The 122,820-nt window shown below is 41.6% G+C and overlaps 8 protein-coding genes and 1 pseudogene across 14 annotated transcripts; all 9 read right to left on the reverse strand.

Annotated features, from left to right (window-relative positions):
* Positions 1-3,899: 3,899 nt before the first annotated feature.
* LOC129813811 (histone-lysine N-methyltransferase PRDM9-like) lies at positions 3,900-20,505 on the reverse strand. Of its 4 annotated transcripts, none has more exons than XM_055866358.1 (4): positions 20,088-20,505; positions 9,819-9,940; positions 8,763-8,877; positions 3,900-8,548 (listed from the first exon to the last, which is right to left on the reverse strand). In XM_055866358.1, exons 1-4 carry the CDS (start codon positions 20,296-20,298, stop codon positions 7,422-7,424), a joined length of 1,575 nt encoding a protein of 524 aa, XP_055722333.1. In that variant the 5' UTR covers positions 20,299-20,505; the 3' UTR covers positions 3,900-7,421. The 4 variants fall into 4 exon arrangements, with proteins under 4 accessions (XP_055722333.1, XP_055722335.1, XP_055722334.1 ...); XM_055866360.1 differs by having other exon boundaries at positions 20,064-20,147; XM_055866359.1 differs by lacking the exon at positions 20,088-20,505 and adding an exon at positions 10,752-10,834.
* A 1,639-nt stretch (positions 20,506-22,144) lies between these two features.
* Positions 22,145-30,419, reverse strand: LOC129814535 (zinc finger protein Gfi-1b-like; annotated as a pseudogene).
* A 579-nt stretch (positions 30,420-30,998) lies between these two features.
* LOC129813810 (zinc finger protein 263-like) lies at positions 30,999-33,460 on the reverse strand. The gene is made up of 4 exons (XM_055866357.1): positions 33,096-33,460; positions 32,876-32,997; positions 32,602-32,716; positions 30,999-32,387 (listed from the first exon to the last, which is right to left on the reverse strand). Exons 1-4 carry the CDS (start codon positions 33,298-33,300, stop codon positions 31,246-31,248), a joined length of 1,584 nt encoding a protein of 527 aa, XP_055722332.1. The 5' UTR covers positions 33,301-33,460; the 3' UTR covers positions 30,999-31,245.
* A 1,083-nt stretch (positions 33,461-34,543) lies between these two features.
* LOC129813821 (zinc finger protein 793-like) lies at positions 34,544-37,814 on the reverse strand. The gene is made up of 4 exons (XM_055866372.1): positions 37,433-37,814; positions 37,212-37,333; positions 36,942-37,056; positions 34,544-36,379 (listed from the first exon to the last, which is right to left on the reverse strand). Exons 1-4 carry the CDS (start codon positions 37,644-37,646, stop codon positions 35,295-35,297), a joined length of 1,536 nt encoding a protein of 511 aa, XP_055722347.1. The 5' UTR covers positions 37,647-37,814; the 3' UTR covers positions 34,544-35,294.
* Positions 37,815-39,627: 1,813 nt separating this feature from the next.
* On the reverse strand, positions 39,628-45,287 carry LOC129813822 (zinc finger protein 892-like). Of its 2 annotated transcripts, none has more exons than XM_055866374.1 (4): positions 44,812-45,287; positions 44,491-44,693; positions 41,289-41,403; positions 39,628-41,071 (listed from the first exon to the last, which is right to left on the reverse strand). In XM_055866374.1, exons 2-4 carry the CDS (start codon positions 44,575-44,577, stop codon positions 39,978-39,980), a joined length of 1,296 nt encoding a protein of 431 aa, XP_055722349.1. In that variant the 5' UTR covers positions 44,578-44,693; positions 44,812-45,287; the 3' UTR covers positions 39,628-39,977. The 2 variants fall into 2 exon arrangements, with proteins under 2 accessions (XP_055722349.1, XP_055722348.1); XM_055866373.1 differs by having other exon boundaries at positions 44,593-44,693; positions 44,812-45,286.
* Positions 45,288-52,448: 7,161 nt separating this feature from the next.
* Positions 52,449-58,719, reverse strand: LOC129813809 (putative zinc finger protein 286B). Of its 3 annotated transcripts, none has more exons than XM_055866355.1 (4): positions 57,113-58,719; positions 54,272-54,372; positions 53,941-54,112; positions 52,449-53,796 (listed from the first exon to the last, which is right to left on the reverse strand). In XM_055866355.1, exons 1-4 carry the CDS (start codon positions 57,315-57,317, stop codon positions 52,694-52,696), a joined length of 1,581 nt encoding a protein of 526 aa, XP_055722330.1. In that variant the 5' UTR covers positions 57,318-58,719; the 3' UTR covers positions 52,449-52,693. The 3 variants fall into 3 exon arrangements, with proteins under 3 accessions (XP_055722330.1, XP_055722331.1, XP_055722329.1); XM_055866356.1 differs by having other exon boundaries at positions 53,998-54,112; positions 54,272-54,393; XM_055866354.1 differs by having other exon boundaries at positions 54,272-54,393.
* Positions 58,720-58,801: 82 nt separating this feature from the next.
* Positions 58,802-65,452, reverse strand: LOC129813827 (zinc finger protein 543-like). Its single transcript, XM_055866382.1, has 5 exons — positions 65,018-65,452; positions 64,818-64,939; positions 64,543-64,657; positions 63,282-64,327; positions 58,802-61,401 (listed from the first exon to the last, which is right to left on the reverse strand). The coding sequence occupies exons 1-5, from the start codon at positions 65,229-65,231 to the stop codon at positions 61,261-61,263; spliced, it is 1,638 nt and encodes a 545-aa protein (XP_055722357.1). The 5' UTR covers positions 65,232-65,452; the 3' UTR covers positions 58,802-61,260.
* Positions 65,453-70,513: 5,061 nt separating this feature from the next.
* On the reverse strand, positions 70,514-75,904 carry LOC129813816 (zinc finger protein 768-like). The gene is made up of 4 exons (XM_055866367.1): positions 75,582-75,904; positions 72,576-72,697; positions 72,318-72,432; positions 70,514-72,117 (listed from the first exon to the last, which is right to left on the reverse strand). The coding sequence occupies exons 1-4, from the start codon at positions 75,784-75,786 to the stop codon at positions 71,009-71,011; spliced, it is 1,551 nt and encodes a 516-aa protein (XP_055722342.1). The 5' UTR covers positions 75,787-75,904; the 3' UTR covers positions 70,514-71,008.
* Positions 75,905-96,995: 21,091 nt separating this feature from the next.
* Positions 96,996-101,242, reverse strand: LOC129813813 (zinc finger protein 572-like). The gene is made up of 4 exons (XM_055866362.1): positions 100,810-101,242; positions 100,592-100,710; positions 99,365-99,479; positions 96,996-99,153 (listed from the first exon to the last, which is right to left on the reverse strand). The coding sequence occupies exons 1-4, from the start codon at positions 101,021-101,023 to the stop codon at positions 98,036-98,038; spliced, it is 1,566 nt and encodes a 521-aa protein (XP_055722337.1). The 5' UTR covers positions 101,024-101,242; the 3' UTR covers positions 96,996-98,035.
* Between the last annotated feature and the right edge of the window lie 21,578 nt (positions 101,243-122,820).

Consider the following 122,820-nt stretch of genomic DNA (forward strand, 5'->3'; position numbering starts at 1 on the left):
GTCTTAGTGCCAGCATCGGTTTGTGGTGATAAATAGACGGCTACGAATAATATAGATGAGAACTCTCTTGATAGATAGTGTGTTCTAAAGCTTATCATGAGGTACTCTACCTCAGGCGAGCACTTCGCGTCGGTCTCGCTAAAGAAAAATGTATTTGTCCAGTTGGAGGTGAGTAATTGCTGTTCTGATGTCCAGAAGCTCTTTTCGGTCATAGGAGATGGTAGCGGCAACATTATGTACAAAATAAGTTTAAAAAATAAGTTACAAACAACGCAAAAAAACAAACAAAATAGCAGTTGGTTAGGAGCACGTAAAACGGCAGCCATCCCCTCCGGCTCCATTATATATCCTTTCCATAAGTTTACATGTATGAAATGCCAACGCTATCGGCCTATAGTTTGGACTAGTAGGGTCTTTCTTCCCTGGTTTGTCGGCACTACTACAGCCTGCTTCGAACTGTCAGGCAATTTCCTTATTGTAAAAGCCCAATACTTTCCCCATTGCAGTGTCTCTCAGATGAGCCATCATGATGTAAAACATCTCATCCTTCCCATGAGATCCTACCCTAGCTTTAGCTATAACTCTCTTCATCTCAGCCAGGGTAAAAGGAGCATTCAATGCATCCTCCACCACTTCTCTCTGTTCCAGGACCCCAGGATGTTCTCCGCTGCACCTCTTCTGTCAGATTACTTGAGCTGTGTACCTTCATAAATGCCTGAGCTAACATTTCTGCCTGCTCCATATCTCTCACTGCAACAGCCTCCCCACTTTTCTGCATATGGAGATCCCAATCTCATCTGACCCCACTCATCCTCTTAATTACACTTCTGTTTAACTGGTGAGGTAAGTATTTGTTAGCCTAAATATGAGACTGCAACAGCCCTTCAAATTTGGCAGAGTTTAGCACTGGCAAGGCAAATACCAGGGTGTTTTCTAGGCCAACCGGCCACAAGATGGCAGTATGATTCCTTTTATGTCGTTTGTCATCTTACAAACGGTTGTGACTAGATGTTCGTTCGACCAGAAGTGACTTTCCGTGGCAGGTTAGGAGAGCATTTTAGCTAACCCTAACACTTTTCCTAACCTTAACCTAAGTGTCCTAACCTGCCACGTTAATTATCCTAACCTGCTGTGTAAGTTCTCCTAACCTGCTAGGAAAAAGTCCCTTCCGGTTATAGCTGTACTCCCTCTAGTAAGAACCCCGCTATATCTATTGACTAAAAAGAGAAGACCTTAAAGACTTTGGATAGTAAAACGTCATCTGGTTTTAGTAAATATATATGGCTACATGCAGGGGAGAGTGTAGTGCAGTGGCTCATATGGTTATCAATGTATAAAAGGCAATATGCATTGATAATGCACAACACACTGTGGTAAAATACAAAAACACTTTCTTCAACCATTTTTAAAAAGTAATGGTTCCTTGTGAGTCTAATGATGCCTTCATGAACGATTGAACATAGGCGTAATCTCCACAGCCTAATGAAACCATTCTGAAACTGTGGTATGGTATTTATTAAAGGATTGAAAGGGGATATAACTTATTCGACACATAGTTGGGAAACAAAACTAGTTTCATAGAACCCTCAAATAAACTGAATTTCATCATATTGTAATGAAACAGCAGGGAGCAGGTCTCGAACCCTCGACCTCCTAGCCCGAGGTCCGGCGCGCTATCGACTGTGCCGCAAAAGCATGCTCAAGCGGCAGAGTCGATTTCCGCGCTTATAAACCCAGGGTTGTTACACTACTCCCTCCTTTCAAAGAGCGCGTCCTCGCGCTAGCTTGCGACTTTACGTCTTACAGGAACGCGCTCACCGGCCAAGCACACGCACTGTCGTGGATGCGAAGTCCGATCACTTCCGACACCAATGTAATGAAACAGCAGGGAGCAGGTCTCGAACCCTCGACCTCCTAAGCCCGAGGTCCGGCGCGCTATCGACTGTGCCGCAAAAGCATGCTCAAGCGGCAGAGTCGATTTCCGCGCTTATAAACCCAGGGTCGTTACAATATATTTCAAGTAACTATTGCATAATACATGAATTATAGCTGATTTACATTGAGGTCCTTCTCTTTGGTTTTTAAAGGCATGTACTGTACATATATAAGTGAAGGTATTAGATATAAAGAGTATTGCATGTTAGATAGTGTGTAGAAGAAGAGAGCAAGTAGTGTTGATTGAGCTGCATGAGAGAATATGCATAACAGTACAGTAGTACTGATATACAGGTAACGGCCAAAATAAAGGAAGAACCAACATAAAGTGTTGTAATAGGGCATTGAGCCACTACGAGCTAGAACAGCTTCAATGCACTTTGGCATAGATTCTGCAGTCTTGAACTCTATTGGAGGGATGTAACACTATTCGTAAATGAGAAATTCCATAATTTGTTGTTTTTATTGATAGTGATGGAAAAGGCTACCTCAGGCCCCGCTCCAGAATCTCTCATAATTAGGTTAAGATCTGGTGACTGAGACAGCCATGGCATATGGTTGACATCGTTTTCATGCTCATCAAACATTCCGTGACCATTTGTGCCCTATGGATGGGGTCATTGTCATCCTATGGGGGCATAGCCATGGTAGCCAAAACAATGTCCTGTCCAGCATTTTTATACATATCCCTAAGCATGATGGGCTGTTTATTGCTTATTGCTTGTGGCCTGCTGGAGGTCATTTTGCAGGGCTCTGGCAGTGCACCTCCTTGCACAAAGGCGGAGGTAGCGGTCCTGCTGCTGGGTTGTTGCCCTCCTACGGCCTCCTCCACGTCTCCTGATGTACTGGCCTGTCTCCTGGTAGCGCCTCCATGCTCTGGACACTACGCTGACAGACACAGCAAACCTTTTTGCCACAGCTCGCATTGATGTGCCATCCTGGATGAACTGCACTACCTGAGCCACTTGTGTGGGTTGTAGACTCCGTCTCATGCTACCACTAGAGTGAAAGCACCGCCAGCATTCAAAAGTGACCAAAACATCAGCCAGGAAGCATAGGAACTGAGAAGTGGTCTGTGGTCACCACCTGCAGAATCACTCCTTTTTTGGGGGTGTCTTGCTAATTGCCTATAATTTCCACCTTTTGTCTATTCCATTTGCACAACAGCATGTGAAATGTATTGTCAATCAGTGTTGCTTCCTAAGTGGACAGTTTGATTTCACAGAAGTGTGATTGACTTGGAGTTACATTGTGTTGTTTAAGTGTTCCCTTTATTTTTTTGAGCAGTGTATAAAACTCCATTCACAATATGTATCAAAATGTGTATGAGTATGCTGATGGACACCCCGACACCCCTAACCACGGCTCTGGCTGTTCTCTGTGACTGACAGGCCCTCTCCTCCCGCTGCCATTTTGGCCCTCTCACTACAGCGGAAGTCAATTGAATGTTATGTCGTTTTGACTACCGGCCTTTTGTAGAACACAAAGCCTCTAAGCCTGACATCACCTCTTTATTCCCCTGACCCCGACCATCCCACCCCAACACACTGTCATTGTTACTCCTCGCGAGTTCCAGGGTGACTGAGATAAAAACAAAGAATAAGAAAGAGAGTTAAGACTGTTCCTACCTTCACTCTGCACCAGCACAACCAAGCAGCAAGCGATAATGCAAGAAATACCTAAACTTCCCGTTGACTTCCTACTCTATCTTTCTCTCTTGCATTCTCTTTCTGTATATCTCCCTAATTATCTCCGTCTCTGTTGATTGACTAATCAATGAACCAGTAAATCATACAAACTACCAATCATATCAATCTATCTCTTATCCATCTACAATATGTAATGAGCCTCGATTAAGATGACCAGTTTTATAAAGTACCAGTGGTGTCAGTTTAGACAATGTACACAGTAAAAGTGTAGTTTCCAGATGTAAAATGTAAAGTTGTATGAACATGTATAGCCTATTTGACAGAAATAAATATTTTATTGCCTAGTTTTGAGACTACATAAGGAATTTTAAGGCAGCATAGTAACTTCAAAATAGAACTCAGAAAATCCAAATGAATTTAGTTATTAACTTGACCTGATAAAACTGTCCCTTGTGGCAAGAAGTGACATTCCAGATAGTCAAATACTAACTAGACAACACATACTAAATGGCTCCTATATAGAGTGCCTTTGGAAAGTATTCAGACCACTTGACTTTTTCCACATTTTGTTACATTACAGCCTTATTCTAAAATGTATTAAATAGTTTCCCCCCCTCATCAATCTACACACAATACCCCAAAATGACAAAGTAAAAACAGTTTTTAATAAATTGTAGCTAATTTATAAAATATAAAAAACTGAAATATGCCATTTACATAAGGTCTCAGATCCTTTAGTCAGTACTTTGATGAAGCACCTTTGGCAGCGATTACAGCCTCGAGTCGTCTTGGGTATGCCACTTCAAGCTTGGCACAACTGTATTTGGGGGGTTTCTCCCTTTCTTCTCTGCAGATCCATTCAAGCTCGGTCAGGTTGGATGGAGAGTGTTGCATCACAGCTATTTTCAGGTCTCTCCAGAGATGTTTGATAGGGTTCAAGTCCGGGCTCTGGCTGGGCCACTCAAGGACATTCAGAGACTTGTCCCGAAACCTCTCCTTAATTGTCTTGGCTGTGTGCTGTCATGACGTTGCCCTCTTTGGACACTGCGAGCACCATCCCCCTACCTCGGCACCATCTCTCTCTGTCTCCTATAACCAGGTTTCTGTGGTCAGAGAGGTCGTAAATTCCTAGGGAAGATCCTGCCTCATGGCCAGACAGTATATAGAGAGAGTGAGTTCATAGAGAGAACAAAGGAATTTCTTCCACCTCACAGAACTGGAGAACCGAACGACATTTATGTTCTGGAGAAGGTATAAAAGATCAGTGAAGAATACAGCTACGAACTGGTCCGTTTGGTACAATTTTGTGAAACTCATGGGAGACAATATGGCAACATTACCATAACGCTGTTTATACAATAGCCTCAGATATGAGGCTTACATCTAATTGTTGTGTAAGATGAATGAGTGAGTATGATACTGTTTGTGAAATTGTGTAATGTGATTTTGGACTGTTTAATGAAGGAAACTCCAATTCCCTTTAGAGTTTAACTAAATTAGAGGACCGCCCATGAGCTCAGTTATGGTCTGGCGTCCTGGGACAGGCCCTTTTCTGCTCTTCCAAATAAAACTCCCACCTGGGTTTTCTATCACCAGACCGAGCTTACCTCAATTACGAGATGGCTAAAGGTTTCAGACCAGCTTACCTCGATAACGAGAGGGCCAAGGTTTGAGAGGAGACCGAGCTTACCTCAATTATGAGAGGGCTAAGGGTTGAGACGATTGCTGAATCTTTTAACCATCCCACGTGGTTAAACTCTTAGACTATCGATACCGCCAGAATAAGAACAAGTCTTTGATATTAATTACAAGTCTGCAGCTAGGAATTCGGTATCATTGAATGCGAAGACCGACAACCGCCGAAACATCTATTCTATAACAACATGAATGAATGTCACTCTGAACTATCCATTCTAACCACGACAGAGAGAGAGGGTGGACAGACTCTCCAACAGAAATGAACTTCTCAACAGAGATCCCGACGACATACTGAGCGTAAATATATATATTGATTGCAGTTGTTCCCAAATGAGTGAGCGTTCATGTGCAAAGGATTAGCATTTCAATTGTTATAATTATCACTCTGTCTAACAAGCCGCCATGCCGGTTTAGCCCACAAGGGCACATCCGCTATCATTTCCTTGTAACCATATCTACTGTTTGTTATGCATTTCTGTGAATTACTTAGTTAGTAAATAAATGATTTTAAGCCAATTGATGTATGGACGACTCATAGTGAAGACTGGGTTCGTGCCGATAACCAACAATTTACGACGTTTGGAATGAGACTAACGTGAGGTAAATAATAATTAATTAATTCGAAGACTAATTGAGCAGATATTAAAATATCTGAACGTTATATTAGGAAAATTATAACTTTGTAATCTGAATATTTTCCTAGGTGCCCCAACTTCCTAGTTAACTACAGTTACATGATTAATCAGTTTAATCGCGTAATAATAAATACAGAGAGTTATTTGATAAATAAGTCTTCAGTTTTAATGATGCCAAAGACACAACAGTGCTTAGGGTCATTGTCCTGTTGTAAGTTGACCCTTCACCTCAGTCTGAGGTACCGAGCGCTCTGGAGCAGGTTTTCATCAAGGATCTCTCTGTACTTTGCTCCGTTCATCTTTGCCTCGATCCTGACTAGTCTCCCAGTCCCTGCCACTGAAAATCATCCCCACAGCATGCTGCCACCACCATGCTTCACCATAGGGATGGTGCCAGGTCTACTCCAGATGTCACGCTTGGCATTCAGGCCAAAGAGTTCAATCTTGGTTCCATCAGATGAGAGAATCTTGTTTCTCATGGTCTGAGAGTCTTTTTGCCAAACTCCAAGCGAGCTGTCATGTGCCTTTTCCTGATGAGTGGCTTCCGTCTGGCCACTCTACCATAAAGGCCTGATTGGTGGAGTGCTGCAGAGATGGCTGTCCTTCTGGAAGGTTCTCCCATCTCCACAGAGGAACTCTAGAGCTCTGAGTGACTATCGGGTTCTTGGTCACCTCCCTTTGGCCGGGCGGCAAGCTCTAGGAAGAGTCTTGGTGGTTCCAAACTTCTTCAATTTAAGAATGATGGAGGCCAGTGTGTTCTTGGGGACCTTCAATGCTTTAGAAATGTTTTGGTACCGTTCCCCAGATCTCTGCCTCGACACAATCCTGTCTCGGAGCTCTACAGACAATTCCTTCAACCTCATGGCTTGGTTTTTGCACTGGCATGCACTGTCCACTGTGGACATATAGACAGGTGTGTGCCTTTCCAAATCATGTCCAATCAATTGAATTTACCACAGGTGAACTCCAACGAAGTGGTAGAAACATCTCAAGGATGGTCAATGGAAACAGGATGTACTTGAGCTCAATTTGAGTATCATAGAAAAAGGTCTGAATACTTTTGTAAATAAGGTATCTGTTTTTATTTTTTATTTTACTTTGCAAAATCTAAAAAATTGGTTTTCCCTTTGTCATTATGGGGTATTTTGTGTAGATTGCTGAGAAAAAAATTATATTTAATACATTTTAGAAAAAGGCTGTAACCTAAAAAAATGTGGAAAAAGTCAAGGGGTCTGAATACTTTCCAAAGGCACTGTATTATTGATCTAAAAGCGCAGATTGACGCTTTCATTAAATCAGTTTGATTGAATATAATATGGTTTTATGATTTTGTGGTAGAAATACACATTGTTACCAGTTGTAAATAAGTTGTTAAAATGAAAACGAGGAGCAGACAACAGTCAAGCATGAAAACCATTTCACAAATCAATTGAAAGAAAAAGCTTATCAACATTTTCCACATTTTCACATAGAAAGTGTTACAGAAAAATTATGTAATTATGAACTATTTGTTCCATCTGTTCTGAGACATCATTAAACTTGTTTGTGGATCCGCAGGGTATGTGGGTACCACACATTGAGACACTGGACTCTCCCCTATGTGAGTTCTTTGATGTGACTTCATTTTGGAGCGCTGGGTGAAGCATTTCCCACACTGTGTGCACTCGTAGGGCTTCTCCCCGGTGTGGACCAGAGCATGTCTGATCAAGTTGCACTGCTGGGTGAAACTCCTGCCACACTGTTCGCATGTGTACGGTTTCTCTCCGGTGTGACTCCGGAGGTGTACTTTGAGCTCGCTGAAACGCTGGAAGCTCTTCCCACAGAAGGTGCAGCTGAAACGCCTCTCGGTGGTTCCGCCTGACCTCCACTGAGTCCTCATTCTCTTCACCATGTTAAAACTACTGTGACTCAGGCTGTATCCAGAGAAGGTGGAGGTGGTGGCCATGTTTGACCCTGTCATGCACTCACTCAATCTCACTGTTGCTTCTGAAGCCCTGTATTGATGCTGCCTTGACTGTAGAGCTAAACTATTTCCTTCATTATTTGAGTTCAGCCTTTCACTGCTCTGTCCCTCTGGCATCTGTTGTCTAGTCTCATCAGCCAATGTCCTGACATGTCCTTTAATGTGTTTTGCTGCACTGAACATGTTAGCATGTGGTTTCCATAAAGAAGAGTGGAGCGATGGCCCCACTTCATCTGTCATAGTAGGAACAGATGACAGCCCACTATGAGATGGGAAAATTGAGATATTCTGAGAGTACTCTTCTGTGGAATGAAAGGAGAAATCTGGGTGACCATCAGGGTCAGTGTCTCTGCCTGGACCCACAGAGGTCCACAGCTGCCCATCAGTCTCATCCATGACAAACTGGTCAGGTCCTGCCAAGGACGTGGTTTGATCCAGCTCCTCCTCTTTCACCATCACTAGATCTAGTGAGTCCTCATCTGGCCGGTGCTGCTCTGTGCTGAATACCTCCGTAGATGCAAGCTGGGGTGTTGCTGGTTCCTCTGGACGATCAGAATTGGGGTAATGTTCCACTGAGTCTTTGTGAGATATATTGGGTTGTGTGATGAAGTCCTCATCACAGTGCCGTTGCTCAAAGGATGGTGGTTTCCCAGGCTTGGAACCAGACTCTAAAGATTTGGCGATAAACATAAAATAAAGATTACAAAAGACCCTTAACAGCAAAACATGACAGCTTTAGAACTGACTGTGTGTCCGTGCGCTACACATGCCAGAACATAAAACACCCAACACCAATGCAGCAATTTGGAACGTGCATACCACCACACCCACACACAGTCTTCCATAGACAGACTGAGCCGTACCCCTTATGGTTGCACCCACCCTCTCCAGTGATCCTGAGCTCTTCCTGAGGGTCAGTCTTCCACACGTCCTCTGCTGTCTCCTCATCTTTGATCAGTATGGGTTCAGTCTCCACTCTCTGCTCCACATCTGAAGGCTGTAACAGGGATTGAGGTTATTGCTCTGGACACACACTATTCTGCCCTTGAGTTGCGTTCCCATGCAAAACTAGACACATAGTTAACAACTAAGTCTTCAATAAAACTCCCAAGGCGTGACTTTTCTTGAATGAATATATTGAAAACGTTTATGTTGTAAAACTGCAAAATACAGAAAAGAATATACTTTAGTATTCAATTCAGACCGACATACTGTAGCTGTACATTATACATTTGAAGTTGCATGAATACAAAGCACTTGCTAAGGTACCATGCATCTGGCATGATGCCAAACCACATAGCTAATTGTTACTCATATGGTAATTGACTAACTCCTTTCATTACTCTAATAATGTACAACCATCTATGTAGAATAACAAAGCATATTACACTAGAATCGGTAACAAAACTACAGTATTGTATATTTTACAATTCGTTTGCATGACGCACAAGCAAAGTAATACAGCTAACGGCATACATGAAAGGCATTGCAATTTGTGTGAGTAAATGCAACCAACCAACATTGATATGTAAACAACTCTATCAATAACAAGATTATCATCACTAGCTAAATGCTTGAATCGAACTTACAAACAAATATTTTCCAAGGCTGAAGCGTGACAAGAAATAACTACACTGAAAGACCTGCACCGTTGCGTTGTTTTTAGCTGCTTCTATGCGTGCAGAACGAATTCTCTACTTCCTGTTTGCGTACAGTCTAAGTACCAGAACGCTCCACTAGGGGCAAATAACACCATGGAACACAATGAAAATCCATCTTAACCATTTGTAATAAAATAATCTGTTACCTTCTAACAGGATGGCAGCACACACACCATATCTAACCATTTTCATACTCATGAATCACACAAAAGCGATTAAATCTCCTGATAATCCAATATCAGAATTGATCTTAGTTGTAAAATGTGATGTATCACACCTGGGGTTGAGAGTCCTCTTCAACAGCCAGCTCTTCGTCTCTGCACTGTGAGCTACTCCTCTGCCTGTTCAAAACAATCTTGACTGGATATGAAGATCTCTCTGATGCCATGGGGTAAAAACCTGGAAAATAATTGTATTCAATGAAATATTAGGGATAATCACACCTTTTTTTTTTATTCAGTTGTTCCATGGTGCAATCAAATAGCTCTCAAGAACCCAAGGGGGCATAGCCAGTTTACAGGCAGTCCCCCTTTTGGGTTCTCAGCTGATGCGACGGACCACAGCTGGCTCCATATGAACTACAATTCCGATGCGCTGCTTAATCCCAACACACTGTCTACGCAAATATGCCTCACTTGCCATACGGTTTTGGAAACCTTCAGAACTGAACTTTTATAAGCGAGAAAGAATCTATCAAATACGAAAGATACACTTACTATGCGCAGTTTAGCAAAGTTGCACCCGATTGTTTTCACACACCGCCTCAGCTACAACACATCCTCACCTTGCGCTTGCATATCCATTGGACTATTCCATTCCACATTTCTGTTTTTTCTCAATATACAGCCGGGTCCAACTTTCCTAAACTGCGTACAGTAATTTATCTTTTGTATTTGAAAAATGATTTCTCACTTATATTAAAGTCAAGTTCCAAATGTTTATAAATAAAAACGGTATCGTGTGCGAGGCGTATTTGCTTTTTGAAAGAACATTTGGGGAGAGTCGGGGAACGCCTATGGAGCAAGATAGCTGCCAAAGGTTGAACGTACGTATCGTTAGGATTGTAAGAAAAGTAATGCGTGAAACACGAAACGTAAACGTTAAACTAGAAATGCACAAACGCTATGTTACGACTATGAATTAACATTTACACGTTCAATTCATACGTCAAGTCTCCCTTTACTCGGTTACAGATATTTTTTAGACGTACAAACTTTGTCAGTAATGTGGCATCTGCAAAGGACATGAACCCAACGTAGCTAGTCGAAGTTAGCTAGTCAATCAAGCAACTCTAGCCTAGACGTTAGAGTTGCTTTGCAGCTTCCGGTTTCATTTCCAAAATAAAAGTCTAGAGCTTGTTTTAGAATTGGTATATTTGATTGCTGTTTGATTGGTATATACTACTGGTTATGATTCATTATTCCTGGAATATACTAATGGTTATGATTCATTATTCCTGGAATATACTAATGGTTATGATTCATTATTCCTGGTATATACTACTGGTTATGATTCATTATTCCTGGTATATACTACTGGTTATGATTCATTATTCCTGGTATATACTACTGGTTATGTTTCATTATTCCTGGTATATACTACTGGTTATGATTCATTATTCCTGGTATATACTAATGGTTATGATTCATTATTCCTGGTAGATACAACTGGTTATGATTCATTATTCCTGGTATATACAACTGGTTATGATTCATTATTCCTGGTATATACTACTGGTTATGATTAATTATTCCTGGTAAATACAACTGGTTATGATGTTATTCCTGGTATATACTACCGGTTATGATTCATTATTCCTGGTATATACTACTGGTTATGATTCATTATTCCTGGTATATACTACTGGTTATGATTCATTATTCCTGGTAGATACAACTGGTTATGATTCATTATTCCTGGTATATACAACTGGTTATGATTCATTATTCCTGGTATATACAACTGGTTATGATTCATTATTCCTGGTAAATACAACTGGTTATGATTCATTATTCCTGGTATATACTACCGGTTATGATTCATTATTCCTAGTATATACTACCGGTTATGATTCATTATTCCTGGTATATACTACTGGTTATGATTCATTATTCCTGGTAAATACAACTGGTTATGATGTTATTCCTGGTATATACTACCGGTTATGATTAATTATTCCTGGTATATACTACCGGTTATGATTCATTATTCCTGGTTTATACTACTGGTTATGATTCATTATTCCTGGTAGATACAACTGGTTATGATTCATTATTCCTGGTATATACTACTGGTTATGATTCATTATTCCTGGTAGATACAACTGTTTATGATTCATTATTCCTGGTAGATACAACTGTTTATGATTCATTATTCCTGGTAGATACAACTGTTTATGATTGCAGACAGAACCCAGAGAATGGTATGGTGATGCATGCATGGAGATGTCAACGTCAGCCAGAGGTATACCCATGCTATAGAGCTACACCTAGCAAACTGAAACGTCATGATACAGCTAGTGCTATCTAAACTTGCGCTGGCAAACAAATCCATTACATTAGCTAACTAAATGTGAAGTAAACTCAACTGAGGAGTAAAAGAGAATGGAGACTTTTAACACTTTTTTTTTTATTTTCATACTGTGTTTTGCTTGTTCACGTAGCACTCCTCACAAGCAGTTTGGTGTATGTTTTTTTGTTGGTGAGATGAATCTTCCAAAACTATGAAATTTATTATTGTACATCAGAATTGCAACAGAAGATTTATTTTTATTTTTTATTATTTATTACAAAAAACACAAGGAAGGGCTAACATTAAAGTATTAGAACATGAAGGACAAACAATACAGCATCTAGACACTATCAAACATGTATCAGTCTTTCCGCAACAGAGCCATCCATATGTGTGAGGGTGCGTGTGCATGATAGTGATATAAAATATATGTCATAGTTTCCTTTTTCATGATCACAATCTTGTGAAACCCGAACCCTCCAAGATCCCCCCTACAGTTCCCCAATAGCTGTCCCTCAACCATTCAAGACCCGTCCCACAGTCCCCCCCCCGAAAAAAAATAAAAAATAAAATGAATTCCATTCCACACCCCCAAGAACCTCCCAATTCACCAACAACCAAGATAATGAACTAAAGAGAAAAAAGGAAAAGACAGAAGAAAACAGCAAACAACAATGCAATAAAAATAAAAATAAAAAATAAATTTAAAACAAAGGACATCAAGGACAACTGAAATCATAACAGCAATGCCAACTGTATATGTTTGTGTGCATGTCTGGCACTATTACATGTATGTGTGTGTTCTTGTATGTGTTTATTTGAATGAGAGTGTGTGCATATGCATGTGTACAAACACCTGCACGGCATCAGCCTCAGGCAAACCGGCATTAGTTGTAAAACACTGCCACTTAGTGTCATTCAAATGTACTTTTATTATGTTTTATTTTTTTCCCCCTTTATCTTTTGACCATCATTCTCTCTCACACAGAAACTCCACTCCCACTTGTCTCCAATTCCACATACCAACCCTCAGCTTCCCTCAGCCCATCCCATCTATCTCTGCTGGCCACCCACTTCGTGTTTCGACGCAACACATATCTTTCAACTATGCTATGATGTTTAAAGTAAAATTTCAATCTATCTAATCGAATAGAATCTACAGATTGCGTGTTGAAGATAAATACTTTTACTAAGAGTATTAGTATATTAGTAATTGACTGGCGCGGTCTCTCCAGATCTCCTAACAGTACTATTTCTAGGGTCAATTTTAGATCAATGCTATGCATTTTCAGCCATTCCTGAACTTGAGACCAGAAAAAGGCTACCTGAGCGCAATACCAAAATAAATGGTCTATTGATTCTGTATCCTCACAACAAAATCTGCAGAGCTTTGATGATTTTATGCCCCAAATATTCAACATTTTGTTGGTGGCAAGAATTCTATATAATAGTTTTAGCTGAAAAGCACGAAGTCTTGAATCTTGCGTTGTTTTATATATCAACTCATACACCCTGTACCATGGAATCGGTACATCAAAAACTATTTTGCAATCTGTATGGCACAGTTGTCAACATCCTGGTCCTCAAAAGAAACTGGTATACTTTCCTATTTATGCTATTTTTATTCCTCCGCCAGTTTTGATCCTTTATATTGGGCAGACAGACCAGTTCCCTACCTCATCCCGCTGCCACCCGCCTCCTCCATTTTTGGGGCAATGCTTTAATCAATTGGTTGTACTCTTGGATTGAGCAGACATTCCCGTACAATTCTGATAACTCCATGAAGGACATAACTCTACCATTACAATTTACAATATCATTTAAGAACAAAATCCCCTTTTCAAACATCTTTCCCATAAATACAGGTATTTTATCAACCAGCACATTTGAGTTCAGCCATAATATTTGTTGTAATATTTGTTCTATCTTTTCAGGGGGATGAAATTGAAATTGTTGTCAGCTCTGCAATACTTGTTTGAAAAAGACAGATACTTTGAAAAAAGTATCATTTTCAATTAATTGAAAATGAGACATGGCAATCTGCACAAAGGCAAAAAGGCCATTTTTAAACAATGGATGAGCTTTTCTTATTAATCTACTTGAGAACAATTTAGGGTTCAAATAAAACTTTGAATGAGTGAAGCTTTTAGAGAGAGGTTTAGTGCTTTTATATTTAATAAACTCAACCCACCCAATTCATATTCATTATATAGATAGGTTCGTTATATTATATATATTGTCTGGTTTAGCGTCCCAGATAAAGCTAAATGTTTTTTGCTCATATGATTTGAAAAACGAATCATCGAGAGTAGGCAGCTCCATAAGTAAGTGAGTAAACTGAGATATGACTAAGGAGTTAATCAGGCCAATTTTCCATAAATAGACAGATATTTACCTCTCCATGGTTGCAGGATCTTGTCTATTTTTACAAGTTTTCTATTGAAATTCATTGTGGAGAGCTTATTTATATCTTTTGTGATATGAATACCGAGTATGTCTACTTCACCATCAGCCCATTTTATAGGTAAGCTGCAGGGTAATGTAAAAGTTGTATTTTTTTAAGGATCCATTAGGTTTAATCCTGAGAGTACAGAAACGTTATCTAGATCTTTAATGAGACATTGCAGGGATTTTGCTTGCGGACTTAACATAAAACTTGAGTCATCGGCATACATGGACACCTTTGTTTTTACGCCTTGGATTTCTAATCCTCTAATGTTGTTATTAGACCTGATTTTAATAGGTAGCATTTCGATGGCCAAAACGAATAGATATGGTGACAGAGGACACCCTTGTTTAACCCCTCTTGACAATTCAAAACTCGCTGAGAAGGAGCCGTTATTTACTATTTTACACCTGGGGCTGCTATACATTATTTTTACCCATTTTATAAGAGAATTACAGAAATTGAAAAAATTCAGACATTTATAAATCAAATCCAGTCTTACTTTATCAAATGCCTTTTCAAAATCCCCTATAAATACCATTCCTGGCTTCTTATATGTTTCATGATGTTCTATTATTTCTAGTAGTTGTCGTATATTATCTCCAATGTATCGTCCATGTAAAAAACCTGTCTGATCAGGATGAACAATACCTGGTAAAATACTTTTAATTCTGAGTGCTATGCATTTTGCATCACAACATTTGTTCAAGACTAAAATGTTAGTCCATAATCGTATCATGGTGTTTGTAAGTTCACAGATGAAATTTCATGTTTATGTTTCAGGCATGGCTTTTCTTACGATCCTAACAATTTACATATTGATTTTATTACGATCTTAATGATACGTACGTTCAACCTTTTGGCAGGTATCTCGCTACATAAATGCACCTCAGGCGGCAGACAGCTTCGTGAATAGACTACATTATTTAACATTTCCATCTATTGCAGGGATGGGCAACTTTGATGGGGAGGAGGATACAAAAAATCTGAACTCATCATGAGGGGCTGCAGTGGCTGGTGGGTCTGCGTATCCACATCCACACATGCAGTTAGCATCCTCTACATCATTTCGTCAGTAGAGGATGCCTGGTTATACTTTGAAAGTGCTTTCCTCACCATCTTAAATAAGCATGCCCCTTTCATTTAAAAAAAAAACAGGAACAGATATAGCCCTTGGTTCACTCCAGACCTGACTGCCCTTGACCAGCACAAAAACATCCTGTGGCGTACTGCATTAGCATCGAATAGCCCCCGCGATATGCAACTTTTCAGGGAAGTTAGGAACCAATATACACAGGCAGTTAGGAAAGCAAAGGCTAGCTTCTTCAAACTGAAATTTGCATCCTGTAGCACAAACTCCAAAAAGTTCTGGGACACTGTAAAGTCCATTGAGAATAAGAGCACCTCCTCCCAGCTGCCCACTGCACTGAGGCTAGGAAACACTGTCACCACCGATAAATCCACGATAATTGAGAATTTCAATAAGCATTTTTCTACGGCTGGCCATGCTTTCCACCTGGCTACCCCTAACCCGGGCAACAGCCCTGCACCCCCCACAGGAACTTGCCCAAGCCTCCACCATTTCTCCTTCACCCAAATCCAGATAGCTGATGTTCTGAAAGAGCTGCAAAATCTGGACCCCTACAAATCAGCCGGGCTAGACAATCTGGACCCTCTCTTTCTAAAACTATCCGCCGAAATTGCTGCAACGCCTTTTACTAGCCTGTTCAACCTCTCTTTCGTATCGTCCGAGATCCCCAAAGATTGAAAAGCTGCCGCGGTCATCCCCCTCTTCAAAGGGGGAGACACTCTAGACCCAAACTGCTACAGACCTATATCTATCCTATCCTGCCTTTCTAAGGTCTTCGAAAGCCAAGTTAACAAACAGATCACCGACCATTTCGAATCCCATCGTAACTTCTTCGCTATGCAATCTGGTTTCAGAGCTGGTCATGGGTGCACCTCAGCCACACTCAAGGTCCTAAACGATATCATAACCGCCATCGATAAGAGACAATACTGTGCAGCTGTATTCATCAACCTGGCCAAGGCTTTCGACTCTGTCAATCACCACATTCTTATCGGCAGACTCAACAGCCTTGGTTTCTCAAATGACTGCCTCGCCTGGTTCACCAACTACTTCTCAGACAGAGTTCAGTGTGTCAAATCGGAGGGCCTGTTGTCCGGACCGCTGGCTGTCTCTATGGGAGTGCCACAGGGGTCAATTCTCAGGCCGACTCCCTTCTCTGTACAAATCAATTATATCCCTCTTGCTGCTGGTGATTCCCTGATCCACCTCTATGCAGACGACACCATTCTGTATTAGAGCTCGACCGATTAATCGGAATGGCCGATTAATCGGGGCCGGTTTCAAGTTTTCATAACAATCGGAAATCGGTATTTTTGGGCGCCGATTTGTCGATTTAAAAAAATATATATATATTTTTTATTTTTTATTTAATCTTTATTTAACTAGGCAAGTCAGTTAAGAACACATTCTTATTTTCAATGACGGCCTAGGAACATTCTGCCTCGTTCAGGGGCAGAACGACAGATTTTTAACCTTGTCAGCTCGGGGGATCCAATCTTGCAACCTTACAGTTAACTAGTCCAATGCTCTAACACCTGATTACATTGCACTCCACAAGGAGCCTGCCTGTTAGCGAATGCAGTAAGCTAAGGTAAGTTGCTAGCTAGCATTAAACTTATCTTATAAAAAACAATCAATCAATGACTGTCATTGCTCCAATGTGTACTTAACCGTAAACATCAATGCCTTTCTTAAAATCAATACACAAGTATATATTTTTAAACCTCCATATTTAGCTAAAAGAAATCCAGGTTAGATGGCAATATTAACCAGGTGAAATTGTGTCATTTCTCTTGCGTTCATTGCACGCAGAGTCAGGGTATATGCAACAGTTTGGGCCGCCTGGCTTTTTGCGAACTAATTTGCCAGAAATCTACGTAATTATGACAACATTGAAGGTTGTGCAATGTAACAGGAATATTTTGACTCATGGAAGCCACCCGTTAGATAAATACGGAACGGAATAAACGTTTTGTTTTCGAGGTGATAGTTTCCAGATTAGTCAAAGGTATATGGTTTAGAGAGAAATAGTCGACGAGTTATAATTCCTTTAATAACTTGCGGCTAAATTTGAAAGGGGTTCCTTCGTTATTATACCGTTCATGTCTTCCATAGAGAATGTCTTGATCTACTTCAAATAAGGTCTGTGTTTCGTGCAGGCTTAAACCGCCTGGACGTTTTGATACCCGTGTAAATCTCACTAGGATAAGGTAACGTTTGTCAACATATTTTCATAAATCCACTCTACAAAAAAATGTATCTTCGCTTATATTTAGCCAATATTGATCAGAGTTACCTTGTCCTATGGATATCTACACAGTTATAAAATTGGCACGGTGATGTAAGCCTACACAAAACACAGACCTTATTTTAAGTGAATCTAAAAATATCCTATGGAATAAATGAAGGAACCGCTTTTCAGATTTTGCTAGAAGGTGTCATGGGAATTATGACTTGCACTTTGGCTGTCAATTCTTACCATGCCCATTATTAAAATAGGATTTCCTGCATATAGAAATTAAAGTTTTTGTTTTCAACATTCATCACATGTAACTTAAACTCTATTTTTATTCAAACAGTTGAGAGTATTTGTCTCCTAAGCAGACTCTTCAGTATCATTGTCACTTCAGAGCTGTGTGTGTGTATTTATGTATAATATTAAGTTAAAATAAAAGTGTTCATTGTTCATTCAGTATTTTTGCAATTGTCATTATTACAAAAATGTGTGTGTGTGTATGATATATATATATATTTTTTTATAAATCGGCCGATTAATCGGTATCGGCGTTTTTTGTCCTCCAATAATCGGTATCGGTATTGAAAAATCATAAAAAAATCATCCTCGACTTCAGCGATGTCATTTACAAAATAGCCTCCAACACTCTACTCAGCAAATTGGATGCAGTCTATCACAGTGCTATCCGTTTTGTCACCAAAGTCCCATGTACTACCCACCACTGCGACCTGTACGCTCTCGTTGGCTGGCCCTCGCTTCATATTTGTCGCCAAACTCACTGGCTCCAGGTCATCTATAAGTCTTTGCTAGGTAAAGCCCCGCCTTATCTCAGCTCACTGGTCACCATAGCAGCACCCACTCGTAGCACGTGCTCCAGCAGGTATATTTCACTGGTCAACCCCAAAGCCAATTCCTACTTTGGCCGCCTTTCCTTCCAGTTCTCTGCTGCCAATGACTGGAACGAACTGCAAAAATCACTGAAGCTGGAGACTCATATCTCCCTCACTTTAAGCACCAGCTGTCAGAGCAGCTCACAGATCATTGCACCTGTACATAGCCCATCTGTAAATAACCCATCCAACTACCTCAACCCCAAACTGTTATTTATTTTGCTCCTTTGCACCCCAGTATCTCTACTTGTGTAACGGATGTGAAATGGCTAGCTAGTTAGCGGGTGCGCGCTAGTAGCATTTCAATCAGTTACGTCACTTGCTCTGAGACTTAAGTAGTGTTGCCCCTTGCTTTGCAAGGGCCGCGGCCTTTGTGGAGCGATGGGTAACGACCGTGCTTCGTGGGCAACCGTTGTTGATGTGTGCAGAGGGTCCCTGGTTCGCGCCCGTGTCGGGGCGAGGGGACGGTTTAAAACTATACTGTTACACTTGCACACTCATCTTCTGCACATCTATCACTCATGTTTAATTGCTATATTGTAATTATTTTGCCACTATGGCCTATTTATTGCCTTACCTCCCTTATCCTACCTCATTTGCACACACTGTATATAGACTTTTTCTATTGTATTATTGACTGTATATTTGTTTATTCCATGTGTAACTCTGTGTTGTTGTTTGTGTCGCACTGCTTTGCTTTATCTTGGCCAGGTCGCATTTGTAAATAGCCTACCTGGTTAAATTAAAAAAATTACAACTTTTTTTTTTTGCCATAGGGTGGAGATAAATGTTTGCAGTTTTTAATATGATATCTGAGCGAGAGTGACTTACAAAATCAATGCAGATCCCATCGGTAATTCAACCATGATTACGACAAGTTTAGACAGCCCCTTACGAAAAAGGATTGCAGTCAGAGTGCATTATAACTGCAGTATAACTGTAGTTAGAATGCGGTATAACTGCAGTATGCTGCAAATACTGCGACCAAAATAGCACCTTTTCTTTTACTGCAGTAATTTTGCAGTTCAACTGCAGTTATTCTGCAATTACTGCACACAAAATACCACAGTTGACAGCAGTTACTGCACTTTTACTGCAGTTTCAAAACTGCAATCTTCTTTTGTAAGTTGCTAGCTAGACAAATTTACTAGTCTAAAAAAAATGTTAGCTGACATGGGCTGATTGAGTGACTGACATAAGAGAACTGCTGATGCACAACTCAATTTCACCTTGTGTATTCTACTTTGTGTATTCTACTATGTATTCTACTATTCTAACTCTCAACAGTAAATTGAGACCCCGCTAGCTGCCCATCCCTGGTCTATTGAATGGACTAGCAATCAAATTACCATGAATAAGACGTCATCAACTACCTTTTCTCCCGGCTCGTTGTGTTTTCTTCAGCTCGCTCTCCATCACTTGGCACTTCCTTTTCAGTAAATCAATATCTCGCTGGCTTTGGGTAATTTCCAAACGTATAACAGCACAGCTATCATCTACACGTTGGTTTATTTCTGCTACAGCTGCTTTAGCTAAAACGTCCATTAGGGAGACCAACTGCGCCTGGAAATTGCAGCTGGCCATCTTGTTCAGCCAGTATTCTCTGTGATTAAGTAAATAGTCTACAAATCTCGAGCCAATGTGCAATAAACAATCCGTTAATTTCAATTTCTCACACTATGGTAAATGTTATTTGCTCAATTAGGCATTTGTTAAGAGATCGATTGAAGCAATAGACGTTGATCAATTCCAACAATGTTCAAAAGGGAGATACGTGCGCAATCGCACTTCCGTTCAACTTGTGACGTAGGTATTTATTACCGTAAATATGAGACCGCAAAAGCCCTTCAAAATGGGCAGAGTTTAGCACTGGCAAGTGAAATACCAAAGTGTATAGGACAGCCATATCGATCGACTAAAAAAAATGAAACGTTAAAGTCCAGTGGCTCACATGGTTAGAACGGCATAACAGGTTATATGCATTTATAATGCACTATATAAATGTATAATGCACAACACACTGTGATAAAATACAAAAACACTTTATTCAACCATTATTAAAAGTTATGGTTCCTTATGAGTCTAATAATGCCTTTATAAAGGATTGAACACAGGTGTCAGGAAATTGTTAAACATTTAAAATATTGCCATCTCCATTGTCATCCACACAACCTAATGAAACCATTCTGAAAATGTGGTATAGTATTTATTAAAGGGATATAATATGTTTGACACAGCTGGGGATCAAGGACAAAAATCTAGTTTCATGTAAACTTAAAATAATATGCATTATAGCTGATTTACATTGAGGTTCTTCACTTAGGGTTTTTAAGGCACGTACATATATAAGTAGAGGTATTAGATATAAAGAGTATCCATATTAGATAGTGTGTAGAAGATAGCATTGATGGGGCTACCTGAGAGAATATGCATACGATTACAGTAGCACTGACATGTCCGTGTGAGAGTTAGTTAATTATGATTGGATGTATATGGAGCAGTGCGTGTATACAATGACTGTGTGTACACTGGGTGGTTATTCTCTCCAGGAGAGGAAGTAGAGCTGGCCCAGTGCATCGCCACACACCAGTTCACTGGAGCAGTGTGGGTTCACCTCCAAGACCAGAACAGGACCCGCACACACAAACACCTGTACAGAGTTAGAGAGAGATGGAGTGTAAGCATATATAAACAAAAAGTGCATTGGTCTGACTTTTCATCCATTCTTGATGAAATTATTTGAGTGTGTGGAAACTGAAGAGTTAAAATGACATGAACCTGTTTCTTGGTGTTTCTGTCCACAGTTTTGTCATGGGACGCTGAGATCATCGTGCTGTTGTTGAGTCGCAGTACACTGATCCTGTCACTGTGTGCCTAGGGAAAATCAATCTTCAGTTTCATCAGAGGAAAAGGGAGAGATCTTACAGGTTTCTTGCTGCTCCAGGAGTTGATGTTTGGTGGCTGCTTGGAACCACGTTTCCCTTGGAATCTCCACACACCACCAACTCTGGAGACAGGACACAGAATTACATTGCAGTTAATAAATTATTCAAATAACAACTTGTTTACAGATGGTTCACAATATGTATCAAAATGTGTATGATTAAGCTGATGGTCACCCTGACACTCCAAACCATGGCTCTGGCTGTTATCTGTGACTGATAAGAGGACCTCTCCTCCCTGCATCTCGTGGCTACTTTGGCCTTCTCATGAAAGCGGACGTCAATTGAATTGTACGTCGTTCTGACTGCAGGCCTGTCGTAGATCATGAACCTTCTGAGCCTGACCCCACCACCTCTCCATCCCCCTGACCCCTACCATTCCACCCCTAACACACTGTTACTGTTATTCCTCTCAAGTTTCAGAGTGAGTTTGAGGTATAAACAAGAATGAGAAAGAGTAAGAAAAAGAGTTCAACTATTCCTACCTTCACTCTGCACCAGCACAACCAAGCAGCAGCAAGCATTGACGTAAGAAACCACCTAACTTCCCCTGTTGACTTTCTGTCTCTCTTTCTCTTTCCCCAATTATCTCCGCCTCTGGCAAATCAATGAAACAGTAAATCCTTCAAACTACCAATCAATTTCTCTCATCTATTTAGCAATCTACAGCATCTAATGAACCTTGATTCAGATGACCAGTTTTATACAGTACCAGTGGTGTCAGCTTAAATAAGTGTCGTTTCCAGATTTAAAATCTAAAGTTGTATGAACATGTATAGCCTATTACACTGAAACAAATATTTTTTTGTCTAGTTTTGAGAAGACATACAGTAACTTAACATTTTGGGGCAGCAGAATAACTTGGAAATCGAACTCTGAAAATGAAGTGGAATTTAGTTATTAACCTGACCTGATATGAGACTGTCCCTTGTGGCAAGACGTGACATCCCAGATAGTCAAACACTACCTAGACAATACAGACTAAATGGATCCTACGTATTATTCATCTAAAAGCACAGATTGACTCTTTCATTAAATACATTTGATTGAATATTATATGTTTTTTTACGATTTTGTTGTAAAAATACCCAATGTTAGCAGCTGTAAATAAGGATCTGTTAACAGTCAAATATGAAAACCATTCCACAAATCAATGAGGAGAAAAATCTTGTCAAAATGTTCAAATATATCTTTACTACATTTTCACATAGGAATTGCAATTATGTTCTTATTTGTTCCATCTGTTCTGAGACTACATTAAACTTGTGTATGGATCCCCAGGGTATGCAGGTGCCACGTATGGAGACACTGCACTCTCTCCTATGTGAGTTCTTTGATGTGATGTCATATTAGAGCGCCTTCAGTAGGAGGAGCCTAGTATTTCTTGCTTACGGCATTCAATTGACAACGTACGTTCTAAATACTATGTAATAAGATTAGTACACAGTATGCAGTTTAAGTAATTGTTAAAGAAAAACTATGCAATTATGAACTATTTATTCCATCTGTTCTGAGACAACATTAAACTTGTGTGTGGATCCCCTGGGTATGCGGGTACCACGTATTGAGAGACTGGACCCTCCCCTATGTGAGTTCTTTGATGTGACTTCATATTGGAGCGCCGGGTGAAGCATTTCCCACACTGTGTGCACTCGAAGGGCTTCTCCCCGCTGTGGACCAAAGCATGTCTGATCAGGTTGCACTGCTTGGTAAAACTCCTGCCACACTGTTCACAGGTGTACGGTTTCTCTCAGGTGTGACTTCGGAGGTGTACTTAGAGCTGGCAGAGACACTGGAAGCTCTTCCCACAGAAGGTGCAACTGAATCGCCTCTGCGATTGGCTGTAGAGCTAAACTATTTCCTTCATTATTTGAGTTTAGCCTCTCACTGCTCTGTCCCTCTGGCATCTGTTGTCTAGTCTCATCAGCCAATGTTCTGACATGTCTTTTCATGTGTTTTGCTGCACTGAACATGTTAGCATGTAGCATACATCATCTGTCATAGTAGGAATGGATGGCAGCCCACTATGAGATGGGAACATTGAGATATTCTGAGAGTACTCTTCTGTGGAATGAAAGGAGAAATCTGGGTGGCCATCAGGGTCAGTGTCTCTGCCTGGACCCACAGAGGCCCATAGCTGCCCATCATTCTCATCCATGACAAACTGGTGAGGTCCTGCCGGGACTGTGGTCTGATCCAGCTCCTCCTCTTTCTCATCCTTCACCATCACTAGCTCTAGTGGGTCATTGTCCTCGGCTGGTCGGTGCTGAACACCTCTGTAGATGCGAGCCGGGGGGTGCCTGGTTCCTCTGACTGATCTGAAATGGGGTAATATTCGGGGAATATATTGTAAAAATAAAGAAATCCTTGGAATGAGTAGATTTGTCCAAACTTATGACTGGTTTTGGACACACATACTCATTCCAGGGGTTTTCTTTATTTTTACTATTTTCTACATTGTAGAATAAAAGTGAAGACATCAAAACTATGAAGTAACACATATGGAATCATGTAGTAAACAAAAAAGTGTTAAACAAATCAAAATATATTTTATATGTGAGACTCTTCAAAGTAGCCACCCTTTGCCTTGATGACAGCTTGGCACACTCTAGACCTTCTCTCAACCAGCTTCATGAGGTAGTCATCTGGAATGCATTTCAATTAACAGGTGTGCCATGTTAAATGTTTATTTAATGCGTTTGAGGCAATCAGTTGTGTTGTGACAAGGTAGTGGTGGTATACAAAAGATAGATCTTTTTGGGAAAATTCCAAGTCCATATTATGGCAAGAACAGCTTAAATGAGCAAAGAGAAATTAAAGTCCACCATTACTTTAAGACATCAAGGTCAGTCAATGCGGAACATTTCAAGAACTTTTAAAGTTTCTTCAAGTGCAGTTGAAGTGCTATGATGAAACTGGCTCTCAGGAGGACCACCACAGGTAAGGAAGACCCAGATATTTAGGATAACTTCATTAGAGTTACCAGCCTCAGAAATTGCAGCCCAAATAAATGCTTCACAAAGTTCAAGTGACACATCTCAACAACAACTGTTCAGAGGAGACTGCAAGAATCTGGTCTTCATGGTGGAATTGCTGCAAAGAAACCACTACTAAAGGAACCCAATACAAAGAGACATTTACATTTAAGTCATTTAGCAGACGCTCTTATCCAGAGCGACTTACAAATCGGAAAGATCATACATATTCATCCTGGCCCCCCCGTGGGAATTGAACCCTGGTCCCCCCGTGGGAATTGAACCCACAACCCTGGCGTTGCAAGCACCATGCTCTACCAACTGAGCCACACGGGACCATGTGCCACGTATGGAGACTTGCTTGGGCCAAGAAACATGAGCAATGGACATTAGACTGGTGGAAATCTGTCCTTTGGTCTGATGAGTCCAAATTTGAGATTTTTGGTTCCAACCGCTGTGTCTTTGTGAGACGCAGAGTAGGTGAACGGAGGATCTGCACATGTGTTTCTCCCACCGTGAAGCATGGGGGCAGAGGTGTGAAGGTGCTTTGCTTGTGACACTGTCAGTGATTTATTTAGAATTCAAGGCACACTTAACCAGCATGGCTACCACAGCATTCTGCAGCGATACGCCATCCCATCTGGCTTGCGCTTAGTGAGACTATCATTTGTTTTCCAACAGGACAATGACCCAACACACCTCCATGCTGAGTAAAGGTTATTTGACCAAGAAGGAGAGTGATGGAGTGCTGCATCAGATGACCTGGCCTCCACAATCACCTAACCTCAACCCAATTGAGATGGTTTGGGATGAATTGGACCGCAGAGTGAAGGAAAAGCAGCCAACAAGTGCTCAGCATATGTGGGAACTCCTTCAAGACTGTTGGAAAAGCATCCCAGGTGAAGCTGATTGAAGAAATGCCAAGAGTGTGCAAAGCTGTCAACAAGGCAAATGTTGGCTACTTTGAAGAATCTCAAATCTAAAAATATTTTGATTTGTTAAACACTTTTTTGGTTACTACATGATTCCATATGTGTTATTTCATAGTTTTGATGTCTTCACTATTGTTCTACAATGTAGAAAACAGTAAAAATTAAGAAATACCCTGGAATGAGTAGGTGTGTCTAAACTTTTGACTGGTACTTTATATGCAGGTTAAGTCGGAAGTTTACATACACTTAGGTTGGAGTCATTAAAACTCGTTTTTCAACAACTCCACAAATGTCTTGTTAATAAACTATAGTTTTGGCAAGTCGGTTAGGACATATACTTTGTGCATGACACAAGTAATTTTTCCAACAAATGTTAACAGACAATTATTTAACTTATAATTCACTGCATCACAATTCCAGTGGATCAGAAGTTTACATACACTAAGTTGACTGTGCCTTTAATAAACAGCTTGGAAAATTCCAGAAAATGATGTCATGGCTTTAGAAGCTTCTGATAGGCTAATTGACATCATTTGAGTCAATTGGAGGAGTACCTGATGTCAACCTCTTTGCTTGACATCATGGGAAAATCAAAAGAAATCAGCCAAGACCTCAGAAAAAAAATTGTAGACCTCCACGAGTCTAGTTCATCCTTGGGAGCAATTTCCAAATGCCTGAAGGTACCACGTTCATCTGTACAAACAATAGTACGTAAGTATAAACACCATGGGACCATGCAGCCGTCATACCGCTCAGGAAGGAGACGTGTTGTGTCTCCTAGAGATGAACATACTTTGGTGCAAAAAAGTGCAAATCAATCCCAGAACAATAACAAAGGACCTTGTGAAGATGCTGGAGGAAACAGGTACAAAAGTATCTATATCCACAGTAAAACGAGTCCTATATCGACATTACCTGAAAGGCCGCTCAGCAAGGAAGAAGCCACTGCTCCAAAACCGCCATAAAAAAGCCAGACTACGGTTTGCAACTGCACATGGGGACAAAGATTGTACTTTTTGGAGAAATATCCTCTGGTCTGATGAAACAAAAATGAAACTGTTTGGCCATAATGACCATCGTTAGGTTTGGAGGAAAAATGCTTGCAAGCCAAAGAACACCATCCCAACTGTGAAGCACGGGGGTGACAGCATCATGTTGTGAGGGTGCTTTTGTAACGGATGTGAAATGGCTAGCTAGTTAGCGGGTACGCGCTAGTAGCATTTCAATCAGTTACGTCACTTGCTCTGAGACTTTAAGTAGGGTTGCCCCTTGCTCTGCAAGGGCCGCGGCCTTTGTGGAGCGATGGGTAACGATGCTTCGTGGGCAACCGTTGTTGATGTGTGCAGAGGTTCCCTGGTTCGCGCCCGTGTCGGGGCGAGGGGAAGACGTAAAGTTATCTGTTAAATTGATGCTGTTGACCCGGATCACTGGTTGCTGCGGAAAAGGAGGAGGTCGAAAGGGGGGTGAGTGTAACGGATGTGAAATGGCTAGCTAGTTAGCGGGTACGCGCTAGTAGCATTTCAATCAGTTACGTCACTTGCTCTGAGACTTTAAGTAGGGTTGCCCCTTGCTCTGCAAGGGCCGCGGCCTTTGTGGAGCGATGCTTTGTGGGCAACCGTTGTTGATGTGTGCAGAGGGTCCCTGGTTCGCGCCCGTGTCGGGGCGAGGGGACGCCGTAAAGTTATACTGTTACACTTTGCTGCAGGAGGGACTGGTGCACTTCACAAAATAGATGGCATCATGTGGTAGGAAAATGATGTGGATATATTGAAGCAACATCTCAAGACATCAGTCAGGAAGTTAAAGCTTGGTCGCAAATGGGTCTTCCAAATGGACAATGAGCCCAAGCATACTTCCAAAGTTGTGGCAAAATGGCTTAAGGACAGCAAAGTCAAAGTATTGGAGTGGCCATCACAAAGCCCTGACCTCAATCCCATAGAAAATGTGTGGGCAGAACTGGAAAAGCATGTGCGAGCAAGGAGGCCTACAAACCTGACTCAGTTACACCAGCTCAGTCAGGAGGAATGGGCCAAAATTTACCCAACTTATTGTGGGAAGCTTGTGGAAGGCTACCCGAAATGTTTGACCCAAGTTAAACAATTTAAAGGCAATGCTATGAAATACTAATTTAGTGTATGTACACTTCTGACCCACTGGGAATGTGACAAAATAAATTACATCTGAAATTAAATAATTCTCTCTACTATTATTCTGACATTTCACATTCTTAAAATAAAGTGGTGATCCTAACTGACCTATATCAGGGAATTTTTACTAGGATTAAATGTCAGCAATTGTGAAAAACTGAGTTTAAATGTATTTGTCTATGGTGTATGTAAACGTCCGACTTCAACTGTATATATATACATTATATGTATAGGTATTTATATTTTGGTCTCTGACTTTGCTCATTCTGATAAATCTTAATTTCTTTCTTTATGAAATTTAAAAAAAAATTAATATCAAGATTACTTGTGTATTATTTTTTAATTGTATTTTTGTTGGTAGGTATTAATGCAATGTTGGTACTAGAAAAATTAAGCATTTTCCTGCACTCATGATAATGTCTGCAAATCTGTGTACGCCACCAATACATTTTGATTTGAAAGAGCAGTATCCCTTATGGACGCACTCACCCTCTCCAGTGATTCTGAGCTCTTCCTGAGGGTCAGTCTTCCACACGTCCTCTGCTGTCTCCTCATCTTTGATCAGAGAAGCTTCAGTCTCTACTCTCTGCTCCACATCTGTAGACTATAACAGGGGACTGAAGTTATTATTCTGGACACAGACCATTTAAAAAATATCTAGATTTTTTATTTACCTTTATTTCGCCAGGAAAAGCCCATTGAGACAAAAGACAGTCTCTTTTGCAAGCGAGACCTGGCCAAGAAAGTAGCAGCAATCAATAAAACATTTAAAACATTCAACATTCAAAGCACCACAATACAACATCAGCCTCCAGGAAACATTTACACTCCTCCTGAACAGAGTTTGGTACCAGAGTTTTAAACTCACTGAGGGCACTAGTTTAGTACATCTAGTTGAAGCATAATTTGTAGAAAATGTCATGCTTCTGGTGCACAATAGGAGAAGGCAGTCTTTCTTAACTCAGTAACTGCAGGCTACAGAGGTAATATCTGGTAAGGAGAGCAGGCTAGGTAAATAGGGAGTTTACCCAGAACAGAATGGCTTTGTATATGAACATATATCTGATGCTTTCATACTCATGAATCACACAAAAGCGGTAAATTCTACTGATATTCCAATAACAGAATTGATCCAAGAGCTCAGGTCTCTGTAAATGCAAGTAAAACTAAATGCATGCTCTTCAACCGATCGCTGCCTACACCTGCCCGCCCATCCAGCATCACTACTCTGGACGGTTCTGACTTAGAATATGTGGACAACTACAAATACCTAGGTGTCTGGTTAGACTGTAAACTCTCCTTCCAGACTCACATTGAGCATTTCCAATCCAAAATTATATCTAGAATGGGCTTCCTATTTTGCAACAAATCATCCTTCACTCATGCTGCCAAACAAACCCTCGTAAAACTGACCATCCTACCAAAACTCGACTTTGGCGATGTCATTTACAAAATAGCCTCCAACAGTCTACTCAACGAATTGGATGCAGTCTATCACAGTGCCATCCGTTTTGTCACCAAAGCCCCATATACTACCCACCACTGCAACCTGTACGCTCTCGTTGGTTGGCCTTCACTTCATACTCGTCGCCAAACCCGCCAAAAGCTCCAGGTCATCTACAAGTCTCTGCTAGGTAAAGCCCCGCCTTATCTCAGCTCACTGGTCACCATAGCAGCACTCACTCGTAGCACGCGCTCCAGCAGGTATATCTCACTGGTCACCCCCAAACCAATTCTTCCTTTGGCCGCCTTTCCTTCCAGTTCTCTGCTGCCAATGACTGGAACGAACTGCAAAAATCACTGAAGCTGGAGACTCATATCTTCCTCACTAGCTTTAAGCACCAGCTGTCAGAGCAGCTCACAGATCACTGCACCTGTACATAGCCCATCTGTAAATAGCCCATCCAACTACCTCATCCCCATACTGTATTTATTTATTTTGCTCCTTTGCACCCCAGTATCTCTACTTGCACATTCATCTTCTGCACATCTACCATTCCAGTGTTTAATTGCAATAATTGTAATTACTTCGCCACCCTGGCCTATTTATTGCTTTACCTCCCTTATCCTACCTCATTTGCACACACTGTATATAGACTTTTTCTACTGAATTATTGACTGTATTTTTGTTTATTCCATGTGTAACTCTGTGTTGTTGTATGTGTCAAACTGCTTTGCTTTATCCTGGCCAGGTCGCAGTTGTAAATGAAAACTTGTTCTCAACTAGCCTACCTGGTTAAATAAAGGTTAAATATTTTTTTGTTGTAAAAGGTGATGTATCACACATGGGGTTGAGAGACCTCTTCAACAGACATCTCGCTGTCTGCACTGTGAGCTACTCCTCTGCTTGTTCAAAACAATCTTTACTGGATATGAAGGTCTCTCTGATGCCACGGGGTAAAAACCTGGAAAATAATTATATTCAGTCAAATATTAGGGCTATTCACACATTTGGGTTTTGCATATGCAATCAATATTATAATGAATAATAACACATCAACTACCTTTTCGTCTGTGCGTTTTCTTCAGCTCGCTCTCCATCATTTGACACTTCCTTTTCAGTACATCAATATCTCGCTGGCTTTGGGACATTTCCAAACGTATAACAGCACAGCTATCATCTACACGATTGTTTATTTCTGTTACAGCTGCTTTAGCTAACACGTCCATAATGGATAATAGCTGCACCTGAAAATTGCAGCCCACCATCTTGTCCAGCCCAAAATATAGATTTTAGTTCTTTATTTGAAGTAAAAAGTCTACCATTTCCAAACTAATGAGCAATAAACAGTTTGTAGATGTTGCTAAATGACAACAATGTAGTGAAGTGGGAGATAAATGAGCAATTGCAAACACACTTCCGTTCAACTCATGATGCAAGTATTTATTACCGTAAATATGAGACTGCAACAGCAGTTGAAAATTCTTAGAATTAGCACTGGAAAGTCAAATACTGTACCAGATTATATTCTAGTCTGAATTTACAGTGTAGGGTAGCCATATCTATTGACTAAAAAATAAGACGCTTTACTATCTGAATAAATTCTTCAAATTGTAAAAAGTATTGTGTTTTTAGCCAAAACATATGGCTACATGAAGGGGAGAGTGCAGTGCAATGCTATGGCTCACATGGTTATCAAGCATAAAAGGCTAGAGATGCATAATGCACGACACACTGGTGAAACGTAAAATACAGAAACACTTCAACCATTCATAAAAACAAATGGTTTATATATGATCAAATATTGTCATTTCCATTCTCATGAACACAACCTAAAGAAACCCGTCTGAAAATGTGGTATGGTATTTATTAAAGGATAGAAAAAGGTATAACTGATGAGACACGCTGTACCAAAATGAATGAATGTCGGGAATCAATGCAATTGCACATTAGATGAGGCCTTCAGTAGGAGGAGCCTAGTATTTCTTGCTTACAGCATTCAATTGACAACGTACGTTCTAAATACTATGTAATAAGATTAGTACACAGTATGCAGTTTAAGTAATTGTTAAAGAAAAACTATGCAATTATGAACTATTTATTCCATCTGTTCTGAGACAACATTAAACTTGTGTGTGGATCCCCTGGGTATGCGGGTACCACGTATTGAGAGACTGGACCCTCCCCTATGTGAGTTCTTTGATGTGACTTCATTTTGGAGCGCTGGGTGAAGCATTTCCCACACTGTGTGCACTCGTAAGGCTTCTCCCCGGTGTGGACCAGAGCATGTCTGATCAGGTTGCACTGTTTGGTGAAACTCCTGCCACACTGTTCACAGGTGTAAGGTTTCTCTCCGGTGTGACTCCGGAGGTGTACTTTGAGCTGGCAGAGACGCTGGAAGCTCTTCCCACAGAAGGTGCAGCTGAAACGCCTCTCGGTGGTGCCGCCTGATCTCCACTGAGTCCTCATTCTCTTCACCATGTTAAAACTACTGTGACTCAGGCTGTATCCAGAGAAGGTGGAGGTGGTGGCCATGTTTGACCCTGTCATGCACTCACTCAATCTCACAGTCGCTTCTGAAGCCCTGTATTGATGCAGTCTTGGCTGTAGAGCTAAACTATTTCCTTCATTACTTGAGTTCAGCATCTCACTGCTCTGTCCCTCTGGCATCTGTTGTCTAGTCTCATCAGCCATTGTCCTGATATGTCTTTTCATGTGTGCTGCTGCACTGAACATGTTAGCATGTGGTTTCCATATAGAAGTGTGAAGTGATGGCCCCACTTCATCTGTCATAGTAGAAACGGATGGCAGCCCACTATGAGATGGGAAAATTGAGATATTCTGAGAGTACTCTTCTGTGGAATGAAAGGAGAAATCTGGGTGGCCATCAGGGTCAGTGTCTCTGCCTGGATCCACAGAGGTCCACAGCTGCCCATCAGTCTCATCCATGACAAGCTGGTCAGGTCCTGCCAGGGTCGTGGTCTGATCTAACTCCTCCTCTTTCTCATCCTTCACCATCACTAGGTCTAGTGAGTCCTCGTCCTCGTCTGGCTGTTGCTGCTCTGTGCTGAACACCTCTGTAGATGATAGCCAAGGTGTGCCTGGTTCCTCTGGATGAACAGAATTGGGGTAATTTTCCACTGAGTCTTCTAGAGATATGTTGGGTTGTGTGATGAAGTCTTCATCACAGTGCCGTTGCTCAAAGGATGGTTGTTTCCCAGGCTTGGAACCAGACTCTAAAGATTTTGGAATCAACATGAAATAAACGTTACAAAAGACCCTTAACAGTTGCATAACATGACTGCTTTAGAACTGACTGTGTGTCCGTGCGCTACATATGCCAGAACATAAAACACTTAACCCCAATGTATCAATTTGTAAAAGTGCACACCACCACACACACAGTCTTCCATAGACAGACAGAGCAGTACCCCTTATGGTCGTACCCACCCTCTCCAGTGATCCTGAGCTCTTCCTGAGGGTCAGTCTTCCACACATCCTCTGCTGTCTCCTCATCTTTGATCAGTATGGGTTCAGTCTCCACTCTCTGATCCACATCTGTAGGCTGTAACATGGACTGAGGTTATTACTCTGGACACACGCCATGTCTAACCCTTTTCATACTCATGAATCACACAAAAGCAGTAAATTCTCCTGATAATCCAATATCAGAATTGATCCAAGATGTCAGGTCTCTGTAATTGTAAAAGGTGATTTATCACACCAGGGGTTGAGAGTCCACTTCAACAGACATCTCGCTGTCTCTCCACTGTGAGGTACTCCTCTGCTTGTTCGAAACAATCTTGACTGGATATGAAGGTCTCTCTGATGCCACGGGGTAAAAACCTGGAAAATAATTATATTCAGTCAAATATTAGGGCTATTCACACATTTGGGTTTTGCATATTCAATCAATTTACCATGAATAATAACACAACAACTACCTTTTCGTCTGCGCGTTTTCTTCAGCTCGCTCTCCATCATTTGACACCTCCTTTTCAGTACATCAATATCTCGCTGGCTTTGGGTCATTTCCAAACGTATAACAGCACAGCTATCATCTACACGTTTGTTTATTTCTGTTACAGCTGCTTTAGCCAATACCTCCATAATGGATACAAACTGCGCCTGAAAATTGCAGCTGGCCATCTTGTCCAGCCCAAATTACAGATGTGTATTCTCTGTGTTAAGTAAATAGTATACTATTTAAGTAAGCTAATGTGCGATAAACAATCCGTAGATATTGCTAAATAACAACAATGTAGTGAAGTGGAGATGAGTGCGCAATTTCAATAGCACTTCCGTTAAACTCTTGACGTAAGTATTTATTACCGTAAATATGAGACTGCAACAGCCCTTCAAATTGTTAGAATTAACACTGGCAAGACAAATACCAGGGTCGATTATAGTGTGCATATACCATGTAGGGTAGCCATCTCTATTGACAAAAAAAAGAACACGTTTAACTTTCTGAATAAAGAATTCAGATTGTAAAACGTCGTGTTTTTTTGAAAATAGGTATGGCTACATGTAGGGGAGAGTGCAATGCAGTGGCTCACATGGTTATTAATGCATAAAAAGGCTATCAATTCATTGCCAGACAACTATTTTCAAGTCTTGCCATAGACTTTCAAGCAGATTTAAGTCAAAACTTTAACTGTTAAATGTTCAGGAATGTTCCTACAGTTGTGACTTAAATCTGCTTGAAAGTCTATGGCAAGACTTGAAAATAGTTGTCTAGCAATGAACAACAACCAATTTGACAGAGCTTGAAGAATTTTGAAAAGAATAATGGGCAAATATTTTACAATCCAAAGCTCTTAAAGACTTACCCAGAAAGACTCACAGCTGTAATCGCTGCCAAAGGTGATTCTAACATGTATTTACTCAGGGTTGTGATTACTTATGTAAATAATTTATTTAAGTTTTTCATTTTCAATACATTTTCAAACATTTCTAAAAGCATGTTTTCACTTTGTCATCATGGGGTATTGTGTATAGATGGGTGAGAAAAAAATCTATTTAATCCATTCAGGAATGGAACATTTAATCCACTCAGGAACATTCACTGTCTTCTTGGTAAACAACTCCAGTGTAGATGGAATAAGTACAATGATGTTGATCCATCCTCAGTTTTCTCCTAACATAGCCATCAAACTGTAACTGTTTCAGTCACCATTGGCCTCATGGTGAAATCCCTGAGCCTTTTCCTTCCTCTACGGCAACTGAGTTGGGAAGGACGCCTGTATCTTTATAGTGACTGGGTGTATTGATACACCATCCAAAGTGTAATTAATAACTTCACCATGCTCAAAGGGTTAAGCACATTTTTACTCATGAACTTATTTAGGCTTCCATAACAAAGGTGCTGAATAGTTATTGACTCAAGACATTTCAGCTTTTTATTTCTTTATTAATTTGTAAACATAAAAAAACATAATTCATTATGATATTATGGGGTATTGTGTGTAGGCCAGTGACAAACAATCTCAATTTAATCCATTTTAAATTTAGGCTGTAACACAACAAAATGTTTTATATGAGACGACAGTCCAGAATGTCTCCCTTTTATTTTATGTTTTTCTGTTAGAAATGAATGCACTTTATGCATCTAGTCTCCCAATTTGAAGGTGTCTTAAGTATTTGAACAAATTCACTTATAGTCTATTACTATTACTAAAATACATAAAGTGAATACATTTCTAAACGGTAAAACAGATTTGTATGAAAATATCCTCAAATAAAAGGTGAAATTCTGTATTGTCACCTCATATAAAACATTTCATCTCAAATCCAGAATGCTGGAGTATAAAGCCAAATTAAATATTTTAGCTTCCCTGTCCAAGTAAATATGTAGGGGAGTGTATTATTGATCTAAAACCGCAGATTGACTATTTAATTAAATACATTTTATTGAATATAACATGTTTTTTACGATTTTGTGGTAGCAATACACAATGTTACCAGCTGTAAATAAATAGGTTAATAAAATAACAGTGATGATCCGTTAACAATCAAATATAAAACCATTTCACAAATCAATTAGGAGAAAAATCTTGTCAAAATGTCCCAAAATATCTTCTTTCCTATATTTTCCCATAGAAATTGCAATTATGTTCCTATTTGTTTCATGTGTTCTGAGACTACATTAAACTTGTGCGTGGATCCCCAGGGTATGCGGGTGCCACGTATTGAGACACTGCACTCTCTCCTATGTGAGTTCTCTGATGTGACGTCATTTTTGAGCGCTGAGTGAAGCACTTCCCACACTGTGTGCACTCGAAGGGCTTCTCCCCGCTGTGGACCAGAGCATGTCTGATCAGGTTGCACTGCTTGGTGAAACTCTTGCCACACTGTTCACAGGTGTACGGTTTCTCTCCGGTGTGACTCCGGAGGTGTTCTTTTAGCTGCCAGAAACGTTGGAAGCGCTTCCCACAGAAGGTGCAGCTGAAACGCCTCTCGGTGGTGCCGCCTGATCTCCACTGAGTCCTCATTCTCTTCACCATGTTAAAACTACTGTGACTCAGGCTGTATCCAGAGAAGGTGGAGGTGGTGGCCATGTTTGACCCTGTCATGCACTCACTCAATCTCACAGTCGCTTCTGAAGCCCTGTATTGATGCTGCCTTGGCTGTAGAGCTAAACTATTTCCTTCATTACTTGAGTTCAGCATCTCACTGCTCTGTCCCTCTGGCATCTGTTGTCTAGTCTCATCAGCCAATGTCCTGACATGTCTTTTCATGTGTGGTGCTGCACTGAACATGTTAGCATGTGGTTTCACAATAGAATAGTGAAGTGATGGCCCGACATCATGAGATGGGAAAATTGAGATATTCTGAGAGTACTCTTCTGTGGAATGAAAGGAGAAATCTGGGTGGACATCAGGGTCAGTATCTCTGCCTGGATCAACAGAGGTCCATAGATGCCCATCAGTGTCATCCATTACAATTTGGTCAGGTCCTGCCAGGGTCGTGGTCTGATCCAGCTCCTCCTCTTTCTCATCCTTCACCATCACTAGCTCTAGTGAGTCCTTGTTCTTGGCTGGCCGGTGCCGCTCTGTACTGAACACCTCTGTAGATGCGAGCCGAGGTGTTCCTGGTTCCTCTGGACGATCAGAATTGGGGTAATGTTCCACTGAGTCTTCGGGAGATATGTTGGGTTGTGTGATGAAGTCTTCATCACAGTTCCATTGGTCAAAGGATGGTGGTTTCCCAGGCTTGGAACCAGACTCTAAAGATTTTGGGATAAAAATAAAATGAACATTACAAAAGACCTTTAAAGAGACACTGGGATTTTGTCATTGAGGCCCTTTATCTACTTCCCCAGTCAGATGAACTTGTGGATACAATTTCTTATGTATCTGTGTCCAGTATGAAGGAAGTTAGAGGTAGTTTGCGAGACAATGCTAACTAGCGTTAGCGCAATGACTGGAAGTCTATGATTATCTACTACTGTAGCATACTAGAAGATACCCAGAGACTTCCAGTCATTGCGCTAATGCTAGTTAGCATTGGCTCGCAAATCTACTTTAGCTTCCTTCATAATGGCTAGAGACAAAAAAATGGTACCCACAAATTCATCTGACTATGGGGAAGTAGGTAAAAGGCAAAATTCTGAAGCATCCCTTTAACAGTTGCATACCATGTCTGCTTTAGGACTGACTGTGTCTGTACGTTGGCTCCATAGGCTAACATAAAACACAGAACATCAATGTAGCCATTTGTTACATGCATACCAGCACACACACACAGTCTTCCATAGACAGAGCAGTACCCCTTATGGTTGCACCCACCCTCTCCAGTGATCCTGAGCTCTTCCTGAGGGTCAGTCTTCCACACATCCTCTGCTGTCTCCTCATCTTTGATCACTATGAGTTCAGTCTTCACTCTCTGCTCCACATCGGTAGACTAACAGGGGACTGAGGTTATTACTCAGGAAACACAGCATATCTAACCCTTTTCATACTCATGAATCACACAAAAGTACATTATTCTGACGTTACAATAACAGAAATGAATCAATAGGTTAGTTCTCTGTAATTGTAAAAGGTGATTGATCACACCTGGGGTTGGGAGTCCTCTTCAATAGCACTCTCTCGGTCTCTACGCTGTGAGCTACTTCTCTGCTTGTTCAAAACAATCTTGACTGGATATGAAGATCTCTCTGATGCCATGGGGTAAAAACCTGGAAAATAATTGTATTCAAATATTAGAGCTACATTTCACGCAATTCGGTTTTAAATATGCAATGCATTCAATTGACTATGAATAACACATCAACTACTTTTTCTCCTGACTCGTCCATGTGTCTTCTTCAGCTCGCTCTCCATCATTTGACACTTCCTTTTCAGTACATCAATATCTCGCTGACTTTGGGTCATTTCCAAACGTATAACAGCACAGCTATCATCTACACGATTGTTTATTTCTGCTACAGCTGCTTTAGCTAATACCTCCATAATGGATAATAACTGCGCCTGAAAATTGCTGCTGGCCATCTTGTCCAGCCCAAATTACAGATTTGGATTCTCTGTGTAAGGTAAATGGTCTACAATGTCCAAGCTAATGTGCAAAAAACAAGCCGTAGACGTTGATAAATGGCAACAATGTCTAATGTCTGATGTGGAGATGCGTGCGCAATTGCAATCGGACCTCCGTTCAACTCGTGACGTGAGTATTTATTACCGTAAATATGAGACTGCAACAGCCCTTCAAACTGTAAGAATTATCACAGGCAAGACAAATACAGTACCAGGGTTTATTCAGGTCTGCATGTAGGGTAGCCATATCTATTAAATAAAAAAATACTTTTTACCATCTGAATAATGAATTCAGACCGTAAAAAGTCTTCAGTTTTAGTCAATTGTTATGGCTACATGTAGGGGAGAGTGCATTGTGCAGTGGCCCACATGCATGGTTATTAATGCATAAAAGACTATAGATGCAAAATGCATGACGCACTGTGGTAAAACGTAAAATACTAAAACACTTTCTAGCATTCATTAAAACTCATGGTTTATTATATGATCAAATATTGACATCCACACAACCTAATGAAACCATTCTGAAAATGTGGTATGGTATTTATTAAAGGATTGAAAAAGGTATACAACTTGTTAGACACATAGCTGGGGAACAAAGATATTAAACTAGTTTAATGTAAATTTAATTCAATGATACTGTATATTTCAAGTAACTATCGCATTATACATGCATTATAGCGGAGTTACAGTGGGAGGTTATTCGCTTAGGGTTTTTAAGGCACATGCATACACTCCCCTATGTATTATTTTGGACAATGAAGCTACAACTTTTAATTTGGCTCTATACTCCAGTATTTTGGATTTGAGATACATTTTTTTTTTTATCAGGGGACAGTACGGAATGTCACCTTTTATTTGAGGATATTTAATGCACATCTGTTTATGCACGTCATATATCTAACCACCACATTTAGAATAATAATTTTGGAGGTGATTAAATTTGTCACATAAGTGTGTAATGAAAATGTATTTCTTGCATATCCCAACTCCCCGAGACAACCGCAGGGAGTGGAGTCACAGGCAGGCTCTCCATTGTCCAGCGCCACTGCGGCAATTTGGATTAAGTGCCTTGCTCAAAGGCACAAGCGTGAAATAATTCCTTGTCTGCTCCTTTATTTGCACCAGCAACCTTTGGGTTACTGGCCCAATGCTTTAACCTCGAGACTGCTTGCCACCCCCATTTGAAGGTGTCATAAGTATTTTGGACAAATTCACTTGGTTTATTTAATTTATTCAAAAGTTAAGTATTTGGTCACACATTCCAACCACGCAACGACTACATCAAGCTAGTGACTATACAAAGTTGTTGGTTTCATTTGCAGTTTGTTTTGATTGTTTCGTTTGATGTCGTGGCCAATAGAAATTAATGGTAAATAATGTATTGTGTCAGAGTCACTTTTATTGTAAATAAGAAAGTAAGAATGTAATCTACATTAATGTGGATGCTTCCTTGATTACGGATAATCCTAAATTAATCATAGATAATGATGAGTGAGAAAGTTACAGATGCACATAGATCATGCCTCCAAAACATGCTAACCTCTCACCATTACCAATAACATGAGAGGTAAGCATCTATTTGTGTGGTATGATGTTCATGCCTCTAACTTTCTCACTCATCATTAGCTAGGATTCATTCATGATTATCCGTAATCATGGTAGCATTCACATTAATGTAAAAGGGTTCAGAAACATATTCTATTCTTATTTACAATAAAAAAACTCCAAAATGACACAATACATTATTTACCATTCATTTATACAGGGCACAATATAATCCAAAACAAATTGCAAATGAATCCAACAAGTTTGTAGTCACAAGCTTGATGTAGTCATTGTGTGCTGAGAATATGGGACCAAATACTAAACTTTTGACAAAATGTAATACGTCATACGTGAATTTGTCCAAATACTTATGCCTCCTTCAAATGGGGGGGGGGGGGGGGGGGGAGTAGATACATACAGTGCTTTCATTTCTAAACTGTAAAATATATGTATGAAAATACCCTCAAATAAAAGGTGACATTCTGTACTGTCGCCTCATATAAAACATTTGATCTCAAATCCAAAATCCTTGAGTATAGAGCCAAATTAAAAGTTGAAGCTTCACTGTCCAAATAAATACATAGGGGAGTGTATCAGTAGAGGTATTAGATACAAAAAGAAAGCACATCAGATAGTGTAGAAGAAGATAGCGAGTATGGTTGATTGATCTACATTTTCACATTGAAAATATTTCCGAAGCATAATGCAATTATGTTCCTATTTGTTCCATCTGTTCTGAGACTACATTAAACTTGTGTGTGGATCCCCAGGGTATGCAGGTGCCACGGATTGAGACACTGGACTCTCTCCTATGTGAGTTCTCTGATGTGATGTCATATTGGAACGCTGGGTGAAGCATTTCCCACACTGTGTGCACTCGAAGGGCTTCTCCCCGCTGTGGACCACAGCATGTCTGATCAAGTTGCACTGCTTGGTAAAACTCCTCCCACACTGTTCGCAGGTGTAAGGTTTCTCTCCGGTGTGACTCCGGAGGTGTTCTTTGAGCTGCCAGAAACGTGGGAAGCTCTTCCCACAGAAGGTGCAGCTGAAACGCCTCTCAGTGGTGCTGCCCGACTTCCACTGAGTCCTCATTCTCTTCACCATGTTAAAACTACTGTGACTCAGGCTGTATCCAGAGAAGGTGGAGGTGGTGGCCATGTTTGACCCTGTCATGCACTCACTCAATCTCACTGTTGCTTCTGAAGCCCTGTATTGATGCTGCCTTGACTGTAGAGCTAAACTATTTCCTTCATTATTTGAGATCGGCCTTTTACTGCTCTGTCCCTCTGGCATCTGTTGTCTAGTCTCATCAGCCAATGTCCTGACATGTCTTCTCATGTGTTTTTCTGCACTGAACATGTTAGCATGTGGTTTCCATATAGAAGAGTGGAGCGATGGCCCCACTTCATCTGTCATAGTAGGAACAGATGACAGCCCACTATGAGATGGGACCATTGAGATATTCTGAGAGTACTCTTCTGTGGAATGAAAGGAGAAATCTGGGTGGCCATCAGGGTCAGTGTCTCTGCCTGGATCCAAAGAGGTCAACAGCTGCCCATCAGACTGATCCATGACAAACTGGTCAGGTCCTGCCAGGGTTGTGGTCTGATCCAGCTCCTCCTCTTTCACCATCACTAGGTCTAGTGAGTCCTCGTCCAGCCGGTTCTGCTCTGTGCTGCTCAGATGCGAGCTGGGGTGTGCCTGGTTCCTCTGGACGATCAGAATTGGGGAATGTTCCACGGAGTCTTCTGGAGATATATTGGGTTGTGTGATGAAGTCCTCATCACAGCGCCGTTGCTCAAAGGATGGTGATTTCCCAGGCTTGGAACCAGACTCTAAAGATTTGGGGATAAACATAAATTAAACATTATAAAAGACCCTTAACAGTTGCAAAATACGACTGCTTTAGAACTGACTGTGTGCGTACATTCCCTCCATATGCCAGAACACAAAACACCTAACACCAATGTAGCAATTTGGAATGTGCATACCACCACACCCACACAGTCTTCCATAGACAGACAGAGCAGTACCCCTTATGGTCGTACCCACCCTCTCCAGTGATCCTGAGCTCTTCCTGAGGGTCAGTCTTCCACACATCCTCTGCTGTCTCCTCATCTTTGATCAGTATGGGTTCAGTCTCCACTCTCTGCTCCACATCTGTAGGCTGTAACAGGGACTGAGGTTATTACTCTGGACACACGCCATATATTTATTTATATTACCTTTATTCAACCAGGAAAAGCCCATTGAGACACAGTCTCTTTTGCAAGGGAGACCTGGCCAGAAGGAGGCAGCAATCAATACATTACATTTACATTACATTTTAGTCATTGAGCAGACGCTCTTATCCAGAGCGACTTACAGTAGAGTGCATACATTTTATTACATTTTTACATACTGAGACAAGGATATCCCTACCGGCCAAACCCTCCCTAACCCGGACGACGCTATGCCAATTGTGCGTTGCCCCACGGACCTCCCGGTTGCGGGCGGGTGCGACAGAGCCTGAGCGCGAACCCAGAGACTCTGGTGGCGCAGCTAGCACTGCGATGCAGTGCTCTAGACCACTGCGCCACCCGGGAGGCATTACAACACTTAAAACATACATTACAATCAAATCAGCACAGCAATACAATCCAGCCTACAGGAAACATTTACACTCCTCCTGAACAGAGTTTTGTACCAGAGTTTTAAAGTCATCGAGGGGCACTAGACTAATACATCTAGTTGAAGCATACTTTGCAGAGCATTCCATGCCTCTGGTGCACAATAGGAGAAGCAGTCTTGCCTAACACAGTAAGGGCCCTGGGGACTTTAAGTAGCAACCACCTACTAGATCGTGTCTGGGGCAATTCCACATTAACGGAATTACACTTTGACTCAGTGTTTTCCATTTAAAATGTATGCCAAAAAAAACAGAACTCTTCACATGGACTATTTTTTACAATTTACAGAAAATTTCACAAAAACTGGAAGAACTGTGCAGAAGTAAAGTTTGGTAACAGAATTACGGTAAAATGTTCCCTAGTTTTCCAAAAATGTTAAATATTTGCTCCGAATTAAGATTCCAAGATGTCTGCAGAAGGAATGGGCTGTCAGCTATGAGACCTTGAGTAAAAAAATAAAAAATAATAAGTGTTTATTGAACTACAGTAGGTGAAGTGGATTTACATCCGGTAACATAATTACATCATGGTACCCGACCTGTACTATACAGAAATGCATAATTATGGACATGAATATCATTCTCTTCATGGTGATATATCCTGAATCGCTGCACAAAGGTAGAAATATGCAATATCCTTGTTTTGCAGTGGTGGAAAAAGTACCCAATTGTCATACTTGAGTAAAAGTAAAGATACCTTAATAGAAAATGACTAAAGTAAAAGTCACCCAGTAAAATCCTACTTGAGTAAAACTCTAAAAGTATTTGGTTTTAAATGTACTTAAGTATCAAAAGTAAATGTTATTGCTAAAATATACTTAACTATGAAAAGTAAAAGTGTAATTAATTTCAAATTCCTTATATTAAGCAAACCTGACGGCACCATTTTCTTGTTTTTTACATTTATGGATAGATAGGGGCACGCTCCAACACTCAAGACATTATGTACAAACGAAGCATGTGTTTAGTGAGTCCGCCAGATCAGAGGCAGTTGGGATGACCAGGGATGTTCTCTTGATAAGTGTGTGAAGTAGACCATTTTCCTGTCCTACTAAGAATTCAAAATGTATCAAATACTTTTGGTTGTCAAGAAAAATGTATGGAGTAAAAAGTACTTTTTTTTTTAGGAATGTAGTAAAGTAAAAGTAGTCAAATACATAAATAGTAAAGTAAAGTACAGATGCCCAAAAAAACAACTTAAGTAGTACTTTCAAGTATTTTTACTTAAGTACTTTACACTACTGTTGTTTTGTATATTTGGGTATTATTCAACACACTGACTATTATTGCAATGAGCTCCGCCCCCAACAAGACCACTTTTGTTTGGTCCGGACCAAACCAAATCTGAAATGAATGTAGACATCTATGTTTCACAAGTTTTGGCATCACAGTAGAGTACAGTACAGCAAAGTAGAGTTCAGTACAGTATATGTTCAGTACAGTACATTATACTGTACTCTACTTTAGTGTGCTCTACTGTACAATGCTGTACTCAACTTGTTTTTACTGTACTGTGCTGTCCAAACTTATGAAACATAGACGCCTATGGTTGGTGACCCAGCTGTTGGTTGTGACTGCTATGATTTCCTACTGCAGTCAATTCAATTGCAGTTAATTGCATTACATATCTCTGTAATTACATTACCAATTTGGTAACTGAATTAAGAGTTTGAATTACATAATAATTCATAAACAAAATTGATAGCAGTAAAACACTAACTAATTGGTAGGTCTACCTTTACTTGTTACTTCTGTGAACTTTCATTATCCTCCCTCCTTATGAGGGAGAAATTATAAAATACCTAGAAGGTTTTGGTATACATGCCTTAGTTATAAAAAAATATATAGAATCTTAGCTTTAATTTGACATGCTTCTATGAACTTCACATGTTGGTGCTCATGGGTCCTTTTCGATGGAAATCTGCTAGTGGTGAAAGAGAGCAGGCTACAGAGGGAGTTTATCCAGGGCTTTGTATTTAAACACATATCTAATGTATTTCATACTCAATCACACAAAAACGGTAAATTCTCCTGATATTCCAACAACAGAATTGATCCAAGAGATCGAGTCTCTGTAACTGTAAATGGTCATGTATTACACTCCTTAAGTTCCAAGGATCTTATGCTATTTTCAGAGGTAGACTGACTCTGGCTGCCAAAACAGCCAAATACTCCAACTAAACGTAAATCGATTCTCAATTGCGATACGGTTCTAAAAACATAACGCCCTTAACTTTCATGTCACAACAAAATAATTTCATAAATGCAAAATATACACTTACTGTACACTGTTTTAACGGGTTTTATCACAGTTGGATCCGACAATATTTTTCAGTGACAACACGTTTCTGGCGGCCTTCTTCCGTTACACACTAGGTGTTCCAGGCAGCCTAGGTAACCTTAGCTAATTAGCACAGGTTGTCCCTCTGTCTTCCGTAAACACGTACTGTAACATGGGGATATGGCCTTATGGGAGCACTAACCCTAAACCTATAAAAAGGTGTGTATCAATTTGACCTTTTGGTGTTTTTAAAATTATTTATCGCTTATATGAAAGTTAAGTTCCTTATGCTTCCAAAACCGTACCTCAAGCGATGCATAGTAATGTAGGGTCCCCTGTACAGAAGACGCCTTCATCCAATGACTCTTATGTGTAATGGAATTGCGAGTCATGATCAAGGGCTACACCTGGGGTTGAGAGTCCTCTTCAACAGCCTTCTCTCCGTCTCTCCATTGTGAGTTACTCCTCTGCTTGTTCAAAACGATATTGACTGGACATGAATATCTCTCTGATGCCATGAGATAAAAATAAAAAAAATAAAAAAATATTCAGTCAAATATTAGGGCTATTCACACATTTGTTTTTTGCACATACAATCAATTTACCACGAATAAATCAACAACTACCTTTTCTCCTTACTCGTCCTCGTGTCTTCTTCAGCTCGCTCTCCATCATTTGACACTTCCTTTTCAGTACATCAATATCTCGCTGGCTTTGGATAATTTCCATGCGTATAACAGCACAGCTATCATCAACACGATTGTTTATTTCTGCTACAGCTGCTTTAGCCAAAACCTCCAGAATGGATACCAACTGTGCCTGAAAATTGCAGCTTGCCATCTTGTCCAACCCAAATTACAGATGCGTATTCCCTGTGTGAAGTAAATAGTATTCAATATCCAAGATAATGTGCAATAAACAATCCGTATATGTCCATAAATGACAACAATGTAGTAAATCGGAAGATACGTGCAATCATTCTTCTTCTTCTATGGTATAATGGCGTTCGCAATAATTTGATGTGCATACCGCCACCTATTGTGCGGGTGAACAATTTCCAAGCTAATGTGCGATAAACAATCCGTAGATGTTGATAACTGGAAACAATATGGGAAATGCGTGCGTAATTGCATTTGTTGGTCTGCTTCTTGTTCTTCCACAAACATACTTAGAAGTGCATGCCGCCTCCTACTGTGTGGGGTGAAAACTGTGGAACTGCTACTTCAACCTCCTTCACCCTAACAGGGCACTCCTGAAACTCGGGCACGTGGTTCCCACCACAAATGCAGCACCGTGTTTCCATCCAATTACTCTTTCACAGCATATTTATATATGATCAAATATTGTCATCAACACAACCTAATAAAACTATTGTGAAAATGTGGTAAAGTAAAAGGTATATACACACTGAACAAAATATAAATGCAAAACACAACATTTAAAATATTTTACTGAGTTACAGTTCATAGAAGGAAATCACAAATCAATCAATTGAAATAAATCAATTAGGCCCTAATCTATTTATCTTACATGACTGGGAATACAGATATGCATCTGTTGGTCACAGATACCTTAAAAAAAGATAGGGGCAGGGATCAGAAAACCAGTCAATGGTGTGACCACCTTTTGCCTCTTGCAGCACGACACATCTCCTTCAAATAGAGTTGATCAGGCTGTTGATTGTGTTCTGTGGAATGTTGTCTCACTCCTCTTCAATGACTGTGAGAAGTTGCTGGATATTGGCAGGAACTGGAACACGCTCTCCGACACGTGGATCCAGAGCATCCCAAACATGCTCAATGGATGACATGTCTGGTGAGTATGGAAGAACTGGGACATTTTTAGATTCCAGGAATTGTGTACAGATCTTTCCAACATGGGGCCGTGCATTATCATGCTGAAACATGAGGGGATGGCGGCGGATGTATGGCACAACAATGGGCTTCAGGATCTCGTCACGTTATCTCTGTGCATTCAAATTGCCATTGATAAAATGCAACTGTGTTCATTGTCCGTAGCTTATGCCCGCACATACCAGAATCCCACCGCCACCATGGGGCACTCTGTTCACTCCAAAGTGACACAAGTTTATTATTTGGTCCCATATTCCTAGCATGCAATGACTACATCAAGCTTGTGACACTACAAACTTGGATGCATTTGCAGTTTTTTTGGTTTTGTTTCAGATTATGTTGCGCCCAATAGAAATCTATGGTAAATAATGTATTAACACACCATAAGTACTTATAACACTTTTAAATGGGGGGACTAGATACATAAAGTGCATTTATTTCTAAATGGTAAAACAGACATGTATGAAAATACGCTCAAATTAAAGGTGACATTCAGTTATGTCACCTCATATAAAACATTTGATCTCAAATCCAAAATGCTGGAGTATAGAGCCAAATTAAACATTTTAGCTTCACTGTACAAATAAATACATAGGGGAGTGTATCAGCAAAGTTGGCAACCTCACAGTCACCATTTATGACACCATTGTGTCTCCCTCCCCCCACACACGCAACCTTGGCGTCATCCTGGACGCCACCCTTTCCTTCGACCACCACATCCGACACTGTCAAATCCTCATTCTTCCACATTCTTCCCCAATATTGCCAAAGTCAGGTCCTCCCTTCCTGCCTTTGAAACCCTCATCTACGCATGCATCACCTCTCGTCTCGAGTACTGCAACTTACTACTCTCCGACATCAATGCGAGCTCCCTTTATAAGCTGTAAATGGTTGCGAACACTGCAGCCCGACTCTTTACCCACACTAAGTCCTCGCAGCACATCACCCCTGTCCTCCATGAACACCACTGGCTCCCTTTCTCCCAACTTATTAACTACAAGATCCTACTTCTGACCTACAAAGCCCTTCAACACCTTACCTCTACAACCTTCTTCTCCCCTACCAACCCACATGCTTACTCCGTTCCACTACAGCAGGCCTCCTTGCCGTTCCCAAGTCCAAGCTCCAAATCTTCGGCGACAGGGCCTTCTCCAGGGTTGCACCAAGGCTCTGGAACTCCCTCTCACCAAGAATGGCGGAGCCGGAGGGGATGGCTGCCGTTTTACGGGCTGCTAACCAACTGTGCTGTTTTTATTTTATTTTGCGTTTTGTAACTTATTTTTAAATTTGTTTTGTACATAATGTTGCTGCTACCGTCTCTTATGCCCGATAAGAGATTATGGACATCAGAACAGCGATTACTCACCTTGAACTGGACAAAGAATGTTTCTTTAACGAGTCCCACGTGAAGTATATACTGCTTTTTCGAGAAAAAGCCCAAATCCCTTTCATTTGAGTGAAGATAGAGAAAAAGGAGGTCAGGCTGCCTTCTGAGAATTCGTAGGCGAGTGAGTAAACCTCCACTACCATCCGTTCTATTGGCCAATGTGCAATCATTGCAGGCAAACTTAAATCAGTTTTACCTAATTTCTACCAGCATGTCACATGTGCAACCAGAGGAAAAAACCTCTAGACCACCTTTACTCCACACACCCTGTGTATAGCCTCGTTAATGTTATTTTAGTGTTTTATTTATTATATATTTTTTTACTTTAGTTTATTTAGTAAATATTTTCTTAACTTTTTGTTGAACTGCATTGTTGGTTAAGGGCTTGTAAATAAACTATTTACTGTGAGGTCTACCTGTTGTATTCGGCGCATGTGATAAATAACATTTGATTTGATTGAAATTTGATTTGTGACTGAGTACATCAACATCTTTCAGTCACTCCTAAAGTCTCACCTCTTCAGCATAGTGTAAAAGGTTGCGTCAATCGAATCTGGTATCAGGATAAAATGTGATTCAGAGTCACCGAACATACTTTAATTATTTTTATTTAACACAAGCGATAAATGGTAAATGCAATTTTCGTATATATGCGTTCACTGTATCACCACGCAGGGTAAAGCAGAGAACTGACTGAAATAGTACAGACATCTTCTTTTATACTGTGACAGATGTAGTTCCAACTTTAGAGTTGGCCTGTCACAGTAGAGGCTTAGCGTGATTTAAACTTGCTAGCCTATCGGTGGTGCCCAGGCTGGTCCCAGCCTCACAGCACACAGGATCCAGATATCCGGAAGTGTTTGTTGTGAAGTTTGAGCTGATTTGTTGGTGGCTACACTGCTCAGTTCCTGTTTTCTTGTTATTCAGCATTTTTCCATCTTGTCTCAACCTTCTGGTTAGCACAGTCAACACCCTATATTAACAACAGCTTTTCTGCAGTCACGCTATGTTTGTGATTAACATGTCCTATTTCTATAAGGCATATATTTATGTTAAAAAGAGAACAAAACCATCCTTCACACACCCCTTGACTTTCCCCCCACATTTTGCCTGAATTTAAAATGGTTTAAATAGATATTGTGTGACTGGCCTACACACAATACCCCATAATGTCAAAGTGGAATTATGTTTTTAGACAATTTTACAAATGAAAATCTGAAATGTCTTCAGTCCATAAGTATTCAACCCTTATGTTATGGCAAGCATAAATCATTTCAGGAGTAAAAATGTGCTTAACAAATCACATAAGTTGCATGGACTCATTCGGTGTGCAATAAGTGTTTAACATGATTTTTGAATGACTACCTCATCTCTATTCCCCACACATACAATTTACATTTACATTTAAGTCATTTAGCAGACGCTCTTATCCAGAGCGACTTACAAATTATCTGTAAGGTTCCTCAGTCGAGCATTGCATTTAAAACCGATTCAACCACAAAGACCAGGGAGGTTTTCCAATGCCTCACAAAGAAAGGAAACTATTAATAAACTCAGCAAAAAAAGAAACGTCCTCTCACTGTCAACTGCGTTTATTTTCAGCAAACTTAACATGAGTAAATATTTGTATGAACCTAACTAGATTCAACAACCTAGACATTAACTGAACACGTTCCACAGACATGTGACTAACAGAAATGGAATAACGTGTCCCTGAACAAAGGGGGGAGGGGTCAAAATCAAAAGTAACAGTCAGTATCTGGTGTGGCCACCAGCTGCATTAAGTACTGCAGTGCATCTCCTCCTCATGGACTGCACCAGATTTGCCAGTTCTTGCTGTGAGATGTTACCCCACTCTTCCACCAAGACACCTGCAAGTTCCCGGACATTTCTGGGGGGAATGGCCCTAGCCCTCACCCTGGGATTGAGATCCGGGCTCTTCATTGGCCATGGCAGAACACTGACATTCCTGTCTTGCAGGGAATCACGCACAGAATGAGCAGTATGGCTCATAGCATTGTCATGCTGGAGGGTCATGTCAGGATGAGCCTGCAGGAAGGGTACCACATGAGGGAGGATGTCTTCCCTGTAACGCACAGTGTTGAGATTGCCTGCAATGACAACAAGCTCAGTCCGATGATGCTGTGACACACCGCCCCAGACCATGACGGACCCTCCACCTCGATCCCGCTCCTGAGTACAGGCCTCGGTGTAACGCTCATTCCTTCGACCATAAACGCGAATCCGACCATCACCACTGGTGAGACAAAACCGTGACTCGTCAGTGAAGAGCACTTTTTGACAGTCCTGTCTGGTCCAGGGACAGTGGGTTTGTGCCCATAGGCGACGTTGTTGCCGGTGATGTCTGGTGAGGACCAGCCTTACGACAGGCCTACAAGCCCTCAGTCCAGCCTCTCTCAGCCTATTGTGGACAGTCTGAGCACTGATGGAGGGATTGTGCGTTCCTGGTGTAACTCAGGCAGATGCTGTTGCCATTCTGTACCTGTCCTGCAGAGGTGATGTTCAGATGTACCGATCCTGTGTAGGTGTTGTTACACATGGTCTTCCACTGCGAGGACGATCAACTGTCCATCCTATCTCCCTGTAGCGCTGTCTTAGGCGTCTCACAGTACAGCCATTGCAATTTATTGCCCTAGCCACATCTGCAGTCCTCATGCCTCCTTGCAGCATGCCTAAGGCACGTTCACGCAGATGAGCAGGGACCCCGGGCATCTTTCTTTTGGTGTTTTTCAGAGTCAGTAGAAAGGCCTCTTTAGTGTCCTAAGTTTTCATAACTGTGACCTTAATTACCTACCGTCTGTAAGCTGTTAGTGTCTTAACGACCGTTCCACAGGTGCATGTTCATTAATTGTTTATGGTTCATTGAACAAACATGGGAAAGTGTTTAAACCCTTTACAATGAAGATCTGTGAAGTTAATTGGATTTTTAAGAATTATCTTTGAAAGACAGGGTCCTGAAAAAGGGACATTTATTTTTTTGCTGAGTTTAGATGGGTAAAAAAAAAGCAGACATTGAATATCCCTTTGAGCATTAATTACACTTTGGATGGTGTATCAATACACACAGTCACTACAAAGATAAAGGCGTCCTCAGTAGCCAGACATCCTAACTCAGTTGCCAGAGAGGAAAAAAACTGCTCAGGTATTTCACGACGAGGCCAATGGTGACTTTAAAACAGTTAGAGTTGAATGACTGATAGGATCAAATGGAGGACAGCTTAACATTGTAGTTACTCCACAATACTAACCTACATGACAGTGTGAAAAGAAGGAAGCCTGTACAGAATAAAAATATTCCAAAACATGCATCCTGTTTGCAATAAGGAACTAAAGTAAAACTGCAAAAAATGTGGCAAAGAAATAAACTTTATGTCCTGGCTATAATAACAATAACCTAAAACACAACGCCAAATATACACTGTAGTTGCTTACAAGACAACATTAAAATGTTAATGTGTGGCCTAGTTACAGTTGACTTAAATTGGCTTGAAAATCTACGGCAAGACTTGAAAATTACTGTCTGGCAATGCTCAACAACCAACTTGACAGAGCTTGAAGAATTTAAAAAATAATAATGTGCAAATATGGTTAGGTTAGATTACTCGTTGGTTATTACTGCATTGTCGGAACTAGAAGCACAAGCATTTCGCTACACTCGCATTAACATCTGCTAACCATGTGTATGTGACAAATAAAATTTGAATTGATTTGAATATTGTACAATCTAGGTGTGCAAAGCACTTAAAGACTTACCCAGAAAGACTCACAGCTGTAATCGCTGCCAAAGGTGATTCTAACATGTATTGACTCAGGGGCTGTGAATACTGTATTCTGTATTTCATTTTCAATGGATTTGCAAAAAACATGTTTTCCCTTTGTCATTATGGGGTAGTGTGTAATTTTAAAAAAACAATACATTTTGAATTCCGGCTGTAACACAAAGTGTGGAATAAGTCAAGGGATATGAATACTTTCTGAATGCACTGTAACTGATTTGACAGAGAAATATCAGCCAGCTAGCCTATCCCAAAACTTTGCTAGCTAGCTGCTGTCAGGTTGGCTAAACACAACATCAACACAGGCTTTAGCCTACACATAGAACTGAATTAGCAGATCATCTTGAGATCAGGAGTAGTCAACATCAAAACTTCTAAGTCAGGCAGGTAGCCTGGTGGATAGGAGCGTTGAGCTAATCACTAAAAGGTTGCTGGACCGAATCCTTGGGCTGACATGTTAAAAATCTGTCATCCCTGAGCAAGACTGTACCACAGGCGCCGATGACGTGGATGTCGATTAAGGCAGCCCCCCGCTCCTCTCTGATTACCCCTAAAAAATACACATTTCAGTTGAATGCATTCAGTTGTACAACTGACTAGGTGTCCCCTATCAAACCTAGCTTAATTCGCTGTTACTCACCATTGCCCCTGTTTGTTTGTTGTGATTGAAGGGCAAAGAAACATCCACATTAAACCACAAAGACAACTATTTTGGCGTTCAGGAATGGCTGCTGCATTTCTTAATGAGCACCGGAAGTATCACAAGCGGAATCAGTAAGTGCAGTTCACCTTTAAAAACGATATGCTATTTATCCTTTTATCTATAAAATGTCTTGCACAACTAACTTAAACAAATGATCACTTTACTCATATATTTTGGGATCTATCCCTGTAAATGTCCTTCCCTGATGATGCTCAAGTGGACAAGGACTGTCTCATTAAATACAAGCACATTTATGTCCATCACTCTCCTCGCCGCTTCACCTCCATTACCTTGACCTTTTTCAAAAAGAGACAAGGACTGAGGACACATCACACTATTTTCCCTACTTTAAGCCCCTCCCCCTTCATACATTTTTTTTTGTTTCTCCCTGCTGGTGTTGTCTTGTAGTGATCAGTTTTTTTTTTGTTTCTACAATTCTAAATCGACTTTGGGTCATTGAAAAGCGCTATATAATTGTCCCATGTATTATCATTCATCTAAAAGTGCAGATTGACTCATGAAATCCATATGATTATTTATTATATAACATTGTTTTTATGATTTTGTGGTACAAACACACATTGTTACCAGTTGTAAATAAGTTGTTATAATGAAAGTGAGGAGCCATCAGTCAAACATGAAAACAATTTCACAAATCAATTCTGAGGAAAAACTTGAAAAAATGTCTCGAAATACCTTCTGTACCACATTTTCAAATAGAAAGTGTTAGCAAAAAACTATGCAATTAAGTTCCTATTTGTTCTGAGACTACATTAAACTTGTGTGTGGATCCCCAGGGTATGCAGGTGCCACGTATGGAGACACTGCACACTCTCCTATGTGAGTTCTTTGATGTGACATCATTTTGGAGCGCCGGGTGAAGCACTTCCCACACTGTGTGCACTCGTATGGCTTCTCCCCACTGTGGACCATAGCATGTCTGATCAGGTTGCACTGCTTGGTAAAACTCCTGCCACACTGTTCGCAGGTGTAAGGTTTCTCTCCGGTGTGACTCCGGAGGTGTTCTTTGAGCTGGCAGAGACGCTGGAAGCTCTTCCCACAGAAGGTGCAGCTGAAACGCCTCTCGGTGGTGCTGCCCGACCTCCACTGAGTCCTCATTCTCTTCACCATGTTAAAACTACTGCGACTCAGGCTGTATCCAGAGAAGGTGGAAGTGGTGGCCATGTTTGACCCTGTCATGCACTCACTCAATCTCACTGTTGCTTCTGAAGCCCTGTATTGATGCTGCCTTGGCTGTAGAGCTAAACTATTTCCTTCATTATTTGAGATCAGCATCTCACTGCTCTGTCCCTCTGGCATCTGTTGTCTAGCCTCATCAGTCAATGTACTGACATGTCTTCTCATGTGTGCTGCTGCACTGAGCATGTTAGCATGTGGTTTCCATATAGAAGAGTGAAGCGATGGCCCTACATCATCTGTCATAGTAGGAACAGATGACAGCCCACTATGAGATGGGACCATTGAGATATTCTGAGAGTACTCTTCTGTGGAATGAAAGGAGAAATCTGGGTGTCCATCAGGGTCAGTGTCTCTGCCTGGATCCACAGAGGTCCACAGCTGCCCATCAGTCTCATCCATGACAAACTGGTCAGGTCCTGCCAAGGCCGTGGTCTGATTTAACTCCTCCTCTTTCACCATCACTAGATCTAGTGAGTCCTCGTCTGGCCGGTGTTGCTCTGCGCTGAACACCTCTGTAGATGCGAGCCGGGGTGTTCCTGGTTCCTCTGGACGATCAGAATTGGGGTAATGTTCCACTGAGTCTTTGTGAGATATATTGGGTTGTGTGATTAAGTCCTCATCACAGTGCCGTTGCTCAAAGGATGGTGATTTCCCAGGCTTGGAACCAGACTCTAAAGATTTGGGGATAAACATAAAATAAACATTACAAAAGACCCTTAACAGCAAAACATGACAGCTTTAGAACTGACTGTGTGTACGTGCGCTACATATGCCAGAACATAAAACAACAATGTAGCAATTTGGAACGTGCATACCACCACAGACAGTCTTCCATAGACAGACTGAGCAGCACCCCTTATGGTTGCACCCACCCTCTCCAGTGATCCTGATCTCTTCCTGAGGGTCAGTCTTCCACACATCCTCTGCTGTCTCCTCATCTTTGATCAGTATGGGTTCAGTCTCCACTCTCTGCTCCACATCTGAAGGCTGTAACAGGGACAGAGGTTATTACTCAGGACACACACCATATCTAACCATTTTCATACTCATGAATCGCACAAAAACGATAAAATCTCCTGATAATCCAATATCAGAATTGATCCAAGAGGTCAGGTCTCTGTAATTGTTAAAGGTGATGTATCACACCTGGGGTTGAGAGTCCTCTTCAACAGCCAGCTCTTTGTCTCTGCACTGTGAGCTACTCCTCTGCTTATTCAAAACAATCTTGACTGGATAAGAAGATCTCTCTGAAGCCACGGGGTAAAAACCTGGAAAGTTATTCTTTTCAGTCAAATATTAAATAGTGGGCTATTCACACATTTGGGTTTTGCATATACAATCAATTTACTAGCCTGGAGACACAACGTAAAATGTCCTTGAATTCTACATCGGGCATAAATGAGCGTCTGGATCAGGAAAGTTCTCTCACGACCTCACAAGTCAGAATGTTGAATAAAATTATATTTTAACTTACTTTACCAGTTGTCGTTGATCCTTTTGCTGAGGAAAAGCGGTACGGCAAGCGGTACCGGAGTGCCAAGTCTGGGAACAAAAGGCTTCTGAACAGCTTCTACCCACCAAGCCATAAGACTGCTGAATAGTTAATCAAATGGCTTCAGTTTTTCACAATTGCTAATCCTAGTAAAAATTCCCAGTTTTAGGTCAGTTAGGATCACCACTTTATTTTAAGAATGTGAAATGTCAGAATAATAGTAGGGAGAATGATTTATTTCAGCTTTAATTTCTTTCATCACATTCACAGTGGGTCAGAAGTTTACATACACTCAATTAGTATTTGGTAGCATTGCCTTTAAATTGTTTAACTTGGGTCAAATGTTAAGTAGCCTTCCACAAGCTTCCACAATAAGTTGGGTGAATTATGGCCTATTCCACCTGACAGAGCTGGTGTAACTGAGTCAGGTTTGTAGGCCTCCTTGCTCGCACACACCTTTTCAGTTCTGCCCACAAACTTTCTATGGGATTGAGGTCAGGGATTTGTGATGGCCACTCCAATACCTTGACTTTGCTGTCCTTAAGCCATTTTGCCACAGCTTTGGAAGTATGCTTGGGGTCATTGTCCATTTGGAAGACCCATTTGAGACCAAGCCTTAAGTTATTTACTGTCTTGAGATGTTGCTTCAATATATCCACATAATTTTCCTTCCTCATGTAGCCATCTATTTTGTGAAGTGCACCAGTCCCTCCTGCAGCAAAGCACCCCCACAACATGATGCTGCCACCCCCGTGCTTCACGGTTGGGATGGTGTTCTTCGGCTTGCCAAACAGTTTTGGCCAAACAGTTCTATTTTTGTTTCATCAGACCAGAGGACATTTCTCCAAAAAGTACGATCTTTGTCCCCATGCACAGTAGTCTGGCAAATCGTAGTCTGGCTTTTTAATGGCGGTTTTGGAGCAGTGGCTTCTCCATGCTGAGCAGCCTTTCAGGTTATGTCGATATCGGACTCGTTTTACTGTGGATATAGATACTTTTGTACCTGTTTCCTCCAGCATCTTCACAAGGTCCTTTGCGGTTGTTCCGGGATTGATTTGCACTTTTCGCACCAAAGTACGTTTAACTCTAGGAGACAGAACGCGTCTCCTTCCTGAGCGGTATGACGGCTGCGTGGTCCCATGGTGTTTATACTTGCATATTATAATTTGTACAGATGAACGTGGTACCTTCAGGCGTGGATGAACCAGACTTGTGGAGGTCTACAATTGTCTTTCTGAGGTCTTGGCTGATTTCTCTTGATTTTCCCATGATGTCAAGCAAAGAGGCACTAAATTTGAAGGTAGGCCTTGAAATACATCCATAGGCACACCTTCAATTGACTCAAATTATGTGAATTAGCCTATCAGAAGCTTCTAAAGCCATGACTTAATTCTCTGGAATTTTCCAAGCTGTTTAAAGGCACAATCAACTTAGTGTATGTAAACTTCTGACCCACTGGAATTGTGAAACAGTGAATTATAAGTGAAATAATCTGTCTGTAAACAATTGTTGGAAAAATGACTTGTGTCATGCACAAAGTAGATGTCCTAACCGACTTGCCAAAACTATAGTTTGTTAACAAGAAATTTGTGAAGTGGTTGAAAAACGAGATTTAATGACTCCAACCTAAGTGTATGTAAACTTCCGACTTCAACTGTATTACCTCAACTACCTTGCACCTCTGCACATTAACTCTATACAGGTACTCATTGTATCTAGTCTCATTATTGTCATTTATTGTGTTATTTTTATCAAAACATTTGAGCAAATTGTTCTTACTTTTTAACTCTGCATTTTTGGCAAAGGGCTCGTAAGTAAGCATTTCACGGTAAAGTCTACACCTGTTGTATTCAGCGCATGTGACAAATAAAATTTGATTGTGAGACAATATCCACAGGAAAGTATAATTAAATCAACCTTTCAAAGCGCTCCCGAGTGGCGCAGCATCGCTACAGACCCTGGTTCAATCCCGGGCTGTATCACAAACGTCATTGTCACATAGGGCAACGCACAATTGGCCCAGCATCATCCGGGTTTAGGGGAGGGTTTGTCCATCATTGTAAAATAAGAATGAGTTCTTAACTGACTTGCCTAGTTAAATAGTTCTTAACTGACTTGCCTAGTTAAATAAATAGTGCATTCAGATTTCTATAACCTGAAGCATGCACAAAACCATGCCGGAGCCTTGCAAGTATGCATGGTGGCGTGCATGTATTTTCAAATTGTGTGCATGTTTCAGGTGATAGAAATATGAATAAACTACAAGCACTTTGAAAAGTTGATTTTATTATACTTTCCTGTGGCTCTCACACATTCCTACCTGCCAATGCCATGTAAATTAAACTATTGTTTACATTCTGATTGGTAGAGATCGTGAGAGTCAACATTCCTGATCCAAATGCTAATTTATGCCGGACGTTGATTCCAATATAATATAACGTCGACGTTCCAGGCTATACATTTACTATAAAAAGTAACACATGAACTAACAGTACCTTTTCGTCTGCACGTCTTCTCCAGCTCGCTCTCCATAATTTGACACTTCCTTTTCAGTACATCAATATCTCGCTGGCTTTGGGTCATTTCCAAACGTATAACAGCACAGCTATCATCTACACGTTTGTTTATTTCTGCTACAGCTGCTTTAGCTAATACCTCCAGAATGGATACCAATTGCGCCTGAAAATTGCAGCTCGCCATCTTGTCCAGACCAAATTACAGATGCGTATTTCCTGTGTGAAGTAAATAGTATTCAATTTCCAAGATAACTTGCAAAAAACAAGTCGTATATGTTGATAAATGACAACAATGTAGTGAAGCGGGAGATACGCGGAATTGTTCTTCTTCTATGGTTCAATGGCGTTCGCAACAATGTGATGTGCATTCCGCCACCTACTGTGCGGGTGAATAATAAGGATCTCAAAAAATGAAATATGTTGGTAAAATATGAATAAAAAAATTGAAACTATCAAAAAATAAATTAACTAAACAAAATCAACCTGCTTTTCTGTAAAAAAAAATAATATATATATGTTCTAATCAGGTCCCTACACAGGCTCAAACGACTCCTGTGAGGGCGGGACATTTCCTAGCGACAATAGTCCTTGTAGTGTTTCTGCTGTGAAGTCCCTGCAATCGCTCTTCAGTTCATCTATTACCGTAAATATGAGTGCAACAGCCCTTCAAAAATGTTACAAATTAGCACTGGCCAGCAAATAACAGGGTATATTCTAATTTGCATATACAGTGTAAAGTAGCCATATCTATAGACAAAAAAAAAATTCAGGTGGCTCACTTGGTTGTTAATCCATAATAGGCCTTCAGAAAGTATTCACAGCCCGTGGCATTTTCCACATGATGTTATGTGACAGCCTGCATTTAAAATTGATTACATTTAGATTTTGTAACACTGGCATACACACAATACCCCATATTGTCAAAGTCGACTCACTCTATGTGCAAAATAGTGTTTTAACATGATTTTTGAATGACTACCTCATCTCTGTACCCCACACTTACAATTATCTGTAAGGTGCCTCAGTCGAGCAGTGCATTTCAAACAAATTCAATCACAAGACCAGGGAAGTTTTCCAATGCCTCACAAAGAAAGGCCCCTATTGGTAGATGGGTAAAATAAAATAAAACATTCTAAAAGCAGACTGCACCTGTACATAGCACATCCAACTACCTCATCCCCATACTGTTATTTATTTTGCTCCTTTGCACACCAGTATCTCTAATTGCACACTTATCTTCTGCACATCTATCACTCCAGTGTTTAATTGCTATATTGTAATTATTTCACCACTATGGCCTATTTATTGCCTTATCTCCCTTATCCTACCTCATTTGCACACATTGTATATAGACTTTTTCTATTGTATTATTGACTGTATGTTTGTTTATTCCATGTGTAACTCTGTTTTGTTGTTTGTGTCGCACTGCTTTGCTTTATCTTGGCCAGGTCGCAGTTGTAAATGAGAATTTGTTCTCAACTAGCCTACTTGGTTAAATAAAGGTGAAATAAATAAAAACATTGAATATCCCTTTGAGCATGGTGAAGTTAATACTTACACTTTGGATGGTGAATCAATACACCCAGTCACTACAAAGACACAGGTGGCCTTCCTAACTCAGTTGCAAGAGGAAGGAAACATCACAGGGATTTCACCATGAGGCCAATGTTGACTTAAAAACAGTTACATCGTTTAATGGTAACATTGCAGTCAGTGGTGGAAAAAGTACCCAATTGTCAACCTTGAGTCAAAGTAAACATACCTTAATAGAAAATGACTCAAGTAAAAGTGAAAGACAAACAGTAAAATACTAAAAGTATTTGGTAATAAATATACTTAAGTATCAAAAGTAAAAGTATAAATCATTTCAAATTCTTTACATTAAGCAAACCAGATGGCACAATGTTCTTGTTTTTTTAGCCAGGGGCACACTCCAACAATCAGACAACTTATAAATGAAGCGTTTGTATTTAGGGAGTCAGATCAGACGCAGTAGGGATGACCAGGGATGTTCTCTTGATAAGTGTGTGAATTGGACCATTTTCCTGTCCTGCTAAGCATTCAAAATGTAACAAGTACTTTCGGGTGTCAGAGAAAATGTATGGAGTAAAAAGTACATTATTTTCTTTAGGAATGTAGTGAAGTAAAAGTAAAAAGTTGTCAAAAATATAAATAGTAAAGTAAAGATTCCTCAAAAAACAACTTAAGTAGTACTCTAAAGTATTTTTGCATAAGTACTTACCCCACTGATTGTAGTTACTCCACAATACTAACCTAAATGACAGAGTGAATTTTCTATTTAACCCTTATTTTACTAGGTAAGTTGACTGAGAACACATTCTCATTTACAGCAACAACCTGGCGAATAGTTACAGGGGAGAGGATGAATGAGTCAATTGTAAGCTGGGGATGATTAGGTGACGGTATGAGGGCAAGATTGGGAATTTAGCCAGGACACCGGGGTTAACACCCCTACTCTTACGATAAGTGCAATGGGATCTTTAGTGACCAGAGTCAGGACACCCATTTAACATCCCATCTGAAAGATGGCACCCTACACAGGGCAATGTCCCCAATCACTGCCCTGGTCCATTGGGATATTTTTTCAGACCAGAGGAAAGGGTGCCTCCTACTGGCCCTCCAACACCACTTCCAGCAGCATCTAGTCTCCGATGCAGGGTGGTATGCTGCTGTCTCAGGGTGGTATGCTGCTGCTAGAAATGAAGGATGCTTGTACAGAATAAAAATATCCCAAAACACGCATCTTGTTTGCAATAAGGCACTATAGTAAAACTGCAAAAAATGTGGCCAAGAAATTAACTTTATGTCCTGAATACAAAGCGTTTGTGGCAAATCCAACACCACATCATTGAGTACCACTCTTCATATTTTCAAGCATGGTGTTGGCTGCATCATGTTATGGGTATGCTTGTCATCATTTACTATATCCACAGTAAAACGAGTCCTATATCGACATAACCTGAAAGGCTTTGGAGAAATGTCCTCTGATCTGACGAAACAAAAATAGAACTGTTTGGCCATAATGACCATTGTTATGTTTGGAGGAAAAAGGGGGAGACTTGCAAGCCGAAGAACACCATCCCAACTGTGACGCACAGGGGTGGCAGCATCATGTTGTTGGGGTGCTTTGCTGCAGGAGGGACTGGTGCACGTCACAAAATAGATGGCATCATGAGGATGGAAAAGATTGTATATATTGAAGCAACATCTCAAGACATCAGTCAGGAAGTTAAAGCTTGGTCGCAAATGGGTCTTCCAGATGGACAATGACCCCAAGCATACTTCCAAAGTTGTGGCAAAATGGCTTAAGGACAACAAAGTCAAGGTATTGGAGTGCCCATCACAAAGCCCTGACCTCAATCCTATCGAAAATGTGTGGGCAGAACTGAAAAAGCGTGTGCGAGCAAGGAGGCCTACAAACCTGACTCAGTTACACCAGCTCTGTCAGGAGGAATGGGCCAAAATTCACCCAACTTATTGTGGGAAGCTTGTGGAAGGCTACCCAAAACATTTGACCCAAGTTAAACAATTTAAAGGCAATGCTACCAAATACTAATTGAGTGTATGTAAACTTCTGACCCACTGGGAATGTGATGAAAGAAATTAAAGCTGAAATAAATCATTCTCTACTATTATTCTGACATTTCACATTCTTAAAATAAAGTGGTGATCCTAACTGACCTAAGACAGGGAATTTTTACTAGGATTAAATGTCAGGAATTGTGAAAAACTGAGTTTAAATGTATTTGGCTAAGGTGTATGTAAACGTCTGACTTCAACTGTATGTGTATTATATTTATTCAAATGTTTAGTATTTGGTCCCATATTCCTAGCACACAATGACTAAATCAAGCTTGTGGCTCTACAAACTTGTTGGATGCATTTGCAGTTTGTTTTGGTTGTGTTTCGGATTATGTTGTGCCCAATAGAAATGAATAGTAAATAATGTATTGTCATTTTGGAGTCACATTGTAAATGAGATTTTTTAAAATAAAAAATAGGTTATTAAAATAAAATAAAAATGAGGAGCCCTTAACAGTCAAACATGAAAAACCTTTCACAAATGAAGTAGGAGGAAAAAGCTTGTCAAAATGTCTCAAAATACCTTATGAACCAAATTTTCCCATAGAAAATGTTGTCCAAAAAATGATGCAATTATTAACTTTGTTCCATCTGGTCTGAGACGACATTAAACTTCTGTGTGGATCCCCAGGGTATGCAGGTACCATATATTGAGACGTTGGAGGCTGCTTATGGTAGAGAAATTCATATTAAATTATCTAGAAACAGCTCTGGTAGACATTTCTGCAGTCAGCATGCCAATTGCACGCTCCCTCAAAACTTGAGACATCTGTGGCATTGTGTTGTATGACAAAACTGCACATTTCAGAGTGGCCTCTTATTGTCCCCAGCACAAAGTGCACCTCTGTAATGATCATGCTGTTTAAATCAGCTTCTTGATATGCTACCTAACCCAAACCCTGTCAGGTGGATGGATTATCTTAACGTTTTGATAACCATGTAAATCTCTCTCGGACAAGGTGACTTTTATCAATATATTCGGCTCTATTTACTCTCAAATTCGAAAATGCTAATTAGCGTCAATGTAGACATCATGCAAAACTACAAATCCCTGCAAGCTCCTGCATGTCAAATCAAATCAAATTTATTTATATAGCCCTTCTTACATCAGCTGATATATCAAAGTGCTGTACAGAAACCCAGCCTAAAACCCCAAAAAGCAAGCAATGCAGGTGTAGAAGCACGGTGGCTAGGAAAAACTCCCTAGAAAGGCCAAAACCTAGGAAGAAACCTAGAGAGGAACCAGGCTATGAGGGGTGGCCAGTCCTCTTCTGGGGTGGCCATGTCATCTCTAACTGACGCCTTTGCTAACAGGTATTATGTCAATTTACAACTTGCACAAGACAGTTCACAGAACTGTCAATTGAAAAACATTTTGCCAGTTTATTTATTACTACATTTAACTAACAGATAGTTAATCCAGAGATTCTTATCTTTGCCTAAACAGTCTCGTCTAGATCACCATGGCATTTGTAGTTATGATAGCCACATTAGCAGCTAATTACCATTACATTTTGGGGGGGTAAATACAGGCGAATATATTGATAAAAGTCACCTTGTCCTTGAGATATTTACACGGTTATCAAAATGTTGAGCCAGGGTAAGCCTACATGAAACACAGCCCTTATTTTAAGTGTTTCTAAAATCCCCAATGGGAAACATTTATGGTGGAAAAACAATAAAAAACATTTGTTTGACCGCTAGGTTTTTATGGGTATTATGACTCATACTGTGGTACTCTATTCATTAGTAGGCAAACTAAGACGTCTTCCCCTTTTTGATAGCCCCCCTTTTGGCGAGGAAGCACAAGTGTATCCTAGCACAGAAGAGTTTTGACATATCTGCCACACACCCTTTGAATCAGCTGCTGTATTGTCGTCGGAGAAAAGCATGCACACATTTAAAAACAATATGCTACTTCACCTTTTATCTATAAAATGTATTGCAAAACTAACTTAATTTTTTAATCACTTACACAATTATTTTGGGATCCACCCCGGTAATCTCATTCCATAAAAGCACATTTTCGTCCACATCACTCTCCTCACCCCCTCTCCTCCATTATCTTTGACCTTTTTTCCAAAGGAGGCAAGAGAGGACCAGGGAGAAAAGACGCAGGAGTTGAGCAAATCTAATTTTAAAAAATTACCTACACATCACACTCTTTTCCTTATTTTAAGCCCCTCCCCCTTCTCTTTGTTTCTCCTGCTGTTAGTCTGGTGTTGTCTTGTTGTGATCATTTAAAAACAATTTAAAAAATCTACAATTGTAAAGCGGTTTTGGGAGATTGAAAAGCTCTACATATAGGTCTCATGTATTAGTATTATTGATCTAAAAAACGGATTGACTCAAAATCAAGCTTTCAACAGTCAAACAAGAAAAGCACAAATCAATTGGGAGGAAAAGCTTGTCAAAATACCTTCTGTACCACATTTTCATGTAGAAAGTGTTACAGAAAACTGAAATTAAGTTCCTATTTGTTCTGAGACTACATTAAACTTGTGTGTGGATCCCCAGGGTATGCAGGTGCCACGTATGGAGACACTGCACACTCTCCTATGTGAGTTCTTTGATGTGACATCATTTTGGAGCGCCGGGTGAAGCACTTCCCACACTGTGTGCACTCATATGGCTTCTCCCCGCTGTGGACCATAGCATGTCTGATCAGGTTGCACTGCTGGGTAAAACTCCTGCCACACTGTTCGCAGGTGTACGGTTTCTCTCCGGTGTGACTCCGGAGGTGTACTTTGAGCTGGCAGAGACGCTGGAAGCTCTTCCCACAGAAGGTGCAGCTGAAACGCCTCTCGGTGGTGCCACCCGACCTCCACTGAGTCCTCATTCTCTTCACCATGTTAAAACTACTGTGACTCAGGCTGTATCCAGAGAAGGTGGAGGTGGTGGCCATGTTTGACCCTGTCATGCACTCACTCAATCTCACTGTTGCTTCTGAAGCCCTGTATTGATGCTGCCTTGGCTGTAGAGCTAAACTATTTCCTTCATTATTTGAGTTTAGCGTCTCGCTACTCTGTCCCTCGGGCATCTGTTGACTAGTCTCATCAGACGATGTCCTGACATGTCTTTTCATGTGTTTTGCTGCACTGAACACGTTTGCATGTGGTTTCCATATAGAAGAGTGAAGCGATGGCCCCACTTCATTGGTCATCGTAGGAATGGGTGGCAGCCCACTATGAGATGGGAAAATTGAGATATTCTGAGAGTACTCTTCTGTGGAATGAAAGGAGAAATCTGGGTGGCCATCAGGATCAGTGTCTCTGCCTGGACCCACAGATGTCCACAGCTGCCCATCATTGTCATCCATGACAAATTGGTCAGGTCCTGCCAGGACCGTGGTCTGATCCAGCTCCTCATCTTTCACCATCACTAGGTCTAGTGAGTCCTCGTCTAGCCGGTGCTGCTCTGCGCTGAACACCTCTGTAGATGCGAGCCGGGGTGTTCCTGGTTCCTCTGGACGATCAGAATTGGGGTAATGTTCCACTGAGTCTTTGTGAGATATATTGGGTTGTGTGATTAAGTCCTCATCACAGCGCCGTTGCTCAAAGGATGGTGGTTTCCCAGGTTTGGAACCAGACTCTAACGATTTGGGGATAAAAATAAATTAAACATTATAAAAGACCCTTAACAGTTGCAAACTACGACTGCTTTAGAACTGATTGTGTACGTACGTGCACGCCATATGCCAGAACATAAAACACCCGACAGCAATGTAGCAATTTGGAATGTGCATACCACCACACCCACAGTCTTCCATAGACAGACTGAGCAGTACCGCTTATGATCACACCCACCCTTTCCAGTGATCCTGAGCTCTTCCTGAAGGTCAGTCTTCCACACATCCTCTGCTGTCCCCTCATCTTTGATCAGTAAGGGTTCAGTCTCCACTCTCTGCTCCACATCTGTAGGCTGTAACAGGGGACTGCAATTATTCCTCGGGGCACACACCATATCTAACACTTTTTATACTCATGAATCACACAAAAGCGGTAAATTCTCCTGATATTCCAATAACAGAATTGAGCCAACAGGCCAGGTCTCTATAATTGTAAAAGGAGATGTATCACACATGGAGATGAGAGTCCTCTTCAACAGCCATATTGTCTTCTCCCCACTGTGAGTTACTCCTCTGCTTGTTCAAAACAATCTTGACTGGATATGAAGATCTCTCTGATAACATGGGGTAAAAACCTGGAAAATAATTGTGTTCAGTCACACGTGTTTTTATTCATTTGTTCATGATGCAATCAAATTACAGTGAAGTACTACCTTTTTTCCTGACTCGTCCTCGTGTCTTCTTCAACTCGCTCTCCATCATTTGACACTTCCTTTTCAGTACATCAATATCTCGCTGGCTTTGGGTCATTTCCAAACGTATAACGGCACAGCTATCATCTACACGATTGTTTATTTCTGCTACAGCTGCTTTAGCTAATACCTCCAGAATGGATACCAACTGCGCCTGAAAATTGCAGCTGGCCATCTTGTCCAACCCAGGATTCTCTGTGATTAAGTAAATAGAATACAATTCTCTAACTAGCCAATGTGTAAGAAACAATCAGTTTATTTAAAGTTCTAACACTATGGCAAATGGCCCAATTTGGCATGTGTAAAAAGAGATCGAGTAACGCAAACAATGTTGTTGATAAATGGCAGCAATGTTGGAAGTGGGATATTCGTATGTAATCGCACTTCCGTTCAACTCATAAGGTATTACCGTAAATATGAGACTGAAACAGCCCTTCGAATGTGGTATAGTTTGACACTGGCAAAGCACCAGGGGTTATTCAAGCCCAACCGGCCGCAGGATGGCGGTATTATTTATTTTACGTCGTTTGTCATGTCACAAACGACGTAAAAGGAAAAGAACCGCCATCATGCGGCGGTTTGGGCTAGGTGTATTCTTGTCTGCACGTAGGGCAGCCATATCCATTTACAAAAAAATACGACAAAGATTTCAGATAGTAAAACTTCTGTTTTTAGTTAAATAGATATGGCTACATGTTGGGGAGAGTGCAGTGGCAGACATGATTATAAATGCAACCAAGGCTATTTGCATTTATAATGCACAACGCATTGTGGTAAAATACAAAAACATTTTTCAACCATTCATACAAATTAATTGTTTATATATTATCAAATATTGTCAACCTCCATTCTCATCCACACAACCTAATGAAACCATTCTGAAAATGTGGTATGGTATTTATTAAAGGATAGAAAAGGGAAATAACTTGTTTGACACACAGCTGGGGAACAAATGACGATAAACGAGTTTCATATGAACTTAAAATTAAACTTAATTTATATATTTCAAGTAACTATTGCATACTACATGCATTATAGCTGATTTACATTGAGGTCCTTCTCTTAGGTTTTTAAAAGTATGTACATACAGTTGAGGTCGGAAGTTTACATACACTTAGGTTGGAGTCATTAAAACTCGTTTTTCAACCATTTCACAAATTTCTTGTTAACAAACTATAGTTTTGGCAAGTCGGTTAGGACATCTACTTTGTGCATGAGACAAGTCATTTTTCCAACAATTGTTTCACAATTCCAGTGGGACAGAAGTTTAAATACACTAAGTTGACTGTGCCTTTAAACAGCTTGGAAAAGTCCAGAAAATGATGTCATGGCTTTAGAAGCTTGTTAGGCTAATTGACATCATTTGAGTCAAGGCCTACCTTCAAACTCAGTGCCTCTTTGCTTGACATCATAGGAAAATCAAAAGAAATCAGCCAAGACCTCAGAAAAAAAATTGTAGACCTCCACAAGCCTGGTTCATCCTTGGGAACAATTTCCAAATGCCTGAAGGTACCACGTTCATCTGTACAAACAATAGTACGCAAGTTTAAACACCATACCGCTCAGGAAGGAGACGCGTTCTGTCTCCTAGAGATGAACGTACTTTGGTGCGAAACGTGCAAATCAACCCCTAAACAACCACAAAGGACCATGTGAAGATGCTGGAGGAAACAGGTACAAAAGTATCTATATCCACAGTAAAACGAGTCCTATATCGACATAACCTGAAAGGCCGCTCAGCAAGGAAGAAGCCACTGCTACAAAACCGCCATAAAAAAGCCAGACTACGGTTTGCAACTGCACATGGGCACAAAGATCATACTTTTTGGAGAAATGTCCTCTGGTCTGATGAAACAAAAATGGAACTGTTTGGCCATTATGACCATCGTTATGTTTGGAGGAAAAAGGGGGAGACTTGCAAGCCGAAGAACACCATCCCAACCGTGAAGCAAGGGGGTGGCAGCATCATGTTGTGGGGGTGCTTTGCTGCAGGAGGGACTGGTGCACTTCACAAAATAGATGGCATCATGAGGCAGGAAAATTATGTGGATATATTGAAGCAAAATGTCAAGACATCAGTAAGGAAGTTAAAGCTTAGTCGCAAATGGGTCTTCTAAATGGACAATGACCCAAGCATACTTCCAAAGTTGTGGCAAAATGGCTTAAGGACAACAAAGTCAAGGTATTGGAGTGCCCATCACAAAGCCCTGACCTCAATCCTATTGAAAATGTGTGGGCAGAACTGAAAAAGCGTGTACGAGCAAGGAGGCCTGCAAACCTGACTCAGTTACACCAGCTCTGTCAGGAGGAATGGGCCAAAATTAACCCAACTTATTGTGGGAAGCTTGTAGAAGGCTACCCGAAACATTTGACCCAAGTATAAATTGTTTAAGGCAATGCTACCAAATACTAATTGAGTGTATGTAAACTTCTGTCCCACTGGGAATGTGATGAAAGAAATTAAAGCTGAAATAAATCATTCTCTACTATTATTCTGACATTTCACATTCTTAAAATAAAGTGGTGATCCTAACTGACCTAAAACAGGGAATTTTTACTTGGATTAAATGTCAGGAATTGTGAAAAACTGAGTTTAAATGTATTTGGCTATGGTGTATGTAAACTTCCGACTTCAACTCTATGTACACGACCGTTCAAAAGTTTGGGAAAGCTAAAGAAAAGCACATTTTTTGTCCATTAAAATAACATAACATTTATCAGAAATACAGTGCAGACATTGTTAATGTTGTAAATGACTATTGTAGCTGGAAACGGCTGATTGTTAGTGGAATATCTATATAGGCGTACAGAGGCCCATTATCAGCAACCATCACTCCTGTGTTCCAATGGCACGTTGTGTTAGCTAATCCAAGTTTATCATTTTAAAAGGCTAACTGATCATTAGAAAACTATTTTGCAATTATGTTAGCACAGCTGAAAATTGCTGTGCTAATTAAAGAAGCAATAAAAACAGCCTTCTTTAGACTAGTTGAGTATCTGGAGCATCAGCATTTGTGGGTTTGATTACAGGCTCAAAACGACCAGAAACGAATAACTTTTTTCTCAAACTCATCAGCCTATTCTTCTTCTGAGAAATGAAGGCTATTCCATGTGAGAAATTGCCAAGAATTGGAAGATCTCGTACAACGCTGTGTACTACTCCCTTCACAGAACAGCGCAAACTGGCCCTAACCAGAATAGAAAGAGGAGTGGGAGGCCCCGGTGCACAACTGAGCAAGAGGACAAGTACATTAGAGTGTCTAGTTTGAGAAACAGACGCCTCACAAGTCCTCAACTGGCAGCTTCATTAAATAGTACCCGCAAAACACCAGTCTCAACATCAACAGTGAAGAGGCGACTCCGGGACGCTGGCCTTCTAGGCAAGAACATTTCTAAGTGACCCCAAACTTTTGAATGCTAGTGTAAGTAGAGGTATTAGATAAAGAGTATGCATATTAGATAGTGTGTGGAAGATAGCAGGTGGTGTTGATTGAGCTACATGAGAGAATATGCATAACAGTACAGCAGTACTGATATATCTGTGTGAGAGTAAGTTAATTATTACTCTGTGCGTGTTTTTAGAGCAGTGTGTGTATACAATGTATGTGTGTACACTGGGTGGTTATTCTCTCCAGGAGAGGAAGTAGAGCTGGCCCAGTGCATCGCCACACACCAGTTCACTGGAGCAGTGTGGGTTCACCTCCAAGACCAGAACAGGACCCACACACACAAACCAACCCACCCGTACAGAAACACAGAGAAATAGTGTAAGCACACACACACACACAAAGTACTTAAGTAGTACTTTAAAGTATTTTTACTTAAGCAGGTTTTTGGGGTGTCTGTACTTTACCATTTATATTTTTTTGCCAACTATTACTTCACTACATTCCTAAAGAAAATAATGTACTTTTTACTCAATACATTTTCCCAGACACCCAAAAGTACTCGTTACATTTTGACAGGAAAATGGTCCATTTCACAACTTATCAAGAGAACATCCCTGGTCGTCCCTACTGCCTCTGATCTGGCGGACTCACTAAATACAAATGCTTTGTTTGTAAATTATGTCTGAATGTTGGAGTGTTCTCCTGGCTATCCGCCAATAAATAAATCAAATAGAATGTTGCTGTCTGGTTTGCTTAATATAAGAAATTTGAAATGGTTTATCCTTTGATACTTAAGTACATTTGAGCAATTCCATTTACTTTTGATACTTAAGTATATTTAAAACCAAATACTTTTAGACTTCTCAAGTAGTATTTCACTGGGTGACTTTCACTTTGACTAGAGTCATTTTATATTAAAGGTATCTTTACTTTTACTCAAGTATGACAATTGAGTACTTTTTCCACCACTGCCTGGACAAAGATGCAGATAGATAGTGTAAGCATACATACACAAACAGTACATTACTGTGACTATTCATCCATCCTTTGAGAAATTATTTGAGTGCGTGAACATTTACGAGTTAGAATGACATACACCTGTTTCTTGGTGTTTCTGTCCCACATTTTGACAGTTCTGTCATAGGACTTTGAGATCACGATCGTGCTGTTGGCGAGTCACAGTACACTGATCCTGTCACTGTGTGCCTAGGGAAAAATCCATCCAAAATAATATTCATCATCATCGAAAAAAGACATCAGTTTCTTCAGAGGAAAAGGGAGAGATCTTACAGGTTTCTTGCTGCTCCAGGAGTGGATGTTTGGTGGCTGCTTGAAACACGTTTCCCTTGGAATCTCCACACACCACTAACTCTGGAGACAGGACACAAATTACAGTGCAGTTAATAAATTATTCATATAACAATTTGTTTACACATGGTTCACAATATGTATCAAAATGTGTATGAGTATGCTGATGGTCACCCTGACACTCCAAACCATGGCTCTGGCTGTTCTGAGGTCCTCTTCTCCCTGCCTCTTGCAGCCATCTCACTACAGTGGACGTCAATTGAATTGCACATCGTTGTGCCTGCAGGCCTGTCGTAGAACATGACGCCTCTGAGCCTGACCCCACCTCTCCATCCCCCTGACCCCTACCATTCCACCCTTAACACACGGTCACTGTTACTCCTTTCGAGTTTCGGGATGACTGATGTAAGAAAAATAAATAAGAAAGAGTAAGAAGGAAATGTAAGACTGTTCCTACCTTGACTCTACACAGGTACAAGCAAGCGATGAAGTAAGAAATCACGACATTTGTTGACTTCCTGCTCTCACTCCATTATCTCTGCCCCTTTTGATTGGCAAATCAATGAAGAGGTAAATCTTTGAAACTACTAATCATATCAATCAATTTCTCTCATCTATTTAGCAATCTACAGCATCTAATGAACCTTGATTCAGATGACCAGTTTTATACAGTACCAGTGGTGTCAGTTTAGACAATGTACACAGTAAAAGTGTAGTTTCCAGATGTAAAATGTAAAGTTGTATAAACATGTATTGCCTATTACACAAACAGATATTTTATTGCCTTGTTTTGAGAAGACATACAGTAACTTAACATTTTGGGGCAGCAGAATAACTTAGAAATCTAACTCTGAAAATCAAGTGGAATTGAGTTATTAACCTGACCTGATATGAGACTGTCCCTTGTGGCAAGCCGTGACATCCCAGATAGTCAGACACTACCTAGACAATACAGACTAAATGGATCCTACATATTATTCATCTAAATCACACAGATTGACTCGTTCCTTAAATACATTTTATTGAATATAATATGTTTTTATGATTTTGTGGTAGAAATATAAAATGTTACTAGATGTAAATAAATAGGTTATTAAAAAAAGTGAGGATCCGTGAACAGTCAAACATGAAAACCATTTCACAAATCAATGAGGAGGAAAAGGTTGTCATCCTTTCTCAAAATACCTTCTGGACCTAAATTTACATAGAAAGTGTTTCCGAAGCATAATGCAATTATGTTCCATCTGTTCTGAGACTACATTAAACTTGTGTGTGGATCCCCAGGGTATCCAGGTGCCACGTATGGAGACACTGGACTCTCTCCTATGTGAGTTCTCTGATGTGATGTCATATTGGAACGCTGGGTGAAGCATTTCCCACACTGTGTGCACTTGAAGGGCTTCTCCCCGCTGTGGACCACAGCATGTCTGATCAGGTTGCACTGCTTGGTAAAACTCCTGCCACACTGTTCGCAGGTGTACGGTTTCTCTCCGGTGTGACTCCGGAGGTGTACTTTGAGCTGGCAGAGACGCTGGAAGCTCTTCCCACAGAAGGTGCAGCTGAAACGCCTCTCGGTGGTGCCGCCCGACTTCCACTGAGTCCTCATTCTCTTCACCATGTTAAAACTACTGCGACTCAGGCTGTATCCAGAGAAGGTGGAAGTGGTGGCCATGTTTGACCCTGTCATGCACTCACTCAATCTCACTGTTGCTTCTGAAGCCCTGTATTGATGCTGCCTTGGCTGTAGAGCTAAACTATTTCCTTCATTATTTGAGTTCAGCGTCTCGCTACTCTGTCCCTCTGGCATCTGTTGACTAGTCTCATCAGCCGATGTCCTGACATGTCTTTTCATGTGTGCTGCTGCACTGAACATGTTAGCATGTGGTTTCCATATAGAAGAGTGAAGCGATGGCCCTACTTCATCTGTCATAGTAGGAACAGATGGAAGACCACTATGAGTTGGGAACATTGAGATATTCTGAGAGTACTCTTCTGCGGAATGAAAGGAGAAATCTGGGTGGCCATCAGGGTCAGTGTCTCTGTCTGGACCCACAGAGGCCCATAGATGCCCATCAGACTCATCCATGACAAACTGGTCAGGTCCTGCCAGGGCCGTGGTCTGATCTAACTCCTCTTTCTCATCTTTCACCATCACTAGATCTAGTGAGTCCTCGTCTGGCCGCTGTTGCTCTGCGCTGAACACCTCTGTAGATGCGAGCCGGGGTGTTCCTGGTTCCTCTGGACAATCAGAATTGGGGTAATGTTCCACTGAGTCTTTGTGAGATATATTGGGTTGTGTGATTAAGTCCTCATCACAGTGCCGTTGCTCAAAGGATGGTGATTTCCCAGGCTTGGAACCAGACTCTAAAGATTTGGGGATAAACATAAAATAAACATTACAAAAGACCCTTAACAGCAAAACATGACAGCTTTAGAACTGACTGTGTGTCGTGCGCTACATATGCCAGAACATAAAACAACAATGTAGCAATTTGGAACGTGCATACCACCACACACAGTCTTCCATAGACAGACTGAGCAGTACCCCTTATGGTTGCACCCACCCTCTCCAGTGATCCTGATCTCTTCCTGAGGGTCAGTCTTCCACACATCCTCTGCTGTCTCCTCATCTTTGATCAGTATGGGTTCAGTCTCCACTCTCTGCTCCACATCTGAAGGCTGTAACAGGGGACTGAGGTTATTATTCTGGACACACACCATATCTAACCCTTTTCATACTCATGAATCACACAAAAGCGATAAAATCTCCTGATAATCCAATATCAGAATTTATCTTAGTTGTTAAAGGTGATGTATCACACCTGGGGTTGAGAGTCCTCTTCAACTGCCAGCTCTTCGTCTCTGCACTGTGAGCTACTCGTCTGCTTATTCAAAATAATCTTGACTGGATATGAAGATCTCTCTGATGCCATAGAGTAAAAACCTACAAAATAATTGTATTCAGTCAAATATTAGAGCTATTCACACATTTGGGTTTCCCATATGCAATCAATTTACTAGTCTGGAGACGCGATGTTGAATTTCATAGAAATAGAGCAGGAAAGTTCTCTCACAACCTCTACAAGCCAGAATTTCAAATAAAACAATAGTTTAACTTACTTTACTGGTTGTCGCTGTATTTGTTCCTTTTGCAGGTACATTACATGTGTATGTATCATCATGTGTATTTGGACACTTGCTCGTCGAACATCTCATTCCAAAATCATGGGTATTAATATGGAGTTGGTCCCTGTTGGCTGCAACAACAGCCTCCACTCTTCTGGGAAGGCTGTCCCCCAGATGTTGGAACATTGCTGCAAGGACTTGCTTCCATTCAGCCACAAGAACATTTGTGATATTTGGACACTGATGTTGGGCGATAAGGCCTGGCTCGCAGACGGCATTCTAATTCATCCCAAAGTTGTTCGATGGGGTTGAGGTCAGGGCTCTGTGCAGGCAAGACAAGATATTCCACACCGATCTCATACCATTTCTGTATGCACGGCGGCATTGCCATTCTGAAACAGGATAGGGCCTTCCCCAAACTGTTGGGAACACAGAATCATCTAGAATGTCATTGTATGCTGTAGCGTTAAAATTTCCCTTCACTGGAACTAAAGGGCCTAGCCGAACCATGAAAAACAGCCCCAGACCATTATTCCTCCTCCACCAAACTTTACAGTTGGCACTATGCATTGGGGCAGGTAGCGTTCTCCTGGCATCCGTCGAACTGCTAGATGGTGAAGCGTGATTCATCACTCCAGAGAACACGTTTCCATTAATCCAGAGTCCAACAGGTGCGAGCTTCACGCCACTTCAGCCGACGCTTGGCATTGTGCATGGTGATCTTAGGCTTGTGTGTGGCTGCTCGGCCATGGAAACTAATTTCATGAAGCTCCCGACGAACAGTTCTTGTGCTAACGTTGCTTCCAGAGGCAGTTTCAAACTCAGTAGTGAGTGTTGCAACTGAGGACTGACAATTTTTACGCGATGCTCGCTTCAGCACTCCGCAGTCCCGATCTGTGAGCTTGTGTGGTCTTCCGCTTGGCGGCTGAGCCGCTGTTGCTCCTAGACGTTTCCACTTCACAATAACAGCACTTACAGTTGATCGGCGCAGCTCTAGCAAGGCAGAAATTTGACAAATTGACTTGTTGGAAAGGTGGCATCCTATGAGGGTCAAGTCACCAAGCTTTCATTAAGGCCATTCTACTTGCCAATGTTTGTCTATGGAGATTGCATGGCTATGTGCTCGATTTTATACACCTGTCAGCAACAGGTGTGGCTGAAATAGCCGAATCCACTAATTTGAAGGGGTGTCCACGTACTGTTGTATATATAGTAGAGGAATGTGAGACAATATATCCCACAGGAAAGTATAATTACACTTTTCAAATCCAATCATCGGGACCTGAAAAACTGTAATATTCTATGTTTCTCAGAGTCGTGGCTGAACGAGGACATGGACATAGCAAAAAATAAAACGTCCTCTCACTGTCAACTGCGTTTATTTTCAGCAAACTTAACATGGGTAAATATTTGTATGAACATAAGATTCAACAACTGAGACATAAACTGAACAAGTTCCACAGACATGTAACTAACAGAAATGGAATGTGTCCCTGGCACAGTCAGTATCTGGTGTGGACAACAGCTGCATTAAGTACTGCAGTGCATCTCCTCATGGACTGCACCAGATTTGCCAGTTCTTGCTGTGACATGTTACCCCACTCTTCCACCAAGACACCTGCAAGTTCCCGGATTTTTCTGGTGGGAATGGCCCTAGCCCTCACTCTCCGATCCAACAGGTCCCAGACGTACTCAATGGGATTGAGATCCGGGCTCTTCATTGGCCATGGCAGAACACTGACATTCCTGTCTTGCAGGAAATCACGCACAGAACGAGCAGTATGGCTCATTCTGTGTGCAATAATAGTGTTTAACATGATTTTTTGAATAACTACATCATCTCTGTGCCCCACACATACAAATATCTGTAAGGTCACTCAGTCGAGCAGTACATTTCAAACACAGATTGAACCACAAAAAACAGGGAGGTTTTCCAATGCCTCGCAAAGAAGGGCACCTATTGGTAGATGGGTAAAAAATAAAAAATAAGACATTGAATATCCATTTGAGCATGGTGAAGTTATTAAATTACACTTTGGATGGTGTATCAATAGACCCAGTCACTACAAAGATACAGGTGTCCTTCCTAACTCAGTTGCTGAGGAGAGGAAGGAAACCTCTCAGGGATTTCACCATCCATTACACTATGATCACACCTACAGTGTTTTGCGCAAATGGGTACGCATTCATCATCTGGATATGTGTGCAACAAAAGTTCAACATTCACTTTCTGCTACCATTTATGTCAAGTCTTCTACGCATACAATTTGATGTATACTTTTGAGAAATCCACGGTATGCACCACATAGAACACAATGCAATGCAATGCAATACTGCAAGGCAAACGTAGCATTCTATTGTAAATTAATGTACTTCTGGTGGACCAAAACGCAAAAACCCTGTCAGTGTGATCGAGAAGTTAAACGCATACTTCAGGTGATAGAAATCTGAACACACAACCAGCACTATGAAAAGTTAATTTAATGATACTTTCCTGTGGATATATTTCTCACATTCCTACCTGCAAATAGAGTAACTGCACGGACAACCGGTAAATTAAGTTAAAATATAACTTTATTCAAAATTATGGCTTGTAAGGTAACGTTATAGATCGTGAGAGGAAACTTCCCTGATCCAAACGCTCATTTATGCTCATTCTCCACTCTCCAACATTAATTTACCATGAATAATAACACAACTACCTTTTCGTCTGCGCGTCTTCTCCAGCTCGCTCTCCATCATTTGCCACTTCCGTTTCAGTACATCAATATCTCGCTGGCTTTGGGTCATTTCCAAACGTATAACAGCACAGCTATCATCTACGCGTTTGTTTATTTCTGCTACAGCTGCTTTAGCTAATACCTCCATAACGGATACCATCTGCGCCTGAAAATTGCAGCTCGCCATCTTGTCCTGCCCAAATTACAGATGTGTATTCTCTATGTGAAGTAGATAGTATAAAATGTCCAAGTTAATGGCAACAATGTTGTGAGTGGGTAACGTGTGAGCAATCGCTTTTCCGGTCAATTCGTTACGTAAGTATTTATTACCGTAAATATAAGACTACAACAGCCCTTCAAAATTGGTTGTATTAACACTGGCCAGTAAATACCAAGGTATATTTTAGACTGCATGTAAGGTAGCAATATCTATTGACAAAAAATACGTTTTACGATCTAAATGAAGAATTCGGATCGTAAAAACGTAATCTGTTTTTAAGTTAATAGATATGGCTACATGTAGGGGAGAGTGCAGTGCAATGCAGTGGCAAACATGGTTATTAATGCATAAAATACTATTCAGTGCTTAATTTGAGCCGGGTCCAGCGCCTCTCTGTTTTGGACTGTTTCGCTCCGGAACCTATTTGGCCGGATCCGGTACCTCATGTGGCACGAAAAATAATTGTCCATTGTATAAATATAAGTGATCAAAGTTCATTGAACTTAAATTTAAAATAATTTACCAAAGTTATAGAATATTATAGAATTTCTGCCTGTTCAGAAATAAATGAAATAATTCAGAATAGCCTACTACACCATGAAAAGGCCAACAATTTAGCCACAGAGGAGCAATAGCTTTTCTATAGCTTTTTTTTTTGCCCAATAACAACAGTATAGCTTCCGTCCCTCTCCTCGCCCCTACCTGGGCTCGAACCAGGGACCCTCTGCACACATCGACAAAAGCCACCCTACGAAGCATCGTTACCCATCGTTCCACAAAAGCCACATCCCTTGCAGAGCAAGGGGAACAACTCCTTCAAGGTCTCACAGCGAGTGATGTCACCAATTGAAATGCTATTAGCGCGCACCCCGCTAACCCTTTCACATCAGTTACACTCACCCCCCTTTTCCGCAGCAACCAGTGATCCGGGTCACGGCACCAATGTAACAGTATAGCTTCCGTCCATCTCTTCACCCATACCTGGGCTCGAACCAGGGACCCTATGCACACATCGACAACAGCCACCCTCCAAAGCATTGTTACCCATCGCTCCACAAAAGCCATGGCCCTTGCTGAGCAAGGGGAACAACTACTTCAAGGTCTCAGAGCGAGTGACGTCACCGATTGAAACGCTATTAGCACGCACCCCGCTAACTAGCTAGCCATTTCACATCGGTTACACAAGCTCCCTCCTGTGATCTAAGAGGTATGTATCAGATGCTCAACATGCTCTGCTCACACCTACTGTAATGGTCCGAGCCTAAACACACGAATACAACACTAGACACTATGGAACACAAAGATTTTACTATTTCATCCTGGAATATACAAGGACTGAGGTCATCTGCCTTTGGTGTAAAGAGCAGTAACCCAGACTTCATCAAATGACTTGGAAATACATACATTGTCATCCTACAAGAAACATGGTATAGTGGACGGACCCACTGGTTTCCCACTAGGTTAGAGCTGGTAGTCCGATGCACCAAACTACCAGGTGTGAAACAGGAAAGAGACTTAGGGGGTATGCTAATTCGATACAGAGCAGACATAACCCACTCTATTAAATTAGTCAGAACAGGAACATTTGACATCTGGCTAGAAATGAATAAGGAAATTATCTCAACAAAGAAAAATGTCCTAATGTGTGCTACCTATATCCCCCAATAGAATCCCTATACTTTAATGAAGACAGCTTCTCCATCCTAGAGGGGGATGTCAACCATTTCCAGTCCCAGGGACATGTACTAGTCTGTGGTGACCTAAATGCCAGAACTGGACAAGAACCTGGCACTTTCAGCACATCGGGGGACAAACACCTACCTGGAGATGACAATATTCCCTCCCAAATGTGCCCCCCTAGACACAACTATGACAAAACAACCAACATAAATGGGTGACAACTCCTGCAGCTCTGTTGCACGCTGGGTCTGTACATAGTCAATGGTAGGCTTCGAGGAGACTCCTATGGTACAGTAGGTACACCTACAGCTAATCCCTTGGCAGAAGTACTGTGGATTACTTTATCACTGACCTCAACCAAGAGTTTCTCAGTGTTCACAGTCAGCCCACTAACACCCCTATCAGATGACAGCAAGATCCCAGTCTACCTGAACAGAGCAATACTCAATCATGAGGCATCAAAGCCAAAGGAACTGCACAATATTACAAAATGCTATAGATGGAAGGAAAGTAGTGTAGAAACCTACCTAAAAACTATTAGGTAACAACAAATCCAATCCCTTTTAGACAACTTCCTGGACAAAACATTTCACTGTAATAGTGAAGCTGTACAATTGGCAGTAGAAAGCCTAAACAGTATATTTGACCTTTCAGCTTCCCTATCAAATAAAAATATTTAATGCAGACAACCTAAGAACATTTACAACAAGGACAAATGGTTTGATGAAAAATGCATAAACCTAAGAAAGAAATTGAGAAACCTATCCAACCAAAAACATAGTGACCTAGAAAACCTGAGTCTACGCCTTCGCTATGGTGAATCACTAAAACAATACAGAAATACAACTAATAATAAAGAAGGAACAGTGCGTCAGAAATCAACTCAATGTAATTGAAGATTCCATAGAATCGAACCACTTCTGGGAAAATTGGAATACTTTAAACAAACAACAACATAAAGAGTTATTTATCAGATGACGCGGATACTACGCTACAGGACTGTTTGCTAGCACAGACTGGAATATTTTCCTGGGATTCATCCACCTACCACCTGTGCTTGCTTTGTAGTCTGTAATAGTTTGCAAGCCCTACGACGTCCAACGAGCGTTGGAGCCAGTGTAGTACGATTCGATCTTAGTCCTGTATTGATGCTGGTTGATGGTTCGTCGGAGGGCATAGCGGGATTTCTTATAAGCTTCCGGGTTAGAGTCCCGCTCCTTGAAAGCGACAGCTCTACCCTTTAGCTCAGTGCGAATGTTGCCTGTAATTCATGGCTTCTGGTTGGGGTATGTACGTACAGTCACTGTGGGGACGACATCCTCGATGCACTTATTGATAAAGCCAGTGACTGATGTGGTGTACTCCTCAATGCCATCGGAAGAATCCCGGAACATATTCCAGTCTGTGCTAACAAAACAGTCCTGTAGTTTAGCATCTGCTTCATCTGACCACTTTTTTATATACCGAGTCACTTTTTGCTTGTAAGCAGGAATCAGGAGGATAGAGTTATGGTCAGATTTGCCAAATGGAGGGCGAGGGAGAGCTTTGTACGGAGTAGAGGTGGTGTCAATTTTTTTTCCCTCTGGTTGCACATTGGACATGTTGATAGAAATTCGGTAAAACTGATTTAAGTTTCCCGCATTAAGTCACCGGCCACTAGGAACGCCGCCTCTGGATGAGCGTTTTCCTGTTTGCTTATGGCGGAATACAGCTCCTTTACTGTGGATTTAGTTCCAACCTTGCTCTGTGGTGGTATGTAGACAGCTAAGAAAAATACAGATAACTCTCTGGGTAAATAGTGTGGTCTACAGCTTATCATAAGATACTCAAAGTCAGGCGAGCAAAACTTTTGTGCAACAGCTGTTGTTTACATAAATGCATAGGCCCCCACTCCGTGTCTTACCAGAGGGTGCTGTTCTGTCTTGCCGATAGAGTGTATAACCTGCCAGCTCTATGTTCTTAATGTCGTCGTTCATCCACGACTCAGTGAAGCAGTTTTTAATGTTACGTTGGTAGGATATACGTGCTTTCAGTTCGTCCCATTTATTTTCTAGCGATTGAACTTTAGCTGGTAGAATGGGGGCCAAGGGCAGATTAGTTACTCGTCGCCTTGTCCTCACAAGGAACCCTGATCTTTTGCCCCGAAATCTCTGTTTCCTTCTCCAGCGAATCACGGGGATCGGGGCCTGGTTGGGTGTCAACAGTATATCCCTCGCGTCCGACTCATTCAAAAAAACTCTTTGTCCATTTTGAGGTGAGTAATCCCAGTTCTGATGTTTAGAAGCTCTTTTCGGTCATAGGAGACAGTAGCAGCAACATTATGTACAAAACAAGTTACGAACAACACGAAAAAACAAACAAAATAGCATGATTGGTTGAGGGCCGATAAGACATAGTCATCACGCCATCACTAAAAGTCACCTTGTCAGAGCGAGATTTGGTTATCACAACGCCACGCCAGAGTAAGCCTACACAAAACACAGCCTTTATTTGAAGTGTTTCTAAAACAACGATTGGAACAACGATTGGAACCATTTCCCTGTTTGACCGCTAGGTTTTATGGGTAATATGAAACCTCCACTGCGGGGCTCTATTATGTGACTTATTAAGCTAATCTTTACTCCAAAACATATTTAGGCTTGCCATAACAAAGGGGTTGAATACTTATTTCAGCTTTTCACTTTTATTTAATTCGGCTTAAAAAAAAATTTTTTTTTACATTATGAGGTATTGTGTGTATGCCAGTGACAAAAGCTCTCAATTTAATTGATTTAATGATTTCAATTCTGGCTGTAACTTAACAAAATGTGGAAAATGTCAAGGGGTATGAATAGTTTCTGAAAGGACTATAGGTGGGAGAAACAGACTGAAGGCTTGGACCAGGGAATTTAACCCCGGTGTCTAAGCCGGGTGTGTTATCACTAGAACACGGGCTCTGTTTGACTTGTGTCGTGGTTGAATCAGAATTAGTTAGGTAACATAGATAGATAAGATGTTATTTTCATCATATGCTTGTGAGATACTTGTCATTAAAATGGTTGCCTTTGGACTATAGGGTTGGCAGTGCATTTTCCCTTCTCAGCTAGGGCTTAGTCACTTGGGGCCCAGAGAGGGGAGAGGTCAGGCTTGTCTTCATATGTCAATGTATCTGTTAAACCATGTGGTGCTATGTAGAATATCAGAAGGGGAGGAGGACAGAATGGAACATTGTCTTCTTATGGGAATGTGTCTGTAACTATTCCTAAACCATGTGAAGGGATGGCGTTATTAATGGGGAACCAGTTAGTTATCTCATACAATGTCTGTACGCCAGTCACTCCCTACTTTTCTCATTGGGGGAAGGAGTATGGCAGTGTCTGGAACCATTGTATGTCCCCTCTGAGGTTGCCCTTATCTTGACCTAGTATATGACCTAAGAGGCTCACTGTCTTTTCTGAGCTTATCCAGGAGGGGGTGTATTTGAGATGGGAGTATCTAGAATTGACAATTGATATATGCCATTGGATGGGGTAATGTTTTGGTACCAAGCATGAGATTGAAACCTCGTCTTAGGAGACCAAACTGAACGATAATTTATAGCTAATGCTATCTAGCTATGGGATACTCCTCTTTCAAGTAAAAGGTTCTTTGTAAGTTGAGAGGGGTGTATCTTGGCTATAAATGATACTAAGAATTGTTTTGTAGAGACTCTCAGAGAATTCATTTATAGACACTGAATTGATCTGAGAGTCAAAAAGGACTATGCTGAAGCTCATATATATTAAATATGGACTTTATAATATAACACTGATGTGTGTGGTTGTCTCTCTCATCATTGAGTAATACAGGAAATTACCATGACACTTGCATTCATTTTTGGAAGTATGTGTTGGTTGTTTAAAAATAAAAATAAAAATCACCCGAGAATAATTTCTTACAGTGTGGTTGAGTGGGTAAAATTCCAACGAAATGTACCATCTTACTTCCCCTCCTATTTCTAGTCCATCTAAATAAAGCATTGAAAAAATTAAGGTGGAGTTCCACAAAAAAATATTCTCCATAGGCCCTTATATCAATGAATATTTGGGATATAAACCATTTTAATTTCTAAACCATTGATTCAATGAGAAACATTTTTTGTTTTGTTTTAATGCTGCCCTTTACATGCACTGAAACCCTCAAATTGTTTTCACAACACTCTCTTAAAAACACCAATATTAAGGTTGAAGAACCACTTTGGGTGTTTCAGAGCTCTTAATTTCTGTTTTTAAACACATTCTGTGCATTAAAACATTTATATTGGGTTTACATTCAAACACCCTCCAAATACCAGATCTCAGCTTAGGTGCACTAACTTTCATGGTTTCATTACACAATCATGGTGTTTTGAGACTTTATATTTTTACAGTGTAGCTACCTGCTCCATAGACCTACAGTATATACTGTACAGTGGCAACCCGTCATTCAGGGCAGGTGGCTCAGAGCCCCACAGGTTTTGAGCCCCACCGGTTTATTGCCTGTTTTGCATGTTATTTTGGTATTAATACATGTCACATACCAGTTTGAAAACAATGTCACCCCCAAAAAATTGAGTTAATAAAGCCGCATACAAACATGGTCTCTTTTTTGCTTTCTTGAGTAAGGCAGGTCCAAAATGCAGGTGTTTCAGCCGAGCTCAGTGCTTTCTGTGGAGGTGTTTCAGCCTAGCTCAGTGCTTTCTGTGGAAAATACGTAGCGTATAGGTTGGTAATGTTCTCTTGTTGCGCCGTGATTGGCTCAGTGTTCTGTCACTCACGGGGACACTACGTCACTGCAAAATATACAGGGAGACCTCATAAATTCAAGGTCATTGGCCACAGATAAAATTACGTCAAATCGTGTTATATCTACCGTAGCTTTGATTGGACTGATCCTGTCAACATCATACTTTCACAATCTTAGCTAGCAAGCTAGAAAAGCAGTCATCATCATGAATCACGTCGACAATCTACAGGCAAATCCTTCTCAATCCTTGTCATATGAAGAAATAGTTATAGATAAAACGTATCAGTGCTGATCAGCCATTGGACATTACACAACAAGTTGGAAATCACAAATTCAACAATGAGTGGTTTGGAAGGAATCAGTGGCTAACTGCAAGCGTTGCAAAGCAATCACTAGCCTGCTATTCAGTGGAGTTGATGTGTGGTCCAAGTCTGGGTTTAAACTTCTTTGGGATAGGTGGGACGGTAGCGTCCCACCTCGACAACAGCCAATGAAATTGCAGAGCGCCAAATTCAAAAACAGAAATACTCATAATAAAAATTCCTAAAACATACAAGTGTTATACATCAGCTTAAGGGTCTCTTTTCCAAGCTTAAAAGGATAAACATTCAACACTGTCATGACGTAAGGTTTATGACCCCCCCATAAATACCTTTCTCCCCTCTCTCTCTTGACTCTACTGAAGGACTCTTGAATAGCCTTTGTTAAACATAGAGAGTCTTGGAACATCAAACGGTGGGGGGAAAGGAACCATATTTCGGTAATCCAACCAGTGGAAATTATGCGTTGGTACTTAAAACCTCTTCTTAATAGGGGGCGCTGTTTTCACTTTGGGGAAAAATAGTGCCCAAATTAAACGGCCTCGTACTCTGTTCTAGATCATATGATATGCATATTATTATTACTATTGGATAGAAAATACTCTGAAGTTTCTAAAACTGTTTGAATTATATCTGTGAGTAAAACAGAACTCATTTGGCAGGCAAAGTTCCAAACAGGAAGTGAAAATTCTGAAATGGGTCTCTGTGACAGGCTTTGCCTATTCAATTGCCTTGTATTTTTGGATCTGTATGCACTTCATACGCCTTCCACTAGATGTCAACAGGCTGTAGAACGTTGAATGAGGTGTCTAGCCTGATGTGGGACCGAATGAGAGCTTTTGGAGTGACAGGTCAGCCATATTGGCAGTATTTTGCTACACAGTTGGAACGCCATATCTTTGTCTGCAATGCGTTAGGTAGACACGAAGAAATGCTCCGTCTGGGACGTTATTGGATACATACGAGAAAAACATACTAAAGATGGATTCTCAACTGAGTTTGACCAGTTTATTCGACTTTTATTATCAGTTTTTGAATTTTTCGTTCCATGCGCCAAACGTTGATGGACACTTGAGCTCCACCATGCTAGCCAAAGTTGCTAATTCGACAGAAGAAATGGACATTCTAAAACAAAACAACGATTTATTGTGGAACTAGGACTCCTTGCACTGCATTCTGATGAAAGATCATCAAAGGTAAGAGAATATTTATGATGTTATTTCGTATTTTTGTGGAATATGTTGACTCCAACATGGCGGAGAATGGCTGAGCGCTGTCTCAGATTATTGCATGCTGTGCTTTGTACTAAAGTTATTTTTTTAAATCTAACACAGCAGTTGCATTAAGAACCAGTGTATCTTTCATTTGCTGTACAACATGTATTTTTCAGCAAAGTTTATGATGAGTTTTTTGGTTAGATTACGTGGCTGTGTAAAATCTCTCCGGACAATTTGGTGCTATTTGTGATGATGGCTGCGTTGTAAAACCCAGATTTGTAGCTATAAATATGCACATTTCCGAACAAAACATAAATGTATTGTATAACTGTTAGTGGAATTAAATAATTCCTACAATATACTCATTAATTAAATTCAATCTGTCTATTTATACGAATTTGTAAGATACTTATTAACATAAAATAGACAGGATACAGTCTTATCAAAATTAGATAATAGTAGTGTTTATTCTCGGAGCAAGCTGCCATTTGATCATAAAAACAGGTTTATATACAAGATATGACGTCATAGATTACAGAATTAAGTCTCATTGTCCTGACAAATAGAAAACAGGTTCAAAAGTTCATTCTAACCTCACAGGGCACTCACATGAAACACCATATAATCATTTATCCTGAAGGCTCACTATAATTGATTACCACTTTAGCAGACAACTCAAGATAATGGAAAACCTAAAAAGTTATCTAAACACCTCAGGGCTAAGTTGGGTCAGTTCAACCATAGTTTAACGACCCTTTCTGCTTATTTTATGACCCACAACACAAATCTCTTTTCCCCAGGCATGCAGAGTTCAATTAGTTATAGTTTTATCTAAAGCTAGAATTTGTTTTAACTATTTATTAACAAAATTCCTAACAATAACATGATGTCATAAGACTGTCATCTGATGAAGTTGTTCAAAGGTCATTTTATCTCTATTTGTGGGTTTTGTGAAAGCTATCTTTACCGTGAAAAAATGTCGTTGTGTTTTGGGCTATTGTGGTGAGCTAACATAAATATATGTTGTGTTTTCGCTGTAAAACACTTAAAAAATCGGAAATATTGGCTGGATTCACAAGATGTTTATCTTTCATTTGCTGTACAACATGTATTTTTCATAAATGTTTTATGATGAGTATTTATGTATTTCACGTTGCTCTCTGTAATTATTCTGGCTGTATAAACACTCTTTCGTGGTGCCCCGACTTTCTAGTTAATTAAATGTACATGATTAGCTCAATCAGGTAATATTAATTACAGAGAAAGGATTTTATAGAACAGCATGTCATATCACTTAATCCGATATAGCCAAAGACACGACAAAACCATGGGCCAAAAAAGGTGAAATATATTGGCCAAGCTGTCAAACCAGCATGACTTCTGCCACGTTCAAAACAACTGGAACCTTGGAACTGGGAAATCTCAGACTTCAGTGAGTTCAAGACAACTGGGAACTCTGAAAAAATGAGCTCCGACTGGGAAAATACGTTTTGAACGGTCATCCAACTTGGAATTCCAAGTCGAGAGCACGGGCCTCTTTCTAGAGTTCCGACCTTAAGACCACTGATGTCATGGTTCGACCTTGTTTTTTTTCGGAGTTCCCAGTTGTCTTGAAAGCATCATAAATCCAGAGAATGCCAGACTTTGATGACAAAGTTGGATGACAAAATTTGCCCACAAGAAGGATCGCCGTGCCACCTTCCTGTTCAAGTGAGTCCAAAAATGTATTGTATGCTGCTCCATAAATTATTTAATGTGCCAGGGAGATATGCATACTGTAGCTAAGAAAGTAATACTAAGTGTATGTTGTGTAGTAAGCTGTTAGTAGCCCATGTGCCTCACCCTAATAATTTGGTCTCTTTCCCCCTCATAACTTACTGTTCTGACTTGGTGGTGCACATGTAGCCTATAGCATTCATCGACTATTGTAAGAGCTTTTTTTGTCTGCTTATATGCCCCCTTCATTTATTCTACGGTTCTGACTTGGTGTACAGGGAGAATACTGTAAGAACGGCCCATGTTCTCAATTCTGTTGCTGTACATTTTAAAAGTGTTGAACAAATAGTTATATAGACTATGTTCGTCTTAGCTCGCTCATTTATGTCTTCATCAAAATTACAGATTGCCTCTTATCTGCTTGTCCTCCCGTTATGCCATAGTTTGTACATCTCAATTGTCAGTAGAAACCACATTTATTTAAGCAAGTCTGCCATATCAGCTATGTTTTTTTTAAACGCAGTAAATGAAGCTGAATGAACTGTTTCGCTGCCAGATAATGTTCCGCTGATAGCCAGGTGTAGCAGTGGTAATGATTCACTCCATGGTGCTGAAAAGAAAGCTCTGCTGTTGGGACAGCTTCATCTGGACCCTAACTGTCACACTCTGATCTGTTTCACCTGTCTTTTCACCTTCATCCCCCTCCAGGTGTTGCCCATCTTCCCCATTATCCCCTGTATATTTATACCTGTGGTCTCTGTTTGTCTGTTGCCAGTTCATTTTGTTTCGTCAAGCCTATCCGAGTTTTCCCCTCTGCTCCTGTCCTTGATTGTTCCTGTTTCCTAGTCTCCCCGGTGTTGACCATTCTGCCTGCCCTGACCCTGAGCTTGCCGTCCTGTACCTTTGCCCCACCTATCTGGATTACTGACCTCTGCCTGCACTTGACCCGTCTTTTGCCTGCACCTGTTCGATTAATAAACTGTTGTTACTTCGACGTTGTCTGCATCTGGGTCTTACCTGAAATGTGATAGTACGAACTGACCATGACTGACCCAGCAGACTCGGACGAGCTGCGCAACTCCATCTCCTCCCAAGGAGCCACCATTGGTAGGCACGAGGAATTGCTTCGTGGCCTTATGGAGGGGGTCCACACCTTGGCCGAATGCCATGCCCAGGCGTTGGACATCTTGCTGGAGAAATTCTGTGGGTTGGTTGGGAGGCAGTCTACTATGACGGTAACCTCACAGCCCCTTAGTAAGCTGATGTTCGGGAGGGCGCTCGCCTGGGCTACAGCTGTATGGGAGCAACTGTTGTCCATATGCGTCAGTCTGGAGGAGTTCATGGGAGAAGTAAAGAAGGTGTTTGATGCCCCATTCTCCGGATGAGAGGCTACCCAGAAGCTACTCCAGTTTCGGTAGGATTTCCGCACGTTGGCAGCTGAGAGTGCCAGGAACCAGGAAGCGCTGTTTGACATGTTCCTACACAGAGTCTCGGAGGAGTTCAAGGACGAGCTTGCAGCCCAGGAATTACATATAGATCTCGATTCCCTCATCGCCTTGACCATCAGGATCGTTGGGTGACTACGGGAACGACAGAGGGAGAGAAGATTCAATTTTGCTCACCCGTCCAAGGATTCCACCTCACCTCCGAGGCATCCCGGATGTCCCCGACGGCCCCGTTGCCAAGAGAAGCCGAGGCTACCCAAGATTCCCCGAGAGTCGCCGAAGACGGCCGAGTCACCATTTCCCGAGCCTATGTAACATCTTCCTGGCGGCTCGGAAGTTCCCCGGACCTCTCCGCCATTCCCGCTGAGTACCAGGATCTTTGGGAGGTGTTCAACAAGGCCCGGGCCACTTCGCTTCTGCTACATCAACCATATGACTGCGGGATTGACCTTCTACCTAGCACCACTCCACTCCAGGGATGACTGTACTCGCTGTTGGGACTGTAGACCAAGGCTATGGAGACCTACATTGGGGTCTCCCTAGCTGCAGGATTTATCCGTCCTTCTTCCTCTCCTGCTGGCGCAGGGTCCTTCTTTGTGGAGAAGAAGGACAAGACCCTGAGCCCGTGCTTTAACTACCGGGGACTCAATGACATAACGGGGAAGAACCGCTACCCGCTACCACTCATCTCCTCAGCCTTCGAGCCACTCCAGGGGGCCACCGGGGTTTCCAAGCTGGATCTATGGAACGCCTACCACCTGGTGCGGACACGGCAGGGGGATGAGTGGAAGACCGCTTTCCACATGGCCAGCGGCCACTACGAGTATTTGGTCATGTCATTTGGCCTTACCAACGCGCCTGCTGTGTTCCAGACTCTGGTAAATTATGTTCTCCATGACATGTTGAACTAGTTTGTCTTCATTGATGACATCCTCCTCTTCTTCCACTCCCCCCAAGAACATAACGATGGTCATTATGGCCAAACAGTTCTATTTTTGTTTCATCAGACCAGAGGACATTTCTCCAAAAAGTACGATCTTTGTCCCCATGGGCAGTTGCAAACCGTAGTCTGGCTTTTTTATGGAGCAGTGGCTTCTTCCTTGCTGAGTGGCCTTTCAGCTTATGTCGATATAGGACTCGTTTTACTGTGGACATAGGTACTTTTGTACCTGTTTCCTCCAACATCTTGCCAAGGTCCATGGCTGTTGTTCTGGGATTGATTAGCACTTTTTGCACCAAGGTACGTTCAACTCTAGGAGACAGAACGCGTCTCCTTCCTGAGCGGTATGACGGCTGCGTGGTCACATGGTGTTTATACTTGCGTACTATTGTTTGTACAGATGAACGTGGTACCTTCAGGCGTTTGGAAATTGCTCCCATGGATGAACCAGACTTGTGGAGGTCTACAATTTTTTTTCTGAGGTCTTGGCTGATTTCTTTTGATTTTCCCATGATGTCAAGCAAAGAGGCACTGAGTTTGAAGGTAGGCCTTAAAATACATCCACAGGTACACCTCCAATTGACTCAAATGATGTCAGTTAGCCTATCAGAAGCTTCTAAAGCCATGACATAATTTTCTGGACTTTTCCAAACTGTTTAAAGGCACAGTCAACTTAGTGTATGTAAACTTCTGACCCACTGGAATTGTGATACAGTGAATTATAAATTAAATATAAGTGAAATAATCTGTCAATTGGTGTTGTTTGTTTTTCAATTGTTTTTCCAACAATTGTAAACAATTGTTGGAAAAAGTACTTGTATCATGCACAAAGTAGATGTCCTAACCGACTTGCCAAAACTATAGTTTGTGGAGTGATTGAAAAACAAGTTTCAATGACTCTAACATAAGTGTATGTAAACTTCCGACTTCAACTGTACATGCTAATATTATCACTGACACTGTACCTATAATAACAAGCTGCACCGGATCAGTAGTAAATGTTTTATAGCTCAATGAAAAGTAGTATATCATTAACCGAGGACCACACCGGAAATAAGTGTTTTTACACTTTCACGTGTCATCCTCTGGATTTTCTTGTTCTTAAAATATGTTTTTTATACTGTACAATGTGTTTTACCTAAAATAAAATCAATCAATACTCTGCTCTTTTTCTTCACTTTTTCTTAACCAAATGCTCAATACATCATGGGTACCCCCACCACCACTCTCAGCATCAGCCCTTATTTATCAGTGGAGGAGGGAGGGACAAGATCAAAGTTTCCCACACACCTGGTGGAGCAGTGAATGGTTGATTGACTGAACGAGAAGGATAGGCCTACAGTATACTCTATACTATCAAATTAAAATTACAGGGAAAAGGCTTTGTTATCATTATACAGAAATATGAAAAATTATATAAACGCAACATAAAAAAATATATAAACGCAACATGCAATCATTTTAAAGACTTCACTGAGTTACAGTTCATATAAGGAAATCAGTCAATTGAAATAAATTAATTAGGTCCTAATCTATGGATTTCACATGACTGGGAATACAGATATTAATCTGTTGGTCACAGATACCTTTAAAAAAAAGATGGGGCGTGGATGACAAAAACTGTCAGTATCTGATGTGACCATCATTTGCCTTATGCAGCGGGACACATCTCCTTCACATTGAATTGATCAGGCTTTTGATTGTGGCCTGTGGAACGTTTCACTCCTCTTCAATGGCTGTTCAAAGCTGTGGATATTGCCGGGAACTGGAACAAGCTGTTGTACACGTCGATCCAGAGCATCCCAAACTTGCTCAATGGGTGACATGTCTGGTGAGTATGCAGGCCATGGAAGAACTAGGAAATTTTCAGCTTTCAGGAATTGTGTGCAGATCAAGTTTCAAATGTTAATGTCACATGCACAAGTACAGTGAAATGCCTTTCTTACAAACTCAAAACCCAACAATGCAATAGTCAATAACAGTGTAACACTAGAAGAAAAAAACACGATAAATAAGAAAAAATTTGAAGAACACAATAAGTATGAGGGACACTTCCGGCGCCGAGCGAGATGGCAGCCTCGCTTCGCGTTCCTTGGAAAATATGCAGTATTTTGTTTTTTTATGTGTTATTTCTTACATTGGTACCCCAGGTGATCTTAGATTTCATTACATACAGTCGGGAGGAACTACTGAATATACGAGTAACGTCAACTAACCACCGTTCCTACCAGGAATATGACTTTCCCGAAACGGATCCAGTGTTTTGCCTTCCACCCAATACAATGGACCTGATCCCAGCCGGGGAGCCTACGCGACGCCGTAAAAGGTGCAAACGTAGCGGTCTCCTGGTCAGGCTTTGGAGACGGGCACATCGCGCTCCACTCCCTAGCATACTACTCGCCAATGTCCAGTCTCTTGACAATAAGGTCGATGAAATCCGAGCACGGGTAACATTCCAGAGAGACATCAGGGATTGCAACGTGCTCTGCTTCACGGAAACATGGCTAACTCAAAAGACGCTAACGGAGTCGGTGCAGCCAGCTGGTTTCTTCACGCATCGCGCAGACAGAAACAAACATCTTTCTGGTAAGAAGAGGGGCGGGGGGGTATGCCTCATGATTAACGAGACGTGGTGTGATCATCATAACAACACTCAGGAACTCAAGTCATTCTGTTCACCTGATCTAGAACTCCTCACAATCAAATGTCGACAGCATTATCTACCAAGGGAATTCTCTTCGGTCATAATCACAGCCGTATATATTCCCCCCCAAGCAGACACATCGATGGCCCTGAACGAACTCTATCTGACTCTCTGTAAACTGGAAACCACACACCCTGAGGCTGCATTCATCGTAGCTGGGGATTTTAACAAGGCTAATCTAAAAACAAAACTCCCTAAATTCTATCAGCACATCGATTGTCCTACCAGGGCTGGCAAAACTCTGGATCACTGTTATACTAACTTCCGTGACGCATATAAGGCCCTCCCCCGCCCCCCTTTCGGAAAAGCTGACCACGACTCCATTTTGTTGATTCCAGCCTACAAACAGAAATTAAAACAACAAGCTCCCGCACTCAGATCTGTTCAACGCTGGTCCGACCAATCTGATTCCACGCTTCAAGACTGCTTCGATCACGCGGATTGGAATATGTTCCGCATTGCGTCCAACAACAACATTGAAGAATATGCTGATTCGGTGAGCGAGTTCATTAGGAAGTGCATTGACGATGTCGTACCCACAGCAACGATTAAAACATTCCCAAACCAGAAACCGTGGATTGACGGCAGCATTCGCGTGAAACTGAAAGCGCGAACCACTGCTTTTAACCAGGGCAAGGTGACCGGAAACATGACCGAATAAACACAGTGTAGCTATTCTCTCCGCAAGGCTATCAAACAGGCAAAGTCCCAGTACAGAGACAAAATAGAATCGCAATTCAACAGCTCAGACACAAGAGGTATGTGGCAGGGTCTACAGTCAATCACGGATTACAAAAAGAAAACCAGCCCCGTCGCGGACCAGGATGTCTTGCTCCCAGACAGGCTAAATATCTTTTTTGCCCGCTTTGAGGACAATACAGTGCCACTGACACGGCCCGCTACCAAAACCTGCGGGCTCTCCTTCACTGCAGCCGAGGTGAGTAAAACATTTAAACGTGTTAACCCTCGCAAGGCTGCAGGCCCAGACGGCATTCCCAGCCGCGTCCTCAGAGCATGCGCAGACCAGCTGGCTGGTGTGTTTACGGACATATTCAATCAATCCTTATCCCAGTCTGCTGTTCCCACATGCTTCAAGAGGGCCACCATTGTTCCTGTTTCCAAGAAAGCTAAGGTAACTGAGCTAAACGACTACCGCCCCGTAGCACTCACTTCCGTCATCATGAAGTGCTTTGAGAGACTAGTCAAGGACCATATCACCTCCACCCTACCGGACACCCTAGACCCACTCCAATTTGCTTACCGACCCAATAGGTCCACAGACGACGCAATCGCAACCACACTCCACACTGCCCTAACCCATCTGGACAAGAGGAATACCTATGTGAGAATGCTGTTCATCGACTACAGCTCAGCATTTAACACCATAGTACCCTCCAAACTCGTCATCAAGCTCGAGACCCTGGGTCTCGACCCCGCCCTGTGCAACTGGGTCCTGGACTTCCTAACGGGCCGCCCCCAGGTGGTGAGGGTAGGTAACAACATCTCCACCCCGCTGATCCTCAACACTGGGGCCCCACAAGGGTGCGTTCTGAGCCCTCTCCTGTACTCCCTGTTCACCCACGACTGCGTGGCCATGCACGCCTCCAACTCAATCATCAAGTTTGCGGACGACACTACAGTGGTAGGCTTGATTACCAACAACGACGAGACGGCCTACAGGGAGGAGGTGAGGGCCCTCGGAGTGTGGTGTCAGGAAAATAACCTCACACTCAACGTCAACAAAACAAAGGAGATGATTGTGGACTTCAGGAAACAGCAGAGGGAGCACCCCCCTATCCACATCGACGTGTCAGTAGTGGAGAAGGTGGAAAGTTTTAAGTTCCTCGGTGTACACATCACGGACAAACTGAATTGGTCCACCCACACAGACAGCGTTGTGAAGAAGGCGCAGCAGCGCCTCTTCAACCTCAGGAGGCTGAAGAAATTCGGCTTGTCACCAAAAGCACTCACAAACTTCTACAGATGCACAATCGAGAGCATCCTGTCGGGCTGTATCACCGCCTGGTACGGCAACTGCTCCGCCCACAACCGTAAGGCTCTCCAGAGGGTAGTGAGGTCTGCAGAACGCATCACCTGGGGCAAACTACCTGCCCTCCAGGACACCTACACCACCCGATGTCACAGGAAGGCCATAAAGATCATCAAGGACAACAACCACCCAAGCCACTGCCTGTTCACCCCGCTATCATCCAGAAGGCGAGGTCAGTACAGGTGCATCAATGCAGGGACCGAGAGACTGAAAAACAGCTTCTATCTCAAGGCCATCAGACTGTTAAACAGCCACCACTAACATTTAGCGGCCGCTGCCAACATACTGACTCAACTCCAGCCACTTTAAAAATGGGAATTGATGGGAATTATGTAAAAACGTACCACCAGCCACTTTAAACAATGCAACCTAATATAATGTTTACATACCCTACATTACACATCTGTTATGTATATGTATATACTGTACTCTATATCATCTACTGCATCTTGCCATCTTATGTAATACATGGACCACTAGCCACTTTATACTATGCCACTTTATGTTTACATACCCTACAGTACTCATCTCATAGGTATATACCGTACTCTATACCATGTACTGCATCTTGCCTATGCCGTTCTGTACCATCACTCATTCATATATCTTTATGTACATATTCTTTATCCCTTTACACTTGTGTGTATAAGGTAGTAGTTGTGGAATTGTTAGGTTAGATTACTTGTTGTTATTACTGCATTGTCGGAACTAGAAGCACAAGCATTTCGCTACTCGCATTAACATCTGCTAACCATGTGTATGTGACTAATAAAATTTGATTTGATTTGATTTGAAGTAAGTAAGCATACTATGTACAGGGTCAGTTCCAATACCATATTTACAATGTGCAGGGATACTGGAGTGATGGAGGTAGATATATATAGGGGTAAGGTGACTAGGCTGGATGGAAGCTGTTCTAGGATGGAAGCTGTTCAAGAGCCTGTTGGTGCCAGACTTGATGCACCGGTACCACTTGCCGTGCGGAAGTAGAGAGAATAGTCTATGGCTTGGATGGTTGGAGATCCTTGCGACATGTGACTTTGCAATATCATGCTGAAACATGAGTTGATGGCACGACAATGGGCCTCAGGATCTCGTCACAGTATCTCTGTCCATTCAAATTGACATCAATAAAATGCAGTTGAGTTCGTTGTCCGTAGTTTATGCCTGCCCATAACATAAACCCACCGCCACCATGGGGCACTCTGTTCACAACGTTGACATTAGCAAACCGCTCGGCCACACGCCATACATGTGGTCTGCGATTGTGATGCCAGTTGGACGTACTGACAAATTCTCTAAAACAACGTTGAAGGCGGTTTATGGTAGAGAAATTAACATTACATTATCTGGCAACAGCTCTGGTGGACATTCCTGCAGTCAGCATGCCAATTGCACGCTCCCTCCAAACTTGAGACATCTGTGGCATTGTGTTGTGTGACAAAACTGCACAAGATGCACCTGTGTAATTATCATGCTGTTTAATCAGCTTCTTGATATGCCACACCTGTCAGGTTGATGGATTATCTTGACAAAGGAGAAATTGTCACTAACAGGGATGTAAACAAATTTGTGCTAAAAATTTGAGAGAAATAAACTTTCTGTGCATAGGGAACATTTTTATGATATTTTATTTCAGCTCATGAAACATGGGACCAACACTTTACATGTTGCGTTTATATTTTTGTTCAGTGTAAATTTTCATCTATTCCACACCCAGTGATATTCCACACATCCGTTCTGCAGATATGTTTAATTTTCCCCTGCTTTGACTATGGCAATAGTACATTTCTTTCTGACAGCCTGCGTGAGTTTAGTGGTTGAATTTTAATCACATTTCTCAATAAAAATGACAGGCTAGGTGTGCGTTCCAGATGGCATCCTATTCCTTATTTTTTTACATTTAAAATGTAACCTTTTTTAACTAGGCAAGTCAGTTAAGAACAAATTCTTATTTACAATGACAGCCTACACCGGCCAAACTGCATCATCCTATGGGACTCCCAATCACGTCCGGTTGTGATACAGCCTGGAATCGAACCAGGGTGTCTGTAGTGACGCCTCTAGCACTGAGATGCAGCGCCATAGACCGCCACTCGGGAGCCCATGTAGTGCATTACTTTTGACCAGCAATTGCAAATTGTGATTTTGATGTGTGCTTGGGGTTATTGCCTTGGTGGAAATTCAGCTTCCTGGTGTGACAGAGTGGATACAAACCCTGAGTCTACTGCAGAAGAAACCACATTTTTACCATTAAACCAAGAGGAAATTCCCTCTTGGGCTGCGGACAGACATTGATTTTGAAGACGCAGGTGGGGCTTCACCTTCACGTGACCATGAGAAACCATTCTTCGGGCTCATGTCCGCTACACTGGCAGAGTTAACCAGGTTTTTGGCTAAATAGTGTACATTAGAAATGTGTTATAAACATTATGCTGACCATGGTATCACAAGACAGCCTTTTTCTTCGAAGCAATTTGATCTGAAAAAGCATCACTGACTCTAGAACTGAAAAATGACAGGATGTTGAGAACATGATTTTATCATTTGGATACATAAGGATGCACTCTGACATAATTGTAATTCATATCAGTCATTCAAAACAGCAACTCTTGATCTTTCATAAAATAAAGTCAATATGTCATCATTTACCTTGCTTAAATATATTTCTGATGCTTCTGATATCCTTATTAGGGATTATGGAAAGATTTCTTCTCTGTGGAGAAAATAAAACAAAGTGTATATTTACAAAGGTTTATCTATTTTCCAATTAAAAGTGAAAAGAAGTGATAACAATTAATACAAGGAAGGAGTTGATGCAGACTCGCATGCCCAAGTGACGATTAGAGTCTGCCTGATGTTGCAACAAACTAGCCAAGTCTGACCATCCTGATATCCTGAACTTACAGTGCCAGACAAATGTATTGACACCCTTTTCTGAAACAGTTTCCGACTCCTAAGGATTCCTTATTTCCATGTTAGAAAGACATGTTTGTTCTACGGTACGGCGTAATTCTATGTCAAATCAAACTTTATTTATAGAGCACATTTCTACAAGTGAATGCATTTCAAAGTTTTTAAAACAAAAAGTAAAATAATAAATAAAAATGACAAAGATAAAATAGATGATCTTAGACAAATTAAAATGTTAAAATTAAACGGATCATATTAAAATAATAACAGGAAAATAAAACAACAGTGAAACCAGAGAGAAAAAAAATGAATTAAGCAAATAAAATTATATCAGGTAGATAAAATAGCACAATAAAATGACCCTAAATAAAAGCACGGATAGAAAGGTATGTCTTGAGCTCTCTCTTAAAAATGTCTGTCTCTGAGGCCATCAGATCCTCCAGCAGGCTGTTCCAACAGCCTGGTCTCATAGACTAGACATAACATAGTAAATATAACTCCGGGACTCTCAAATTAGTAGGATATGTTACGTTTGGTTACACAAGACAGATGGTTACTTCAGGCAAAAATGAAAGTAGGGTGGTTTGTCGGGGTGGATGCATAACGTTTAAGGTTGCGAGTTTGAATCTCATCAAGGACAAGTTTAGAATTTTAGTAATGTTTTAACGACATACTACTTTTTAGCTACTTTGCATGTTAGCTAACCCTTCCCCTAACCCTTTAACTTAACCCTAACCCTTAGCCTAGTAGCCTAATGTTGGCCAGCTAACGTTAGCCATCTAGCTAGAATTCGTAACATGTCATACGTTTTGAAAATTCATAACATATTGTACATTTTGCAAGTTCGTAAGATATTATTTGAATTGTAATTCGAAACATATCACATGAAATGGGTGATGGACATCCACAAAAGTATACATACCATACAACATGTAACATATCATACCAAATGGAGTGTCTCAGATTTACCAGCAGAATAATATGAAATGCTCTTAGACCATGTTGGTTCCAAAGGTCCGGACCATAATGACTGGACGCAGCCACACCAAATGTTTAAAAACAAATGTTTTAAAACATTGCATCCTGCTGAACGCACCCGAGAACAGCAGAGTGGAGAAGAGTCATGATGTTATCGGATGAACAGGGACGGAGCGTTGGCTGTCGTGGTTCCGAAAGACAAAACTATGTTGACAGGCTATGACATATTTCATGAACCAAAATAATTTTATGAAAATATGAATGTGCATTTTGTTATAAAGCGGGCGATCGGCGTCTTGAAGGGGAGGTTCCATATTCTTAAATGGGCCACTTCCTCTTCAGTTTGTGAAGACTCCGCGGGACAAAATGGAAAACAGGGAGGTGGCCACAATTGATAAAACTGTATGTGTGTGCAGCTTTGATATTGTAATCTCCATTCTCATCGACACAACCTAATGAAACCATTCTGAAAATGTGGTATGGTATTTATTAAAGGATAGAAAAAAGTATATAACTTGTTTGAAACACAGCTGGCAAACAAAGACCATAAACTAGTTTAATGTAAACTTAATTTCATGATATATTTCAAGTAACTATTGATGCATTATAGCTGATTTACATTGAGGTTCTTTACTTAGGGTTAAGGCACATACATAAACACTCCCCTACTATTTTAGACAGTGAAGCTAAAACTTTTTATTTTGGCAAATTGACTCTTTCATTAAATATATGTTATTGAATATAGCATGGTTTTTATGATTTTATGGTACAACTACACATTACCAGTTGAAAATAGGTTGTTGAAATTAAAGCGAGGAGCCGTCAACAGTCAAACATGAAAACCATTTTACAAATCATTTTGGAGGAAAAGCTTGTCAAAATACCATCTGTAACACATTTTTACATAGAAAGTGTTACAGGAAAACTATGCAATTATTATCTATTTGTTTCATCTGGTTTGAGACAACATTAAAGAGCGACTGAACACACTAACTCCACATTTCTCTGTTGCTCTTTAAGAAATAATGATTTCAGACTGGGGGTGTGGTTCGATGTGGCAGTTAATAATGTTTGTCCCCCATGAGACACCATAGGAACGATGCCAGTATTATGAATCTAAGATAGACTTCTTGAGTTAACTTGACGGTTTTACCGAGGAGGTTTTAGTTGCGTAATATTACATATAGTTAAGATGTTTAACTTGAGAAATACAGCGCCAAAGTGCAAAAAGTGAGATGGGCAGGTGTGTCTCAACAGCTGTGTTCTACGGTGGATTGGATAGAGCGCAATCACCACAGCTGTGTATCCGGTGTTAGTGGGCAAGTGAGCATTAATCAAATCAAAACCCAACCCTAAAGTAAGTTCTGTTGAACTTACTTACAAAACTCAGTTTTGGATGAGACTGAATTTATGAACACAATTATCCTATTTACAATTTGACAATAGAATAACTGTTTCTGACTCATCGGGGCTACATAGGCCTTTTTATATCAGAAGATGTTTATTGCCTTCAGTTGCGCTTTAAACTTGTGTGTGGATCCCGAGGGTGTGCGGGTACCACGTATTGAGACACTGGACTCTCTCCTATGTGAGTTTTCTGATGTGACTTCATGCTAGAGCGCTGGGTGAAGCATTTCCCACACTGTTTGCACTCGAAGGGCTTCTCCCCACTGTGGACTACAGCATGTCTGATCAAGTTGCACTGCTGGGTGAAACTCCTGCCACACTGTTCGCAGGTGTACGGTTTCTCTCCGGTGTGACTCCGGAGGTGGACTTTGAGCTGGCAGAAACGCTGGAAGCTCTTCCCACAGAAGGTGCAGCTGAAACGCCTCTCGGTGGTGCCGCCTGATCTCCACTGAGTCCTCATTCTCTTCACCATGTTAAAACTACTGTGACTCAGGCTGTATCCAGAGAAGGTGGAGGTGGTGGCCATGTTTGACCCTGTCATGCACTCACTCAATCTCACTGTTGCTTCTGAAGCCCCGTACTGATGCTGCCTTGACTGTAGAGCTAAACTATTTCCTTCATTATTTGAGTTCAGCCTTTCACTACTCTGTCCCTCTGGCATCTGTTGTCTAGTCTCATCAGCCAATGTCCTGACATGTCTTTTTCTATGTGCTGCTGCACTGAACATGTTAGCATGTGATTTTCCTATAGAAGAGTGAAGCGATGGCCCTACATCATCTGTCATAGTAGGAACAGATGACAGCCCACTATGAGATGGGACCATTGAGATATTCTGAGAGTACTCTTCTGTGGAATGAAAGGAGAAATCTGGGTGGCAGACAGGGTCAGTGTCTCCGCCTGGATCCACAGAGGTCCACAGCTGCCCATCAGTCTCATCCATGACAAACTGGTCAGGTCCTGCCAGGGCCGTGGTCTGACCCAGCTCCTCCTCTTTCTCATTCTTCACCATCACTAGCTCTAGCGAGTCCTCGTCCGGCCGGTGTTGCTCTGCGCTGAACACCTCTGTAGATGCGAGCCGGGGTGTTCCTGGTTCCTCTGGACGATCAGAATTGGGGTAATGTTCCACTGAGTCTTCGGGAGACATGCTGGGTTGTGTGATGAAGTCCACATCAGAGTGCCGTTGCTCAAAGGATGGTGGTTTCCCAGGCTTGGAACCAGACTCTAAAGATTTAGGGATAAAGATAAAATAAACATTACAAAAGACCCTTAACAGTTGCAAAACGAGGCTGCTTTAGTACTGACTGTGTGTCCGTGCTCTACGTATACCAGAACATAAAACGCCCAACACCAATGTAGCAATTTGGAACGTGCATACCACCACACCAACACAGTCTTCCATAGACAGAGCAGTGCCCCTTATGGTCACACCCACCCTCTCCAGTGATCCTGAGCTCTTCCTGAGGGTCAGTCTTCCACACGTCCTCTGCTGTCTCCTCATCTTTGATCAGTATGGGTTCAGTCTCCACTCTCTGCTCCACATCTGAAGGCTATAACAGGGACTGAGGTTATTACTCTGGACACACCATTTCGAATGCTTTTCATACTCATAATTCACACAAAAGCAGTAAATTCTCCTGATATTCCAATAACAGAATTGATCCTAGAGGTCAGGGGCCTCATTTAAAACCATGCGTACGTACAAAATATACCCCAAAACATGCGTGGCCATTTAAAAAAAACTAACTTGGCCAGAGAATGTGCTCACCTTCCCGCAAAATTTAGACCATGCCAATGCAGTGTCTATGTCTTTGAAGCATTGCATTGCAAGCAGGCAAGTAGCCTAGTATTTCTTGCAAATGGGGGTTAAGATGGCCATGTTTGTTCATAACAAATAACAGGTCAATAACAAGATACAATCGTTTGCCGTTAGTGAGAAGAGAACATCAATTTAGTTAATCTTTGTATTATAAAATAATTAGAAATAGGCAATTGCCTAGGCTATTATATACTTAATTTCCATGATAATTGCAGATTAAATGCATCACCTCTTCTGTGATGGTTTCATACTCATCAGGTAGACTACAGGCCTTCAACAAGTTAGATACCATTCTCCCTGTCTCTCATTTAATTGGCCCACTTCACAGTAGTAAATAGATAAGTTATTTCAAGTATTTTGCTCTATGCCATCTGATCCAGAGCACAGTTTAACAATAGAACAAACGATTGTAGGCTACTTCTGTACTGTCAACATTTCTCCTGTAGACAATATTTAATTTGTAAACATAATAGATATTTTCATAACCTTACCAGAATAAATCCCTCACCTTTTCTGCCCATGATGGGTTCATATTCACGAAGTATCCTAAAACAAATGACCATGGTATCTCTCTTTTAATTGGGCCTATTGAATATACCACGGCTTACAAACAATCAGCATTCAAGCTCAAACCACCCAGTTTATAATGTTCGATCACGCACGCACTGTTTCACGACGGGTCTGATGTATACCTAGAAATACGGCGTGCGCCAAGTTTATGAATGTATATATGTTTGTATATGCGCAGTCTTGTCAGTAATGGCACACGCAGATAGTGTGAAATGAATGCAACAGTTACGAGGCCCCTGGATTTCTGTAATTGTAAAAGGTGATGTATCACACCTGTGGTTGAGAGTCTTCTTCAACAGCCAGCTCTTCGTCTCTCCACTGTGAGCTACTCTGCTTGTTCAAAACAATCTTGACTGGATATGAAGATCTCTCTGATGCCATGGGGTAAAAAACTGGAAAACAATTGTATTCAGTCAAATATTCACTCGTGTTTTTCTTCAGTTGCTCCATGATGCAATCAAATGACCATGAATAACAACACATCGATATACCTTTTCTTCTGACTCGTCCTCGCGTCTTCTTCAACTCGCTCTCCATCATTTGCCACTTCCTTTTCAGTACATCAATATCTCGCTGGCTTTGGGTCATTTCCAAACGTATAACAGCACAGCTATCATCTACACGTTTGTTTATTTCTGCTATAGCTGCTTTAGCTAATACCTCCATAACAGATACCAACTGCGCCTGAAAATTGCAGCTGGCCATCTTGTCCAGCCCAGTATTCTCCGTTAAGTAAATATGTTACAATTTTGTAGCTAGCCAATATGCAATAAATAAATAATTAATAAAAAAATTATTACACTATGGCAAATGTTGATATTGGCCCAATTTTGCATGTGTAAGAGATCGATTAAGGCCAACAATGTTTCAAGTAAGAGATGCGTGCGTCATCACACTTCCGTTCAACTCGTGACGTAAATATGTATTACCGTAAATATGAGACTGCAACAACCCTTCGAAATTGGTAGAGTTTAGCGCTGGCAAGGCAATTTCTTCTTTTTTTACGCTTTAGTCACACAGGCGCCATTTTGAAACGAAAACGAGTCTGAGGTGGGAAATACTACAGTCGTGGACAAAAGTTTTGAGAATGACACAAATGTTAATTTTCACAAAGTCTGCTGCCTCAATTTGTATGATGGCAATTTGCATATACTCCAGAATGTTATGAAGAGTGATCAGATGAATTGCAATTAATTGCAAATTCCCTCTTTGCCATGCAAATTAACTGAATCCCCAAAAAACATTTCCACTGCATTTCAGCCCTGCCACAAAAGGACCAGCTGACATCATGTCAGTGATTCTCTCGTTAACACAGGTGTGAGTGTTGACGAGGACAAGGCTGGAGATCACTCTGTCATGCTGATGGAGTTCGAATAACAGACTGGAAGCTTCAAAAGGAGGATGGTGCTTGGAATCATTGTTCTTCCTCTGTCAATCATGGTTACCTGCAAGGAAACTGTAACGGTCCTGACCTGTTTTATGTTGTTTTTTGTATATTGTTTAGGTCAGGGCATGTGTTTTGGGTGGGCAGTCTATGTTATCTGTTTCTATGTTGGTTTTGGTTGCCTGGTATGGCTCTTAATTAGAGGCAGGTGTTTTGCGTTCTCCTCTAATTAAGAGTCATATTTAGGTAGGGTGTTCTCACTGTTTGTTTGTGGGTGATGTCTCCTGTGTCTGTGTCGATGTTACACCATACGGGAATGTTTCGGTTTGTTCGTGCGTTTATGTAGTCTGTTCCTGTGTCAGCGTGCTTCGTGTATTTGTAAGTTCGTTTGTTCAGGTCTGTCTACATCGTTTTGTTATTTTGTTAGTTATATCAAGTATAGTTCGTTTTTGTCTTTGTCTGTTTTGTTTATTTAATAAATCATCATGTATTCACAACCCGCTGCGCCTTGGCTCGATCACTACTCCACCTCTTCTTATGAAGAGAGAGAGGAACGCCGTTACAGAATCACCCACCATTCCAGAGCCAAGCAGCGGAGTAATTGGAGTAAGGGACAGGAAAACAAGGATTTCTGGACTTGGGAGCAGATATTGAATGGAGAAGGTCCCTGGGCTAAGGCAGGAGAGAATCACCGCTCTCAGGAAGAGAGGGAGGCAGCTAAAGCCCAGGAGCGGTGGTTTGAGGAGGCAGCAAGGAGACGTGGCTGGAAGCCCGAAAAGCCATGGGAGCAGCTGGAGGCACTGGGGAGAGCAGAGGCTACCGGAGAGAGAAACCGGAGCTATGAGGGAACGCGTCTGGCACGGAAGCCCAAAAAGCCCGTAAGTAATTCCCAAAAATTTCTTGGGGGGGGGGGCTAGGAGGTAGTGGGCCAAGGGCAGGTAGGAGACCTGCGCCCACTTCCCAAGCTTACCGTGGAGAGCGGGAGTACGGGCAGGCGCCGTGTTACGCAGTAGAGCGCACGGTGTCTCCTGTACGAGTGCATAGCCCAGTGCGGGTTATTCCACCTCCCCGCACTGGTAGGGCTAGATTGGGTATTGAGCCAGGTGTCATGAGGCCGGATCAACGCGTCTGGTCTCCAGTGCGTCTCCTCAGGCCGGCATACATGGCACCGGCCTTACGCATGGTTTCCCCGGTTCGCCTACATAGGCCGGTGCGGGTTATTCCACCTCCCCGCGGGCAACCGGGAGCATTCAACCAGGTAAGGTTGGGCAGGCTCAATGCTCAAGAGTGCCAGTAAGCCTCCACGGTCCGGTATTTCCGGTGCCACCTCCCCGCCCCAGCCTAGTACCTACAGTGCCTACACTACGCACTAGGCTACCAGTGCGTCTCCTGAGCCCAGTTCCTCCTCCACGCACTCTCTCTGTAGTGCGTGTATCCAGTTCGGTGCCTCCAGTTCCGGCACCACGCACAAAGCCTCCTGTGCGTCTCCAGAGCCCTGAACACACTGTATCTTCTCCCCCTACTAATCCTGATGTGCTTGTCCTCAGCCCGGTGTCACCAGTGCCGGTACCTCGCATCAGGTATAGAGTGGGCTTTGAGAATACAGTGTGCCCTGTCCCTGCTCCCCGCACTAGTAGGAAGGTGCTTATCCTTAGCCCGGTGCCTCCAGTTCCGGCACCACGCACCAGGTCTACAGTGCGCCGTATCCGGCCAGAGCCATCCGTCTCCCCAGCGCCATCTGAGCCATCCGTCTCCCCAGCGCCATCTGAGCCATCCGTCTCCCCAGCGCCATCTGAGCCATCCGTCTGCCATGAGCCTGCAAAGCCGCCCGTCTGCCATGAGCCTGCAAAGCCGCCCGTCTGCCACAACTTTAAACATCTGCTATCTGAGCAGCTAACCGATCGCTGCAGCTGTACATAGTCTATCTGTAAACAGCCCACCCAATTTACCTACCTCACCCCCTTACTGTTTTTATTTATTTACTTTTCTGCTCTTTTGCACACCAGTATCTCTACTTGCTCATGATCATCTGATGATTTATCACTCCAGTGTTAATCTGCTAAATTGTAATTATTCGCTCCTATGGCCAATTTATTGCCTACCTCATGCCTTTTGCACACAATGTATATAGACTCATTTTGGTTTTTTTCCTACTGTGTTATTGACTTGTTTATTGTTTACTCCATGTGTAACTCTGTGTTGTTGTCTGTTCACACTGCTATGCTTTATCTTGGCCAGGTCGCAGTTGTAAATGAGAACTTGTTCTCAACTAGCCTACCTGGTTAAATAAAGGTGAAATAAAAAATAAATAAAATCTCCTTCCTTTCGTTCAGCCATGTCTATGAAATCCATAGCTAAATGGGTGTACAGGCTGGCCGGCGCTGGAAATTTCCCTGCCCTTACCAATGTTGTATTGCATGCATGTAGTACATTTATACACGTGTGTTTTGCAAATTTCAATCATATTTGGACAAAACCAGGTGTCAGATATTAGTCTTACCATCTCCCACTTGGCGCGTGACCCACCCCGTGGGCCAGGCGACACACAGAGGAGACGAGAGGCAGAGGCTGAACTGGTTTGCCAGAGTGTGATTGTCTCCATAGGCCATCAGGGCCCCTAAAGCAACCTATAGACTCCCACAAAGGGTGATTAAGTGCATCCTTAGCCTGGTGTTGGTCCAGATCAGTGATTTCAGACGTAAACGGAGAGGCAAGCAAAACAGCATGAGTATGGCAACGGGAAGCCGCATTCTTAGCAGCAGCATCAGCAGCTGCATTACCCAAACTAACACTGTCAGTGTTACCTGTCTGGGCACGGACCTTAAGAATAGCTAACTTGGTAGGAAGCAACATAGCTTCAAGCAGGGCTTCTATCTGTAAACAGTGTTTAATAAGGGTACCAGACGCGTTAACAAAGTCCCAACCTTTCCAAACACCTATCCAAGACAGGCAATGTAGTATGCAGAGTCAGAATAAATGTTAACATTCAAATCACTACCTAATTACATGCTTTAGTAAGTGCTAGAAGCTCAGCTTGTTGTGCTGAGCAATGTTCAGGCAAGGACTGTTCAATCAACAATGACCTATCCAGTGAGACTGTACCAAACCCTGCATGTTTCCTACCAGTCTCCGAATCAATAAAGGCAGAGCCATCAACAAAGAGAGTTACATCAGGGAGCTCAAGAGGTTCTTCATAAAGATCAGGTCGGGCCTTGGAATCGCGTTGGACTTGATCAGGACAGTAGTGTGGTTCTCCGTCCTCCAGAGACACATGCAGTTGTGCTGGGTTAACAACAGAGCATCGTTGAATTGTAAGGTGAGGCTGTAATGATTGTTTCTTTGGTACCATCCGGAAATATGAACTGGTGACACTGGAGAAGGGGGTCAGGGCATCCCTATTGTTGATTATTCTGCGGTGGGAACCACGCCTGGTTTGTCGCAGGAGGCTGGTGGGGCCATCCATATTGTTGACCATTCATTGGTTGAGTCTGAGAAAAAGCAGGTTGAGGCTGTCCAGTGTAGGCTGGTCTTCCACCAAGTTCCCCCTGCCAGCATTCCCTCTGCTGCCAGTGTGGCTGCTGCTGCTGTGGTTGGTGAGGGCACATGTTTCTCGTATGGCCTGCCACACCGCAGTACCAGCATACCAGCGGTTGTCTGTGTGGGTAGGTATGGTTGTGGGTTCCCATATGGTTGAGGAGGAAACTGAGTAGCAGGGGCAACGGCTACCATGAGATTGTTGGTTTTTCCTGCGTCCAGTTCGGCCAGTTGGGCTTTTTCAAGCTGTGTGTCAAGTCCAGTCTTCCTTACTTTTTCTTCAGTCTTCATCTTTTTCCAGGCTCTGCAGTGATGCAGGGCAATTGTTTTGCTGCTGTGTCCAAGTCCCCAAAACTCCATGGTTTGTAATCATGCACGGTTGTCCTGTACCAGAGGTCTTTATTACCAGGGGATACGTTCCCACGGGACTGTCATCTTCACCTGGCTGTGTCTTCATCCATTCAGTCCGTTTCATCCCCAGTCTCTCTGATGTTTGGGGCTGTATGTTTTTTAAATCAACCCTGTAATGTTGTCACCTCATTTTCAAACATGGTTGATAGGCGCCTCAATGTCTCCCTCGATTGATCTAGTTGTTGTTTTATGTTCTGTTGGCCGCTGGCACACGCTCGGGAGTCCTTGTGACTCTCGCGAGACCTATCTTCTTCATCTTCAGCTCCACTTTCGTGTTCTTTCAATTGTTCACGTTCTCTCTCCTCTCTCTTCTTTTCTTCCCACTGTCTTATGTATTGTTCACTTCTCGCGCTTTCTTCACTTTCCGCTCTCTCTCGTCTTATCTTCTCTTCCTTTACTGTGTGATTACCACTTAGACTTTGCTCTTTATCATTATGACCTCGTCTGATTACCTCAACAGCGTTATCCATTTCTCTGTGCACCTTTTCTTGAGCTGCCATGAGGTCCTTTGCCATGGTAACTCTAGGGTAGAGAGGTGTTGATTGTGTCTTGGCATCATTCCATATTTCTCCAAGTTCTTGAAATATTCTACCTGGTGGTGGCGAAGAGTCATCGCCTTGGTCTGACATGGAAACAGGTCCCTGCGTCTTCGTACTCAGAAGAAAAGTCTCTCCTGAAGACAACCTTCCTGGTAACTTCCGACTCCCCTCCTTGGCTCGGGACTTTGTCTCTCTCAGACCCTGCAGAACAAACACCTGGAACCAGTAGTTTGTTCGGGAGTAATGGATAGATTCCTACAAATTTATCTCCACAGTAGGGAGGGGGTGGGGGTGGAGCATATGGTGGAGCGCTGCATTCTAGAGGAAACTTCTCCGTCTTGACGGAGGCAGGGTCTTTATTTGTTAACTGTTTCTTTAAGCAGGTAGCCTTCTGTTGAGTCCAGAATAGGTTACCTTCAGTTTTCAACATGGCTAAAGCAGTCACAGAAAACAGGGTGGATTTAATTTTTTTCCCTTGGTCTTATTTTCCTGTCTTCTCTTCATGATATTCTGTACATGTTGATACTTGGTTTTATTAAATTACCTATCCGTAGGCCATCTATATTCAGAGACTACTTTGGTCCAATCATGGCATTTCTTGAAAACCCAGGCTAAGTCTTTCCCATAGTGGGGTATTTTCCAACTAAAGACTGTAGAGGGGAGGTGGGTTTCATAGCGACTGGTCCCCCAGGCAACTCTGAGCTCCCGTCTGCCATATCCCAAAAATGTAAAAAAAAATATATAATTTTTTAAAATTAGGCTCTACATGTAATGTGAATACAGATAAATTAATGCAAAATAACCCTATATTTGTATAGTCTTTCCCTTAACTCACATAAGTTTACTCAAAGCAGGGTGATAAGTAAATGATAACTGAATACCATGTAATGTATGGGTTGTGTAAAATAAATGTTCTCTATGGAGCAACCATGAAATTGTAAAGGGTTCAAGATGATTTATAACTGGTATGAACTTTGGTGTAACAACCACAACAATCCTGGTATCTCTGTGATAATCTTCTCCTTCCAAGGGAGAAACTATTATTTCAAAACTATTCATTTTTAAATTAAAATAGCGTGGGTCAGTAACACACGGGCAGGTGTATTCCCTAATACAGCAATGGTGTATGCTTAAAGGTTTATCCCCTCTTTGAGCATCTGATCCGAATGTCCACTCAGTTAAGTCAAATACACAGGTATTATATTGTTTATAACTAACTCCTGATTTAATGTCCCACCATCCAGTCATATCACACAGAAAACATAAACAGAACTATTACAAATTCAGTTATCAGAAAATATTTCAACAACTCTCAATTCTATCAACAATCGCCGTTTCATACTTAGAATTTGTGCCCCATCACCAAGTCTCATAATCATAGACATTTAAACCAGGAATGTATATCCTATTTCCACCTAGGTTGTCTGTGCTTCCTGGGTTGTGTAACAATAATTTAACACTTTCAATTATTCCATTATTACAAAGAAATGTAGGTTCTTTTAAATGTAACAGTGAGGCGCCATTTACTTGCCAGAATGACTCATTAACCACCATGTGCTATAGTAAATTACAGACTTTAGCTATAACAGGCATCTGCTTACCTTATAATTTTGTAGCGTTTGCACGTGGATCAATGGTCAGTCCAGCGAAGTGATCAGTCGCTCCTGGCAAGCTCGCCAAAGTGTTGGTCAATTTCTTCAACAGATGATCAGGTCTATATAATTATCAAAAATATATTAGTAATGGAAACACACACTATTTGTTAAAGTATTAAAATGCTCCTTTAGTAATACAATTGTAGGCAGAAGTTGGTAAAGAGTAAAGTATATGATAGTTTAGTCCAACGGTAGATATCCCTGTGAATCCACCATGGCTACTCCCACCTCTATTAGTATATCTAGAAGTATTGGAGAGACTAGGGAAAGATAGGGATGGTGTTGATCCATCCAATTTGTTTAAGAGATGTCTGGATACTGTGTATCAGAATTTTGTGGCCATATACACAGATGGTTCAAAAGATCCAATGACAGAATGTACTGGGTCAGCATTTGTAGTGCAGGAATGTGGGGTGAGAGTCAGGAAACTGTTATGAGAATTTCGTTATCAATGTTCATAAACTTAAATTAATCTACTCGGTCTGCAACCCAGAGTTGGTAAGGTTCTGGTTTAAATGAAACAGACAGAGTTCCCAGCTTACAATAGTCAAAATGTTTATTCACGAGAGCACTCTGAAGTCCATTATAGAAAGACATCAATTTTATACCTTGCTCCTTATTTACGCACATACTTCCACATAAACAGTAGATATCCTACGCACATACATACACACGAACAGTAGGTGAGTTGTATCCTTCTCCAGAGTTCTCACCACTGTTTATCACTACCCAGCCGACAGTTCCATTCCCCCGAGATTAGAGAAACCTTGAGAAGTACTCCCTGTCCTATCATAAGTTTCTCAGAGTTCTAGCCAGTTCGGGTCAAACACAGTTGAATTGTTCTCGGTATTTTCTAAGGCACACACTGTCTCGCCTATACTTCTAAATGGTAAGTCTTAACTTGTCCTATGCACACACAATCATAACAATTCTAGTCTTATGATTCAAATACATTTCACTCCATTATACAGTGACAGGGTAGAATACTTTTAGTCATTATCTTAACATTACCTTTAACATATAAATAATTTAGTCATTATCTTACCATTACCTTATAATAGAAATTCATATGATTTATATGTTTATCAGAAATGTATTACAGATCATCTGGCTGTATATATGGTGGAGATGATGGCCATACTGTTGGCTTTGCAGTGGGTGGAGGAAGTTAAGCCAGAAAGATTAGTTAATTGCTCCGATTAATGTGCAGTGCTAAGGAGTCTCCAGTCCTTTATATCACGTAGCAGACAAGACCTGCTTTATGAGGTGCTACAAACTCATGGCAGGAGTAAACAAATGGGTATAGAGATAATATTTACATGGGTCCCAGCTCATGTGGGAGTGGAGGGGAACAAGGCAGTTGATGTACTGGCTAAACAAGCACTAAGTAGTGGGGATGTTGATGTGGTAGTTTCAATGAGCAAGGCAGAGGAAAAAAGCATGATATGGACAGGGATGGTGGAGAAATGGCAGGAGCAGTGGAATAGAGATACTAAGGGCAGGCATTTATTTAAAGTAGCGAGGAAAGTTGGTGAGGGGAGAACGGCAGGAAGGGACAGGAGAGAAGAAGACCTTACTTGTGATAGGAAAGCTTCCAACAGGAAAATGTGAGTATTGCCAAGAAACAGAGACCGTGGAGCATGTATTGATACAGTGTGGACATTATTGGAGGGAAAGAGAGAGGATGAGATCTAGTATGAGGGAGAAGGGGATACAGAAAATTAGTCTAAAGAGTATATTGAGTAGAACGTCATTAGATATAGTCTCAAATATTTTATATATTTTAAGAACAACGGGGCTGGCAGGTAGGATATAGTTTCTCCCTGTCTCTGGCCCACACTCCAGTACAGTAGGTGGCGGTAATGCACCATAACGTTGGATGCCAACCGCCAATAAACCCCACCGAAGAAGAAGAAAATGGAGGTAAATATTTAGCCGAACTACAACGAGAGAGGATACAAATTCATTGCTTTAACTAATTATGACAAATGTTAAGAAAATGTTGAGCAATGTAATAAAGTAATGACTTTTCAAATAAGTTATCTTACACATTATGTTGGCTGACAATTTGTTAGCTACGCTGTCCTTACGAACCACATAGCATATCATTACAGCAGTATGTACCGGTATATTAGTTAGCTACCTAACGTTAGAAGTTATACTTCAAACTTGCCAGTATATTAACTATAGGCTATCTAACGACCCGACGTTTATTGACTTGATTATTCTTGTAATTCTTAGCTTAGCTAAATGGTATAGTCGTGCGTTCTCAATGGACATTCGGGTGCTTTCGTAAATTAGCTTTGACTATCTACTCCGATTTCAGAGTACTCTAGTCTGAGAGAGCACAGAATAATGAATTTACGAGCACTCAACACCCATTGAATATGGCTGGTGTCAGTAAACATCGGCAAAAAAGCGTAATTAAATTGTTGCCAGCAGCACAATTACAGTCACCAACGCTCCGGATAACATGAAAACAGCCTAACCAGCTCTGCTAGGGCGAGTAAAATGGTCAGAGTGGTCTCAGTTGTGTCTGGAAGTAGCTAGCAAGCGAACCAACGTTAGCTTGGGTGATTGACTGCCGTTGTAAGGTCAGAACGCTCAAATCAACCCTACTTCTCGGCCTGATCGTTCAAATCAAATGTTATTGGTCACATACACATGGTTAGCAGATGTTAATGCGAGTGTAGCGAAATGCTTGAGCTTCTAGTTCCGACAGTGCCGTAATATCTAACAAGTAATCTAAAAATTCCACAACAATTACCTAATACAAACATCTAAAGGGATGAGGGAATAAAGGAATAAGAAAATATGAATATATACAATTGAAGTCTGAAGTTTACATACACTTAGGTTGGAGTAATTAAAACTTGTTTTTCAACCACTCCACAAATTTCTTGTTAACAAACTATAGTTTTGGCAAGTCGGTTAGGACATCTATTTTGCATGACACAAGTAATTTTTCCACCAATTGTTTACAGACAGATTATTTAATTTATATTTCACTGTATCACAATTCCAGTGGGTGGGTTTTCAACCATTCATACAAATTCATTGTTTATATATGATCAAATATTGTCACCTCCATTCTCATCGACACAACCTAATGAAACCATTATGAAAATGTGGTATGGTATTTATTAAAGGATAGAAAAGGGAAATAACTTGTTTGACACACAGCTGGGGAACAAAGGACAATAAACTAGTTTCATGTGAACTTAAAATTAAACTTAATTTATATATTTCAAGTAACTATTGCATACTACATGCATTATAGCTGATTTACATTGAGTTCCTTCTCTTAGGTTTTTAAAGGCATGTACATACAGTTGAGGTCGGAAGTTTACATACACTTAGGTTGGAGTCATTAAGTCATCATGGAGTCATCGTTTTTCAACCACTCCACACATTTCTTGGTAACAAACTATAGTTTTGGCAAGTCGGTGACACAAGTCATTTTTCCAACAATTGTTTCACAATTCCAGTGGGACAGAAGTTTACATACACTAAGTTGACTGTGCCTTTAAACAGCTTGGAAAAGTCCAGAAAATGTCTTTAGAAGCTTCTGATAGGCTAATTGACACCATTTGAGTCAATTGGAGGTGTACCTGTGGATGTATTTCAAGGCGTACCTTCAAACTCCGTGCCTCTTTGCTTGACATCATGGGAAAATCAAACGAAATCAGCCAAGACCTCAGAAAAAAAATTGTAGACCTCCACAGGTCTGGTTAATCCTTGGGAGCAATTTCCAAACGCCTGAAGGTACCACGTTCATCTGTACAAACAATAGTACGCAAGTACACCATGGGACCACGCAGCCGTCATACCGCTCAGGAAGGAGACATTCTGTCTTCTAGAGATGAACGTACTTTGGTGCGAAAAGTTCAAATCAATTCCAGGACAACAGCAAAGGACCTTGGTGAAGATGCTGGAGGAAACAGGTACAAAAGTATCTATATCCACAGTAAAACGAGTCCTACATCGACATTACCTGAAAGGCCTCTCAGCAAGGAAGAAGCCACTACTCCAAAACCACCATAAAAAAAGCCAGACTATGGTTTGCAACTGCACATGGGCACAAAGATCGTACTTTTTGGAGAAATGTCCTCTGGTCTGATGAAGCAAAAAAATAACTGTTGGCCGTAATGGCCATCGTTATGTTTGGAGGAAAAAGGGGGAGGCTTGCAAGCCGAAGAACACCATCCCAACCGTGAAGCATGGGGGTGGCAGCATTATGCTGTGGGGGTGCTTTGCTGCAGGAGGGACTGGTGCACTTCACAAAATAGATGGCATCATGAGGCAGGAAAATTATGTGGATATATTGAAGCAACATCTCAAGACAGTAAAGAAGTTAAAGCTTGGTCACAAATGGGTCTTCCAAATGGACAATGAACCCAAGCATACTTCCAAAGTTGTGGAAAAATGGCTTAAGGACAACAAAGTCAAGGTATTGGAGTGGCCATCACAAATCCCTGACCTCAATCCCATAGAAAATTTGTGGGCAGAACTGAAAAAGCGTGTGCGAGCAAGGAAGCCTACAAACCTGACTCAGTTACACCAGCTCTGTCAGGAGGAATGGGCCAAAATTCACCCAACTTATTGTGTGGAAGCTTGTGGAAGGCTACCCGAAACGTTTGACCCATGTTTAAATTGTTTAAGGCAATGCTACCAGATACTAATTGAGTGTATGTAAACTTCTGACCCACTGGGAATGTGATGAAAGAAATAAAAGCTGAAATAAATCATTGTCTCTACTATTATTCTGACATTTCACATTCTTAAAATGGTGATCCTAACTGACCTAAGACAGGGAATTTTTTTACTAGGATTAAATGTCAGAAATTGTGAAAAATTGAGTTGAAATGTATTTGGTTTGGGTGTATGTAAACTTCCGACTTTAACTGTACATATAAATATATGGATGAGCGATGGCCGAGCAGCATAAGCAAGATGCAATAGATGGCATGAGATACAGTATATACATATGAGATGAGTAATGTAAGATATGTAAACATTATTAATGTGGCATTGAAAAACAGCTTCTGTCTCGGTCCCAGCTTTGATGCACCTGTACTGACCTTGCCTTCTGGATGGTAGCGGGGTGAACAGGCAGTGGCTTGGGTGGTTGTTGTCCTTGATGATCTTTTTGGCATTCCTGTGACATCGGGTGCTGTAGGTGTCCTTGAGGGCAGGTAGTTTAAAATCAAATGGTATTTGTCACATGCGTCGAATACAGTGAAATGCTTACTTACAAGCCCTTAAGTAAACCAACAATGCAGTAAGAATAACAAATAATTAAAGAGCATTAGTAAATAACAATAGCGGGGCTATATACAGGGGGTACCGGTACAGAGTCAATGTCAATGTGCGGGGGTACCGGTGTCGAAGTAATTGAGGTATTATGTACATGTAGGTAGAGTTATTAAAGTGACTATGCATAGATAATAACAGAGAGTAGCAGCAGCATTCCGGGCGGGGGGGGGGGGGGGGGGGGGTGCAAATAGTCTGGGTAGCCATTTGATTAGCTGTTCAGGATTCTTTTGGCTTGGGGTAGAAGCTATTTAGGAGCCTCTTGGACCTAGACTTGGTGCTCCGGTACCGCTTGCCGTGTGGTAGCAGTGAGAACAGCCTATGACTAGGGTGGCTGGAGTCTTTGACAATTTTTAGGGCCTTCCTCTGACACCGCCTGTTATAGAGGTCCTGGATGGCAGGAAGCAAGCTTTGCCCCGGTGATGTACTGGGCCGTACGCACTACCCTCTGTAGTGCCTTGCGGTCAGAGGCCGAGCAGATGCCATACCAGGCAGTCATGCAACCCGTCAGAATGCTCTCGATGGTGCAGCTGTAAAACCTTTTGAGGATCTGAGGACCCATGCCAAATCTTTTCAGTCTCCTGAGGGGGAATAGGTTTTGTCGTGCCCTCTACATGACTGTCTTGGAGTGCTTGGACCATGTTAGTTTGTTGGTTCTGTGGACGCCAAGGAACTTGAAGCTCTCAACCTGCTCCACTACAGCCCCATCAATGAGAATGGGGGCGTGCTCGGTCCTCCTTTTCTTATAGTCCACAATCATCTCCTTTGTCTTGATCACGTTGAGGGAGAGGTTGTTGTCCTTGCACCACACGGTCAGGTCTCTGACATCCTCCCTATAGGCTGTCTCATCATTGTCGGTGATCAGACACTGTTGTGTCATCAGCAATCTTAATGATGGTGTTGGAGTCATGCCTGGCCGTGAAGTCATGAGTGAACAGGGAGTACAGGAGGGGGCTTAGCACGCATCCCTGAGGGGCCCCCGTGTTGAGGATCAGCGTGGCGGATGTCCTGGTACCTACCCTTACCACCTGGGGTGGCCCGTCAGGATGTCCAGGATCCAGTTACAGAGGGAGGTGTTTAGTCCCAGGGTCCTTAGCTTACTGATGAGCTTTGAGGGAACTATGGTGTTGAACGCTGAGCTGTAGTCAATGAATAACATTCTCACATAGGTGTTCCTTTTGTCCAGGTGGGAAAGGGCAGTGTGGAGTGCAATACAGATTGCATCATCTGTGGATCTGTTGGTGCGGTATGCAAATTGGAGTGGGTATAGGGTTTCTGGGATAATGATGTTGATGTGAGCCATGACCAGCCTTTCAAAGCATTTCATGGCTACAGACGTGAGTGCTACAGGTCGTAGTCATTTAGGCATGGTACCTTAGTGTTCTTGGGCACAGGGACTATGGTAGTCTGCTTGAAACATGTTGATATTACAGACTCAGACAGGGAGAGGTTGAAAATGTCAGTGAAGACACTTGCCAGTTGGTCAGCGCATGCTCGGAGTACACGTCCTGGTAATCCGCCTGTCCCTGCAGCCTTGTGAATGTTGACCTGTTTGAAGGTCTTACTCACATCGGCTGCGGAGAGCGTGATCACACAGTCGTCCGGAACAGCTGATGCTCTCATGCATGTTTCAGTGTTACTTGCCTCAAAGCGAGCATAGAAGTTATTTAACTCGTCTGGTAGGCTCGTGTCACTGTGCAGCTCTCGGCTGTGTTTCCCTTTGTAGTCTGTAATAGTTTGCAAGCCCTGCCAAATCCGACAAGCATCGGAGCCGTTGTAGAACGATTCGATCTTAGTCCTGTATTGATGCTTTGCATGTTTGATGGTTCATCGGAGGGCAGAGCGGGATTTCTTATCAGCTTCCAGGTTAGAGTCCCGCTCCTTGAAAGCGGCAGCTCTACCCTTTAGCTCAGTGCGAATGTTGCCTGTAATCCATGGCTTCTGGTTGGGGTATGTACGTACAGTCACTGTGGGGACGATGTCCTCCATGCACTTACTGCTAAAGCCAGTGACTGATGTGGTATATTGCTCAATGCCATCGGAAGAATCGTGTCTGTGCTTGCAAAGCAGTCCTGTAGTTTAGCATCTGCTTCATCTGACCACTTTTTTATAGACCGAGTCACTGGTGATTCCTGCTTTAATTTTTACTTGTAAGCAGGAATCAGTAGGATAGAATTATCTCCCTCGCCGTCCAGATTTGCTAAATGGAGGACGTTGGAGAGCTTTGTAAGTCTCTTTGTGTGGAGTAAAGGTGGTCTACAATTTTTTTCCCTCTGGTTGCACATTTAACATGGTGATGTAAATGAGGTAAAACTGATTTAAGTTTCCCTGCATTAAAGTCCCCGGATGAGCATTTGGATGAGCGTTTTCCTGTTTGCTTATGGCGGTATACTGTTTTAGTGCCAGCATTGGTCTGTGGTGGTATGTCGACAGCTCCGAAAAATATAGATGAAAACTCTATTCCTATTGTCCAGATGGGATTGTGATTGCATCGTCTGTGGACCTGTTTGCAAACTGAAGTGAGTCTAGGGTGGCAGGTAAGGTGGAGGTGATAGGATCCTTGACTAGTCTCTCAAAACACTTCATGATGACAGAAATGATTGCTAGGGGGCGATAGTCTTTTTTTAAACCCTTTATTTAACTAGGAAAGTCAGTTAAGAACAAATTCTTATTGTCAATGATGGCCTAGGAACAGTGGGTTAACTGCCTTGTTCAGGGGCAGAACGACAGATGTTTACCTTGTCAGCTCAGGGATTTGATCTTGCAACCTTTCGGTTACTAGTTCAACGCTCTAACTACTAGGCTACCTGCCGCCCCAGTAATCTTTGCCGTCTTGGCCACCATTGTTCCTGTACCCATCTTGAAGCATGTGGGGACAGCAGACTGGAATAGGGAGCGATTGAATATGTCCGTAAACACACCAGGCAGTTGGTCTGCGCATGCTCTGAGGACGCGGCTAGGGCTATCGTCTGGGCCAGCTGCCCTGCGAGGGTTAACACTTTAAATGTCTTACTCACGTCGGCCACGGAGAAGGAGAGGGCGCAGTCCTTGGTAGCTGGCTGCGTCGGTGGCACTGTATTATCCTCAAAGCGGTCAAAGAAGGTGTTTAGTTTGTTTGGATGCAAGACGTCGGTGTCTGTGACGTGGCAGTTTTTTTTTGTTGTCCGTAATTGCCTGTGGACCTTGCCACATACGTCTTGTGTCTGCGCTCCGAGAGTGAAACGCTCTGAATTTACAAACGGACAACACTCTGAATTTACGAGCGCACTCTGGCACTCCAGATTGAATTTAAGAGCACACCCGAAGTCGTAAAAGGTCTAACTAGTAATTTGTTGTGCTAACTAGCTAGCAAGAGGTTGCATAGCAACAGCATCAACTTCCGTTAGACAGGCGAAAGAGCTTGTACGCTCAACTGAAAGGATACCATTCGATCATGTTCTACACTAGGTTCAGACGGACACCCTGAAAGCCGATTGCCAGGCTTAGAGTTGACACTCGCCGGTTCAGTTAACCAGCTGTTGGTATGTCCTGTACTCAACTTTCCAAGGGTCACTGTTTTATAGAACATTTATCTTGTGCCCCTACCCACCTTCACTATATGCGCATGAATTAAGAATTCTTGTTTATTGTAAGAACTTATACATTTGTGTAATGTACAGCACCACTTTAACACTTAAGGGAGAACCCTGAAATTCTGTGATGTACAGTACATCAATCTATTGCATTTCTACCTGATTTTTTTTCTCTCTAAACAATGGCTTATCAAAATACAGGTCTCCAGCATCAATTATTTCACAACAATTATGAACACAATTCTTTAAAAGCTCAAGCTTCAAACATAGGATAACTTCAATTATAGCCATTTTTTAATCATGTAACTGGAATTATAAACAGATTTCAAAGTCAGGTAAATCACTGAATCAAGTAAACACACTTATTTATCCCCTCAAGTCCTCTGGACCTTGTTGGCAAGTGCACTGTCTTTCCTAAGGTGGCTTTACTTTAGATAATTTAACTGTCTTTACAGGTTTGGAATTCAGGCCTGCCATATGTGGGGGAATGTTTGAGGCAAGGATGTTTAGAGATCTGTTGGTGGAACAGAGGTGTAGCACATTTTAATGTAATGAGCTAAGGTTTACAGTAAACCGATGGCATGGTTGCACTGTCCCTGGCGGAGGTAGCGGTCCTGCTGCTGGGTTGTTGCCCTCCTACGGCCTCCTCCACGTCTCCTGATGTACTGGCCTGTCTCCTGGTAGCGCCTCCATGCTCTGGACACTACGCTGACAGACACAGCAAACCTTCTTGCCACAGCTCGCATTGGATGTGCCATCCTGGATGAACTGCACTACCTGAGCCACTTGTGTGGGTTGTAGACTCCGTCTCATGCTACCACTAGAGTGAAAGCACCGCCAGCATTCAAAAGTGACCAAAACATCAGCCAGGAAGCATAGAAACTGAGAAGTGGTCTGTGGTCACCACCTGCAGAATCATTCCTTTATTGGGGGTGTCTTGCTAATTGCCTATAATTTCCACCTTTTGTCTATTCCATTTGCACAACAGCATGTGAAATTTATTGTCAATCAGTGTTGCTTCCTAAGTGGACAGTTTGATTTCACAGACGTGTGATTGACTTGGAGTTACATTGTGTTGTTTAAGTGTTCCCTTTATTTTTTTGAGCAGTGTAGATACTTTTGTACCCGTTTCCTCCAGCATCTTCACAAGGTCCTTTGCTGTTGTTCTGGGATTGATTTGAACTTTTCGCACCAAAGTACGTTCATCTCTAGGAGACAGAACACGTCTCCTTCCTGAGCGGTATGATGGCTACGTGGTCCCATGGTGTTTATACTTGCGTACTATTGTTGTACAGATGAACGTGGTACCTTCAGGCGTTTGGAAATTGCTCCCAAGGATGAACCAGACTTGTGGAGTACAATTGTTTTTCTGAGGTCTTGGCTGATTTCTTTTGATTTTCCCATGTTGTCAAGCAAAGAGGCACTGAGTTGGAAGGTAGGACTTGAAATACATCCACAGGTACACCTCCAATTGACAAAAATTATGTCAATTAGCCTATCAGAAGCTTCTAAAGCCATGATATAATTTTCTGGAATTTTCCAAGCTGTTAAAGGCACAGTCAACTTAGTGTATGTAAACTTCTGACCCACTAAATGTGTGATATAGTGAATTATAAGTTAAATAATCTGATTGTTAACAATTGTTGGAAAAATTACTTGTGTCATGCACAAAGTAGATGTCCTAACTACAGTTTGTTTACAAGAAATTTGTGGAGTGGTTGAAAAACGAGTTTTAATGACTCCAACCTAAGTGTATGTAAACTTCCGACTTCAACTGTATATAATGTATTTTATACCATCTATTGCGTCTTGCCTATGCCGCTCGGTCATCGCTCATCCATATATTTATATGTATATATTCTTATTCCATCCCTTTACTTAGATTTGTGTGTATTAGGTAGTTGTTGTGGAATTGTTAGATTACTGTTAGATATTACTGCACTGTCGGAACTAGAAGCACAAGCATTTTGCTACACTTGCAATAACATCTGCTAACCATGTGTATGTGACCAATAAAATGTGATTAGATTAGATTTTACTCGCCCTAGCAGAGCTGGTTAGGCTGTTTTCATGTTATCCAGAGCGTTGATGACTAACTGGGCTTCTAGCAATAATTGAATTACACTTTTTTTGCCAACGTTTACTGACACCGGCCATATTCAATGGGTGTTGAACGTTCATAAATAAATCCGCTATTCTGCACTCTGGCACACTCAGACGAGAGTGCTCTGAAATCGGAGTAGATAGCCTGAGGGAATTTACGAATGCACCCTACACCTGCCTCACTCACTCCTGACTGTGAAACCATACTTGAGTCTTAAACAAAGATGGTAAGCACAGCCACAACAAAACAGGGAACATTAGCTAACTACTTAGCTACAAAGGTTGGATGTAGCAATAGCTGAAAACATTCAGTAATATTGTCAAATAAGACATGTTAAAATGGCAACTTTACACCATTTTCAGCCTACGTACTACATTACGTTAGCCAACTACTGTTAACAGTAGCTACCGAGCTAGCAACAAACTGGCTGCAAAAACCCCCCACATATACATAATCTTACCTTGTACATCGCGAACGTAACCCTCGATCCAGTTACTGTAACCTTTCATTTGGACTGCCTTGAGCAGTCTGTCGTCTTCATCTGCCCATTTATCGATATAAGTCGATGTATGAGAGCATAAGTTGTTCTGGATGACTGTGTGATCACGCTCTCCGTAGCCGATATAAGACCTTTAAACAGGTCAACATTCACAAGGTCGCAGGGCCAGACGGATTACCAAGACGTGTACTCCAAGCATGCACTGACCAACTGGCAAGTGTCTTCACTGACATTTTCAACCTGTCCCTGACTGAGTCTGTAATACCAACATGTTTCAAGCAGACCACCATAGTCCCTGTGCCTAAGAACACCAAGGTAACCTGCCTAAATGACTACCGACCTGTAGCACTCACATCTGTAGCCATGAAGTGCTTTGAAAGGCTGGTCATGGCTCACATCAACACCATTATCCCAGAAACCCTAGACCCACTCCAATTTGCATACCACCCCAACAGATCCACAGATGATGCAATCTATATTGCATTCCACACTGCCCTTTCCCACCTGGGCAAAAGGAACACCTATGTGAGAATGCTGTTCATTGACTACAGCTCAATGTTCAACACCATAATGCCCTCAAAGCTCATCACTAAGCTAAGGACCCTGGGACTAAACACCTTCCTCTGCAACTGGATCCTGGACTTCCTGACGGGCCGCCCCCCAGGTGGTAAGGGTAGGTAACAACACATCTGCCACACGGATCCTCAACACAGGGGCCCTTCAGGGGTACGTGCTTAGTCACCCCCTGTACTCCATGTTCACCCATGACTACATGGCCAGGCACAACTCCAACACTATCAAGTTTGCCACGACATCAACACAACAGGCCTGATCACCGACAACGATGAGACCTGGCAGTGAGGTGTGAGATAATAAACGCTCCCTCAACGTGATCAAGACAAAGGAGATGATTGTGGACTACAGAAAAAAAGGAGGACCGAACACGCCCCCATTATCATCGTCGGGGCTGTAGTGGAGCAGGTTGAGAGCCTCAAATTCCTTGGTGTCCACATCACCAACAAACTGTCATGGTCTAAACACACCAAGACAGTCATGAAGAGGGCACAACCCCACCTATTCACCCTCAGGAGACTGAAAAGAGTTGGCATGGTCCTCAGATGCTCAAAAAATTCTACAGCTGCACCATCGAGAGCATCCTGACTGGTTGCATCACGACCTGGTATGCCAACTGCTCTGTCTCCGACCGCAAGGCACTACAGAGGGTAGTGCGTACAGCCCAGTACATCACTGGGGCCAAGCTTCTTGCCACCCAGGACCTCTATACCAGGCGGTGTCAGAGGAAGGCCCAAAAAATTGCCAAAGACTCCAGCCACCCTGGTCATAGATTGTTTTTTCTGCTACCGCACGGCAAGCGGTACCAGAGCGCCAAGTCTAGGTCAAAAAGGCTTCTTAACAGATTTTATGCCCAAGCCATAAGACTCTTGAACAGTTAATCAAATGGCTACCCATACTATTTGCATTGTCCACACCCCCATTTTTACGCTGCTGCTACTCTGTTTTTTATCCATGCATAGTCACTTTACTTCTACCTACATGTACATATTACCTTGACTAACCGATGACCCCGCACATTGACTCTGTACCGGAACCCTCTGTATATGCTACAGTTATTATATTGTTGCTCATTAATTATTTGTCATATTTCTTATTTTTTGTTTTAACTGCTTTGTTGGTTAAGGGCTTGTAAGTATGCATTTCACTGTAAGGTCTCCTACACCTGTTGTATTTGGCGCATGTGACAAATAAAATTAGATTTGAACAGTTTTAAACTAGTCCACGCCATTGTTTTGACTAGCAACTTCCGGTGGTTTCCCACGTCAACCTCGCTTTCGTATAAAAATACGGGACTAAAACGTATTCTAGCCCAACCGGTCGCAAGACAGCGGTATCACAGATAGAACAATGAGAGATATTTCACTGGATGTATAAATGTGAAGCATCCGGTTGGCGTTTCCACTCACTACCAAATATGGTAGGGAGAAGAAGCCAACTGGCGGGCAATGGGAGAAGATAGAACGAGATACATTTTGCCAACATTCTGCAAATTTTCTAATCGATTAAACATTTCAATACAGTTTTCTGTTCACAAAAATAGAACGTTATCAACAGAGTGGACTAAGTTTTGTAGACTTTACCTTTCTGCAAAAGTTGTAAAGAATCGCGCTGTTTAGGAGCGCAAAGGCGTATTGAGATATTGCAGATGCGCACTTGAGTGGGCGTTCCCTAACGGAAATATGCAGACGTGTTCTAAAACGTGCCAATAGGATCTCACTAGCGCATGCTTGGCTCTGCCCACCTCCTTGCTTGTTCTGCCCACTATAACTAATTTGTTTCCGTTGGAAACGACAAGTTGTGTTCTATCTTGGTTTAGTTTTAAAAATCTTTCGTTGTATTATTCCTTATACGTCGTTTGTGATCTTATCAACAACGTAAAAGGAATAATACCGCCATCTTGCGGCCAGTTGGGGTAGTCTAGTCTGCATGTAGGGCAACCATATCTATTGACAAAAAATATACAAATGTTGATAGTAAAATGTCTTTTGTTTTAAGTAAATAAATATAGCTACATTTACGGGAGAGTGCAGTGCAGTGGCTCACATGGTTATAAATGCTAGAGTGGCTTCAGAAAGTATTAATTTTCTACATTTTGTTGCGTTAAAGCCTGAATTTAAAATGGATTAAATTGACATTTTTGTCACTGGCCTATACACATACCCCATAATGTCAAAGTGGAATTATGTTTTTTTTTATGTATTGAGTCAATAAGTATTCAACTCTTTTGTTATGGCAAGCCTAAATAAGTTCAGGAGTAAACATTTGCTTAACAAGTCACATAATAAGTTGAATGAACTAGTGTTTAACATGATTTTTGAATGCCTAGCTCATCTCTGTACCCAACACATACAATTATCTGTAAGGTCCCTAGACGAGCAGTGAGTTTCAACCACAAAGACCAGGGAGGTTTTCCAATGCCTCGCAAAGAAGGGCACCTATTAGTAGATAGTGAAGTTATTAATTATACTTTGGATGGTGTAACAATACACCCCCCCAGTCACTACAAAGATATAGGTGTCCTTCCTAACTCAGTTGCTGAAGAGGAAGGAAACCGCTCAGGGATTTCACCATGAGGCCAATGGTGACTTTAAAACGGTTACAGAATTGATCAATAACATTGTAGTTACTTCACAATACTAACATAAATTACAGAGTGAAAAGGAAGCCTGTACAGAAAAAAAAATATTCCAAAATATGCATCCTGTTTGCAATAAGGCAGTAAAGTAAAACTGCAAAAAAATGTTTCAAAGAAATTAACTTTGTCCTGAATACAAAGCATTATGTTTGGGGAAAATCCAACACATCACTGAGTACCACTCTTCATATTTTCAAGCATGGTGGTGGCTGCATGTTATGGGTATGCTTGTCATCGGCAAGGAATAGGGAGTTTTTTAGTATAAAATTAAAATAGAGCT

Source organism: Salvelinus fontinalis, chromosome 17 (assembly GCF_029448725.1).
Source record: "Salvelinus fontinalis isolate EN_2023a chromosome 17, ASM2944872v1, whole genome shotgun sequence".
NCBI classification, from domain to species: domain Eukaryota; kingdom Metazoa; phylum Chordata; class Actinopteri; order Salmoniformes; family Salmonidae; genus Salvelinus; species Salvelinus fontinalis.

What these genes read in the sequence shown, in the direction of transcription:
- LOC129813821 (XM_055866372.1), bottom strand. Translation starts at nt 37,646, where the DNA reads ATGGCCAGCAGCAATTTTCAGGCGCAGTTATTATCCATTATGGAGGTA. An exon ending in AAGAGGACTCCCAACCCCAG is followed by an intron (nt 37,057 to 37,211) that starts GTGTGATCAATC and finishes GTCCCCTGTTAG; the next exon opens with TCTACCGATGTGGAGCAGAG. An exon ending in GCTCAGGATCACTGGAGAGG is followed by an intron (nt 36,380 to 36,941) that starts GTGGGTGCAACC and finishes CAAAATCTTTAG; the next exon opens with AGTCTGGTTCCAAGCCTGGG.
- LOC129813813 (XM_055866362.1), bottom strand. Translation starts at nt 101,023, where the DNA reads ATGGCCAGCTGCAATTTTCAGGCGCAGTTGGTATCTGTTATGGAGGTA. An exon ending in AGGACGAGTCAGAAGAAAAG is followed by an intron (nt 100,711 to 100,809) that starts GTATATCGATGT and finishes ATTGTTTTCCAG; the next exon opens with TTTTTTACCCCATGGCATCA. An exon ending in AAGAAGACTCTCAACCACAG is followed by an intron (nt 99,480 to 100,591) that starts GTGTGATACATC and finishes TCCCTGTTATAG; the next exon opens with CCTTCAGATGTGGAGCAGAG.
- LOC129813816 (XM_055866367.1), bottom strand. Translation starts at nt 75,786, where the DNA reads ATGGCGAGCTGCAATTTTCAGGCGCAGATGGTATCCGTTATGGAGGTA. An exon ending in GAAGACGCGCAGACGAAAAG is followed by an intron (nt 72,698 to 75,581) that starts GTAGTTGTGTTA and finishes ATTATTTTGTAG; the next exon opens with GTTTTTACTCTATGGCATCA. An exon ending in AAGAGGACTCTCAACCCCAG is followed by an intron (nt 72,433 to 72,575) that starts GTGTGATACATC and finishes CCCCTGTTACAG; the next exon opens with CCTTCAGATGTGGAGCAGAG.
- LOC129813827 (XM_055866382.1), bottom strand. Translation starts at nt 65,231, where the DNA reads ATGGCCAGCTGCAATTTTCAGGCGCAGTTGGTATCCATTCTGGAGGTA. An exon ending in AGGACGAGTCAGGAAAAAAG is followed by an intron (nt 64,940 to 65,017) that starts GTAGTACTTCAC and finishes ATTATTTTCCAG; the next exon opens with GTTTTTACCCCATGTTATCA. An exon ending in CTCACATAGGAGAGTGTGCA is followed by an intron (nt 61,402 to 63,281) that starts GTGTCTCCATAC and finishes TACCATAAGCAG; the next exon opens with CCTCCAACGTCTCAATATAT.
- LOC129813809 (XM_055866354.1), bottom strand. Translation starts at nt 57,317, where the DNA reads ATGGCGAGCTGCAATTTTCAGGCGCAATTGGTATCCATTCTGGAGGTA. An exon ending in GAAGACGTGCAGACGAAAAG is followed by an intron (nt 54,394 to 57,112) that starts GTACTGTTAGTT and finishes ATAACTTTCCAG; the next exon opens with GTTTTTACCCCGTGGCTTCA. An exon ending in ATGGAAGACTGTCTGTGGTG is followed by an intron (nt 53,797 to 53,940) that starts GTATGCACGTTC and finishes CCAAATCTTTAG; the next exon opens with AGTCTGGTTCCAAGCCTGGG.
- LOC129813822 (XM_055866373.1), bottom strand. Translation starts at nt 45,025, where the DNA reads ATGGCAAGCTGCAATTTTCAGGCACAGTTGGTATCCATTCTGGAGGTT. An exon ending in AAGAGGACTCTCAACCCCAG is followed by an intron (nt 41,404 to 44,592) that starts GTGTAGCCCTTG and finishes TCCCTGTTACAG; the next exon opens with CCTACAGATGTGGAGCAGAG. An exon ending in GCTCAGGATCACTGGAGAGG is followed by an intron (nt 41,072 to 41,288) that starts GTGGGTACGACC and finishes CCAAATCTTTAG; the next exon opens with AGTCTGGTTCCAAGCCTGGG.
- LOC129813810 (XM_055866357.1), bottom strand. Translation starts at nt 33,300, where the DNA reads ATGGCCAGCTGCAATTTTCAGGCGCAGTTTGTATCCATTATGGAGGTA. An exon ending in AAGTGGACTCTCAACCCCTG is followed by an intron (nt 32,717 to 32,875) that starts GTGTGATAAATC and finishes TCCATGTTACAG; the next exon opens with CCTACAGATGTGGATCAGAG. An exon ending in GCTCAGGATCACTGGAGAGG is followed by an intron (nt 32,388 to 32,601) that starts GTGGGTACGACC and finishes CAAAATCTTTAG; the next exon opens with AGTCTGGTTCCAAGCCTGGG.
- LOC129813811 (XM_055866358.1), bottom strand. Translation starts at nt 20,298, where the DNA reads ATGGCCAGCTGCAATTTCCAGGCGCAGTTGGTCTCCCTAATGGACGTT. An exon ending in ACAACGAGCCGGGAGAAAAG is followed by an intron (nt 9,941 to 20,087) that starts GTAGTTGATGAC and finishes ATTATTTTCCAG; the next exon opens with GTTTTTACCCCATGGCATCA. An exon ending in GCTCAGGATCACTGGAGAGG is followed by an intron (nt 8,549 to 8,762) that starts GTGGGTGCAACC and finishes CCAAATCTTTAG; the next exon opens with AGTCTGGTTCCAAGCCTGGG.